This window comes from Caretta caretta, chromosome 3, assembly GCF_965140235.1.
Source record: "Caretta caretta isolate rCarCar2 chromosome 3, rCarCar1.hap1, whole genome shotgun sequence".
NCBI classification, from domain to species: Eukaryota; Metazoa; Chordata; order Testudines; family Cheloniidae; genus Caretta; species Caretta caretta.
In genome coordinates this window covers 172,420,587-172,564,765 of record NC_134208.1, presented here as the reverse complement: position 1 = coordinate 172,564,765, position 144,179 = coordinate 172,420,587, and the positions used below count along the sequence as shown (strand labels likewise).

General features: G+C 41.9%; 1 long non-coding RNA gene and 1 other non-coding gene across 4 annotated transcripts; both read right to left on the bottom strand.

Moving 5' to 3' along the window:
- Positions 1-69,583: 69,583 nt before the first annotated feature.
- Positions 69,584-136,115, bottom strand: LOC125633572 (uncharacterized). Of its 3 annotated transcripts, XR_012667763.1 has the most exons (6): positions 135,961-136,115; positions 125,626-125,710; positions 90,391-90,457; positions 73,990-74,076; positions 73,800-73,898; positions 69,584-73,088 (listed from the first exon to the last, which is right to left on the bottom strand). It is a non-coding gene; the product is annotated as an uncharacterized LOC125633572 (long non-coding RNA). The 3 variants fall into 3 exon arrangements; XR_012667764.1 differs by lacking the exon at positions 73,990-74,076; XR_012667765.1 differs by lacking the exon at positions 90,391-90,457.
- Positions 136,116-142,195: 6,080 nt separating this feature from the next.
- Positions 142,196-142,289, bottom strand: TRNAI-UAU (transfer RNA isoleucine (anticodon UAU)). Its single transcript has 2 exons — positions 142,252-142,289; positions 142,196-142,231 (listed from the first exon to the last, which is right to left on the bottom strand). It is a non-coding gene; the product is annotated as a tRNA-Ile (tRNA).
- Positions 142,290-144,179: the final 1,890 nt, after the last annotated feature.

The following is a 144,179-nucleotide window of genomic DNA, read 5'->3' as shown; positions in this document are numbered from 1 at the left end:
ATTGACTCAGGCGAAAGGGGATGAGGTATATGTGGCTTCACTTCTCTCTGTTTTGGCTGGTATTTACCAATTTATCCCCCTTCACAATGCACAGGGGAGGAGATAGTATGGCCTTATTGTATGCCGTTACTAACAATTTAATTCTACTCTCTAGGAGCTCTGTTTGCACATAAAGGCAGTCAAAATCACTGTAAGCTCTTCCTTGTCTGTAACGTACTATGTGACTTTGTGAGGCCTATAGCTACCATTGACAGAGCTGCACTTATCAAACACAGGCTAAGTGTCCCACAAATAGCTAGACACATTTTGGGTCTGCATCCTGTAGTGATTTGCACCCCCATAGAAGTCAGTGGGGTTGTATGGGGTGTAAATGGTTGCAGATTTTAGTTCTTCTGGGTTAGATGTTAAGCAAGTACAATAGATTCAAGCTGCCTGTTTCCAGCTGCAAAATGCAGAAGAGTTTTATTAGTTGTTTAACCTCCGTTTTTGCAAAATGTCATCTTATTTAGGATTAACATCGCATTAGACATTTATATGTTCATGCAGGAAGAACAGAGTCACAGCAGTTATGGCCAAAGATTATTCTGTGATTGATTATCCCAGTCTATTTCACTGCCCTTTCTCCCACCAGAAAGTCACATTTTACAAAGAAGTCAAACTTCATCTAACTTGTGCGGGACCCATTGTCAACTCGTGATTATTGTCACCCAGGGCTCAAGTTCCAAAAGAAAGCTGTGGCATACTTTGTGGCATTACTGGTATTTACTAATTAAAGAGGTAACCAGATTAAAAGTCCTGCCAGAAAAGCAGGGGGGTTGTTTTCCCACCTGATGGTTAACTTTGTTATCCCTAACAAATTAAGAAAAAATGAACACACTGTTGTACAATGTTTTCCTTTTTGTAGCAGAATTTAATAAATTCAGTCAGATCACAGAACATGGCAATTCTCTGGCAAGTAAACGGAGAATTCTGAATGCATGTTAGAATCTTCCTCGGTTTCAAATTGTTGTGCTCTGCATAATGCCATCTACAATGTTGTAGGAGTACACTTAATGAGGTCAGGCTGTTATGTCTTTCTTGGAGATGTAGCACTTAGAATAATTGGAGATATAACATGTTTTTTTTAATGCACAGGGCAAAAAAGGTTGCCATCTGTATTGCAATCCCCTTGGCTTCCTCAGATTTCTACCTGCTGGTACAATTAGTAACAATAATATTTTCAATCATGATTTGAAATTCAGAGATACAGGGCCAGATTCTTGTATTCACCATAGGGGCGACCTCAAGGTGACTCAATGTCTTCAACAATTAGCAGGTGTATAGACACTGCCAAGTCTTTTGGATATTGCAGCTAGGTCGAGGGCCTGTTACTGTACCTATGGCCTTGCTTTCTCTTCACCTAAGACCAACCCCCTGTTAGAGTGATATGGACAAGATGGGGCTCTAGGAAAGAGCAAGCTCTGTTTTTCTTAACCACAGAGACTGATATGTGTCTGGCCCTTGTACATGAGGGGCAATCTCCTTAAGCTTCCTCCTTGTGTACCTATATTACAGTCTGCTGTAATCTGATCTTTGATGAGTGCTAAGAATTCTACACATTTTTATAGTCAACATTTTCATATACTGGGTACAATTTTCAAAATTGTCTAAGTGATTTAGAGGCCTGAATCCAATTTTCAGAAGTGACCAGGCCAGATTTGCAAATGTACTTAAGTGCCTAAATATCGTACAGATACCTCATAGGGTTTGGAAAAGTGCCTAAGGGCATGGCTACACTTGGTAGAGCGCTTTGAGTTAAACCAGCCTTCGTAGAGCGCAGTAGGGAAAGCGCAGCAGTCTGTCCACACTGACAGCTTCAAGCGCACTGGAGTGGCCACATTTGCGGCACTTGCAGTGGCACTGGGCATGGTGCATTATGGGCAGCTATCCCAGCATGCAAGTGACTGCAACATGCTTTGCAAATGGGGGTTGGGGTGGAGTTTGACAGGGAGTGTGTTGTGTATATGTGGGGAGAGAGAGAGTGGCTTTTTGGGTGGCTGAGAGCATGTCAGCATGTTGTCTTGTAAATTCAGACAGCAGCAGACCCCCACCTCCCTCCCCTGCCTCTCTCTCACACACACAGCATTCCACACTAAGGGTTGCTTTGTCTTGGAGCAGATAAGCAGCTGGCTGTCAGAAATGGAGCTTTCAAAGGGCATTTCCGCATTCCTACAGCCGATTCCAAACAATGACAAGAGTGGCCACTTGACTGAAGGGGATTATGGGACATTTCCAGAGGTTGATCAGAGCGCAGTAATGCAACACCTCGTCCACACGGGCGCCACTCCGTGATGCTCCAGTGGGGGTGCAGCAAACGTTATTCGACTCACCGAGGTGGAGTACCAGCAGCGCTGTAGCCACGGAGTCAGAGCGCTCTACGTGCCCTGCCAGTGTGGACGGGTAGTGAGCTAGTGCGCCTGGGGCTCCTTTATTGCACTGTAACTCGCAAGTGTAGCCAAGCCCTAAGCAGGTTATGCCCCTAACTCCCACTGAAAGTCAATGGGGCCTACATCACTTATGAAAATAAGACTTAAAGTCCCATACACTTTATCCTCTATAAATAGTGATTTTGATAAAAGGATTTTGTACCAGGTTATGTATTATTCATTTTTTGCTTACAAGTCAGCACTTGCTTTTCAGAGTTCTTTCAATTTATCATGTACATATTCTAACTACAGATGGGGCCAAACTGCAAAGTTCAGATCCAGAGCTGAACTTCCAAAAAGTGTGTGGGGAAGGGAACTTTATGCCTGTGGGTTTGCTACCATGCATAACAGAATTAAGGGAAACGCCCGAAGAGACAAAACTGGACCTTGAGGATGGGATTTTCACTCAGGGCTAAATCAGCTCCCATTGAAGTCAATGGTAAAGCAGAGTTAGGTCAATGCCGAGCCCTTTTGAAAACCCATCTCATTTAGATAATGCTACGAATATGATGCTCCTAAGAGCCTGTACATTGAAGCTCAGGCTTCCCCTGTTCCTGTTGTTTTGTCCTTTTCCCCTGCACCGTGGTGTGAGTTCAAGATAGAAAAAGTATTTGCCTTAAGTAGAATTTCCTGTCTTTCCTTTGTAATTTTGTCACAAGCTTAAGGTTATTCATATGCATTATCTATTTTTCAAGCAGCACCACTGAGTCTGTGATGACTAGTCCTCCTTTTATCCTATGATCTTTGTCCTTGTTTTCATGTAGGCCAGGATGGACCGTGCAGGGTTAGCAAACAGAGGAAAAGACTTCTTGGCTAGACTGCCCTACTGGTATTCACTTTCTTTTGAGTCACGCCTTGTTTTGATAGTAAGGAATTTGCTTCCTCGTACATGACCATATGCAAGAATTTTGTACACTTTTTGCTACTGCTGAGTGAAGAACATTTTGCAAATGTATGTTCTCATGCTCATATGAATTTGTTTAGGCCTTGCACCTACCCTTTTATGGGTTTTCTTCTGTGACCACCTGAGCAATTAGGCTTTAAAGATAAAATTACTTGTGCAATGGGAGTCGTACAGGCATATTTGTGACTGTTAGTGCACGGTTATTACAGCTGAACTGAACGTATTGTTGTCACTATGGAAAATTGTATCTCGTAATCAACAAACTGAAAACTGAGAAATCTGGGGTGAGAGGGGCCAAAAATTAAACGCTTTTAGATTTTCAGATCTTGGACAAGGAAGACTGAAAATTTCCACAGAAAACTTTTCCCTCACTAAGTTTCTATAGAAAAATTGTGACCAGCCATAATTATGTATTATTACTTTTAAGTATAAAGGGATACTAGGGCAGTTCACAGAAAAATAGGCATGGAAACAGGCACCCTATCATAAAACCTTGGCATTTAATTCAGACATGACATAACAAGCGATGGTCAGAAAAAGGGGGAAGGAGGGAAGAAAGGGAAGAGGATTAGAATAATAAAATCACGTGAATGTCATAGGTAACACAACAGAAGTCAGCTTTCAGGAAGAACCTGAATGAGGCAAGAAGGTAGCTTGGTGATCAATCTTGAGGAAGGGCTTCCATGTATAAACAAAATGTCAATTATTCACATGCAAGTATTCATGTCAGAAATGCCTGTGTGCTTATCCAGTCAACAGAAAGCATACATTTATGGGCCTCTCATTTATGGGATTCACACACACAAAAGCCACTCTACAGAGGCCTTAAAGTAGGAGTAACTATCTTTTAGCCCACGGATCGGCAACCTTTGGCCCGCAGCCCGCCAGGGTAAGCACCCTGGCGGGCCAGGCCAAGCCCCCTGGCAGGCCAGGCCAGTTTGTTTACCTGCCGTGTCCACGGGTTCGGCTGATCGCGGCTCCCACTGGCCGCGGTTCACCGCTTCAGGCCAATGGGGGCTGCGGGAAGCGGCGGCCAGCACATCCCTCGGCCTGCGCCGCTTCCCACAGCCCCTATTGGCCTGGAGCGGCGAACTGCGGCCAGTGGGAGCCACGATCAGCCGAACCTGCAGACGCAGCAGGTAAACAAACAGGCTCGGCCCGCCAGGGGGCTTACCTTGGTGGGCCGCAGGCCAAAGATTGCCGATCCCTGCTTTAGCCCCATGTGACTTATGTCACCAATCACAACTTGACAACTCAGCTCAAAGTCTGAATCTGTAATCAGTTCATTTAGGAAAAATAATTTTAAAATATATGTGGTAAATAAGTGCTAACAAAGAATAAATTCTCGTTGGGAAAGGGACTGTGGGCCATAGTGCCTAGCACACTGCGGGTAATGCTGGAAAACAGATAAATTGATGATCATCTGTGGAAAACTTGGTCTGCTTCTAAATATTCCAAAAGCAGATGGAATAATATTTGTCAAATAGATACATTTTTATCATTTTTTCTCTCCGTCCTAGTTTCTCTACAGAGTGCAGTATATATTTATGATTTCAAAAGTTGTTTCTTCATGCCACCAGATTTCTTAAGTAAATCTGTATGTTGGACTCTGATCTGCCCACATCCTGACCAGGGCAAACTAGAGCCATGCAATCAATTCTGAGTACAAGACAAGGAGCCAATGACATGGAAATTAAACTGGTTCCATTAAAGAAGAATGTATATTTTGTTCCACACGTTAATGTACGGTCATCTTTATCTTGCAGCTAAACAGCAGATTTTCTTTCTGAATCCAGGCATGAAGACATAACAGACTGTAATACAATTTGCATTATGTAATTATTAGTGCATTTTGTAAAGTACCACACTAAACCATGCTGCTTGGAGTTGGCCTTCCAAATGTCCTTGGCTGCTTAGCATACGTTTCAGAGCCAAACCAGGGGCATTCTTGGCTTTAGTTAAATTTGTCTTAGTCCATTCCAGCACATCCCAGTTACCAGTTCCCTCGAGCACTGAGTTTTCTTTGTGAATCAGGAGAAAAACAGGATATCTGCAAATATAAAAGTCACAACGCCTTATTGTGAGCCTGCAGTACATATGTCATTTCTTTATGGATGTGATCCAGCGTGCTTACCTAGCCTTCCAATTCAGGAACGAATTAAAGCAACTAAGCCTCTGGGTCAAAAGAAGCGATTACTGATTATATATCAAAGTTTGTTTTAGCTTGCATTAATATAGTTCTGTAGAACAAGTGAGAGAAAAACATCAGGAACTCCTCTGAAATGTCCCTAATAGGCAGGTTTCTTAAAAAGCATGCTCCTTCGCACATTGGATAAGACAAAATAATATTCTTTAAATATTGCATCAGAGTAAGGGGCAGATTATGAGTGGTGCTCAGCCCACACAATTCCCCAAGATGCAGATTCTGACCACAATTATATTAGCCTATCTTGGGTCAAGAATATGGTTCTTTGACTTTAATGGGAATTGTGGGTGTTCAGCACCAGACAAACTCCTCGGCCTCTTTTCTGCAAAGGGATCTGGAAATGAACTCTTAGTCCTGTGCAAAGTCCCACTGACTTCAAAACAGACCATAACTGTCTATTTGTCTTCAGAGGGACGCTGTTAAAGGTTAAGGCTCTATGCTTGTGGATCCCTTTGCGCGAGCCAGGCTTTAATTTTTAATCTAGAAATGGTCATCACATTTTAGTCACAAACCACAAAAACCTCACAAAGATAGACTTCACCAGCAGGAAGATTGGACCCTATGGCAAAACAACCACTGACTTCGGCAGGAGCATGAACAGGCTTTTCAAGAGAATGTCAACGCTGATGTAAATCATCCCTGATGTAATCCCACGGACTTCAGTGGTGATACACCACGGATGAATTTGGCTGAATGTAGTCCTTTTCTGAAACTGGCAACATGCTCCTATTGCTTAGTGGAAAGTTTGTGACACGAATGGCAACAGTAACTTGATGGTTTAAAGTGCTCTGTGAGTGCAAAATAAAATGTTTGTGTCTGTACCTTATCTCTTCATATTTAAATATGAATTTCACAGTGTGTATTTTTCAAATAACTGTCAGTACAGTTAGTGCTCTCAGAAGGTGGACGTTGATAGCGCTAGAACAGGCATTGTGGACAGCTGCCCCTCCTTCTGTAGCTCTTCTGATAGACTTCACAGTTGACCTGAAACTGTCCTGATATTCCATCCTGTGCAGTGCTTCATTTTTTCTGGGCCTGTATGTTGTTTTTCCCATGTAGGGTACACACTAACCTAGTCTCCATGATTACTCTATCTGTGAAAGCAGGCCTTGAAGTAATGCCTGTTTTATTGCCTGTAATTTTTAATGAGGATTAGCACACTATTAAAACTTCTACCCTTTACTCAGGATAACATTTGGGTGATGAAAGTAATGACAAGTTAATGGAACTCATTTGGGAGGGAGTGATAGCAATGTGATGTTACCAGCGTGTATGAAAACTCAGCCCACGTAGCAACAGGACTGTCACTCTGCTAAGTCAAGGGTTTCCTACATCTAAGTAAGATGTAAGTACAAAATACTTTGTTTTATTTAATTCTAAGTGTGTTTCAGTTTACGAGAAGACTTAAGGTGCACTTGGAATTTCCCTGCAGATTCTGTGAAATCTTTTATTATTAATTTTTACTTGTAAACCATTTCAAACTCAGACAGAATTTATTGCAGGGTTTTACTTGTCAACAAGATTGGATTCCTAGACTGTATTGCATAAATATTTACACAGCTGAGCTATTATGCCCAGCCTCAGGTGCATTGGTGCCCTAGGAGAATCATTGTTTTAGGTACCCACTCACCCCAGAATTAAGTGAAGGGGAATACAAAGAACATTGACTTTGATATTTTTATGTTAAAAAGAAAATCCCATCACTGAGATTCCTAGAGCCCTATTCTTCAGATACCAGTTGGGCTGTACACTCAGATCATGAGTAATACACAATTTACTTTCCTCAGTGCTGTTTATCTTTTCTTGCTTTTTCTTACTTCTTTTCCATTCAGGTATTGTCTACCACTTTTTATATTATCCAATTTTATTCTTTTACCTCCTTCTCTCCAGCTTCTGACTTTTCCTCCTTTCTATTTGATTCACTTCCCCTGTGATGCAAGTTCTTCTCTGTTTCCACTCTGTTTCCCATCCCTGGCTCTCCTGCTTATGTCTCACGACTTCTCAAGGTCAGCCCATCTTGTTCTATTCTTCCTTTCCTTTCTCACATACTCTTTTTCCATCCCCCTCACAGGGGCTCCCTAATTATCCCCAAACAGACACACACAGCAGGCCATTCATCCAATTTTAAGTTGGACAGTCCTCTTTGTCTATGGTTTTGTCCTCTGTCTGGTACTGAGACAAAAGGGGATATTGGTTTGTCTGGTGTCACAGATGGGAGATGCCATTTTGAAGAGCACACCACTCCACCCTGCCAGCGTGATCTCGCACACACAGTCTCACTGGCGGGAAAGGGCAGCACACGCTTCAAACTGGCATCCTCCATGCAGTATGACCTTGCATGCACAGTGTGTGCAAGGTCACGCCAGGCCATTCCTGAAAGTACCAGAATGTCTGGTATTCTGGGGCTGTGGCAGTGGCCACCCTACACACCACCCCTGTTTCCTTACCTTCCATTTCACTTTCCCAACTCTTCATCCCTTTTCTTCCCTCACTTCCCTCCAAGTGACTCTCTGTCTCTTCCCCTTTCCCTCCTTACCCTCCCAAGGCCTATCCCAACCCTCCTTACCCACACGTAGTCTAATAATTGGGTATTGTGTGCATGCCCACCCTCTCTTCCAGGAAGTGCCCTACAGAGTGCTCTCAAACTTGGGATTCAAACTCCAGGCCAGAACCAAACTTTGCCAAATTTCACCCTGTTCAGATCCAGCCCATTTTAGCAATAAATCTGACTTGCAATCTGAGATCCAGGGTTTTGCATTCAGTGTTTTGGCTTTGATTAATCCCTGTTAACTACATAGAAATTAGAAATGTGCTTGGAGATATAGGGTAACATTTTCAAAAATACCTGTGTGATTTAGGAGCCTAAGACCCTTTGGCTCCTACATCTCTTAGATGCTTTTTAAAAAATGTCACCAGAATGAGAAACGGACACATATAATGACATGTAAGCTGGATATAAGTATTATTCACTCTTTGCATTACTGCAGCATTCAAGCCACTAATCAGCATCAGGATCCAATTGGGCTGCATGTAATACAGACCCATAGGAAGAGATCATCCTTGCCTCATAACCAAGGAAGAAATTTCCACGTGCCTACCTCCCCCGTCTGCCAAATCTGCCCTTTAAAGTTTAAACATAAGCTGCCATGAGTGAATGGAACAAACAACATGGGGGGTGCGGGGGGAGGCTGAGGGTAATGGATATTGTTTTGCAGCTGCATAGGCTAACAATGCACACAGCCTCCTGGTTCCAATTCATTTCAATGAGCATTTAAAAAAATCCTTAGCCGTCTATAAACTCATTGGCTCCTTTAACATTTGCACATCAGTCCACTCCAGGCCAGCCCAGAAAAAGTGACCCTGCTGCCTATTCCTTTTGTATCTTTTCTCCTTTCTGTACGAACTATTCCTAGACACCCTTTTTGCATGGTTTGCTGCTTTCTCCAAACTAACACTCTATCCTCATAACTCTCCAGGGTAACAGACTCCCCCCAAAATTACTGGGCTACCTGAGGCTAGGAGTCCATCATCACCCAAGAGGATTCTTCTATTCCCTCTGCGGCTCTTCAGAGGGCAGAGGTGCACCCCAGCAGGTATTAGGGACGAGGCCCAGTGATCAATTATGTGATCAATCACTCTGATGTCCCTAAGGCCAGGGGTGTGAGGGTGTCCTCGGGGGTTGTCCACTACCTCAGCCCCCACTTAATCCTTCCCTTTCCCCTTTCTTACATTTCCTTCCACCCCCACCCTTTCCCCAAAAGAGATCAGAGTCTAGAACTGCTAAAATCTGCCCCCCAGGTGCTGCCAGGAGGAGATTGGATGCCCTGCTTGTCCCATAAATCCCCAAACTCCTGGCTCTGAGGGGCTTGCAGGGCAAGCATGTCTTCTAGGCCCCTTCCCCTGGTTCCACTGCTAAAAGCGGCAGATGCTGTAGTCTAGTCTTTCCTTTTTAGAAGATGTCTGGTGGGGGCTTTTTAATATTTCAATTTGGAAATGCCACTGTGGTGCCTCATTATAGTATGGGTGCCTCATGCATCCATTCTGCCCTATAGGCCAGACCCCTCTGGCAAACTAAATCGACATAGGCTGGTTGTTTGGTATTTTGATGGGGGGAGAGGGGGAGGGATCAAAATTTTTCCATGAAAGCAAACACTAGTAATGAAAAATTGCATTTAGTCAAAATCCCAGGTTTCCACTGAAAACTTCCAAGCCCGCCTAGTCCTTTTCTCTAAAAAGAGTTACCAAAGGGGTTGGGTGCTATTCAGTCAGCTTATGGCACATTTGTGTAGTAAAGGAGGAATGGCCAGTATGAAAATGGGGATGGAACTGAAATGGATTTTCTGCCTTCCTCTCTAAGGCGGCAGTAGTTTTACTTCGGAATAGTGACATGTTTCATCTAGTTTGTTAATGTTGACAGAAGACATCTGCAGTCGACTCATTTCCTCTGCGAGATTGGCATGCCAAACTTGTGCAGTCACATACTCCTCACCTTCTAGGCAAGGCAGGAAAATAGAAAAATAATTCACTTATCTTCAAAGTTCAAAGAATTAAGGAGCTGAAAATGAATAAATGATGTGGCCTGCAGAAGTCACATAGCTGAAATGTGTATGGTTGATTTTCCACTAAAGCTGTTGAAATGTTTCAACTTGCACTGAGATCCTCTGTGATGAGGCATGTTGGATTGGCAGGAAATAAAAGGATTGTAAAGCTGTGCAATAAAAAAATTACAAATGAGTGGTGTGCTGAGTGGTTCAGAAAATAATTTTGTAGCCCACCCTAATGCTTATTTACCTGCAATTGACTACCTGCCCGGTTTGTGCCTGTGTACATGATGCAGCTAGCAAGTGGCCACTGCACGAAAATAATAGGGTTACACAATTGACTCTGGGAAGATAAGTTTGTAATGTATATTACTTTTTATCTGATTCTCTTTTTTATAGGTAAATACCATGCAAATGTGAGTAAACCAACAACTTAACATCAGTTGAAATAACATTTTTTAAAATATATCCTCTCCTACATTACATGTGAGCAGAACACCAGTTAGTCTAACATATTGCCATGATATGACGTGCTTGTCTGTGTGTGAGAGAGAGAGTAAGCATGAACCACTACCCTCTGCTGGAATAGAAGCAGAACTACTTAGTTTACTGTAAAAAGAGAAGGAGTACTTGTGTGGCACCTTAGAGACTAACCAATTTATTTGAGCATGAGCTTTCGTGAGCTACAGCTCACTTCATCGGATGCTGTAGCTCACGAAAGCTTATGCTCAAATAAATTGGTTAGTCTCTAAGGTGCCACAAGTACTCCTTTTCTTTTTGCGGATACAGACTAACACGGCTGCTACTCTGAGACCCGTCAGTTTACTGTGCTGTAGGCCCTATAATGCCATCACCTAAAGGAATTTCTCCTTTACCTCAAATGATAAGGGCAGAGGGTCTGAGTTCTGAAAGCTCCTTGGGACAGGGACTGTCTCTGGCTGTGGCTTAGGGTCTGCAATTTGTTGGGCATGGGTGGACTGTGATGCCTACATGGAGCCTCCATTGATTTCAATCCCACAGATGCTCCATGTGGGCACTGCAGTCTGCCCATGTACAAAAAGCTGCAGAATCAGGCCTTACATTTGCACAATGGGACCCTTTTCTTGACTGGGGCCTTTCGGCACTACCAGAATGAATGATCTCCCCCATAGTGATGATGACATTCCAAGTGGCCAAGGTATGCCTCACATTTCCAAATGGCCACCCATTGTTATTACAATATATAAACTATGTCATCTCATGATTCGCAGCATCCTCTCTTACAACAGAAAGATCTTAAGGAGTCTTAACTGTCAGCCATTTACATTACTTTTGCTTGAGCTCTAAACTTGAGGCAGTTTTAGCTTTGTATGCTTTTGGACCCCTCTGTTCCCCGCCTCCCCAATTCTGTAAGCATTTCCTGGTTTCCTGAGATAGGATTATGGTACACATCCAAGCAAGGGTTGCTGGTCACATTCTGCCCAAATTCAGACATGACATTCTGTTGCAGAACTCTCTGTTCAATGATGGATACTGCCCACTTTGACCATTTTGGAGAGAACAATTACCTAACTAGTCCCTCTTGTTTTCAACAGCTGCTTTTTTGGCATATGGGACTAGTCTTCCCTTGCAAAATGTAGCCACACACAGTTTAGCTTGTATAAAACAAACCTAACCCAGGCTCAAACTTCTCAGCACATTTATCAACTAAGTTTTCCAGGACATTAAGATACCTTGTTGATTTGAGACCAGTTTAGGCACAAGAGGTTTAATTGTTTGTAGCCCAGGAGTGGTGAACCTGTATTGTTGTTACGAGAGCCGGATTGTGCTATTTACCTTACCTTTACCTGGATTTTCCCTTAAACCCTCAATCTGTGTTTAGATAGGCTTTAAGTACACAGTGGTGTAGTTCGAAGAGGACCTTCCTGAGTCTTTTATTATCAGCCTCACTGAAATCAAAGAAACTCCAGTCCTTTCCAGTCCTGAATTCCTGATTCTCTGAACTGGCAAGAAAAGATACAAACAGAAGTCTGCTGACATTTCACAGCTTCTAAATTTGTAGCTGGCATCAAACTTGTTTACTCTTCATGTTACTGCTTACTTTGAGGAACTGGTGAAGACCAATGTTTCTCATGCTACGGTTTGGATCTCCTCAGGTGGATTACATCTACTATGAAGGCCATAGTAGACTTGTGGGTCTAATGCAGGGGGACGGGTGGTGGAGTTAGGAAGATTAGAATTGCAAACTGGGGATTAAATTATTCTTCTCTGGTCCAAAGTCTGGGCACTATAGTGCAAAGCCCCTCTGCTCCAGCCTGGGGGAAAGAAAAAAATCTTTGGGCACATCACCTCAAAGAATGTATTCTACATGAAAATGTCTCTATTAAAAGAGTAAAATTAAACATTTTGCAACAAAAATATTGTTATGCATTTGTATTGCAGTAGTGCCCTACAGGCACCAACCAACAATGGGATCCCATTGTGCTAGGCACTGTACTTACCCACAGCTACAGCCAACCCTAGGCCCAAATCTAAATAGATAAAATAGACAAAAGCTGTGAAGAGAAAGAGAAGCAGAGAAATGTTTTGAACTCCACACATCTGCTGCGCGAAACAGTTCAGCTTCAATGCAACTGTATTTTTCAACAACAAAACATTTTGTTGAAGATGTCCCAATGAGACATACTCTTTTGATTTCTACGTAGGTTATTTGGGGCCGAGAATGACTGCGAATACCTGGCCCTAATCTTGGCACATAACAGAAGCGATCAGGAACCCAGTCCGCCTTTGCCAGAAATTTGGTGGAAAGGCTTTGGAGACCAGGGGCCTGCATCAGCAAATGCATTTAAAGCTGCCTTATGCCAGTATTTCCTACTCAGAAATGGCTTCCAGTGCCTTTTAATCTACTTGGGCTATGTCCATACTATGATCTAGGGTTGTGATACCCAGCTCCTGTACACATAGAGTAGCTCAATAAGGACTAGCACAAGTATAAATAGCTCAATGAAAGCTAGCATGAGTATGTTCATGTGAGCTGGAAATCACACCCCTAGCTCATACCATAGGTGTAGCCTAAAATCCTCAGGTCACAAGAACCTCTTGAGGGTTCTAGTTAGTCTGTCAGGAATCAAAACTTTACCAGTGTAATGTGAAAAGCATTTTAAAAACAATATCTTTCCTGTTAGTAATAGTAAGGTCACACTTTATATTAAAAGTATACAAATAACAGTTCATAATAATTTTAATAAATGGTTAATCAATTGTCATAGGTTGTTATTGAGTAGAGTAGATCAGAAATTTTTTGATGAAATGTTTTCCCATTGGAAAATGCTTATTCATCAAAAAAGTGAGGTGCATCATGGAAAGTGTTAATTTCCACAAAATTTCACTGTTTAAAAAGTAGTAAACTATTTTGACATTTTCAGAACAGAATATTTTGATTTTCCATTTCAAAATTACTTTTCATTCCCATTTTTGAATTATATAACAATATAAAATGAACAAGCAAAACTGGAATGAAATGTTTCAATTTTATCAAAGCAGCGTTTTCATCAATTCAAAAATTTAGAATTTTGTTTTGTGGGAAATTTCTAATTTTTTTCTTTTGTTCCAATTTAGGATAGAAAAAAAGTTCAACATCATGAAATTTCCTGTGAGATATAAAATCTCATTCCCACCCATATCTTTAATAGATCAACAGATTGCTTAATCTGATTCCCACCCATGTCTTTAACAGATCAACAGATCATTTAACAGATTGCTTATAAACATCTACAACGCCACCTACTGATGTGATAACCATCTTTATTCACATGCTACAGTCTGTAACATGCTTTCACCTCTATTAGTTATTAAACATTTAAAACATATTTATAAATGTACCCTACCATGAAAGTAGACCAAAAAGGATTATTGAAAATATATATTTTTCTAAATTATGACTCATACGTACTAATTAGCATCTTTTTTATTCTGTATCTTATCTTCTTACCAGTTTATTGAATCAATTACATTTCTATCATATTTCTGGAGATGGACCCAAACCTAAATTTGTTGTCTTAATTCTTCACTGCCTTGTATCTTGGGTAGGCATTTAAAACTGTGCTAGCCTAAATAGAAGTGGTTTTTATTCATTTTGAACAGGTGTAAACAACTACAACCACAGTGAACCAGATGTTCAACATAGACACTCCTGAATTTTGGAAAGTTCAGCTCCAAATCCAGATTTAAACTCGCAGTAGGCTTCTAACTCTGGGAAGGTCTAAACCAAAACCTGGGCTCCAAATACTCTCCTTCCATATCTTACACAAAGTTTCAAGCTATTTATTTCTTTTCTCTCTCTCCCTCCGAAATTCTCTCCCAAATGTCTGCTCACCTATCTACTCTACCTACCTACTAATCAATTTAATGTATGTGCTTTTAAATCCTATACAGCAAAACACTTAAGCATATGTATAAACTTTGTTGATGCCAATTGGATTTACACACATGCTTAAATGCTTTCCTAAATTGAGGCACTTGCATCTTATACCTTATTCTCCTCTCACCTTCTCTAGATTTACACTAGTATGGCTCTAGTATCTTCGGTGAAACTACACTCAATTTACACAAGTATAACTGCCAGAAGTAACAAGCCTGATCAGATGTTGTGATACACAGATAAAAGATTTTCAAAAATAGGTTCCTGAGTTCATATTTACAGAGCTACATGTGTGCAGAGCACCTACCAGCTCCCATTTTGAGCATGGCTGTTCAGCACTTTTGAAAATCAAGCCTATCATTTAGGTATCTAAGTAGGGAGTGAGGAATCCAACTATGGACACTCATTTAAAAACAACACAAAAACTGGCCATACGGTCAACATATTTAAATGAAGCAAAATAAATTATTTTCTGCCAGGGAAATATTAAGATCTTCAGCAGATTTGTTTGGAGAATTTTCTAAAACCTAAAAGATTTTAAACACAGCACTCTTTATTAGCACAAATGGACTATGTTTTCAGTTCATACATATAAAATAGACATCGAAAATGAGGTTAGAGGTGATATTTCAACCAGATGTCCTTTTCCAAGTTGTGAGGGGAAAAAATCAAGCAGGATCATAATAAAACTAACCATGCCTCCTTTGTTCTTACAGGCTGACAAGGCTTCATAGTTGTGTCACTGACAGTTTCAATTTTGGATCTGAAGTTTCTTTATTTCAAAGGGATTTTTTCCTGTTTTGGCTTAAATCCTGTAGCCAATAGGTTATCAAAGCGCCTCTTAACCTATGCAGTATCTTATAGAGATTACCTTTAAATACAGAAATGGTAGAAAGAACTTTTTTCTTTAAAACTTTGTTGAATAAGGGATTTGGAGACTTTGCTGAGCTGTGCTGTGCACAGGAGATAGATATGATAGAAAAAAAATTATTGATGAATGTGCCAGAAGAAGTGCCTTTCAGACAAAAATATTTCTTTAAAGTTTCTTGTTACAGTAACATACAAAAGTTATGTTGAAATAACAATGTGACTATGGCTGATATATTCACTGCTATATACTGAATTGTGAAGACTTCTAGTAGGGCTGGAGAGGGGAACTGTGAGTTTTCTTTAACTCAGAATTTCCTTGCAGATTTTTCTGTCTGTGTTCATGTTATTTTAAGACACTTTCATTTGATCATTCAATATTTTCCACTCCTGACTAGGTGGTGAATAGACTTGCCACTTGGCTGTTTTTTCTGCCCCTCCTTCCCCCAGCTTGAACATTTCTTTTGACAGGAAAGCCAAGTGAAGAGGAGAAGCCACCAGGTTATTTTTTTAATGCCTTTAACAAACAAAAATAAAAGGATTCTGTATAGAAATAAAACTTAAAGCACTCCCTGGGTCCATCCCCCTGTGAAAAAATCTGAAACATCAGCCAAAATTAATCTTGCCAGAATTTCTATAGGAAGCATTAATTCAGTTTTTCACTAAATCACATTGCTTCTTCCTGTTTAATATCACCAAAAAACATTCTAGCCCCTGCTAAACCCTTTCACATATTTTTGTTAGCTCTCATCTTGATTATTGCAAATGTCTCTTCTCCGCTTCTCTTTCCTCTCCAGTCTACTTGAAAGTCTAACGCTAAAGTAATCTTCCTCTCCTGCCACTCCAGTAATGTCAGCTACTCTTTTTCCACTTTGCATATTTTAACACACAATATTAACTTTCCTCACCTTCAAGGCCCTATACAATCTTTCCCCTACACCTCCATCTCCCTGCTTTCATTTCTTCCTACTTTCCCTCACACACCACCCCCTCTCCCCTCTTTTTTCTCTTCCCTTTATCTCATCCTCCCTCATTTGTGCCTTCCTATTTTCATTCATGATGTCCCCTATACCTGGAACAGTCTCCTGCTTCCCATATGACAAATTCCCTTCGTATTCCTCTTTCAAGTATTTCTTTTAAACCCACTTCTTCTAGAATCTCTGCCAACTTCAGAGAAATTGCTAGCACTGGGAAGCTACAAATAAGAGCCCTCCATTAATGGGCTGGGGAGGGTTAAGTGGAATTTTGATGCTTTTCATGCCTAAATACACAGATTTTGCCAAATGTTTCCATGATCACAACTCACCTGACTTTCATCCTCTGGCTTTAAAGCTAGTCACTCAGCCAAAATAGCTAGGACTAACATCTTTAGTGGCTTTTTGTTGCAAAATGAATGGCTTCTATCAGATGTAGGCTTGCTTAAATATACAGACAGTTTTGTATACATTGGGTCATACCATGCTTAGCCATTGGATATCCAATATAAAGACCTTTGTATTTGGTGAGACTTGTGCAGAAGTGGTTTGAATTCTATCACATTTTTTGAGTCCACACAAACTGTGGCAAGATTTTATCTCAGTTTTATAATTTAGCTGTGGGAGCAACAGAGCTCCCATGCAGGCCTGCTGCTGTTTTCAATATACTCACAGTCTACTGGTGTCCTAAGTCACATGACTCTGAGACTCTTGAAAGCAATTTCCCCCCACAATCTATTGCAATTACATTTGATTATATTCTCTATATAGATGCTCTTTTATTGAGTGCTGAATAGGAGTAAAGCTGACGCTGGCAATTTGCCTCAGCCAGTTGGATTACATAAGAACATAAGAACGGCCATATTGGATCAGACCAAAGGTCCATCTAGCCCAGTATCCTGTCTTCCGACAGTGGCAAATGCCAGGTGCCCCAGAGGGAATGAACAGAACAGGTAATCATCAAGTGATCCATTCCCTGTCTCCCATTCCCACCTTCTGGCAAACACAGACTAGGGACACCATCCCTGCCCATCCTGGCTAATAGCCATTGATGGACCTGTCCTTGATCAACTTACCTAGTTCTTTTTTGAACCCTGTTATAGTCTTGGCCTTCATAACATCCTCTGGCAAAGAGTTCCACAGGTTGACTGTGCATTGTGTGAAGAAATATTTACTTTTTTTTTTAAACCTTCTGCCCATTAATTTCATTTGGTGACTTCTAGTTTGTGTGTTATGAGGAGTAAATAACACTTCCTTATTTACTTTCTCCATACCGGTCATGATTTTATAGACCTCTATCATGTCCCCTCTTAGTCATCTCTTTTCCAAGCTGAAAAGTCCCAGTCTTATTAATCTCTCTTCATATGGAAACTATTCCATATTCCTAATAATTTTTGTTGCCCTTTTCTGAACCTTTTCCAATTCCAATATATTTTTTTTGAGATGGGACAACCACATCTGTACACAGTATTAAGATGTGGGCGTACCATGGATTTATATAGAGGCAATATGATATTTTCTGTCTTATTATCTATCCCTTTCTTAATGATGCCCAACGTTCTGTTCGCATTTTTGACTGCTGCTGCACATTGAATGGATGTTTTCAGAGAACTATCCACAGTGACTCCAAGATCTCTTTCTTGAGTGGTAACAGCTAATTTAGACTCCATCATTTTATATATATAGTTGGGATTATGCTTTCCAATGTGCATTACTTCGAATTTATCAACACTGAATTTCATCTGCCATTTTGTTACCCAGTCACCCAGTTTTGAGAGCTCTTTGTAGCTCTTTGCAGTCTGCCTGGGATTTAACTATCTTGAGTAGTTTTGTACCATCTGAACCTTTTGCCACTTCACTTTGTTTATCCCTTTTTCCAGATCATTTATGAATATGTTGAATAGGACTGGTCCCAGTACAGACCCCTGGGGGACACCACTATTTACCTCTCTCCATTCTGAAAACTGACCATTTATTCCTACCCTTTGTTTCCTCTCTTTTAACCAGTTACCAGTCCATGAGAGCACCTTCCCAATTATCCCAAGACAGTAGAATTTGCTTAAGAGTCTTTGATGTGATACCTTGTCAAAGGCTTTCTGAAAATCTAAGTTCACTATATCCACTGGATCCCCCTTGTCCACATGCTTATTGACCCCCTCAAAGAATTCCACTAGATTGGTGAGGCATGATTTCCCTTTACAAAAACCACATTGACCCTTCCCCAGCAAGTTATGTTTATCTATGTGTCTGACAATTTTGTTCTTTATTATAGTTTCAACCAGTTTGCCCAGTACCGAAGTCAGGCTTGCCGGCTTGTGATTGCCGGGATCACCTCTGGAGCCCTTTTTAAAAATTGGTGTCACATTAGCTATCCTCCAGTCATTTGGTACAGAAGCAGTGGAGAACCAGACCCAATCAGTCAAATCTATGCTTGGTTCAAAGTTTTCCACGGAATGCAGACACTTAGTCTTATAGCTGAAAACTCAATTTCCTGTTGAAAATAATTTAGGAGGAAGAGTTTCACTTTTTATTAAACAGCCAAACTTCCAAAATCCAAAACGTTTTGTTTAAAAAATGCCATCATGGTGCCTCAGAGGAGATGTAGTTTGGGTGCCTCATGCCTTCTCTGTCCTCTGTGGGCCAGGTTCCCCAGTGGGATTCTATTTCCCATGATACACTGCAGCTGCTGTAATAAAGGGGTGACTCTGGTGTATCATGGGAGATGAATTCCAGCCTGGGAGGTTGGCCTATGGAGAAGAATGGGGTCATCTCCCAGGAGCACATTTCAAAATTTTAAATATAGAGCTTTCAGCTGAAAAGTTTCAGATTTTGCCCAGAATGTTTTGGTTTTAGATTTTTCACCAAAAAGTCACAATTTTCTATGGAAAAACCTGCTATCTTCCAACCAGCTCTCGTCAACTCCTTAATTGCTGCAGCAGATTTTCACCACATTACTGATGCAATCTGGCCATAAAATGAGTTTAAGATGTCCTGGAAAGATCACCCCAATGCAAGGATTATCCCCCAGTAATAGAGAGTTACTGTAGAGGCTCTTATCTACTTGCCCTCCCTGCTGCCAGCACAGAAGAGAAAAGGGGATGTGGCTGAAAGAAAGGGGTCCAGCTGGGACGCCGTTCTATCATTCTGATCCTTGGCTGCATTTTCAAGGCCCGTGGCTGATCCAGCCAGCATGAACTAAAGCATCCCCAGGTCTGCTCTAACATAGCACAAGGATAATGGCCATGCACTCAGCACCAGCACCAGGATCAGGGGAATGCAAAGGTGCACTTTAAGCTTCCTTTGTGCACACACCCAACTTGCACTCTGGTTTGTTGCAACAGGATCTGGTCTAAAGTTTTAGGTTTGTTGGAAATTATAACCAGGAAGCAGAAGTGTCAAATCTGTTCTATCTTTACTATCTGGTTATGTTTGTATAGTTGTATTAAGTGTTAGGGTTTTATTTAGATTTGCCCTCTACTATATAACATCATCAGCAATAAAGTGAAGTAAAACAATCAAGACAAGTTGATCTGATACAGTCATCTAGTTAGAAGGCATTTCTTCTACTGAGGCAGGTCAATTGTCTATAGTCTGTATAGTCTCCTACATAACATAATTTCTCTCTCCTGCTACACCAGTATGAACCCATGCTCTACACCTACTGCCACTACTGTTCTGTTTTCCCACCCTTACCCCCAACACACACCCCTCCTTGTTTTAGGCAGTCTGTATGTGCTAGGAGCATCCTCTGTCAACTCAGGCTTGGTCTACACTTGAAAGTTTTAGTGGCATAGCTGTATCACTCCAGGGTGTGAAAAACTACACCCTGTCAGACGTAGCTATGCCAGCACCTCCCCCAGTGTAGACACAGCTATACTGATGGAAGAATACTTCTGTTGATGCAGCTACCATCGTTTGGGGAGGTGGTGTTCCTACCCTGACAGAAAAGCCTTCTGTCAGCGTATGCTGAGTCTAGACCAGCATTTCTCAAATGCGGTCACCATGGCCGCATGTGGCCACCAGGGGTTTTTCTTGCTGGCCCCAGGCTTGCCACCCCTCCCTCATCACCGCTGGCCCTCTCCCAGCCCCTCAGTCCCATCTTCCCCATCGCCCCTGGCCCCTGCTGCCTCCTCCAGCCCCCCATCCATCACCCCGGCTCCTACTGTCTCCCTACCCACCTCCCCAGCCAGGGCTTAATTTGTCTCCCAGCTTGCTGGGGCTGAGGATAATTTGTTGTGAAAAGTGATATTTGTATGTTTGTTATATCACTTTTCAGTGCCTCCCAGCTAGCTAGGAAGTCTGCTTCTGTGGAAAATATTAACAAATACACAAATATCACTTTTCACAGAAGCAGACTTACTAGCTAGCAAGTTTAAAACAAAAAAGCAACCAAAAAAAAAAAAAAAAAAGCAAAAGAAACAACAACAAAAGACAAAAACATGAAAAGCACCTTATTTTTGTTTCTCTTTTATTTAGGTCCAGTAAAGAATAGAGACAACGGTACATTATTTTGATTATTGAGTTTGAAAAATAAAACCTAATAAATAAAATACAATGATTTGGACATGTATATGTGTATATTTGTTTTTCCTAAAGTTAATTAAGTATTTTAGGAAAAAATGTCCAAGCAGCCATCAGCAAGAGTTGGTGGTCGCACTTTGAGGCCACCAAAAAATTTGTTGTGAGAACTCCTGGTCTAGACTATGGGGCTATGGTGGAATAGCTGCTTCAGTATGGTCTCCATAGTGTAGACATTTCCTCAGAGTCATGAAATGTGTGACAGTGAACTGAACACCAAGCTCTGTACCAGTTATAGAGAAAACTTTGGCCATTTGAATCCTCTTTTAAATCTGTACTGAAAAAACAGAGACGTGGCCAGTAGAGTAGATCTGCACTGAATGGGCATTGCATGCAGTAAATACAGTGTAGGACATGGGAATTCTGTGATAACTTTTGTTCATGGGTGAACCCCGTCTCTTTCAAAACACTCAGTTCCTTAAATGAAACAAAACACATGATGTTGGGTGGTTTCCTAGGCCTACAGCACTGATGGAATTATGAGAGCAGATGTTCCCACGGATTCTGGTGACAAACATGTTGATCAGCATTGCCTGGTACACACACTAGCCTGCCTAGGTAAACAAAAGTAGATTCAGAGCCAGATCCTCAAGTGGCGTAAGTCAACATTGACTTTACCCAAGCTGAGGATGTGCTCCTCAAAGTGGAAATAGAATCTTATATTCTAGACAGAGATCTGTATGAAGCCAAAGGTGCATTGTACTGTGTTTGAAATATTACATTTCTAGGTAGTGTAATGTGGTGCTATATTAAATATAGTTCCACCTCCATTTAATTTCACTCCCTCAATTAAGTGATTCTAATTCATTTCCATTGCTCTGTCCCACTTCCATTTATCTTCCCAGTACACATCTTTCCCCATCTTCCACTACACCTACCACCAAACAAAAGTTATAATTAACTACTTAGAAAGTGAATTTAAAACATACATTTATCAAAACAAAACCAACCACAGAATCTTGCTGTTGTCAGCTTTCCCCTCCCTTCCCTCTTCTCTTGACAAACCCCTTGTTTGTCATTACTCCTCTAGACTCATGTTATGTCTAAATTTAGGTCCCCATTGTACTTGATGGGGGAATAATCCCTGCTGGGAAAAAGAAACTGAAAGTGTAACTAAAATAGCTGGGCAGGCAAGAAGTTTACCCCTCTGAGAAGGAAGCTAGGTATTCACACCTCTTAAGATAAGCAGTGGTGCAAGTAGAATTCATTTCTTACCTATGCTACACCAGCTAAAGGGGGGAGGGCACGTGGCCTTCCCATGTGACCCCCGCATGTGACTCCTCACGTGACTCCACCCCCAGCCCAGCCCCCGCACTGTGACCATCTCTTCCCCAGGATCCATCCCATGTTACCTGGGGGGGCTCTGTCCTCCTCCCTTTGCGCCGTAGGAGCTGCTGGCATGGGGCCGCCCGGTGGCCCCACATTCTGCTCCTTTTGCTGCTGTGGTTCCCCTCAGGGCTCTCCCAGGAACCGCAGTGGCGAAAGGAGCAGATAGGTGGGCAGCCCCACACCGGCAGCTCCTACGGCACAGCTGTACCGCCCCCAATCCCACCCCCAGCCCTGTTCTCCAGTGGGGCTGCTGTACAGACCCTGGACAGGAGACACAGGCACGCAGCTGCGTGGAAGGGCTGGGGTTGGTACAGCCGCGCCGGAGGAGGGTTGCCCCATGTTCTGCTCTTCCCGTGTCTTTCCGGTACGTCGGACTGGCTATAAATAGCTTAATGGTACGGCATACCAGACCACACCACCCTTCTTGCACCACTGAAGATAAGACTTGCTGCTTGCTTCTGCAAATTTTGCTTTTCTTCTAGCTAGTCTCACTGGCTCCTGCAGCTGAGAGCTGCTGACCTCAGAACACACCTATAAGGAAGTTTACAGCATAGAAGGGGAAAGAGCACAAATAAATGCAGTCTCAGACTACGCTAACTTGTGCTGGTTTTGCCTTAGGGTCTGTGAGTAGAATCTAGAGGAGCCTAGCTGGCTTTACTGTTCCTTTCTCTTTCACCCCCCACCCTGTCCCCACTACTCCTCCAAGGAGCTAAAATTCTCCAGCTCCCCCGTGGAGAGACTTAAAGAGTAGGAAATGTGGATTCTAGAGAGTACTAGCTCCTAGGGTAGAGATTGTGTCTTATGCATGTGTAGAGCAGATCTTGGGAGACAGACCAGTCCTCGCTTACAGACTGCCCCCCAACCTGAAGCAAATACTCTCCAGCAACCACACACCAAAAACACTAACCCAGGAACCTATCCTTGCAACAAAGCCCGATGCCAACTCTGTCCACATATTTATTCAAGTGACACTATCATAGGACGTAATCACATTAGCCATGCCATCAGGGGCTCATTCACCTGCACATCTACCAATGTGATATATGCCATCATGTGCCAGCAATGCCCCTCTGCCATGTACATTGGCCAAACCGGACAGTCTCTACGCAAAAGAATAAATGGACACAAATCTGACATCAGGAATCATAACATTCAAAAACTGATAGGAGAACACTTCAACCTTCCTGGCCACTCAGTAAAAGATTTAAGGGAGGCAATTTTGCAACAGAAAAGCTTCAAAAACAGACTCCAATGGGAAACTGCTGAGCTTGAATTAATATGCAAACTAGATACCATTAACTTGGGTTTGAATAGACACTGGGAGTGGCTGGGTCATTACACATATTGAATCTATTTCCCTTTAAGTATCCTGAGACCAACTGTCTAAATGGGCCATATGGATTATCACTATAAAAGTTTTTTTCTCCTGCTGATAATAGCTCATTTTAATTAATTAGCCTCTTACAGTTTGTATGGCAACTTCCACCTTCTCTGTATGTATGTGTGTATATATATATATATATATATATATATATATATATCTTCTTATTATATGTTCCATTCTATGCATCTGATGAAGTGAGCTGTAGCCCACGAAAGCTTATGCTCTAATATATTTGTTAGTCTCTAAGGTGCCACAGGTACTCCTGTTCTTTTTGCTGATACAGACTAACATGGCTGCTACTCTGAAACCTGTCATAGAGCACATGTGTGAGCTGTATATGTAAATGTTAGTGATAAAGCACAGAATTGCAATAAGACAAGAAGAGACATATAAATATTAAAGACACAGGCCAAGCTTTTCAAGCCTGTGTGCCTAAATTTAGAATCCTAAATCCATATTTATGCATGTAAACAGAAGTGGCCTGATGGAAGTCAATGGAAGTTCCAGGTTTCAGCAGCATGGAAAATCGGGACGCTTTTATATTTATACACCTAAATAGATTTGAGTGACTCTGGGCAACTAGGTTTAAAAGTTTTGGCCATAAATCACATATATTCCACATGGCACTCTAGAAGACGGCATAACTACTATCAAAAAGAAAAGGAGTACTTGTGGCACCTTAGAGACTAACCAATTTATTTGAGCATGAGCTTTCGTGAGCTACAGCTCACTTCATCGGATGCATACCGTGGAAACTGCAGAAGACATTTTATACACAGAGACCATGAAACATGAAACAACGAAAGCTCATGCTCAAATAAATTGGTTAGTCTCTAAGGTGCCACAAGTACTCCTTTTCTTTTTGCGAATACAGACTAACAAGGCTGTTACTCTATCATAACTACTATCATTACTGTAACTACTTGCCATACTTGAACTTCATTCTTTTCTTTATCTAGTTTATTAGTTCCAAATTTTGTGGGTGTGTGTGTGTGTGTGAAAGAGAGAGAGAGAGTGAGTGTGTGTGTGTATTTGTGTGAGAGAGACTATATGAATATATTCGGATTTGGAAATAGAATTAATCAAAGCTGAAGTCCTCAGTTTTATACATCTATATGGTAAAACCAAGGTGTATAAACAGAGCAGTGGATTGCCTACAGGCAACTTCTTACCTACAATTACCAAAATTCTTTGTAGTCATGTTAATTCCAGTCCTTGAGAAAGCTCTGCAATCTGTTTTCCCTAAAGTATATATGCAGACACTTAATTGCTGCTTGACATATTGATAAGTCAGCAAATGTGCCTACAGCCTTTTGCTTTGGAAACATGTTACTAGAAATACAATGAGCCAGATTAAATACAGGTCAACAAGTAAGCCTCACCTAACATGCTTGAAATGTTTAGGGATTTTTCAGAACAAACAATGATCCATCTAAAGAGGATTTAAAAAAAAATACTCATGAACTGAAATTATATGTCAAACAAACTTCAGCACTCATGTTCAAAGCATTAAAATCAGGAGAGAAATTCTGTCTTTAGTTACTAAATCATACACTAAATGTCATATTCAAAATGAAATGCTTTTTAGTTTAATATAGACATTGCTGTGCTTAATGTGGTTTTAAAACAGAGAATGAGGTCTGCAAGGGGAAACAACAACAATAAAAAACCTCTTTGCCATTAACAGGAATTTGTGAATTATTCTTGTTTGGCAGCCTTTTTTTCTTCACAGAGAAAAGGCACAAGCACCATCTAGGTAGAAAACATTCAGTTTCATTCTATGACAGACCTGGAGAATTTCATTTCTCATCTTTACAGAAATGGTTTGCATATAAATATATAACTAAGGCCTATTTGTGGCCTTAGACCAAAAGACCCAAACTGCCCAGGCAGTAGGAAACCCCCGTCCCACACTTGCTTGTGTTTGGGATCTAGTGTGTAAATGGAAAGAGATTGGCTGAATTCCAAGGAATCAAAAGGTGATTATAAAGCAAAAATGGTCTTCAGGAGAGCAAGTACAGGCCAACAGCGTGTAAGAGCAAGGGCTGCCGGAAAGGGACTGCCAGAGTGACACTTGAAGATGCAGAGAGGAGGTGTTTCATAGTGTAGCATTTAGTCCTTAGAATTAGCACCCTTGGAAAGGAAACAGTAGAAAAAAGGAGTTTGGAGGCTTTTTACATTCCAACCAGCTTCCACAATGCAATATGTAAATTAGTATATAAACCGTAAGTGCTTGATTTATATTAAACATCAAATTCTTACTGGAACCTACAAAGGATTTTGAAACAACATCTGAAACACTTCTTTCCTCTGAAAGGCAGCTTAATCTGCTTTGGCACCAAATAATGGATATTGTTAAAACTGTGACATGTAGGTGTTTGTATTATATTACTGAAGTTCCGTGACTGGTTCCCAAATTCCATACCAGTAATCCTACTACAAATAAAGCTTACATACTGAAACTTGCTGAGGGGTTTGAAGTGATTAAGGCATTTCCTCCTATCCCTGCAGTGTACAAGAAAAAAGGAAGTTTATATTACTGTTTTGATTTATTTCTAAATCCAGGGATGGTGCATGTGTGTACCAACACAAGGAAGCTGCTGGTAACACAGAAAAGTAAGCATTCTCAATAAAACTTAAAGATAAGTTTGTGACTAAAGAGGAATGATGCAAAACGAGTTATCATCAGCTTTTTTTAAAGGTGTAATTCATGTATAAATCTGCATATTTCGATCCTGATTTATTATAGAACTGGGATATTTTTGGTTTATGAGACTCTTTCATGTTAATATCCCCATGCACGTCTTATACTATGCATCTTAAAAGGCAGACAGTCAATAATCTAGCACAGAAGGACCAGGACGTATCTACGTTCTTAAGGCCTAAATGTCCCTTTGTGTGTCCTTTCAGACCATAAGGATTCCTTTTTCTCTAATGAAATTGGGCCCACTCAAAACATCCTAAAAAAAATACATGAGGGAAAACTTTCCTGGACATTCCACAAGGTGAACCTGTTTAAAAACCAGACATGTATACATAAACATGTGTATGTGCGCATATATCTATTTCAGAAATATTCACTCAGAAATGCATGGTACCAAGGGGTTTCTGGATCTGTGCTGGTGTCACATATATGTTACATTGGGAAAATGAGTGGGTTGGACAAATACCAAATATTAGGGCTAGGCAAATTTAAATTTACATGAATGATCACAAAGATATAGCTGGACAGTCTTTCATTTCTCATTTTAAAGACAATACCTTCAGAGATATTGGCATGATCTCATGGGGCAAACCAATAGATAATGTAGGAGGAGAATGAAGTTGGATAAAGATACAGACAATTTTAGATATATATGAGATTGGAAGATAACTGACATACGTTACATAAGAGCCATGCTTGCCACCCAACAGTGATGCACATTAGGGCACAGATATTTTTGGTCTGCTTTAGTGGACGTTAACAATGAAGGCAGGAAATATGATCTTGTGGTTAAGGCACTGGATTAGGTCTTGGTGAAGTTCCTAGCTGTGCTAAAGACTTCCTGAGTGACCTTGGGCAAGTCAAATAACTTCCCTGGGACAAATTTTTAAAGGTATTACATCTGAAGATTGAGATAAGTGCCTAGTGGGATTTTCAAAAGTGTTTAGGCAGGACTATCTGCATCTTCAGCTGTCAAAATACCTTTAAAACTTCTGGCCCTTTGTGCCTCAGTTATCCATCTGTAACGTGGGAATATTAATACTTTTCTTCTTCTACTGCCTTGTTTGTTTAAACAGTAAAGTCTCCAGGATAAGGAATGTTTGACTGTGTGTTCTTATATAGCACCTACACATCCATTTCACACAGGGCCTCTAGGCCCGACTGTAATACAAGTAATATCATCACTTTGAAGAGTTCCATTGTTGTAAAGTAGGAGCAGAAGGAGAAAAGCATTAACACTGGGCTCAGCATTTTTATACTCCAGTATAAAAAAATGTTCGGCAAAACACAGAACCATTTCCAAGCACCTGAATAGTTAATTTTGAAGGTCTGTTAATGAAGAGCAGCTACCACCAAAATTAGCAACCCAGAGCTAAACAATGCAGCCAGAAATGCATGAGGCCTCCTTTATAAATTGTAGCGTCTAAGAGTTCAGCTCCCGTCCTTAATTACTAATCCAGAAAGAAAAGAGTGCCTTTGTTTGGAGAACTAAGGCCAACTATAGCATTACTGGATCAAAGTAGGAACATTGGGCGGAGATTAAAAATGATGAAATCTCTAACAAGGTCATTGTTTTTGTTTTTTTTAAGAAATTTTAATAATTTGTAACAATATTCAAAATTACCACCAGGACATGTCTTTAGGTTCCCAGTCCAACAGAAAGATAATAAAGCTAACAATTTATCCAATAGTGTCCTTTTCAAGGGCACTTATATTGAAGTTACAAGCTACAAAGCGTCCCATGTACAGAAATCTTTTTCACTTGCACACCAAAAAAAAAAAAATCTCCATTCATCACTTTGCAGGATCTAGTTGAGGAGATCTAGTTTTGTAGCTGATGCTAGGACAGGGGTCATATGACTCTGCCAGAGCCTTCCTGCGTGAACTTTCACGTGTTTCTTGTGTGACCTTACTCGGGCTCTCAGGAGAGAATTGGCATCTACTGTAACCAGCTGAACTGCTTTTCAAGGTTTAATCTCTGGTGACTTCAAAAAGTCTTACAAGAGGGTGAATATTCAGAGTATAATTTGGAATTTTTCATCTGTGTCTCATTTAGTTGCCACTGAGTTTTAATAAAGCCCCCGGTGACTATAATTAGCAAGCTACAGTAATGGTTTGGATTTATCATAAAATAAAATCTAAGAAATTCAAAATTAAGGGTCCAAGGTGCTGAGCACTTTCTACGGGGTGATGAGCACACTTAGCTCCCAAGGAACCTTGTCAATCGGAACTGACAGTGCTCTAAGATTTCTGGTATCACCTTTTAGCCCATCATAGCTTTCCCCAGGCATTCATTGTAGGATATTAGAACAGCCTTGCATATTGTGAACCAGATTTTCAACAAGCTTCTTTAATCTGTGACTGCAATATTTTTGGTAGGCATCTCTTTTCATACGACCTGTGTTCGTGCACGGAAACAAGTAATTGTCTTTACAAATGCTAATTTATGCATGAAGAGCTAACAATAGCTGCTCACTGCAACTTGTTCAGAATGCAGAAGCATATTTGGTTGCTGAGCTGAGCAACCATCTTTATGTCAGACATGTCTTCTTTACCCTGTCTGCCTATAAGTCATACTGTTGGGTTTCAAAGTCTTAAAGGCAGAGGCTCTGACTATGTTCAAGAGCTACTACTTGAGTCTCATCTTTGTAAATATTCAGCAGCCACTTGCCTTAAGGATATATAGCCATCCTGTCCCAAACCAGCCAGTGACCATGCTTGAGATGTTTGGTGATCCCAAGCTTCCCCCATTAGCCATCTAGTAATCCCACCTTCAATCATCACATTATGACTCTTTTGACCCAACAATAATATTTTTTTGAGTATGGTGCCCATTGGCTCCATATTTATTACTGTATTTCACTATTCTGCAAACATGAGACAATTATCATATAACTCTCAATCACACCTAGATGGGGAGTTGGGACTAGAACCTTTATAGTTCAGCTCCCCAAACACATACTGCTGAGCTGCAGTAGACCACTGGCAAAGTTAATAAGACTTTGAGCCTCTCTGTGGAATAGCTACTTGCGCACAACCACACCAGAACAGGGCAAATAAGTTTTTGGTTTGGTAGCCAAACTGAAAAAATAAAATTGTTTCAAATTGCCAACAAGACCATTTTTTATTTCTTTCTGGCAGAAGTGAAATTTCATTTTGGGTCAAACAAACTGTTTTTTCCAACCTGAAACAAAACCTTTTGTTTAGTTTTTGGGTAATCAGTCTTTTGTTGTTGTTTCATTTAGAAATTTTAACTAGATTTAACAGTTTCAAAAAGAATAATCAGACCGTTTCCTTTTTAAAGTGTCAAAGTGAAACTTTTTTAGGAATTTCTTTCCCTCCATTTTTATTTAGCTGAAGCAATTCACCTAATTTAACTTGATTTGATGGACAGTTTCAATCAACCCTAAACTGCATTTTTTGATGAATAAACAATTTGCTAAATAAAATAATAATCATCATACACCCAGCTCTCCTTCCCACACACACAAAGCCACTACACTACAGTAAACTTCCCCTCACATCCACCACTTTTTCTGCATTCCACTCTCTTCCTCCTCCAAATGTGTTCTCTTTTATTCTAAGAAAATGGGTTACATTCAAAAGTTTTCATGGTTCTGGCACAGCATTCCACATGTTTCAACATGTGGAGGGGGGTATATTTTTCATCAATAAAATTATTACAAATATTTTTATTTTTCCAAAGGAAAAAAATGACATTCCATCACCATTTCAGGAAATCTCTGCTAATCTGAGTAAATAGCCTAAGATAAAATACAATAAACATCTTTGTTTCAAAACACAAAAATTTAATAAGATTTCAGTGCTTCTGTTTAGAAACCCAGAAATGTTAGTGCATTATCAATTTATGATTATTTTATACCATTCTGATGTATCATTATGAAGTAAAGATAATGCGCTCTAAACAAATAAGCAGGCCAGAAGAAGTTGTCTTATGTTCAGGTTAAAAGGAGCACTGGGAGCCTAAATTTGAAGCCAAGTCAAAACTGGCTTCATTCTTAAGTTTACTTTATTTATAGAAATATTCAGTGCGTGACCCTCTTCGATCAGGGAGTCTTGGCTCTCAATCTTTGTAAGTTTCATGAGAAAAGTTATGAAAACTTCTCTGATATTTATTAGCACCGGCACTGGTTCAATAACACAGGACTCTGCTGAACTGCATGGTGCTATCGCAGGTCTGAGCTTTGCATTAAACAGCAACAACAACAAAAAAGAAGAAGAAAGAATGTAATACAAAAATAAATAAATTATTTACTCTCCCCACCTCCAGAACTTGCCTTTAACTTTTTATATTAACCTTTAAAGTTCACACATTTGAGTGTGCTCAGTGGATGGGACCATCTGGAATTACATCCTATACGCAGAATGTTGAAAAATTGCTGTGGCCATATGAAGTACTTGGGAAGAAGGGCTAAAAGGGGATATTAACACTCAGAGCTAGTTTTAGCTCTTGATTCCACAGAGTCTGGGTATTAAATTCTCCCTTTTTTGGTTGTTATAATAACTGAAAAGTTTGTTTGTATGGACCTTTATCCCACACCTCTCATTTAGCAGGGTTCAGTAGCTGAGGTACTGGCTTGGAACCCAGGAGACCTAGGTCCTATTCAAAGCTCTGCCACTTACCTGCCTCAGTTTCCCCTCCTGGCTTTTGTTTGTCTTATTTATATGTAGTGTAAGTTATCTGGGGCAGCAGCGCTCTCACTATGTGTAAGTACAGTGCCGAGTGCAAATGGGGCTCAGGTCATGGTTGAGGCTTCTAAGCGCTATCGTCTAAGACAATAATTTATCAGAAGGGGAAAGAGTATTTACTTTCCTGCTTTACTGCATTTCACAAAACAACAATCTTCACAGGTTTTCTCAGACATTAGTCTGTGCAATTGTATAAGCATTTGCTTAAATGAACTGCTGATGTGGCTACAGGCTTAGCTCTTTGTACAGTGTGTTCTCTCAGTTGAAGTTGTACTGTACTAATGTTTACTGCTCTCCAAAGTTTTACATGCTGGTGCAAGTTCTACTTTGCATTTCGCTTCTAATGAATGGCCTTTGAAAACAGTACAATGTACACGATGAATGAGAACACACTGGAACCGCTTTCAAGGATTCTGGGAACAAAGCAAATATTTGCTTTGTAGAGGAAGATCAAGAATTCCTGCCTAAAGACATCCTTTTTTTTTTTTTTCCGCATGTGTGGTTACAACCTTTGACTAGTCTTCTCAGAGCAGCTATTTATGAATCCAATCCACGACAGCCCATGTGGTGTTGCTCCATTTTAAAATATTAGTACAGTACATTATACTGTATGACACATATTTTTAGTAACATACCCTAAGATAAGCATAAGGATGTCAAATGCTACAGGATAGAGTTGATAGATGCAAGGGTAAGGAGGGAGATTTTCGTGCCGTATGCAGCAATGCATAATAGGCAAGGGGACACAGGGAAAGTGTATTATATTCCTAGCTTAGATTCATTATGTCGCCTTCAGCAAGTCACTTAATTTTTCAGTGATTCAATTTCCCAGCTGCAAAAAATAAGAACATGCTACTTACCCACTCTGTAGGTTTAGATCTAGGGGATGCAGAAGCCCCATATACAGTAAGAGCTTAGTAAGTATTTTTATTGGAGGTAGAGGTGAAGTACGTCCTAAATTAAAACATCAGGTCATGGCTCCTGTGGGAAGCCGGTTGGTGGATGAGAGGAATCCAGTGATTTGACGTAAGTATGGGGACTATGCTGGATTGGGGGAAGAGATTGGTTGGAAGGCGATATACATTGCTCCATGGAGTGTACCAGAATGTTACAATACAGCATAGGACAGTTATCTTTTCCTCAGAGCCCCTTCCTGGAGGTTTCAGGAAGTAGCCATGCATCAGGAAACCAGTTGAAGGAGGATTGGGATGCATCAGATGTAGTGACCTGTAGCTCAGGAAAACTTATGCTCAAATAAATTGGTTAGTCTCTAAGGTGCCACAAGTCCTCCTTTTCTTTTCGCGGATACAGACTAACACGGCTGCTACTCTGAAACCTGTGAAAAGCACAGGGTCTCTGCAAGATATCTTTGGGCTTCCACAGATCTCTGTGGTTTCGAGCTGCATTGAGAGAACCATTAGAGAGTAGCCACAAGGGGAACTTTGCAGAGATCAGCCCCCCACCAAAGATTTTTCCATGGGAGCATGTGAGCCATCCCTCAATACATGTGTCTGTGTCATTTCCCTCAGACAGTTCTCTTTAAATGTACCCATAAATCTGAGGAGAAGTGGGTCCATAAAATTCAATATCCTGTTTGAAAAAGTCCCTCTGTAATATAACACATGCATTTATCTACTCCAGCAATCAATTAGACAGTTTAATAGGGGATTTATTTGTTATGACATTAACCGAGTTTATCGTTTCTGGCCAGATGAATTCCTGTTACTTTGGCAGGCGATGCATGTCTTTCACTAACTGGTCGGAACTTTATCTCATTCACTATTTACATGAATTCATTTCAGTGTGGGCTCTAAAAGATGAGCTTTGTGAAGAGCCTTCCACACCCCTGAAGTGGCTGAGGCAGGTGGTTTTACCCCATGTGGGCAGGCAGCAGGCCACATAAGCTGTATATAAAGGTGTACTCCAGCCCCTCCAGATTTTTCTTCAGTTTTTGCTTTTTCCACACTTCAAAAGAATTTGCAGTTTCTTGGAAGTAAGCAGATTCTCAAGCCCAGTTACAACACCACCCAGGTGGTGCAAAGGGGCCACCAATCCAGTCACAAATCATCAGCAGAAAATTCCCCTGGTGGTGAGGATTGAGTATTATTGGGCTGGTCTGGTGCCAGGACCTGCACCTCTGCCCTTACTTCTTGATAGGGAGGTGTGGTGGAGTTCAGTTACACTCTATAGACCAGGGGTGGGCAAACTTTTTGGCCCAAGGGCCACATCTGGGTGGGGATCTTGCATGCAGGGCCATGAATGTAGGGCTGGGGCAGGAGGTTGGGGTGCAGGAGGGAGTGTGGTTTGTGGGATGGGGTGTGGTATGCAGGAAGGAGCTCAGGGCAGGGGGGTTGGGGTGCAGGGCAGCGTGCAGAGTGCTGGAGGGGGCTCAGGACAGACGGCTGGGGGCTCAGGGCAGAGGGTTGGGGTGTGGGCTCCGACCCGGCGCCACTTACCTGGAGCAGCTCCAGGGTAGCAGCGGCACCATGCCGCTAAGGCAGGCTCCCTGCCTGCCCTGGCCCCACGCTGTTCCTGGAAGCAGCTGGCACCACATCCCTGCAGCCCCGGGGGGGAGGGGGGGGGCGCAGAGGGCTGCAGGTGGAGAACCACGGCCAATGGGAGCTTCAGGTGTGGAACCCACAGGTGAGGGCAGTGTGCGAAGCCCTCTGCCCCCCTCTCCCGCAGGGGCCGCAGGGACATGGTGCCGGCTGCTTCCGGAAGCAGCTCAGGGCCAAGGCAGGCAGGGAACCTGCCTTAGCCCCACGGGGGTGGAAATCCCGCAGACCAGATCCAAAGCCCTGAGGGGCCAGATCCAGCCCGCGGGCCATAGTTTGCCCACCCCTGATCTAGACCCTACTCCAGTGGAGGATTGATACGTTAAGGAAACTACAGTAGTCCTGTACCTTAGTGCTGCCTGGCTGTAACTCTAAGTGGCAACAGGGATGGGCCTGGCTTTCAGAGTCAGGGAGTTGGAACTAGCCCACACATACACCCTTTTGTCTGCACAGAGCAGAGCTCTGCCCTTCTTAATGTAAATGTGCCTTTTAGGGGAAAATAAAGTCTGCCAAAGAACGTGTACGCTTGTACACACACACACACACACACACACACAACCAACAAAAAGTCACATTTTCTCCTTCCCCAATACAGTCTATATACTGCTGCTCTCAGAAACCCAAAGTAAGGAACTGAAACGTTACACATGACTTTGCTAAAGCAATCACTCTATTATTCAGCTATGCAGAATAACTGTTCCGGAAACCACATCCTCACACCACACTCTCACCCATATCATCACCCATTCAGAAGGAATGGAGTCATGTACAAAGAAGAGAATATACTTTAAGTAAATATGTAGTCACTGTACTAGATGTCCATCCAGTTCCTCCAGCTTGAACAAATACCAACAAAAAACCCTTCTCTATTCCTCACCCTTGCTTTTAAGTGAAGTATCTGAGTATGTACCTTTTTCTTCCAGTCCTGTCCCAGTTTACATATGTATTCAGAGCTATGGATCCTAATTTTGTTCACACATGTAATTTCCACTGAGGTCACTGGGAGCTGACAGGTGTATCTGCGGGATCACCTGAGCCCATAAAATCAGTCACAAACTCCTCATTCTGAATGATAGACAGGCCCAATTCTCTACTTGCTTTCATGGGTGTGAACCAGAAATAACTCCACTAAGTTGTATTTCTGTAAGTGGAGAATGGGACCCAATTTCTGTATAACAAGAAAAGGTGTTGTTTGGGAGATAAAATACAAATCTCACTTCCTGCCTTTTGTAGAGATGGGACAAGAAGCCTCTGGTTTTGTCACCCTTGTCTCTTTTTTCTGCAGAGAAGATTAATATATTTGGATTGAGGTTTCATGTTCCCTTGCTTTCATCAGAGGTTATTCTCTGTGTTCTGTGAGCATACTCAATCTCCTATAAAATAAGCTACCCATTATTCTTTTCTAATCATCAAAAACCCCTCTAACAATGCATTCTTTTGATCAACAAAAACAATGAGGGGGAATTATTGTTTATGCATAATTATGGTAATTAATAACTTTCAGAAAATTTAACTACTGTATTGAATAATTACTCCTTAAGGAAACAAAAGACAAATAGCCTTTCTACAACCCAAGTGGTTCAATAGAAATGTGCAGAAGATAGTGGCATGCCTCTTAGTCAATGGCATATGGCCTTCCCCTCCTCCAAATCATCTACACATCTGTTCCAGATGCTGATATTGAGTTTTGAGGACCCTTACCTGAGCCTCTTCAAGGCAGTTAAGAGCGCTCTGCATCTTTTTAAATCTCCTAGTGGTAATAATAATGACGTTTTGGTATTAATTCGAGCAATGTGAAAACTCATTTCCTTGGGATTTTCACAAAAATATTTACACATTTCATCAACACTTTAAAATGTGACAAGTGACAGAATATCTATAATTCTTGAACCATGTGTCCTATTGTCTGCCTCACAAGAAAATTGGGAAACTGACCAGACTGAACCCTTAGCCATAGGCCTGGTCTACACTAGAAAATTAAGTCCTCTTAACTATGTTGCTCGGCGTGTGAAAAATCCATACCCCTGAGCAGCACAATTTAAACCAATGCAACCCCTAGTGTAGACAGCGCTAGGTCAACGAAAGAATTCTTCCATCGACCTAGCTACTACCTCTCAGGGAGGTGAACCTAGGTAGTGTCTCTTTGCCAAGAGGAGAACCCTTCCTGTCAGGGTAGTTAGTGTCTACACTGAAGCACTACAGCAGTTCAGCTGTGCCACTGAGGCCTTTGCAGGGTAGACAAGCCCATAGTCTCAGTGCGGTTAGATTGCTAGGCGCAGTGCAGGCAAGAAAGGCAAAGCTGTAAAGATAATGCAGTTTATTCCACATTTTGCTATAGAGATAGGCTCAAACCCAAACCCTTGACCAAATTTCAGCCTTAATCACTCTGTAATGGAAGGTTTCAGAGTAACAGCCGTGTTAGTCTGTATTTGCAAAAAGAAAAGGAGGACTTGTGGCACCTTAGAGACCAACCAATTTATTTGAGCATAAGCTTTCGTGAGCTACAGTGCATCCGATGCAGTGAGCTGTAGCTCACGAAAGCTTATGCTCAGATAAATTGGTTAGTCTCTAAGGTGCCACAAGTCCTCCTTTTCTTCTTTCTGTAATGGAAGAAGCCAAGACAGTGGATGTGGACATTCACAACCACCTACAAGTCCAAACTTTCCCAGATTTGGGGCCTTTGGATTTGGGCCAGCATAGAGATATAGTTGCAGCTGCTAGCTTCCAGATCTTTAACTGTGTCCAAGGAGCACTCAGCTGAATGTGTGAGAGGGTGCAAAAGAGGCTTTAAATTAACTCTGCATTCCCCTAACCTTAGGCTGCTCTAGATCATGCTGGGAGACCAGCACAGTGCAGAGCAGCCAGAGAGAGACTGTTGATCAAAGAGTCTAGGGAAGGTGGTGTTACACCGAGGCATAAAATCAAACAAGAGGGCCCCCGGACATCTAAGGACTCTAAATATTGCAAGAGTTCCCTTGCCACAGTCCTCTCAATCTTTTCCAAGATGAAATGATTATAAACAGACAAATAATTTGTGAGATTAACAGCTCCAAAGAATGGTTTCTTGAGCAAAGGTCTGACAGGCACTTCTTTAAGAGATGTCAGCATCCAGCCCACTCACCGGGACACAATGACTGTCTCCTCCTTATTCAATTGATTTTACAAGCTGAATAAGGCCATGGGTCCAAATTGCAGGTCTGAGCCCAAAGCTACACTACAAACCTCAGTGTTAGACATGTAGATAGGGAAGACTGCTTTCACCCTTCTCAGATCTAAATTCAGGGCAAAATCAATGGGACTCCACCCCAGAAGTCAATGATCAGGTCTGAACCCACACAGTCTGAACACATAATTGTATATTTAAAAGGCACTGACAATCAAGACTAAGTTTACTCCTAAGCCTATTTCAGCCAGATCCTACTGTGTCCTTACTTATGCAAAACTCCTACTGAAGTCAATGAGACTTTGCCTGAGTAAGGATGAGGACCCTGATCTGAAGTTTCACATAAGTAGTGCTTATTGGGTTTGAACTGTGGAACATCGCTGCAGGATTTGGCCCAGTGTCTTTATTGCCCATTTTTAGAAATACTGACGTCAATGGGCATTTGGTTAGTGACTTCAATAGGAACAGGATTGGGTCCATTAGATTTACCCTGTTACATAGGCCACCATGCCCCCTTTCCCAAAAAGCACTGTGCTCAGTCATACTGTCATTAGCTAGATCTCCTCCCTTCAGCTACAGATTCTAAACTAGGAAAATCCCAGAGGATTCCACAGGCCCATGACAGGCTAAAGCTGGGGTGTCAAACCCATTCAGCAGGGAAAGCTGAAATCCCATTTTTAATTATCGTCTAGGGACCAATGTAACAATTCAGGACTCTATAGTCTGCTCAGTCCACAGTGGATTTCACACAGATGTCAATAGGAGATTTGCACAGCAGAATGTGGCCTTTATGTAGTAACCAAACTTTTAATTGTTTGCTCAGTACCTAATCACCACATCCAGTGGGCAAATATGCTCACATTTAGCATCAGCACGATTTCTTCCCTATCCTCCTTTCTCTGTTTCTCTCCCTTTTCCTTGACCTTGTGGGCCTTCTGCTTTCTCCTTTCTGCAGGTCTCACCCTGCACCCCATTTCCATCCATGGGCTCCACTACCAATTCCTTCCTAATTCTATCCCTAAAATAAGCAATGACACAGTTAATTGCTACAGTGATTTAAAATGCCCTCAAGCTTTAGCATCAACGGCTCAATGACATTGAAAATGGTGGGTGGGGAAGTTTATACTTCTCACCATCACTGTTTCAACCTGTCTGCAGACTGAGGCAAATGTATTTTTACATTTGTGGCACATAACGTATATTTTGTTTGTTTGTTTGATTTTAACCCTGCAATCATGATGGCTCGAAAGTTCCTTTACTTCAATAGATTCTACATACTCTGAATATGTCCCACAGGCCATGTAAACATCTCATGCAGGCCAGACCCATTCCACAGGCTGAATATTTGTCAATTCTGAGTTAAAAAATATTTTCAATTTTTAAGATAAATTTAAAATCTTTTCATTAGAGAAAAAAGAAGATGATGAAGAAGAAAAAGTTATCCCTTGGGCTGCGACTTTGTATGGCAAGTTTCAACCAGGAGGAGAATTATAAGCCAAGTTATAAATCCCAGGAGGGTGGGTAAGGTTTATAATGGAAGTGCTGGCACAAAGCTAACTGTGGCTCTGCAAAACTCATTGTTAGAATAACAGTATCAGTTGAATGGGGAAACCACAGCTCCTGAAATTAAGTCAAGAGATTTGATTTTACTTTCATGTGAGGACTTGCTGATATGTTTAAGTAAAAATAAATAAACATAAGGACCCTTTCCACATTTCTTAGTGATATCTTTCCTACCTTGAATTTCTACATACCAAATGAGAAATAGCAACACCCCCTTAGAAGCTCCATTAAAGACGATTTACAGGATGATTCTCTTATTAGGGCAGATTGGCTAGCCACGTCTGTTCTTATCCCAGTGGCTGATCATATGACACTTTGGGGCTGCAATAAAATGAATTTTATTGTAAAATATGGTTTTCTTTTTATTCTTATGCACATTATCGTGATTGGATTTATTAGGTGTTTGTATTAAATCCATTTGACAGTAGTAGTTTAGTTTCTGCAAAATTTCAATGCAGTTTTGCAGCTGGCAGAGGTCATAGTGCAGGGATACATTGCAGGCTCAACAGGAGAGAGGGAATTTGTTGGTTGGAAGATGTACAGGTGTTTGTAGTATTCCTCCAGCCTATAGCAGCGGTCTTTAATGGGTGAGAGTTCCTGGAAGGTCATTTAACTTCTGCAAACTGTAAACCTGTGCTGTGTTTCTGGTAGCTTTGAAAGAGCTTGGGAGGCCTGTAGTCATCATGACAGCCTGTTTCTGGGGAAGTCTAAAATAAACTGCATGATGAAATCTCATTTGGTAGGAAATTTCAAAGGCACACCGTCAAGACTAACAGGGCCCAATTTGCACCTCTGCGTTCGAAGTTGTATTTTGTTCTGTGATTGTATACATGATTTACTGAAGATTTTGATGTTGACTGTAGAGCACCAGGCAAAAGCTAGATGGTAAATCAAGAAAAACACATTCTGATACATCTTTAAATTGTGTATTGTAAATTGTTGTACAGCTTTGATAATTTATCATTGGTATAGTATAGCCTCTGTATTGTATTATGCAAGATAGTATTTGATTCTTTGTATCACCCTCTGTAAGAACTGTGCTATTTCTAGAAAATTTTACAGCCTCTCACTTGTACCAGTGTAAGTCCACTGAAGTAACCACATTCTTCTTAGCATATGCACAATGTGCCTCAGGTGGCATGTGACCAGGATTCATCACCGAATTTCATTCTCTGGTTCCTCAGGGCAGGTATTGCCGGGGAGTGCAATGTGATCTATGCCCCCCAGTAACTCCATTGAAGCCATTAGACTTGTGCTAACATGAAACTGGTTAATCTAAGAGCAGAATCAGGTCCTTAATTCACAGAATACTATTTAAAATTGCTTTTAGTGTGTCTGTACATTCTCCTGTGATAATTAAGCTACCAACTTTCCAAAATAAGGACTGATGCAGAATGAAAAAGTTCCTCGGCCATGTGAGAGGTATAAGTAACCGAGGAGGCAAATTCACTGCAGTCATTTGTTAACGAATCCCAAAGTTACATTATTTTCTCGATCAGGTTTGTTCCTACCTGCTAAGAGAAAACTGAAATGGGCAAAGAACCTGCTTTCCAAGAACCTCACCTAAAGCCCATTGAAGCCAATAAGAAACATTGCAATGACATCAAAAGGTTTTAGATCAAGCCCCATGAGCTTAAGAGCAGGAATCAAGTCAATATCAATATTTTGTTAACTCTCTAAGATAAAGATAGAGGACAGCAACAGAGGAGGGCAAATGGATGTGCAAAATGCATGGGTCTGCAGGAAAAACACACCCAGAATTCTGGTTATGCTGCTGCTTGGACGCCAGTGGGGTCCAAATATTATTGCAGCCCTCCCTTTGTAGAGCGAGGAATAGGAAAACAAAATACCCAGAAAACATTTTAAAAGAAAACCATACATTTAAATAATGTCAACCCTGAGAACTCTTCTTTCAATAAAAACCAAGAGCCACCTCTCTACTACAAGTGACTGGATTTCAGATCCTTCCTCTTCTTTTGATCAAAGTCTGTTACTATCACTTTGACTGAATGAAAAATGCACTAGGCACTGGCTGCGTGGATAAGAATAGGCGGAAGACCTCTCACTGCACCAGCTAAGAAAGAGGGGGAGCTGGGGGGAAGCGGTACTTACCCAAGCCAGGAGGACCACAGAAGCCACCCTTCCACTCCCTGTTCTCTGCCCCACAGCCATTACTTTATCCCCGGTGTTCAATTTTGGTTTCCACATGAAGGGTAAGCATCCATTTTTGTGTCCACAAAATTAAGGGCAGTTGGAGCCCCGAATGTCACTGACACCAACAGAACATAGCCTTGTGCTTAGACATGCTCCTTGTGCTTACTGTCCCCACTCCAGCTGAAGCCCTCACACCACTGCATCAGCCAAATACCATAGCTATGCATGGGGGAATCCTACAGGGGCTGGGGAGGGAAGGAATCTTTTCTCTCTCTCGCAACACTACGGAGTGGCAATAGAGCAGCAGCACTATCCTTACTGAAATCCCTGGCATGGCAGACTCTGGCTCCTCAGCTGCCTTCCTCCATGGAGAACGAATGGTGGATCTGCATGGTCGTTCTCTGCCTTCCAACTCCCCTTTGTCCCCCAGCATACTGGGCCACAGGGAGGTCTGGCAAGCACAGCCACAGTGCATAGAAGGTGCAGAATCCCTCTGTAAACTCCTTGCATCCTGCCCCTTCCACACAGTAGCATCACACTGAGTCCATTCCAACTAGCTCCTGAGAAGGAGGCAGGGACGTGTCCAGTAACAAAGATGATTGAAGTGCAACGGAATGATATTTTACATGAACCACCACTTTTTGGTGTTTTCAACTATATAACTATAGTGATTGTTTTCTGTAAGTTCTAGGAGTCTTCTGGAGGCAGCTGCCACTTGGCACCCAGCTCAGATACAGCCTGTTAGAAGTGATGCACAGTGTCCTTTCCCATGGTGGCATTACTTTTGTTCTTTGTTTTCCCTTACGTATGGTATTTGGACAAAAGTATATGGTTACTCTTTGTGTATGGAAAAAAATAACACAACTTATTCTCTTCCAAAGAAAGCAAACCAAGGAACGAAACAGCGCAGGGACTGAAATAGGGTGCACTTGGCCTGCTGTCATATAAGGAAGTGAAGGTCATACTGATGAAAATGTTGTGGTTATGCCAAAACATCTCATATTTTTAAATTATTAACCCTGTGTCAACAAGAGGGGACATGACAGAGGGCTGTAGGAAACAATAAAAGTTTAGGGATCAAGAGCAAAATAACTTTGTGATTGTGTGAGAAATAAGCCCAAATATACATTACTATGCTATGAGGGTAGGAGACTGACTAAGAGAGAAGAAATAAAACAACCAAAAGGAGAAAGGACTGAATCCCAGAAAAGAATTATACACTCGGGGTGAAAGGAAGTGGATATTCTATTTCTATATCAACCACTTTTACACCCAAAACATTTAGAGCGCACAAATGGCCTTCTTTGGGAACTTTTAAAATCTACTGCATTTTTTCCCATCTTTCAGAAACCTGGGAAACTGATCCCTGGAAAGCAGGTATTCCTTAGGAAAGAAGTCTGACACACAGACCTGGTGGCCAGGGTCTCCTCATAACAATAGCACAATTTATTATCAACTTCATGATATTCCTTTACTTCACGTTTTTAAAGATTTAATAAATTCTCTCTCCTCTAGCATGAGCCAACATCAGTCATTTCCTCCTTTGTAACTCTCAACTACCTTTAATGTCTTCATTTACATCTGGATGCTTTTTGAGACGTTTGTCTTGGATGCTTTAAAAATATTTCCATTTCCAGGACAATATTCTCTTTAAAGAAAATCTTTTTCAACAGAAAGGATCAGATGGGAACGCACTCCATAAATTTATTGTCACAACAGGAACAGGAAATGCTACATTCTATTTACTATACAAAATGAAACCCCAGCAAGTTCTTTTCAAAAGCGGGTATATAGAGAATGTCTTTGATCACCTAAACTATAAATTGCATTACTTTGTCATCTATATTGATATTATAGGCAGAGTTGGTAGCACCGCCTGTAGTCAAGGTTGCCTAACATGACCCATTTTAAGGGCCTATTTTCAGTTGCTTATAACTTTGCCAAACTAACTGGTCAAGATGAAATTTGTCAGTGTTAGGCAGATGTCATAATAGCTCATAATTATGTATTTGCTGGCAATTAACTGAATTTAGACAAAGTATCGCTAAAACGAAATCGGTGTGGAGAGAAGGCCGCAGTGGGCTCCCTGACAATAGACCACAGGCCTCACTGTACTGAACAAGTCTCAGCTGCAACTGAGCAAATGATTTTGCTTATTCTTTCTGCAGAGGTGTTTCTTCTCGGGAACTGTGTGCATAGAGCAGTTTTTACTCCAGGATACAATACCAGCCGCTGGCGCCACCTGTTCATTCTCCCTTGTACCATCCAAGCTGGGCACGATCTTGGGGATCCGCTTCGCCACTGGTAGAGACGGGTGTGACTCCAGGTACTTTAACGAAGCAGTACCTGTGGTGAATTGGGGCCAGGGATTCTCTGGGGCAGGTTGGACACACTGCAAATACTACAGGCACAATTCTGCAACCCTTATATTTTGTGGTATTTATTCACATAAAGTAGTCTCACGGAAAGCTCTGGTAAGGGCTGCTGATTGGGGGACTATTGGCCTGTGCTCATTGAATTGAGCGACAAAGCTTCCAGTGATTTCAGTGGTATGACATTCAGGTCCATAGGAACAGACGACTGCAGGGCCTTTGTTGAACCAGGAACATATATTTCCATAATACCATCTCACACACCCCAGCTGGGGAATTTCCAAACAAATAAACTGCAGCTGTGACACTAGTAAGATTACATGTGAAGGGGAAGCTAGTCCCTCCACCTGTGACTACACTGGGCATTGCACCACGTCTAGAAGGCGGTCACTCCTGCAGTTACCGTGTATGCACGTGAGGAGCAGCATAAGTCTTGGACACACTCCATATAACCCAAAGCAAAACTGGCTCTTGAATATCTACGTGATACCAGCAAAATATACAGTAGTCTGTTATTGATCTCAGAACACAAATTTGCTCCTCTAGCCACCGACGGAAACCTTCAGAGTAAAAGTGGCATCTGCTTTGCTGCTTTTGAATGCAGCGTTTGAGGGAAGTGTGGGAGAAAGAAATGGAGTGCAGCATTGCAGAAACACCTGTCATGAACTAGCTGAAGTCGATGTTGAGATGCAAGACAGAGGAGAATGCATTTCCAAAGCCTGTAGTCTGGGCAGTAGAGGAAAGATGTGTGCTAGTGGGTACCGAAGAATGCATAGTGATGTGAGAGGGATACATTTCATTGGAGATTCAAATTGGGGGTTTGTCTGGGGGTTTTACTTCCTTGCAAACTGCTTGTGTTCCTTGCTGGGACCCTGCAGAGAGGAAAGAAGAGTAGAGTATGGAAATGCTTTCTAATAAGGCTTTGAATATATTCATTTTGGGAACATACCAATTTTGCTTCTCTTTACTGAAAAAGTAAATAAGCACTCTCTTTGTGACAAAACTTGATGATTAACATACAGTAAAGTAATACTGCAGTGGTGGACCAGGTACTTTATTTTTCTGCTTTATACTCTTCCTATGTTGATGTTCAGTTTTTGAAAATGTAATCAAAGATTAATTTTTTAAAAAATGAAATAATGGGAATGTTCTTCCACTGGGGGTGGTGCTTCTTCAGGGAAGGTGAAAATGAGTTCTGCCTGTAATACAATTGCTGCTACAAAACTGGTTCTTTCAAATATTCGCTTTTGGCTCAGATCCCCAGTTCCTAATTGTGGCGTACTCTAGTTGAATTCAGAGGGAGTCGTGAACAGTAGGAGAGACTGAAGGAAAACGTATGTAATGCTACTTCCCCTTCAGTCATCACCTTGATGCTTCTCATTGCACAAGTTACGTTAGCAGAGAGTAAAGCATTGCTTGCTAGCTCCCTGCAGAATGGTGCCGTTTCTGCATTGTGCCACTGGTTTGTATGCCTGAACACCGAGTACTTGCATATCCCTCCTTCTTGTATCACAGAGGAAAGGCAAAATCTGTCTTAGTCAGATCCCAGGAGTGTGTATATTTATGTAGTTATTAATGGCATTACAATGTTACCAGGGTGTGCTTTATATGGTGTAGATTACGATCAATAACCTTTCTCAAGCAAAACCCCAGGAATCCACATAACACCATGGCTTTCCAGAAGAGAGGCGATAAATGCTTCCTTTGGAGCTGGCATTTAGTAAAAAGCTTGTACAAAGAGGTGCCTCTTACACTGTTTCTGAGGGTTTCCAGTCTCAGGCTCACATGTACTTCTCACAGGAGTGAATTCCAGAAGGCAGAACCTGCTACCAAGAAAGTGCTGACCCTAAGTCTCTAAAGTCTCTTCTCTGGGAGAATTCGCTTAAGTGTTTCAGGTGGGCGCAGCTTGTGTAGCTGGTCACAGGTAGTGTTGGTGATTAAGATGAAGAGGATATTAGTCTTGGTGATGGTTTCTCCTGCAAGAGCCAAACCGCTGCATTTTCAGAGGATTGCTGGCAACTTACCCTCCCTTAGGGAGGCAGTCACACTCCCCGTCAGCAATGGACAGAGGCATTTCACTCTGGCTTTCATCAGCCAGGAGAGGCAGAAATTCAAGATGATGAGTTGATCTACCCCAGTGCCACTGACCATTCAGTTGGAATGCTGGATGGCAGTCCAGGAAGACTGTGTTGTTCTTTCTTTCTTGGATGCCTTAGTAATTAAGAAGCAGAAACAATAATCATTGTATGTGAGACAATTTGAGTGACAATGCAATTCCTTGCTAATGTAGCTGTGTGCTAAGCCCCCTTGGTCAGCTCTGGGGCAGAAGGGGAAGCTGTAGACAGGAAAAGGGCAGTAGTTGTGCATAGATGCAAATTCGTATCCTTTGTCAGTTGTGCTGACACAACATTGGTGTAAGGGTGACTAATCATTGTAACTAAATTAAAGAAGCTACCCCTGCTCCTAGTTTCACATTCCTGCAGATGGCATACAGCATCTGCCCTAGCTTGGAAGTCCCCTACAACAGTAAGGAGCAGCACAGAGATGCATTCTATAGCCCTATGCTGCCACTCCACCCGCTTGCAGCACCCCAGTGTAGATGCATGCTGGGGGCAGGAGGGGGAGTGTCCAGGGTACAGAGTGCAACAGCAATTCTCACCCACAGAACAGCCAAAAGAGGAGCTGTCAGGAGGATGCCATACATTAGATCAACCTCTAAGGTTACTCTATAGGGGATATTTTCAAAAGAGCTCAGCACCCAGCTTGTACCCAATCATTGAGCTCATTTGAAAATCTGACCCTAATTGCAGGCCCTGAAGTCTTCTGAAAATTCCAAACTAACATATACTGGAGGTCATATCAACCCCCAGCACAAGCAGAATCCAGATGACAATAGGTGACTTAAAGCCACCTTGGCCTCTTGGCCAGCACCTCCTGTGCTCTACCTCTCAGGCGGCCCAGCATCTAGCTCCAGGATTAGCTCCACTAAAGTCACACGAGTGTAAGGTGAGAATGAGGCCCCACATGAAGTGAATCAGACCTGCTTGTGGCACTCACGTCATAAGTCATGTTTCATTGCTATCTGTCCGAACATAGGATAGCACAAAGCTAGGCAGCAGGAACATGATGCTTGACATGATGGTTACATGTATAGATGACGACATGTTTTTGGGTTGAGTACCCGCGGTCAGCTGGGACAAGGGAACGTCTGATCCAGTTGTTTGCAGTGGAGGCAGAAAAGTGAATCAGAAGCTGTGATTTGCTGACTATTTGAGTACATTTCTGCTACTCTGCACATGGTTCACCCAGCAAGAAAAACAGAGAGAAATTCCAATTGTTAAAACCAACCCAAGGAGTTTGCAGTGCAATAAAGGATAAAAATTATTAATTACTTCAAAGCAGCAGCAGCACAAAGCACCAGTTTCAGGATTATTTTAAAAAATCAGCTAGAGTCTGAGGGTCTCTTTTTTCATATACATAAATCTCAATGACATGAATAGGAGAATGGCTCCCTACATGTACATGTAAATCTCCCTGGAACAATCATAAAGCCAACACATACAACATAACAAGTGATCTACTTTATAAACACTGGAGCACAGCTAATAAAAAGTTCTGGCAAGAAATATTTCCCTTACTGGCATTAGGCTGAATCAGCTGGTTGTTTATTGTTTCATGGTTATTGCAGATATAGCTGGAAGACAATGCAAAAGTTTTCTACATTAACATGTGCTCTTTTTTTCCCCTTTCTCATTTTAAAAGCTGTAAATTTAAATAAGCCAACATGAAGTGGAATGGTAGCGGATACAGCCATCATAGCTGCAATGAGATGTTCACCAGAGACTTGGATGTTGGCAAACAAAGCCCTATACACTCAACATCTGGCTCATCTTGCTCCTTTGAGTTTGGCTGAGTATCTGTCTGCATCATCTGGACATGAGTGAGAAAAAGAGGCTTGTGTTTCTTATATCATCATTTCTGAGTGGTCTGGTCTTGCCTTGTACTTAAGCAGACAGTTTTAAAATGGTATAATGGAAAATAGCAGTCATTTTGCATTGGGGGAATTTTGACTTTATAAAAAGCTCTGTGAGTCAAAGCAAAAACAGGAACTGGGGAATGGGATTTTGGAACTTGGAGGTGGAGGGCAAAGGAAGATAAGTATGTTTCCTAAACACTCTCTCTTTCTCTCTCTCTTCCCCCCACCGCCCCCAATCATTTTTAGCCCTGTATTTTCAAGCATGCCAGCTACAGCACTACAGAAGAAAAAGACCTATTTTTAAGTAATAGCAAGTCAGTGTGATTAAGCTTTCCAAAGAGACTATAAACATATGAGACTGATTCATCTTCTCCACTCATTTTTAGTTAGGGCAGGATGCTTTGCTCTGCAGGTGGGGTTTTCCAGGTTTTTATGGGACTTGCAGGTTTGAAAGACAGCATAAAAACAGAAGGATAAACTAATAAAAGTTCAATATTGCACAATATTGGATGTTGTGCAAATGGCTCCTATAAGAGCCACATTCTACCGGTCACAGACGATGGAAGGTGCCAAGCACAGCAGGACCCAGTGTAGTTCTGCTGGGTGGAGATTTCCACAGCAGCCTCCACAGCAGGCCTGTGAAGGGACGATGCGGGGGCTGAACACAGGCCCAGCCAGTGGATCTACAGCAGTGTGGGATCCAGGGACACAGCAGGGGGACGGACTGCTTGATGCCTCATGTGCGGCCTTCAGCTTAGAGGTGGTATACATCCCTCCCCCCCAACTCTGCACTTCAGAAGGCAAGATAGCTTCCCTGCAAGGTGGCCACTTACGTGGGGCATAACCACAAAGACAGGAAAATGCCCCAATCAGGTTATAAAGCAGAGATTTAGACCAAAAGGTGCTTTTGCCTTTTTGGGGTGGTAAAGGGGAACATCCAAGCATTCCAGGCACCACCCCTTTCCTCAGTCACAGAAGACTCTGATGTAACAGGGCAGGAGTGGTTTTGCTGCACCAGGGGCTTCATCCAAAGTCACTGAAGTTACCGGGAGCCTTTCTACTGACTTCAATGGGCTCTGGATAAGGCTCAAGTGGCAAAGGTAGAGCAGGATGTTGGGAACTTGCACCAGCCAGCACAGCTCCACAGCAGCCACCTGTGCCTCAAGATACTGGCATCCATGCTGGACTTCTCTGAGTAAACCTGCTGGTACTGCTGTGGGTCTGAAGTTACAGTCGTGACTATGGAACCATACATACATCCTTTCCTCCTCAGGTCACACCACCCCAACCTCCCTAGCTCAGCAGTTCATTTGACTCGGACTGTGCTCGGGGGCCAGAATTTATAAATTTATGAATTTATCAGTCACTTGGCTGTGAAAACATCCCCAATCGTGCTACTTTTTGGTTTCATATGTACTGCTGACTTGTGTGTCTTGCCTTCTGAAGTGCAGAATTCCACATCTGATGGGTCAACTAATTGGGTTAAGACGATGCATTGTTGAGTCACACATTATAAAGGTGGGCATAAAACCAACATGTTTCATATAATTCCTTTGCAAAAAAAACATTCTTTTCATTGTGTTTTTTTTTTAATTACCCATAAGTTAGGCAATGTGCTTGCTGGATAGTTCAAATGCTTTATTCCAAAAGGATCTGACTTTTTTTTATAAGGTTATTAAGCATTAAAGAGCCATTTGTAAAACTAATTTGTGGTCATTTGTTTTTTATAGACTCTAGAATCATTAAGAGAGCTTTACAAAAAAAACCTATAAAAAGAAAGTCTGGGTACAAAATAACTGATGTTGGCATCTTCAGACCCAAGTGTACTTCAGCTCCATTTAATTTGTCCAATTCCCAGTTGAGCAATGCGTGGATTTAGAGAAGCCAATTGCAGAACATTTGGCATCTTCCATCCACAGAGAAAAGTAGTGGACACGAGCATAAAAGGATTTTTCTATTAAGGGTGCAGAGTGTTTTGAAAAAGACATGATGCATGTCACTAATCAGGTGGGAAGAGAGTCTGGTTTTAACTCTTCCTAGTTATTTTCACAAGTAGAAATAGTCTAGCAAGTCTGGTAACATTTTCAAATATTTTTGGGTTCTCAGTAAAACTAGTTACACTACTTTAGTTAGAATCATTATTCATAATATTATTTCATAGCTTCACAATGCATAGAAGCATGATAGGTAATTTACAGGACACACAAAGACAAGTAGTTTCCCCCTACAAGAGCCAGGGCCCAATGTTACACCTCACATGACAAGTGGGGGTAACAAGCCACTTGGTGATGATAGGGCAAGGAAGGATGAGTGTTACAGTAGTAAGATTGTGGTTTACTCTGTTTAGATAATAAGAAGGTTTCAATTTAAAGTTTGTGGTGAGGCTATGGTTTTATTATTTCTTGTCTTTGGTTATAATTAGTACTGACTCCATTCTTGTGAGACATGCAGAAGCCCTCACAATATCCTGATTCCAACCCACCTAGACACGCCCTCCAGGTTAGAATGCAGGACCAGTGCACTAGTTGGGCAATCCTTTTGTGCTCTGTGGTGCTTTGCCAACTGTATAATATCTGGCTGGGAGTGCTAGCAAGGGAAGGCTCCCCTCAGGCCCTCTTCTCCAAAGTGCAAGAGGAGAATGATTTGAAACAGAGGCCAAATTACAGTGTGCTTTGGGATCCACTGGGATGAACCAAGGGTTTGTTCTAAAGCAGATTCCTGCAAGTGTTGAAGCTAACAATACAAAATATTTTAACCAAAGCAAGTCACTCTTTTTCCTGATCTCTCAAAAATAAATAGAATTTTATTAAAAAAAAGTTTCCTTAAAGCAATTGCAGCTTGGAAGAAACAAGCATCAGATGTTTCTGCCCAAATGGTAAATTAAAAACGTAAAATTAAACCCTTAGAAATTAAAGCACATTATTGCTGCATCGCCGTGCTCTCAAACCTGCTAGAAACACTTCTCACTGAATTCCTTAATTGAGACCCAACACAAGGTGCACCTTGTGTTCCATTATCTCAAACTCTTGCCAATAGTCTGACTAAGCATTTTAAACAGCCACTCTTAGGTAATGGCCCACTAAGTAACTAATTGTGGCCTTTAATGAAACTGTATGTTAGACTGTACCATCACAATGTAACATATCAGTTTAGGAAAAGGGAAAAAAATGTATTGATTTGCACTGCATTTTATTCTTCTGTTGATCAATGCTCAGAAGTTCTGGATGTGTAGATAATTACCACAACAGGAGCCTCAATGCAATGCTGTAGCAAAAGGGGCGAATGCGATCTTTGAATGTAGGGCAAGTAGATGTAGGAGAGTGATCTTGACTCTGTACTCAGCATTGGTAAGACCACTACAAGAACACAGTGTCCAGTTCTGGTGTCCACACTTCAAGGGGGATGGGGAAATACTGGAGAGAGGTGAAAGGAGGGCCACAAAAATGATCGAAGGGCTGGAACACAAGCCTTATAATGTGAAGCGTAAGGAGCTCAATGTATTCAGCTTTTGGAAGACAAGGCTGAGAGATGACTTGATCACTGTATATAGGTCCTTATACAGGGGAAAGATATCTGATGGGGATGGGGGGCTTTTTCCAACCTTGCTGATAAAGGCATAACAAGATCCAATGGTTGGAAGTTGAAGTTAGATCAATTCAACCTTGACATAAGATACAATTTTCTAGCAGAGGGCAATTGAACATTGGAACAGCTTACCAGGGGAGGTGATGGAATCACCATCTCTTGGAGTCGTCAAGCCAAGATTAGATTTCTTTTTAAGAGAGATGTGTTAATCTAGCCTCTGGGAGAAAAATACCATTGCTTGTGCCAAGTATCAGAGGGGCAGCCGTGTTAGTCTGTATCCACAAAAACAATGAGGAGTCTGGTGGCATCTTAAAGACTAACAGATTTATTTGGGCATAAGCTTTCGTGGGTAAAAAAAAACCACTCCTTCAGATGCATTGCTTGTGAGTGCAGGAGTGTCTGGCTCTGACGGTCAAGGTAGCTCCTTCTAGCCTTGTAATCTGAATCCCCCTGTTAATCCCTTTCTTTCATGGCCATGGGGAGGACAGGGTTGCCTGCCTTCCCTCAGCATACTTATAACACTTGCAACTCTGTATTAAGATAATGACTATGAATACATCTCATGTTCCAAAGCTTCAGCCAGTTGCTTTCATTGGTCAGGAGGGAATTATTTTTCCCTAATGCACATGGGGGAGGGCAGAGCTGCCTTCCTCTGGAGCACCAGAGATTGTCCACAGCTAGAGACAAAAGAGCAGAGGAAGTGGACCGAACATGATACAGAGAATCCTCTTTCTAAACACCTGGCTGGTGTGTCTTGCTCACATGTTCAGGGTCATATTAATCGCTAGATTGGGTGTTGGGAGAATTTCTGCCCAGGCAGGGACCATGGGTAGTTTCTGAACTTCCTTTGTAGCCAGGGGCATGGTTACCCTCCTGGAATTATTGAGAATCTCTCATCTACTCAATTTTCTGTCTTTGCAGGGGTCTGGGGAATTGATGACACCTCAGAGTCTCTCCTCTGTTCTGGCACATAGTTTAGACTCCTGAGGACCAAAGTGTTTTAGTCTAGCTCAAGTCTTTGGGCTTAGCACAGAGGTATCTGGGTGAAATTCAGTGGCCTGTGATATACAGCAATTTGTACTAGATGTTCTACTGGTCCCTTCTGGCCTTAAACTGTATGAAAAACACACATATGCATATGCCCAAACTTGGCAGGTACAGACACGCACTTTGAAAATTTGAGGGTGAACTCAATGGTAGCTTTGCCATGGGGCCAGGCGATCAGCCCTAATCACTGCATATATAAAATTGTTAGAGCTTTCACTGCACAATCCATCAGGGATCAGCTTTGCTCTTGCAAAAGCAGAGGCCAGGTGTTGAAGTCAGGCCACTTATGTCATTTGACTGAAAAAATGTAATAATTTACAAGGCATTTCCAAGTCATTAGTGATAATTAATGGAACCATTCCCCATATATTAAAAAGTCATAATTTTTAAACAAAAAATAAAAACCATGTGGCAATTCAAATGATTGGTGAGTTATATTAGCACCTTTTAATCCTGAGTTTTCCACCTTCAGGATATAGTATCAAGCTGTGTTTGGCTAAACAAGTGTTTTATATGTAATTCATGAAAGAAAAAGTACCAAGTAGTTTTCTCTCTTTTTGGGGGGAGAAGACATCCAAGACATATAAGTGATGATCAAAGTAACAGCTGACATTATCAAAATGTTAAAATTGATTACGAACAATTTTAAGGTGTTATTTACATGCTGGCCAAAATTACACTTGGCACTCACATTTAATACTTCCCTCCACCCCCATCCCTTTCTTCTCACTTTCATAAATGAGCTGCTTTTTCCTTGGCAATGAAGCTGTATTTTTTCAAGCTGGCAAAGTACCTGAATCTCAGTCAGAGTTCCTGGTTTTTATCCATAGCTAAGTCATTTGTTTTCTTCTCACTAAATGAAAATTCCAGATTTTTTTAACAAAAACAGTGAAAATAAGTTAATTTTGCAATAGTAAAGAAAATATGAAACATTTCCTAGTCAAGAACTAGATGTCAGCAGACCTTGGGATCAGAAGAACGAGCAATGGCTGATGGATACTAGCTGCTTTGCACTCTCACATAATGGCTCTTTGACTCTGTCATTCCAGCAACTGAGGAGTTATTGTTTTATTAGTGGCTTTTGCTAGTACTGCCTCTGCCTTGATGCCAAGAAACCCCAGAAGACAGATCATGGCTAGGCAGGTGATGAGCTGAGATTGTCCTTTGTCTTCTTTTCTTTTCAGGGATTCTAAGGCTAGAAGAAATCAATTATTGAGCCTGACCTCCTCCTCCATTATGTCCCGGCTCCAGCCATTCCCATTCATCACCTCCTGTACCCTCCCATCCCTCCCAATTAAAAAACCCAACAACTCTCTCTAACAGATGGCCCTAGGATTGGGGTGGGGGAGGGGAAGAGAGGATTTAAAACCAGTGGTCACTAAACAGTCGATTGCAATTGACTGGTCAGTCCTGGAGCCTCTGCCAGTTGATCGCAATCTCTGGCTGCTAAAAGTCTGGCGGTGCAGCAGGGCTAAGGCAGGCTACCAGCCTGCCCTGGACCCACGCCATTCCCAGCAGTGGCTGGCATATCTCTGCGCAGTCTGTGGACTCTGGGGCGGTGGGGGCAGGTGGCTCCACGTGCTGCCATTGCCCTCTACCCCTTCCCCCAACGCCAACTCAACAGCTCCCATTGGCCGGGAACTGTGGCCAATGGAAGCTGCGGGGGTGGCCCTTGCGGCCTGGGGTGGGAGGGGAGTGGGTCTCCACATGCTGCCCACGCTCGCAAGCACTGCCCCCCGCAGCTCCTATTGGCCACAGTTCCTTGCCAATGGGAGCTGCGGAGTTGGCGCTGGGGGGTGGAGCCAGCGGCAGCATGCAGAGCCACCTGGCCCCCCGCCCAGGGGTCACAGAGACACGTCAACTGCTTCCGGGAAAAGCATGGGGCCAGGGCAGGCAGGGAGCCTGCCTTAGCCACACTGCACTGCCGACCGGGAGCTGCCTGTGGTAAGCCCCTCCCAGCTGGAGCCTGCACCTCGCACCCCCTCCTGGATCCCTGCCCCAGCCCAGAGCCCCCGCCTGCACCCAAATTCCCACCCCAGAGCCTGCACCGCTCACTCCATCCCACACCCCAATCTCCTGCCCCAGCCCCGTGAAAGTGAGTGAGGGTGGGGGAGAGCAAGCGACGGAGGGAGAAAGGAATGGAGTGAGCAGGGCAGAGCCTTGGGGAAGGGGCGGGGTAGATCCTGGTTGATCTTAAATTGAAAAAGTGATCTTCTGTGTAAAAAGGTTGAAGACCATTACTTAAAACTAACTCCCCACCCCTTCAAAACTGCACCACACCTTCTACAAGCACATCATAGAACTGAGCCCTTCTTTTTGTCCCAGTCCCCCATGTAATATGAAGTGATGACTGAATGTGTTTTAAAAAGCCTAAGATCTAAGCTGAGACAGCGGCATTAATTCTGTATGTTCTGTTGATTGGCACTGAAGTATATTTTGTATACATTAAAAAAGTTGCAAACTTTAAAAACCATTACCGGAGCTGATCCTAGTAACCCCACTTGCGAAACAAAAAAAAAAGAAAAGATCTCAACAGCAAATGATCAACAAGTACAAACTAAACGAAAAATAAAGATACAAGTTAGTGATTTTCTTCATCTGATATTCTCTGCAGGATTAACAGCTGGCAAGAGCATGATTTACCTAAAAACAATATCCGGGAACAATCTAGGAATCAAATTACTTCACCATCAAAATAGCCATGGTTGATGCCAACAAACTTTATCCACCCTCTCTCTCCCCTTCTTTTATCCTCTGCTGGATCCCTTTGTAAGGATTTCATAAACATTCATGATCTATATTTCCACTGGGAGTCCTTCAAGAGATGAGATAAATATAGCACTCATTCTCTCCTTGCACAGATAGTAATTGATATGTGTCTGGTAAAAGTTTAATTTGATCCACTTTACTGGTGAGATAGCTAGAAACTTGTTAACAATCCCCAGAGGCCCACAGCCCAGACTGCTGTACCATAACAAAGATTTCCATCAGATTCATCATAATATGTAAACCTTTCTTTCAGGAAAAGACAACTTTTTAACTGAATTCATTGTACAGGGACCCAAACAGACAAATAATTTGGAGTTGTTGTGAAATTTGTGTTTTGATATGGATTCAAATTTTGCAAATAGTCCACTTATTTATAATGAGCCACACCAAAGCTCCAGCTCTGTACGCACCAAGTTTTGGGTGGATTTGAATTCAAGATTCTAATTTTGTGGCTTCCACCCATCTCTCTCTTATGATAGACTGAACTGGAGAGCCTCATGACAGATCTTTACAAATCACATACATGTAGGCCAATTTACCATTGGGAATACACCCTGCACACACGAGAGTTGAGGGAGCAGCTGGAAGCTGCCACCAGTGACTGCAGGGGACAGGACCAAATATATGAGCCCATTCTTGCATCTATGTTGAAATGGTCAGGTCCTGTGCCATCCAGAAGATGTGATCATCCTTCTCATTTTACCCATCTTTTCTGAGCCTCAGGTTGACCACAAGATGAGGTGGCAGCCTACTGCTGATGCAGTGCTAAGCAGTAGCAAACTGCTGCCAAGTGAACCTGTTTGTCTCATTGTTGCATGGAAAATGGCAGGTCAAATTCAGAACAGCAAGTAGTTACTGCTCCCCTGCTGCAGGGACTTATAAGCACATTTTCTGGTACAATGGACTTGCAGCCCTGGGGACATGCACCCAGGTGCCTCTAGAAATTCCATGGTGGGTACAATATCTTGGCTATACCCCCACTGCATCCCCCCCCCAGCCCCCGCAACAAGTGCAACTTTGTGCTTTCCTTTGCATGATGTGCTGCAAAGGCAAACACTTCCTAAGCTCCCTACTGTGACCAGCTGGCTGGTGCCAGCTCCTTGATAAGTTAGCCCAAAGTGTCTCATTTGACTCACACCCAACCACATAAAATGAAATGCCAGTTATAACCCTGCACAAGCCCAGCTGTGCCTTTAGGAAGTCTGGGGTTGGGGTTGGTGTAGAGCATCATTGCCCCAGGAGCCACTCCAGGAGAGACTGCGCCTTATGAAGGCAGAGCTTTCCAGGGCACAGGGGATCTAGTGGTGTAGCCAGTTCCCCCAGAATGCTCAACCTGCTCTGACTGCCAGGTTCATGGTCCCACCCTCTTTGGGCATTCTTGGAACTGCACAGTGGGAGCTAATCCTGAACTCCCTGGAGATCATGAAATCGAGTTTTGCCTGGCCTTTTTGTAGAATATAACAGGCCTCATGTCGTCCCACTCTGAACACCCTTGAATGGGTCAATCACAGTCTGGATCCTTGTGAGGAAAAATATGATCCTCAAGGGCATGAGCATGAAAGATGCTGACCCCTCCCATGGATGCTGACCTCTGTCAAGCATTGACAGTGTGCAGCATCTTACAGAACTTGGGCCCAAGAGCCATAACCCTCCAGCTTGCTCCAGGCTTTTCTCCCCATTCTCCTTCTGCTAGATCCCAATACAGCAATACACTTAAGCAAAGGAGACAATCTGCCCAGTGAAGAAAGCACTTCATAGGACTCCAGAGGCCTGGGTTCTCTTTTCACCTCTGCTACTTGGCTGCTAGATGAGCTCAGGCAAGTCACGTCACCTGTGTGACTCAGTTTCCCTATCGGAAAAATGGGAATAATGATACTGCCTTTCCTTGGCAAGTGCTTTGAGATCTCCAGAGCAACAGAGCTGTATAAGAACTAGGGATTCTTATTACTGATTTTACTTCTAAAATTCTAAAGACAGGGTCCATGTCTTCTGATTCATTTGCAAAGTTCCATACCCATCTATCACACTCTGTAAATAAATGATAATTGTTTGTACATAAGGCGATTATGTGCGGTTCATATCAGTTCCAGGCATGGCTACAGAATATAAATAAAGCTATAACAATTGTACAGACACAAAACTCAAGACACACTAGATTAATTCTGAAATTATTAAATGACAGGCTTCTCTGCGAATGGAAGTTCCAAACAACTGAATTTCTTCCACCATGAACTATGTTTTATTTCTGCTGATGAACATGAAGAGAGATGTTTCGTTTAACTTTCTCCCAAGGACTAAAGTTTTGTTCTAACCTCCCATGAATTTCCTGAGGGAGAACCACAGATGAATCAGATAAAAAAAGCACAATGCTCCAATAAATTTCCATGCCAAACTGCCCTTATATTAGTCCCAATACAACCATTTACCACTTGATTCTCAACAGCATAAGCTGCCTCTAGACATTTTCTCTTATCGAAACTCTACAGTTTGTTTAACACCACAACATTTTCCCATAAATGTTGGTCTTGTTCCCTTTTCTCTCCATGCTCATATTTATTGGCTGCCAAGATTAATTTTGCAATCTGCAGCCCTCTCCCCCTATGCCTTGCTCGGTCTGGTCCACGTAATAACAGTTTTCATCACTTATAGGTTCCCTGTAAGTCTCATGCTCTAATGGGGATACAGTTTATACTTTATCTATCATCCCCAGGAAACAGCATATTGTCAACAACAAGTGCAAGAATTCCACAGACATTTCTTTAGCTAGATAATCATGGGCCTCTGCCCAATATTGTTTAGGTACCAGTATGGCCCCCATTAACATAGTATCTGAAGGCTGCATAATCATTAACAAAGATATCCTTGCAACACCTCTGTGAGGCAGGGAAATAGCATTATCCCCATTTTACAGATTGAAAACCATAGGTGCTGGAACTAGGGGTGCTGCCCCACCCCTTGGTTTGACATGGTTTCTACCTTATAAAGCAGTGGTGGGCAATCTGCGGCCCATCAGGGTAATCTGCTGGCGGGCCGCAAGACAGTTTGTTTACATTGACCATCCACAGGCACGACCACCCACAGCTCCCAGTGGCCGCGGTTCGCCATTCCCAGCCACTGGGAGCTGCAGGCGGCTGTGTCTTCGGACAGTCAGTGTAAACAAACTGTCTCGCGGCCCACCAGTGGATTAAGCTGACTGGCCGCAGGTTGTCCACCACTGATATAAAGGGTATACAGTTTGGTTCAATGGCTCTCAGCACCCCACTATAAAAATTGTTTCAGCACCCCTGTTGAGAACCGAAGCACAAGATTAAGAGACTTGCCCAAGTTCTGAATCTGTGGTAGAATCAGAAGTTGAATGCAGATCTAACAATTCCCACTCCCATGCCTTAATTACAAGGCCATTCTTCCTTCCATCTGTCTTCGTATATGACATCCATCACTGTGGTACAGAGCACTTTTTGAAGTCAACGGCAGTGTGGGTGCTCAGCCCTTCTCAGGATCAGGCTCTAAAAAGGTCCCTTAGCATCTTGCTCTCCACTTATTCATATTGGCACACTAATTTCAGCCTTGTTAATGGTAGAACACTTTTTGTAAGAGAAACAAAATCATATTTGTATAATTTTTCTACATGCAATTGCTCTAAACAAAGTGATTTTATTTACTATTCTCATTAATCTTAAAGTTGTCTTGTGAATGGCCTAGTAGTTTGTTTATATTCTGGTTTTCTTAGCAATTCATCATCAGTCTAACTAGGGTTTGGTGTGCAATATACATTTGTATCCAGTTCACTTTAAAAAAGGTTGAGGATAACGTCCTGATTTTAACTGGGGTTGCAATCCAGTTTCCGCTTATGCACATACAGCTGTGTGTGCCCCTTGACCCTGCAGCAACCTGAGCATGAGGGCAGGGTCTGAAAAAGTCAGGCCATATATGCCACTATATTATACAATTTGTGACAGGGTCAGGCCAGATGGCTACAGGAAAGTGACAGAATGCAGATATATTAGCCCCAGGTTAAGTAGGTCCCTTTTCCCTGGGTAAAGTAACAGGGAAGGTTCTAGAACAATCAGGAACTTTCCGGAAACAATTAAGGCAGACAGGCTGATTAGAACACCTGCAGCCAATCAAGAAGCTGCTAGAATGAATGAAGACAAGCAGGCTAATCAGGGCACCTGGGTTTAAAAAGGAGCTCACTTCAGTTTGTGGTGTGCATGTGAGGAGCTGGGAGCAAGAGGTGCAAGAAGCTAAGAGTGAGAAGGCATACTACTGGAAGACTGAGAAGTACAAGCATTATCAGACATCAGGAGGAAGGTCCTGTGGTGGGAATAAGGAAGGTGTTGGGAGGAGGCCATGCGGAAGTAGCCCAGGGAGTTGTAGCTGTCATACAGCTGTTATAGGAGCCACTGTAGACAGCTGCAATCCATAGGGCCCTGGGCTGGAACCCGGAGTAGAGGGTGGGCCTTGGTTCTCCCCCATCCCTCCATCCCCCCAACTCCCTACTTAATACCCGAGGAGTTGACCTGGACTGTGGGTTCCACCAGAGGGGAAGGTCTCTGGCCACTAGGTGGATCAGCAGAGACTGCGGGGATTGCTGTTCTTCCTTTTCCCCATGCTGGCCAGTGATGAGGCTAATTGAGTGAATGGCAGATTTGAGCCATGAAAAGAGCCAAACTGAGGGCTGCCATGAACCTCTGAGGTGAGCAAATCAGCCAATAAGCACAGGACCCACCAAGGCAGAGGAGGAACTTTGTCATAATATATAATTGGGCCCCTTAAGAACATAAGAACGGCCATACTCGGTCAGACGAAAGGTCCATCAAGCCCAGTATCCTGTCCTCTGACAGTGGCCAATGGCAGGTGCCCCAAAGGGAATGAACAGCCAGGTAATCATAAAGTGATCCATGCCCTGTCACCCAATCCCAGCTTCTGGCAAACAGAGGGTAGGGACACCATTCCTGCCCATCCTGGCTAATAACCATTGATGGACCTGTCTTCCATTAATCTATTTAGCTCCCTTTTGAACCCTGTTATAGTATTGGCCTTCACAACACCCTCTGGCAAGGAGTTCCAGAGGTTGACAGTGCGTTGCATGAAAAAATACTTTCTTGTGTTTGTTTTAAACCTGCTACCTATTAATTTCATTTGGTGGCCCCTTGTTCTTGTATTACGAGAAGGAGTAAATAACACTTCCTTATTTACTTTCTCTATACCACTCATGATTTTATAGACCTCTATCATACCCCCCCCTTAGTCACCTCTTTTCCAAGCTTAAAAGTCCCAGTCTTATTAATCTCTCCTCATACAGAAGCCGTTCTCTACCCCTAATTTTTGTTGCCCTTTTCTGAACCTTTTCCAATTCCAATATATCTTTTTTGAGATGGGACAACCACATCTGCATGCAGTATTCAAGGTGTGGGCGTACCATGGATTTATATAGAGGCAATACGATATTTTCTGTCTTATCTATCCCTTTCTTGATGATTCCCAACATTCTGTTCGCTTTTTTTGACTGCTGCTGCACATTGAATGGATGGTTTCAGAGAACCATCCACAATGACTCCAAAATCTCCTTCTTGAGTGGTAACAGCCAATTTAGACTTCATCATTGTATCTGTGTAGTTGGGATTATGTTTTCCAATGTGCATTACTTTGCATTTATCAACACTAAATTTCATCTGCAATTTTGTTGCCCAGTCACCCAGTTTTGTGAAATCCTTTTGTCGCTCTTCACAGTCTGCCTGGGACTTCACTATCCTGTGTAGTTTTGTATCATCTGCAAATTTTGCCACCTCACTGTTAACCCCTTTTTCCACGTCATTTATGAATATGTTAAATAGGACTGGGCCCAGTACAGATCCCCGGGGGACATCACTATTTACCTCTCTCTATTCTGAAAACTGACCATTTATTCCTACCCTTTGTTTCCTATCTTTTAACCAGTTACCAATCCATGAGAGAACCTTCTCTCTTATCCCATGACTGTTTATTTTGCTTACTTCTATGAGAAGAAACTCAAAGGGTCAGATTCTCTGTTGGTGTAAACCAGCATTGACTTCAACGGAGCTATAATGATGAATACCAGCTGGTCCACAATACTTAAGATCTCTGATGGAAACCAAGAGATTTGTCTTAATATTTAGTTTATGGGTTATTATTTCAAGTAAACAATAGCCCAAAGCATAAAGCTGGGAGACAATTTGGCAGCTGAAGAAAACACCCCTGAAATCATTCCATTGTACTATTAGTTTGAGTGTCTAACTCTTTAATTGGAATTTGTGACTAATAGTTTTCATGACTGGATTTTTTTGTATAAAGTTTTTTTAATAGTTTTTGTTTAATAAATGAGCAAAAGCCAAATAATCTCCATCCCATTTGACAGAAATACCTGAAACGTGATTAATTAGCTACGATCTAGGACTGAAAATGCAAAGTGATATGGAGAAATTTTTGAACTTACTGATATTTTTCTTAAAAGAAATGACATTTATTCATTCTGTATTTTGAGAGCTTTACCCACCATATTTCAGCATGGCTGTGAAATACCTAAGTGACAGGTCCAACTGGTAATTATGAACTAGATCACAAGCTCCATTTTTGTACTTTCCCCCACCCAGCTATGGTTCACATTCTACTTTTACTGCACCCTGTAGATTAATAGTTGTGTGCACTACTGTGCTAGGCATTATGAAATTTACATTTTTGAAGTGCAGAATTCTTGATCTCTGCACAATGCACGTATCTCAGTGATTTAAAATGCCACCAGGTATGCAGGTACTTTTTCACCTGCAACCTAATTGATTAAGGATAAAGGAGGTTTTCCAATACAGGATTTCTGCCCCCCTCTATCCCCCCTCCCTCTCTCCAAGGGATAACAAGATATTAATGTTGCCTAAACTATTTTAAACAAAATCACTTCCTTTTTCCTTTGAAGAGATCCATGGGAACATCACATACCAAACTAGCTCCTGGACTGCTATTTGGATTTGGGGTTGAACCTGAAGATTTACTCAAATAATTCCACTGGAGTATATGGCAGATAGGGCCTGATCCTGATTAGCATGAGGGTCCTCCTACAGGAGGACAGCAGTGAAGCATCTTGAAAACAGCTAAAATTACAAGCTAACACTAAGTTGCAAAGTGTCTTCTCGTCCTGCTTGTAGGCTAGGAAGCTTTTCAGGGAAGCATGCAAGCTGGTGCTGGTCAGTCAGAGAGCCAGCCTAGAGCCAGGTAGGTTGAGTTGTGCCTTTCTGCCTTAGAGAGCAGCCTGCTTTGTCTCTCTGTTTTTGTTGTGTATTATCATTCTGAATTCTCAGAGATAAAAGTAGTGTTATATTGCAACCTTCCAGCAAGTATGTCTTATGTTTTTATCTGACTTGTGTGTATTCTGCGACCATAACAAGCAGTAGTTGTGTTCAAACAATATAATGCAGGGCTGAGGAAATACTGAGTGTCTGAGGATTCAGTAACTTACTGAATGGCCTATAAAATCACCTAAAATGGTGATCTAAACATGTTTTGGAAGGACAAGTTCCTTTGAAGTGAAAGTCGGACTGCACTGCAGTGGTTTATCATATGTCAGCAGGCAGATCTCAAAGGAAAAAGATGAGAAGTTGCTATATGCAGATAACATAGCAATAATGGTATTCTCAAAAGAAGACCTAGAGGAAATAGTAAACGAGTGGCATGACCAGCTAAGCTGGTATGGGATGCAAATAAGCATAACCAAAACAGAGGTCATGCAGGTCAGTAGAGGTGCCACAGGAAAGCTTGCCAGAGATTAATGGAATGAGACTAAAACTAGACTGACCAGTTCACTTACCTTGAAATATGGGCTAGGGTTGCCAAGACTCCTGGTTAGGCTGGGAGTCTCCCGGAATCAGGCTCGATCTCCCGGGGGCTACTGAAGCCAATCTGCGAGATTTTAGGCAGCTAAAAGTCCAGCAGGGCTAAGGCAAGCTCCCTACCTGCCCTGGCTCTGCGATGCTCCTGGAAGTGGCTGGCATGTCTGACAGTGACTCCTCGGCAGAAGCATGGCCAGTGGGTCTCTGCACACTGCCCCCACCCCGAGCGCCGATTCCACAGCTCCCATTGGCTGGGAATTGGGAACTGCAGCCAATGGGAACTGCAGGGATGATGACTGGAGGCAGGGCCGTGCGCACAGCTGCCTGGCCGCCCCTGAGCCTAGGAGCCGCTGCCGGACATGATGCTGTTTCTGGGAGCCACCCAAGGTAAGCGCTGCCAGGCCAAAGCCTGCACCCTGAACCGCCTCCCGCACCCCAACCCCTGCCCCAGCTCCATAAAAGCGAGTGAGGGTGGAGGAGAATGAGCATCGGAGGAAGGAGTGCTGGAGTGAGTGGATGCAGGGCCTTGGAGAAGGGGAAGGGCAGAGGCGGGGCCTTGGGGAAAAGGGAGTGGTAGGGGGGTCAGGCAAGTGTGTTTGGGTTTGTGCGATTAGACAGTTGGTAACCCTACAAAAGTCTGCACTCTTGAATGTGAGATACAGTCCTGGTTGGGGAGTCCAGGAATCATGTGGAACAACATCTCCAAGGTATTGTATGACAAACATAAACCACTAAGACTAAAAGCCAAACAGTGGTGCACCCGACAATGCTTCACGGTGTGGAAGCCTAGGTGATAGATGGCAAGTTCAATGCCTACGGGTATTTGAGAGGAGATGTCTTTATGCCAGAAGAGGAGTTATATGAAGAGACAAATTGTGAAGTGAAAAGCATTAGGATGGAAGTCAAAATCCATGATGTGGCTGACAAAAACCAGGAAGTGCAACTTCACTAGTTCAGACACATGCAGAGGATGAATGAAAGGGACCTGCTAAAGATAGCATGGAAGGATAGGGTGGTAGGATAGAGACCCAGAGGAAAGCAGAGGAAGCAGTGGATAGACTGCATCAAAGACGGTGCTGCCTTAGTGCTGCCTCTGGCAGAAGAAAATGGTAGATGCTGGCATGATGACCCGATCCCCGTCGATAAGGGGAAGAAAAATAAGATAGTTTCAGCTGTATTCTGACGTCTGTATTCCAGTGCACTTTGCCCTAAAGTGGCTCCTTAGGGTAAGGAGTGAAAAAGCATTATTGGTATGTATTTCAATGGAACAGGTACTTTATTTCAGTTTTTTGGAGCAGAAGCTTTAAAAGTCTGCCTCCTCCAGAGTTTTTGCGCTGGGCCCTTCCAAGTTAATAGGCAGGTTTTATAAACAACTTCATAGCAAACCCCAAAGTGATCTTATGTCATGTTATTAATTCCAGGTACAAGTTGCCTGATTTACTCAACATTCATGTGATTATTGCAGTACAAGTTCCAGCTTGGTGACAAACTCCCCCTTCTCCCCTCCCCACAAAAAAGCCAATTCTTTGGGGAAAAAAATTGATAGGGACAGGATTCCATGAAAGGTATTATCACAATTTGTAAAACTGAGCAAGAATTGCGTGGGCTACCTGTTATGGCACGGGGATCAACCTGTGATCAGTATAGGCATAAGAAAGGCAAAGCTGGTTTCAGAATAGCAGTTGTGTTAGTCTGTATCCACAAAAAGAAAAGGAGACTAACAAATTTATTTGAGCATAAGCTTTCGTGAGCTACAGCTCACTTCATCAGATGCATGCAGTGGAAAATACAATGGGGAGATTTTCTCCAACGCATCATCAAGGACCTACAACCTATCCTGAAGGACGACCCATCACTCTCACAGATCTTGGGAGACTGGCCAGTCCTTGCTTACAGACAGCCCCCCAACCTGAAGCAAATACTCACCAGCAACCACACAACAAAAACACTAACCCAGGAACCTATCCTTGCAACAAAGCCCGTTGCCAACTGTGTCCACATATCTATTCAGGGGACACCATCATAGGGCCTAATCACATCAGCCACACTATCAGAGGCTCATTCACCTGCATATCTACCAATGTGATATATGCCAGCAATGCCCCTCTACCATGTACACTGGCCAAACCGGACAGTCTCTACGTAAAAGAATAAATGGACACAAATCAGACGTCAAGAATTATAACATTCAAAAACCAGTCGGAGAACACTTCAATCTCTCTGATCACTCGATTACAGACCTAAAAGTCACAATTCTTCAACAAAAAAACTTCAAAAACAGACTCCAACGAGAGACTGCTGAATTGGAATTAATTTGCAAACTAGACACCATTAAATTAGACTTGAAAAAAGACTGGGAGTGGATGTGTCATTACACAAAGTAAAACTATTTCCCCATGTTTATTTCCCCACCCCACTGTTCCTCACATGTTCTTGTCAACTGCTGGAAATGGCCCACCTTGATTATCACTACAAAAGGTTTTTTTTTTTTTTCTTCTCCTGCTGGTAATAGCTCACCTTACCTGATCACTCTCGTTACAGTGTGTATGATAACACCCATTGTTTCATGTTCTCTGTATGTATAAAATCTCCGCACTGTATTTTCCACTGCATGCATCCGATGAAGTGAGCTGCAGCTCACGAAAGCTTAGGCTCAAATAAATTTGTTAGTCTCTAAGGTGCCACAAGTCCTCCTTTTCTTAAAGTAAAGCTGGATGGTTCTTGCATCCACAGTAAAGAATGCTGACAAATGATCTAACATTTTTTAGTGAGGGAGGTAACACTTAACTGGACTTAATTAGAACTATGTTTATTTTTACCACCTCACATAGGAGATGGGTGGAGGTTGTTTATTGGAGCATTTTGCTTTCATTAGCAGAGAAAAGCCTTTTAGTAAAATGGCTTAATTTCACGTTCCCTTGGAATAAGACAATCATCCATGGTCACAAGCCAAATATACAATCCCCAGAATTCAGAAATATACTCTTGGAGTAAGACTCACTCAGAATATTGAGGAATCCACAATTCTGTTTGGCTACTGAAGAGGTGACCATGGACTACAATCTACTAGCATGCTTTTAAAAAAGGGAGGGGTCAGGAGGGAATACATCCTCAGCCCCTGATCCAGCTTCTTTGCATTTAAAAGGATCTAGTCCCAAAAAGCTTGTAACTTACAAAAGTCCATCAATCAGGGCTATTGGAGCAATCACTCTCCCTCAGTGTCGGTAAGCTTCCAGGATGGTAAGGAGATACTATTGGAGTTATTTTATAAGCCAAAATTTTTGGAAAAAAGAGTGGCTTGGAATTTTTGGGTACCTCTGTTCTGGGTGCTAAACAGAGATTTCAAAAGGGCCCTGATTTGCAGATGGAAGGAGTTCAGCACTTTCTGAAAACCAGGCCTCTTGACGATATGTCAAGTTGGGCACCCAAAGAGCGAAGCACCCAAAATCACTAGCCACTTTTGAAAATCCTGGCTATAACTTGTATTTGTGGTGGTCATAATGTGCTAGGTACTGTCCACATGACCTGGGAAGACACAGATCTTGCCCTGAAGTGCTTACACTCCACATAGTGAAGCAATGTGCAGAGGTTAGGGGAGAGGGATAAAACATGCAATCCAAATTTGTACTTTGGATGTGGGAGGAATATGGTGTTTCAAAATAACTGAGTGTCAGCTAACCCCCAATTGCCACAATTCCTTGACTAAATTCTGAGTCCAAGACACACGTGCTATCAAACTGCTGTAATTTACACCAGAGGACCAGATCAACACATGCTCAGCCACCACCTTTGTAACAGCTATAGGGGAAGTAGAACCATATCTTCTGTGCAGCAATTTTTAATGTGTCTGTACACGCAGAGTGACCTGATGTTGAAGCATCAGAGAATTGCACACTAATAACAGTAATCAAATCAAGTCAAACAATTTACTGAGTCCAGAGGAGTCCATCTCAGCTGGAAAATTCTCTCACCTGCCAGTACACTGAGCAGCCCATAGCATGCAAGAACAAAAACATTGTCAGGAAACTCACACTCCCGACTCCTTTTCAGAGCCACTCTAACCAGAGCTTTAAACAACAATTCAAGAGACGTGAAGAATAGGACATGACTGTAACAATCTCTTGTGCACCAGTTAATTTCCTTTTCGGAGCATGTGAACTACAGACAAGCACACCTTAGAAAGGCACATAGCAACAAACTGCTTAAATAGAGCGTAACCAGGTTTATTCCCCTCCACATGGACTGTGCATAGCAAGGACAGTAACAAGACAGTCTTGTGATGCCTGTAAATATTTGTGAAAATCAGAAGCAAAGCAGACTTCTGCCAGCATTCAAAATGCCCACAAATTGCTTGATTAATTGCTTGAGCTCTCCTGCTGCCGCTGCATTTGTCACCGAGTGCCAGAGAAATGGTAATTTACAGAGACAAGGTCTCATAAGGAAGCCCCAACATCCCAGTACAATGGAATGCATAGTGATTTATGTGGTGGAAAAAATAGTTTAAAAAACCCACGTGTTTTCCCTGGGATTGCCAGAGGCAACGCGAAATCCAGCATGGCAAGCATCTTGAACTATGTCACACAGGGCTGGCGTGATGAATGGAGGGTTTAATTCAGTTGGCATATGAGCACCTGACCAAACAAAGGTGTGTCCTGCCTGAACCAACTTAGCGTGCTGAAACAGATGCTTTTTCTAAATTTAAAAGCTGGTATTTAAATATTTTGAACCGCACAATAAAAACTCTGGAAAAGCAACATGAAATGTCTGAGTTAAGCCCTCAAAAAAAAATAATAAAAAAATAAAAAACAGGAAATTCAGCGTGAAGGTTGAAAATCACCCAGTTTCGCTTGTGTGTGGCAGTCCATGCAATATCTGACCAGGTATGGGCTTCCTTTATGGGTTTGAACGAGAATTTATTTTTTAAAAAAATTCCAATTCGTGTTCAGTCAGAGTATGTCCAGGAGGTGAACATGAATCAACAGAAATACCATGAGACTGCTATTTTCACGGTATTTGCAGCAGAAGGAACACTGGTAACACTAAGTCTCAGTCTCTCTCTCTTGCTAGCAGAAGTGTGCCCAGAATACCGCAAGGAAAGAATTCTGGGTATATTTTGTCCCATGAATTGGAGCTTATCTTGTAATTCAGCACTGGGGCAGCTACAGATTATAAAGAAAATAAACATATGGAAGATGTTCTCTGTCTCTGTAGAACAAGACAATTATGGGGGAAAAAAAAAAACAGAGCAAATTGTATCCTCTTACCCTCATGAAACCCTACTGGGGGGAAGGGGAGGGGCTTGCAGGAAAGTAGAACTTAGTCCAGCAACTCAAATGTGGGAAAGATAATGTGGTGAAGACCTAAAGGGCCACACCATGTACACAAAAGGGGTGAAGTTTCTAAAGCACATTAACATGTTGTGCACTCATTGGTCCATGTAGCCCCGGCTGGTGCTTACTAAATGTTCCCTAGTGCACTTTAATGTAGTATTACGTTAAAGTGCACTAAGGAACTATTAGTGTGCGTCAGCAGAGTCTACATGGACCAAGGAGTGAGTAACACATTAGTGTGCTTTAGAAATCACACCCCTGTAATGCACATTGCCACACCATGTACATATGTTCAAAGAAATGGAGTGTAGGCAGAGAGAGTTCAGTCAGATTTTAGATGCAGTATTTGTATGCCTTCATATTTGATGACGATTGTCGTATTAGATTAAAAAGTTACATGAGAGATGTGCCCAAACCCAGATCAAGAACACCCTCAAGTATTGTGGAAGTTTGGATTCAGCACCAAGTTTGCCAGGCAACTCCTAAAAGGCCAAAACAAAACCCCAGTCCTGAACATCCCAAACTTTCCAGATCTGGATCCCAACTCAGGTCCATCTTTAAATTACACCTGAATGAGATCCTTGGGATGCACTCATAGGCCTGTGTGTGTGTCTGAAGAGTCCAAAATATCATACTAATCTCTTTACCTTTGTACATACACGGACCCTTCAGCTTCATGTAATTTTTGGAGTATCTGAATTTGTGACAATTTTTGATGCTACCATAAAAAAGAAAATAAGAATCACACATGAACGGTACCCAGGGCTGATACTAATTGACACTGGAGCAACTCCATTGTTATTCATGTAAGTGAGGGCAGAATCAGGCCCATAGTCTTAAAAAGCTCCCTTTAACATTCAGTATGAAAATTACCGTAAATATAAGGCTGGAGCTGTGAAAATGTCCTCTGACTTTACACCCAGAAACCAGTGCCCATGCCTCTTTGCGTGTGAAAAAACAACATTTGCTCTCACAAATTGTAAATATACCCCTAACTACTATATTTGCATGTCTAAATGTGGGCTTTGCGTACACAGTTTGAGAGCCATTTTGAAAGTTTGGTCCTGACTGGGGCTAGACTGTGACTTTAGGCTCAGCCTGGGGCATGGGCACGGCATAGCACCATACTAGGAATGTGACAGTAGTAGAGGGAGGAGAAGAAAAACAGTAAGTGAACGTTCAACACTTCCCTGCCAATCTGCTAATCAGCTGAGTAGGGAGAAGGCAGCTGCAACCTTCTGCTACAAGGGCTGACTGCCTTGCCTCATGGGCAGGAAAGAAGCTGCTCCCTGGAATGGCTCAACTGAGGTCCCTGCCTGCCTTCTGCTCCTCCTCCATCTCCCCCTCACATTCACCCACCTGCCTGCCTGCCCACCCATGAAGAATGCTAAGAGGTTCAAGTTTGGGGGATGGGAGGACACATTCTCGGGGGTGGGAGGTCTTGGATAAACTTCAGGGGAACCCTCAAAAGCTGAGATTCTCTCATAGTCCCAGGATTCCAGGACCTGAAGGTTTGAAAAAACATGCGTCATGAGACTTGTGATAACATTGTGAGTTAGGCAACAGTGGATGTTGGTGGAAGGGAGGGTTTGGGCACAGAGATGGAGGAGACACTGGAGATTTGGAAGGAACATTTGTAGAGCAGTTGTTTAGGATGTAAGAAGTAACTTCCGTGGGTGGAGACAGGGGGGCTTGCAGCAGTAGGTTTGTGTGTCATTCCTCTGGTCCAAACATATCCCTATATTCTTCCATTATGGGTCGGCAATCCTCATTTGAGAGCACCAAACAAATTAAAAATCCCTGTGGGAATCTTATTTCAAAACTCACTGTAATTTCTGGGAAGTTGTGGAAAAGGACTATTTCAGATTACAGCCCTGTACCTTTGAGCTCTTAAAAAAAAAAAAAATCTGTCACCACAAAAAATATCTAAGAGTGGAAAGCATCCGAGCTTTCTGGAGAAAAACCAGCTTCGAACTCCAAACAGACTTGGGTGGGTTTTTTAAACTATCCCCCATGCTGATAACATTTGTACAGACCAAGCTTTAGCCATTGGCACATGATTTTGCAACAGAGTTACTGTGACACTCTGGAAGTAGGCCTTGAGATTGAAATAATTATGAAACTCTCCAGACGAATGGTGTGAACAAAGCTGCTGTAACATGCTGAAGCCAAAATAAAGTGTGTTTATTTACCCAGAACAAAAACAAGTCAGCACCGATTTAAAAAACAAAAAGTGTTACTAGTTCATCGACAGAGTTAACCCTCATTATCTTCCACCATCATTACATGGTCTCTGATCCTTCGCTGTCGTGCATCTTATGCAGTCATTTACCCCTGTGAAAGTGAGCACAAAATGTTACCAAATCAGGATGATGGTCTTTTTCACAGGTGTGCATAACTGCAAAAGATGCAAGGCAATGGAGAAGGAGGCCCTAAATACCCTTCTAACTGAGCTAAATCCATGGCACTTGTTCCAATCTCATTTACACAAGTGTAAACTAAATATGTGGATGAAGACACCAACAGTCCTCCTGCACTGAGAGAATGCGACTGATCCCTATAGGGAGAAATGAATAAGTATTAAGATGGAACATGAAGAATGAAGAGAAAGGGCAGTTCTTGCACTGAAAGCTGATAATTTCTGGAGCATGCTCAACACATTGTCTTCAAAAGATTCCTTGGTTATTCAGACATACCAGAGGCGGTGCTCATCACTGAGGAATAAGGAACAAAATGCTACCCTCACATGCCGCATATGAAACCTGGGAAAAGGAGCTTATGCACAGAGCCCAGCAAGGGATGGAGTTTCCCCCCTTCCACCAGCCTATGATGTCTCAGCAGATCCACCCTCATAGAATTGTAGAAGCCCATGTGGTTGGCTCCATCCACCCCTAGCCAGGCAGAATGGTTGGTGAATGCAAATAGTTACAGATCATCGGGATAAGCCCAGGCCCAGGGCTGTTTTCAAAACTCTACTTCTGAACTGCCACAGATGGCACCACGTGCAGTTCAGTTTCATGATCCATAGTATTAACCCATAAGAGCACATCACGTTTAAAAGTCTTGTAATCAGGCACTTGTGGAATTTTGCACCATAACTACATGACACAAACTAGTAGAAATCTATAATCGTAATTAAAGAGATTCACCTTCTGAGGATGAGAAAACTCAAGTGAGTTGACAGAGTCCACTTTTCAGCCAACAATAGGCATGAAAAGTTTTATCCTTAAAATTGTGGTGGAAAATTTATCAGCATTAAAGAGGGGTGAAATATCATTCCTGTAGCCTTAATAATCCATTAATATAGTCCTTTTGCTTTCCAGTTATTTTTAGACATTAACCAATTAGTCTTTATGACACCTCTGTGAATATGTACTACTTTCAGTTTACAGATGAAGAAACTAAGGCAGAGGGGTAAAATGCTTTCCCAAAAGCCAGAGGGTGTTTAGGCTTTATCTTAAAGACTTCATTTGGATCAGGCTTTTAGAGTTCAATTTTCAAAGGGGTTCAGCATCTGCAATCAGGGGCCGATTCACAAAGAGCCCAGCTCTAATTTAGGCATCAAATCAAGCAAGCTTAATGTACTGGATGTAGAGATCAAAAATATGGCCTTTATATGACAAGAGAAGACCTGCACTTTTCTGAAAAATCTGGCACCAAATGTGAGTGCTAAGTATTTCAAGGTCTGTCCCTATGTTCTCAAATCACAACTCAAACTCAGGAATTCCTTGATCCTACTTCTATGCTCAGGCCCACAACCACAGCGTGAATCTTTATTAGGCAGAGATGGGCAGTCTATTAGTAGTAGCAGTAGAGATTTGTGAGCGTAACAAGAAGTTCTACCTCTGTATAACTAAGTTAACCAAGAAAAAAAATTGTTCTCTGGCACTTTAAACATTACAGTATGTCATCGGGGGGGGGGGGGGGGTGAAGGAGGGGTTGTTTTTCTCGTCATTACCATTGATGGAAGTGAACCAAAAGAAATAAACCAACAATGTGAAAAACAACAAGTTAGTAATTATTAGCAGACTAATCGGCCCATTGCCTGCAAGGATGGATACAGAGATGATGGCAGCCCATGCATGAGTCATCTCTATTGTATCTTCTGCACATTTAAAGGATTAAAAAATTTTAATAACCCTTAATGCTACATTTATCAGCCCCCAAGTGAGCCCTCCCACAGCTGCTCTTCTTTGCTTCCACCTTTGACCCTTTGCTTGCCCACTGCTAATGAGTGCCACAGTTCACCACTGCTGGTATTGGACAGATGATACAGTTGCTCTGGTAGTGAGTTATTGAGGAGGACACCAAACAGCAGTGGTTGATTGCCTATTCATTGCCCAGCCCAGGAGTGGTTGGGTGCCAGAGATTTGGTGCCAGCACAGGACTGGTGCTTCTTGATCTGCGCTGGCTGCCTATGGGTTTCCAGATTGGATATAAGGTGTTTTGATCTATGAAGCCCTAAATGGCTTGGAACCTTCCTGCTTGGGATACTCTACTGCCTATCTTCTCATGTCATACTGCCGCAATTGCAATTGGTGGAGGTGAAGGAACTGGATCTTCCAAGTAAGAGAGGGGGGCTTGTGGTAAAGTGTTCTCTATGAGCCCCCCGCCCCCAGCTTTGGAACAAGCTGCTCACCCCGCCCCCAGTCCAGATCTTCAACGCACACAGCAGAGCACATCTATTTGCATGGGCTGCTGCAGCAGTGGGCTTTTGTGGGGAATCAAAGCTGAGGGACACGGGAGTTTGGTTTTCTGCAAACTGTTTAACTTTATTTGGACAGAGGTGCCTAGAACCTGGAATAATAAAATGGGAGGGGAGGGGTTATTTGTTTAGATATGATAAATAAAACCACCTTTGCCATGAGTTTGTTTTTCACAATGGCCCTGCTCCTCTGAGGGAAATCAGTTCAGGATCCTCACTCACAGAAGCCTGCCAATTGCATTGAAAACACAGTAGAAAGAACATACGTGTCCCAATATAACAGGGCCCATGAGGTTTTGGTTGCCTTCTACTTGGTCTGAGTGCCATCAGTTCCCACTGACCACACAGGGTTGGGCACTAGTAAAGAGAATATTTAGGTAAGCCCTTTTGTAGGATTTTGCTATTGTAAGGAGGAAGATTGTATGGCTAAGGTTGTAGGGCAAGGGTTCTCAAACTGGGGGTCAGGATCCCTAAGGGGGTTGTGAGGTTATTACATGGTGGGGGGGGGAGGGGTTACAAGTTGTCAGCCTCCACCCCAAACCCTGCTTTGCCTCCAGCATTTATAATAGTGTTAAATATATTAAAAAGTGTTTTTAATGTATTGGGGGGGGGGTCACACTCAGAGGCTTGCTATGTGAAAGGGGTCACCAGTACAAAAGTTTGAGAACCACTGTTGTAGGGCTGGGACTCTGACTCCCAAGACCTGGTTTCAATTTCCACTTCACCAGACATTCTGCATAACCCTCAGCGAGTCTGCTGGGGAGAGACCGTCTCCTGAAGCCTCAGTTCCCAGGCTGCAAATGAGGGTGCTTGCTCTGCCCTTGCTCACAGGGTGTTGAGAGACAGCATATTGAAGACTGTGAGGTGCTCCATTACTACAACGAGGGCCACATGCATATTCAGTGCAGACAGAGGTAGAAGTCCCCTCCTTTCGCTTAGGTTTTCCAGCTCCTTGGGCAATTCAACTCTGTTGATCACAAATGGGGTAAGCTAGACTATGAAAGTGCTATAGGAACATCCATTAGAACTACAGCCTCCTGCACTGATCCCCCAGCAAATATAGGTCTAAGTATTTAAAGACTAATGGAATACATTTTTCCTTTTTGCCCTAAATATCTAGAGCCACAGTTTGGTCCTTAGCCACTGGCCTTGTAGGGAGTGGCGCTGAAGGGGAGCCAAGGGAGAGAATTTGCCTCAAGACGTACAATCTCTCCACAAGCTCCCTGTCATACAGAAGGAGAGTGCACACTGTAGTGTCCCTGTGAGTGGGGCAACGTGCTTTCCCAGAAGCATCCGCGTAGCTCCACGGGTCACTGGGGCGGGGGGGCTGTGATCAGCCCATGTATTGCTGCAGCACCTAGGGATCCCAGTCATGGATCACGGCTCCATTGTGCTAGGTGCTGCACAAGCAGATGGTCCCTTTCCCAGAGAGCTTAGAGTCTTGCACTCTTGTGGACTGCTCCCTCAGATCAACCCCATTCTCCACTGATCCTTGCAGAGGGAGTCCAATAGTGTGCCATAAATATCATCCCTCCTTGCATACATGTTATCCTGGTAGCCACAAGTGTGTTAGCATGAATATTGTATACTGCAATGCAGAGGCGACATGGGGAGGGAGGGCAGGCGAGATCATGTGCCCCACCAAATTTGCTGCTTGGCTGGTGTGGACCATACTCACATGGATTGAGCATACTCAGTAACACTGCTGAAGTCAGCTGCCCTCACTCTGCACCACCACCAGGCCCGGGTCATCTCTGCTGCAATGTCAGACTAAAACCTGTGTGTAAAAATAGCCTCCATTTAGTGTCTCTTTTTCTGAAAGGGTCTAAAGAGATTTCCACACTGAACATATTCACCACACTACATACAGGAATGTCATCCTCCATTACTGAAACGGAACCATCTCTGAAGTGATATACAGCTGTGAACAGGACCACAGTTCAGGAAGGAAGGATCTAAAGAGAGAAAAGATGCCACTGACAGTCACACATCAGTTAGGTGTTCCCCACTCTCAGTGCTGACTCAGCTCAACTCAGCTTAGCTGATATCATAATGTATCATCTTGGCTTCTGCTGTTTATTCCCCTTTTCAGGAATTTATGGCAGTGTTTTGTTTACAGTGAAAATAAATCTCCCATACATAGGGCCTGTCTTAGTTATCATCCCACATCAACACTTCACTAGACCGATACCAGATTGTTCAGTTATCTCTTCTGGACAGGCATAAAGTCACATGTCTGTGTCTAAGGGAAAGGACTTTGTAAAAGCTGTTGATCACAATGTCAAAGGCTTTTCCCAGCACACATTTTCAAAGCCCAGTTGAGCAGTCAGCAAGACCTGAGATACAAAACTGAGAAAGTGCCCAGCCAGCATGTTTGGTGCAGTGAGTGGGACTATGCCCCTTTGGGCACACCCACTAGCAGAATTGGTGCTGAGCTCCAATATCCCAGGGGAAACTGGAGGAGGACTTGCCCCACTGGCATGCACAGTCTTTTCCCCAGCTGCCTGGTACATGTGGGAAGTGTGTACAATACATCCATCCCTACCCGCTTTGGCTGGTTTGACCTCCATGAGAGCAGAGAAGGAGCTATACCTGGCCCTTCTGCAGAGTATGCAAAGGGTATGGAGGCTCCTTGTGCCTTCTTTGCACATGCATGTACACACACACACACACACACCATGTACTTGTGCAAGGGTCAGGAATAATGTGGCCCAGTATACTCAGGCAAACTGTTGCCAGCCCAAGCAATCGATGAGCTCAAAGCAAAATCCCAGACTGGAACAGCTCTGAGGTTTGGGGCCATTTGGATGCCCTGAGCTCGACCTCCAGCTAGGAGATGACATTTGAAGTGTTGAAGGGGGAAATGGGAGACAACTGCAGGAGCTTGGAGAGAATAACCACACAACTTTTAAGAAAACAGCCCTGACTGAACACATTGGGTTAAGAGTATGAAAAGTTGAATGCAGGGATTGAGATGAGGCTCTGGTTTGGGGGACAGTATTCCAGGTGAAGGGGAGACTTTTCAGGACGAAGCTCAGCTAGAAAGAATCTGACCTAAGGAACGGCAGTGCCTGTGAAGTTCACAGACTTAGACTTTAAGATCAGAAGGGACAATCTGATCATCTAGCTGTGGGGTAAAGCAGAGATTGGCATGCAGCATAATTGCGAACACACTGTAGTGGCAAAGAGTGGACTTGGGAAAGCTTGGATAAATGGATTTGGACAAATGATTGGTTTATTCAACTAAATTCATCGGCTTCCTCAAACTGACCACAAACAAATTAATCAGTTCAAGGAAATCAATTATACAAAATTATTCTGAGAGAGTCATTTGTGCAAATAACTCGTGGTCTGTAGCTCATTGGGAGTACTCTGTATTTCCATTGCAGTTTTGATTGGACACACGTGTCACATGGTCTGTTTTTGTTCCCTTTATGGAGGAGTGTAACTGCATGTGCTGCATTGGCACTAAACTTACAAGCTAGAATACTGATAGGACGTTTTAAGAAGTAATTTCTATAGAATCATAAATCAATAAGGTTTTATAGACATTTAATAATCACAATCATAGGAATGTAGGCTAGAAAGGACTTCAAGGAGGTCATCAAGTCCATTTCCATCCCGATCCCTTGTACTGTGGCAGGACCAAGTATCCTTAGACCATTCCTGACCGGTGTTTGCCTAACCCATTCTTAAAACCTCAACTGATGGGGATTCTACAACCTTCTTTGGTTACCTGTTCTAGTGATTAATCATCATGATAGCTGGGGTGGTGGGGGGGAACAACTTTCTAATATCTAACCTATAATTTCCCTTGCTGCCGATTAAGCTCATTAGTTCTTGTCTTTCGGGCAGTGGACATGAAGAACAAATCACTGTTCTCTTTATAACAGTCTAACATGCGGGGGAGAACCACATTAGTTTTCAAATATGTCTTCTTTTGTCAAGCCTAAACATAGCTAATTTTCTTTGGTTGTTTTAACCTTTCCTCATAAAAGCTTTAGAAAAACATGACCTCATTGATGTTGTTCTCCTCTGGACTTTTCAGTTTAGACACATCTTCCTTAAAGTGTGGTGCTCAAAACTAGACAGTACTCCAGTTGAGACCACCACTATGCTAAATAGAGAAAACAACTATCTCCTGTGTCTTGCATATGACACTCTTGTTAATACAACCTAGAATAATGATAGCCTTTTTTGACATCACTTTATTGGCTCATATTCGATGTGTCATTCACTATAGCCCCCCAGATCCTTTTCTGCAGTACTACTGTCTAGGTAGTTATTTCCCATTTTGTATTTGTGAACTTGATTTTTCTTTCTTAAGTACAGAACTTTTCATTTGTCTTTATTGAATCTGGTTGATTTCAGACCAGTTCTCCAGTTCAGCAAGATCATTTTGAATTCTAATTCTGTCCTCCAAAGTGCTTGCACCACATCCCAGCTTGATGTCATCTGCAAATTTTGTACCCCTATAGTCTCAACTCCACTATTCAAGTCATTTGTAAAAATATTGACTATAAAAATATAGTACCAGCCCTAGGACAGACCCATGGGGACCCCACTAGATCTGTCTTCTCATCTTGAGTGAGCCACTGATAATTATTCTGAGTATAGTCTTTCAAGCAGCTGTGCACTCATCTTACAATAGTTTAATTCTCTATTCAATTCTATGGGTTGTTATATAATGGGGTCCAAATGGACGGGTGTCCTCGCCACCACCCCACTTATGAGCTAGCAGCTTTGTTCCTCGTCTGAAGGCTAGATTCTGCCACTCTTATTCATGTTAGACCAGATTGGTAGGACTTACTCAATATGAATAAAGCTTATTCCACAAGTGGCCACATTCCCTTCAGGAAGGTGCTATCCTTTCTCATAAGGAGTGACAGGATCTTGCCTATTGAGTAGTACCTTACTCTGAGCAGTCCCATTAATAATCAAGGAATAAGGGAACACCTAATGTGAGTGTGGTGGAATCTAGCCCTAAATAAGCCCAGAGACTAAACAATTTTTATGGACCCCCAGATCTAGCCTCTCCAGATGACTAAACATGATTGTGGTGGTTAACTTATAACCCACTCTCTCTAAGTTGGTAATCAGAGCCTCTGTTTTATAGATGTCATACAAAACGAGACAGGTAAACAAACATTCTCATTGATGTTATCAAGCTAGCCAGCTCAGAAACTAGTAGTACAGTAAGAGGCATTGTTCAGAAAAACCCGCCCTTGACCTTTCAGGCACAAACATGTTAGAGAAACTGCTGTGACCCATATGGTAAACATTCAAAGAGAAAAGACAGCCCCATTTTCAAAGCTAAAACAGCAACGTGGTACAAACTGAAAGATACAAACAATTGTAAAAATAAACAGCTGTAGACACTTGAGCCTTTGATTGGTTAATGGTATCCTTTGCCTGAACTTGACAGCTATGAAAAATTTCATTCTTCTCTGATTAGACATAGGCTTATCTAGCTATCTGATTTTTCTATTCTTCAGCACCTGTTCAATTGTGGCAGTCACAATCAGATAAAAATTAGGTATGATTAACAGCATAGACATTGAAAAGAAATTGTTCAGGCCCTGCTTAAAATAAGTGTTGGTTTTAAAAGGAAAAAAAAAGACAGACAGTGCTAGTTTAGTTTTAGATAGATAAATAAAATACAATTTAATGCAAAACTAACCCTATAATCAACCAGTCTCATTCACAGAATGTAAGGATGTTGACCTGATGATAGAATGTTAAAAGATCTTCTCGCAGTAAAGATTTTAGCATTTTTATATTAACCTTTCCAACCTTAGAAAAAAAACAGAGTAATGGCTTTTGTTGCCACACATTAAGTCTTCAGTCTGAGTTAGACTTTGACAAGAAATAAACAAAAGCAGTCTGGGTTTGCTATTTAACTGCACTCTGTGTGGAGTCAGCACATTTTGCTATTTTAAAGTGTTTTTAAATAGTTTAAAATCTTTCATGTTCTGGATTTATCATCAATAAAGTCTCTAGACTAGCTGTAGGATTTTGCCTTACTTAATAAATGGTAACAGTGGAAGAGAAATATACCTTTCCAAAAAAAAAAAAAAAAAAAAAAAGCCAGTCAAGGAGATATGTGGGATGGGCGGCAGGCAGAGGGGTGGCGCGCGGAAGAGTGGAAATGGACCCAACAAACAAAATCAGACTTTGGGCCAAATTCATCCATGTTGTAATTCCATTGTATTTGGTGGAGTTACAGTAGCGATCAATTTGGCCTCTTGAGTCTGTCCCTGCAATGATATGCTAAGTGCCTAAAACATAGAAGCCTAAATACCACTGAAAAAAATCAATGGGAATTAGTCTAAGGCCAGGTCTCCACTATAAAGTTAAATCAATTTAGCTACATCATTCAAGGACATGAAAAATCCACACTCCCGAGTGATGTAGTCAAGTGGACATAACCCCCATCTAGACAGCGCTAGGTCAAAGTGAGACTTCTTCCACTGACCTAGCTACCACCCCTCAGGAAGGTGGATTAACTAGAGTGGTGGGAGAATCCTTCCCAACCATGTAGCGAATGGCTACACTGACGTGCTACAGCTTGGCAGCTGCAGCAGTTTAAATGTAGATGTGGCCTAAAGTCACTTAGTCCATTTTGAAAATTGTATCCTGTGTGGTCTCAGCAAAATGAGGATACATAAGTAGGGCCAACTTGTAATCTTACTAGTGTGACTTGGGTGACTGCACTGATTTCAGAGCGTTAGCACTCAAACGTCAAACTCTTCAGTGTTACAGTATCCTACGTTACATGAATAATCTCTTCAAATATCTTCTCAAGAAATGAGGCTGTATACTTTCACTCTTGTGAGATGTCAACCCACTTTAAAAGACATTTATAGCCCCAACACGGACACCCTGGTCACACTGCTGCCTTTGTGAGTCTTAGTTGGTGTCATTACCCGGCTCTGACTCAAGGCCTGCTACCACTTGGTACATGAGTTATAGCTATATTAAGGATTGGGGGGTCAGATCCTCAGCTAATATAAATCAGCTTAACTCCAAGTTTCGAGCTCAGAGCCTGGCCCTGTAGGCTGCAAAGGCCAATCTCCGGAGGGGCCAAATAACCACCCCAGAACAGGTCTGACAGTCTAATAGAAGATAGTGATACATGTAGGTCCAGTAGACAGCCAACAGTCTTCTTGCCAGGTGCAGTATCTACCTCTTAGGTTTTGTGAGCACAAGTCAGCAAGTGCACATGACAGGGGAAGGGATAACTACTCTTCTCTGCACTTTTGTGCCCCCCACATACATTGTCTACACTTGCAATACCTGCCCTCTTTGAGCACAGGAATTGTTAGTAGGTGGCAATCCCAGGAGCACTGGGCATGCTGAGGAGGGGTGGGCAGCTGCTTGGTTAATGGCTGTTCTCAAGCCTGCATTGGCCAGCAGAGCAGACTGGGCCTGGAATGGAGGAGCATCCTGAAGGGGTAAAGCAGCAGAGTTGCTCATGAGTCCCATGGAGCTCCAAGAAGCATTGTGCTCCATAAGTCACAGCGCCCTCTGGTGCTCCTGCTGGAGGTGACACGAGGCCTCAAACATTGGACAGTGCTCTGCATTGGAAGGTGTAACAAATGCTATTAGACAAACTGCATTCATTTCATTTACTCAATATCAATTTGAATATATCTGTATTTGCCACACAGCCACCAATGTGCAGATTGCAACAGATCAGGTTGGTTTGCTGCTTTTATAAGCAACTATGGGGATTAGTGTATCGTTTTATAAGAGAACCATTCATTCTTTCCCATTGTTGCACAAAAGTAGCAGGATCTGCATTTCAACCCCTTCTGTATTTTGTTCTTTTCATTATTAAATGTTTCCTACTTGCAATATCTATGAAGTGGTCTGATGTTTAATTGCATATGCTAAAAAAAAAAAATCTAACAATACAGATGGCATCCATTGGTAAACCTTTGTTTCATGTTCTGAACTGTGGAACTTCAGGCTCATTATTGCAGTTCCTAGCTACTGCTAAAATTCCCATTGGCTTCCAACTCCATATAAGACAGTTTGTTCCTCCGTCCTCAATCCCATATAACAGAAACAATACATTGGTACATGGGCTTCACATGGGGTAGGGATGCATAACCTTCTCCTTCAACTGGACAGCAGAGCATGGGACATTTGTGAAGAAAGGGTTGTTACTTCTGACCATTTGGCTGCAATAGAATCCCATGGCCCAATCTATTTAGTTTATCCAAGAGAAGGCTAAAAGGAGACATAATCCTAAGTACCTAAATGGGGAAAAAGATAGGAGACACAGGTGGGTCTTGGGTCTCACTCTACCTTTTTGTGGTAGATTAAATAGCTGGAAGCTGAAGCTACACAAATTCAGATGTGAAAAAAGGAGCAAATTGTGACATTACATTCCATATTTCTTATGAAAATATGCTTGTTATGAATATGACATAACAGATATACTTCATGAAAGATGGGTCTTGTCAGGTATCATTGGAAAGGTTATGATTTACAGAATGTGATTATCTAATTTGTATGTATGTATCATTTCTGTTTCTAAAGTTAGAAACATGGACTATGTAACAATTACTACTGGGTGTGTATTGGAAAGACACCCACCAGACGACAGGCCATCAAATTTGATGAGCCATCAGGAAGGAGCAAAAAAACCATGAAGATACTAATCTCTCTCCCTTCTGGGAAGTGTCTGGGGATGTAACTGTGACACTGCTAGATCAGGGGGTCTTGTCACTGGATACTAAACATTACCTAGGACTTCTTGTAACTTTCCACTGAAGGGAAGGAGGGGGTCAAGCTTGGGAAACAAAATGATTCCCGCCTTATGTATATCTTATTTAAGGGTGGGGAGGAAGGCAAACAGGACTCCTCCTCTCCATGGCCTGTCTGTCAAAAAAGAAAGACTGCTAAAGCCACCTGAAAGGAAGGCAAGGGGGGAGTCCAGACAAACAGGAGTCTAGTCTGAAAAGAAATATAACTGGAACTCTGAAGCACAGAAACTTTGCAAACTGCCTGCAACGATATCTAGGGTGGGAAATACTATTTGTAACCAATTTCTTTACTGAAACTAGCTTAGTTTGCATGTTTGATTTCATTTGCTCAGTAATCTGCTTTGTTCTGTTTGTTATCCCTTTTACCACTTAAAATCTGCCTTTTATAGTAATAAAATTTGTTTTATTTATTATTAAACCCAGTTTCTGTCATTTCTAACTGGGGGAGGCAGGGTAGGGGGCAAGAAGTGTGAACACCTCTCTCCACATTGAGGGAGGGGACAAATTTCATAATATATCTTTGCATCTGCACTCCAGAGGAGGCGGATATCTGAGTGCTGGCACAAGTCCCTTAAGATGAGTCTTCCAAGAGCTGATCTGCAGCTAGGCGTGGCCCTGCCTGCATGTGTGTTAGAGGAGGCTTTAATAGCTCGGCTCAGCAAGACAGGTTAAAGGGAGCCCATGCTAGCAGAACAGGTAGACTCAGTGGTATCTCAGCACATCAGGTGTCATCCCAAGGGATCCAAACTGTCACACACATGTTTAACAGTTAATGGTAATTAACCATTGGACTAACTTACCTCGAGTTATGGTGGATTCCCCCTCACTTGAAATCTTTAAATTCAAACTGGCTATCTTCCTAAAGATGCTATGGCTCAAAATAAATTATAGGGTAGATGCAGAAGTTATTGGTTGAGTTTCTTTCACCTGTGCTGTGCAGGAGGTCAGATGAGATTATCAGAATGGATTCTTCTGGCTTTAGAGTCTATAAATAGTGCTCGGCTACCCTGGCCAAAGAACGGGCAATCTGCAAAGTTCATGGCCCCCATGGGAAAGGCTATGGGAAGTGCCCGTCTGGAAATGAATTAGGACTGCAGCAACCCAATATATACACTTCATAGAAAGCAATGTTCCCAGTACAAATGTAACTAACTTGAACATAAATACGGAAACGGACTTTGCTGTTCTGCTCAGTTCAAGAACTAGCCACAGAGGCCATTTTTAAATCTCCAGAGACTGTTCTTCAATATCTTCTCCTTTTGGCAGCTACAGTTCATGCTAACCCCTCACTGGAAAATTGATCTTAAAGACAAGCAGCAAAGCAAAAGCAAAATTGTGTTGATGCATTAAGAAGATCTCAAGTAATAGTAAGGTTTTTTTCCCCCCTTTGAAAGCGTTTATGCTTGTGTTTTACATTAGAATTAACTGAGGTGGGTTTTGGGGGGGAGAGAAGAGAGGGCACACTAGGGAATCTGCCAAAAACTACTCAATTAGATCAAGATACACAAAAGGATTTGGGTACCTAAATGATAGTTTTAGGCAGTACTGTGATCCACAAAACCCCTATTCAACTGCTGCTAACCCTGCTAGCACCTAAGCTCACTCAGTGTCTAAATTTCCATAAAAGTTCCCTATACACCTACATTTCTCCCACTGGGCATGTACACAGGCATCCAAAGACAACTATCTCCTTTCTAAGCCCCAACATGATTCACAAACCAGGGGAAAATGGGCCTTCCTCCACCTATTGTGCCTGAAGGGCCTGATCCTGTAAGCATGTTCAGAGTACACCTATTAGAACCCATTCAAAACCCCAGGGTAGGAGAAGGAGGAAGAGAAAAACCTCCCTCAACTTTTAGCCCAGTGGTTAGAGCACTCACCCAGGAAGTAGGAGACCTAGGTTAAATTCCCTCCTCTGCCTGATTTGGAGAATCTGTTCAAAGCCCCTCAGGAAGGTGCTCTAACCACTGGTCTATAGGTTATTCTGACATGGTCTCCTAAGCCTCACCTGTTGAAGCTGTTCCAGTTTGGACAAATACTTAGTTATAGGGCCAGAGAGAGAATGACTCTGTAGTCTGGTGGTTAGGACATCCACCTGGGAGGTGGGAGACCCAGGGTCCTGCCTCTTTGCTCCAATGACTCATTTATTCACAGTGGAACAGCTTCCACAGGAGAGAATGAAGGAGCCCACCTTAGAATAGCCCATAACTCAGTTTGAGCACTCAGACGTGAGAGACTCCTGTTCAGAGATTCTTTCTTCTCTGTTTGATGGGGAGACAGCTGAATCTGGGTCTCCCATAGCCTAGAGGCACCATTACCACCACCACCTCTGGAATTTCTTGCAATAAATGCCTTAGGTGCCTAAACTGCCGGATTCCAGGAGAGGGATGATGGTTGTGGATTGCAAGCCGAGAAAGGTGCTTCCAAGCACCCTAGAGTCCAGTACCTAAGTCTGAGAGAGGGGCAGGGGTTAGGATACCTACCTCTCAGATAGCTTAGGGGCCTTCCTGACTGGCTTTTGTGGATTTGTAGGTACCTCTCTCCCTCATTCATTGTATAGGGAAACCTAGATGGATAAAGCTTTGTGTATCACGTTGTTGCAGTGATTTTCAAGGCATCTAAAAATTAGGCATTGTGATGTGTAAGTCCCTTTGTAGGTCTGTGCCCAACGACATTGCTCAGAGGTATGAAAAATCCACACCCCTGAGCAGCATAGTCAAGCCGACCTAAGTCCCTGCATAGGCAGTGCTCAGTCAATGGAAGATTCTTTCAATGGACCTAGCTATCACCTCTGAGGGAGGTAGATTACCTACAGTGATGGGAGAAGCCCTCCTGTCAGCACAGGTAATGTCTACCCTGAAGCGTTACAATGGTGCACCTGTGCTGCTGTAGCATTTGAAGCATTGACAAGCCTGTAGTGACATCACAGCATGCAATCAAATTCCATTTCCCTCTCCTTCAGTTAAAGGCTGGAAGTTTCACGAGGTGGACTAAAATTGTTATTGTTCAAACGTTTCATTTCAAAGTTTAGACAATTTGAGAAAGAAGAATCAACCACCTTTTGGATCTCAGCTGCGGGCCATGAGAAAGGGCTGTCACATTTCAGCCTACTGACACATCACTATCCTGCTTTAGTTCTCCATTGGGCCCCTCAGAAAAAAATGTAAGTCAAAAGTTATGATGATATTTCGAAGGTTAAAAAAAAACAAGCAAGCTGAATCCCCATCACCTACTTGCCTGTTTATTTATTTTATTTATTTTTGAATAATATGGGGTTCAATTCTGTAAGGGGCAAACTACCTCCTACAAAGTGATGCACACCATCAGCCCCAATGCCTTCTTTTGGATGCTCTCACTTCCCACACTTTTCTGGAGATGGTCAGTCCCACAGGAGAGGGCCCTTTAGGAACTCATGTTTATATATTTAAAGGAAGAGATTCCTACACCCTTACTCACATTGAGTAGGGCCTCACTCTGAAAGTCATCTCACTGCAGTCAACAGACAGAATACCATTCATCAGGTATAACGGTATCAGAATCTAAGGGCACAAGCAAAGATTCCCACCCTCAGTTGTCAAATACACACCACCCTTTAAAAAAAAAAAAAAAAGAATGAATGAATGAATGAATAAGCTGCACAGATTGCAGCCCTTATGATTCATGTGTGCTTCCATGCTTTCTCTCACTTACTCAGAAGACAGGGGTGGACAATTAAAAGTCCTCCAAGCTAGAAAACTTTGGTTGGAGGGATGAAGAACTATTTTAGTTTAACAACAACCAAAAAAATATATCTGTGGCTTCAGTCTGAGGGAAACACACATCCTGCTTTGTGGGCACATGTGCAAGTATTCTACACACCTGGGTGTAAAATTACATGAGCTCCAGCTGGCAGCCCAGGCAACACACAAGAACTACCACAAATATCAGGGGGGACACTCCAGGCCCATCTCAGCCTAGCCTTTTCATGGTGGATGTTCCCAAATACCCTATCAGAGTGATTGGACAGGGAACAGGTATTCTACAACATCTCCGCCCAGTTCTTATTTGCCACAAATTTCAGTGCATGGTTAAGCTTTCTCTGTTCAAATGCCTGATGATTCAGCAACACATCCACTAGGACTAGCATCCTCAAACATTTTCCAGACTTATTTTTGTTCAGCGACTGTCTCAAACCACTTCCTCACCCATTCCCATTTGTCATGGTCTTACATCCCTGTGACAGTCACAGCTACAGTTCACAGGAACAGCAATACTAGGAAAACACTGACTTTTAAAGCAGTCTTTTTATGCAATTTAAACAGCAAGAAACAAAAAAGCAAAGCCAACTCCCCATGATCTACCTGCTCTCAGACAACCACCAGTGTGCTCCCCAGACCAGTTTGAGAACCTCTAACCTAGGGCCTTCCTTCTCCAAAAGGAGTTAGGCATGTGCATTCTACCCCAGATGTCAGTGGGACTACTCACATACTTAAATGATTTACTGAGATAGGGACTAGAAGAAGGCACCCCATGGACTCAAGAAGCTTGGCTTAAAGACCTGCTGCCCTCTCTTCTGATCAGGTCATCCTGCTACAAAGCAATGACCTTGTGCAACTGTCTTTGGTGTCTTGCTCCACATAGAACATTGTGGGTATTTTCTACAGCTCCTAGACCATAAAGGTTGAAGGTGTAGGGTCGGGATGACTGCTATTTGAAAGAAAAAAAACTAGGGACACTAGAATTAGCAAAAACAAGTTCACGTTTTTCCTGTCTCAAAGCTGATTTTAATCAATAGAAAGAAAGGAAGAAGTCTACCCTAGACTTGGAATTCCAAGGAGATGGGAGCAATTATACAGCTCAGGCTCTCCTCTTATTCCTTACCATGGTGACGCTGAAAATGTTGCAACATCAAAGCACAAATATTTTGAAGATTAAGAAAATATTTTAAGTGCAGTTGGCCAAACCCTACTTGCACGTTATGGTTTTGGCTAAGTCTAAACAGCCCTAGAGACAGGAATTGTAGATATCTTAAGCATAGAAAGGATGGAACAAAAACCCTCATTCTCCCAAACACTGAACTTCGACAAGTCAGATAATGAAATAGATGATAAATAGATACATTCCCTGGGAATGTATCTATTTCATTAAACATTTGGGGGGGGGGAAGGAAGGGGGGAAATCAGTGTTTCATTTCAACATTATTGTTTTGACTAGTTATCATGTAAGCCAAAATATTTAGACTATTATGATATGACATGTCTGTCATAATATAATAAAACGACCAGTATTTTGGCATTTACATTACACATTATATCACAAATTATAGTGCAACATAGTCATGTTGAAACAAAATTATTTCAGACTTCTTAAAATAAAATGTTTTAGTTTTTCAAAAACAAAGTTTCAGAATTTTGATTTTTCATTGCAATTTGGAACTTTTAAAGCAAAGTGGTGGATGCCTCATTGATAACCCAGAACTAACCAGTTGATGGTTTCTTTCAGCATTGAACTACAAGGATCAGATTGAATAGATTCACTCCCCGCCCCCAAGTAAAAAAAAAAAAAAAAAAAAGAAAAGAAAGAAAGAAAGAAAGAAAACACACCAATCACCTCATTCTCCTCTTACACCAATTTTACTCAAAAGACTTACTCAGCATTTAGTGAGAAACAGACCCATTGTCTTTGTCTCCCCCCACCCCCAGAATGATGTTGTCCTTCTTTGATTGTGAAACCATCTAATTAGTCTGCATTTACCTTTGAAATTAAAGGGGGAAGAATGATAGATCTGGAAAAATTTCATTTTTCATTTAATTTGACTATTAACTATTTGACTGAAAAAGCATGTCTTGAAAATGTAATTGTGTCCCAGTACAACATTATATCAGTAACCTAATGCCATTTTATAAGCTGTGACCCAATATCCGTGACCTGACATACAAGCATGATTTATGACAATTGCTTGCCATCTGTCTCTTATAAATCATTTCACTCACTGTGCAAACTCAGAATGGAAGTGACATTGCTGCAAGCTACACTTACTCAGCATAACATTTACAGGAGGAACTTAGTAGATTTCCTGTTCTATCATGCAGCAGACCTTGTTTGAGATTAGGCCTTGCTTTTGAAAGAGAACCATGGCAAGCAAGCAGTCCTTCAGACAGGTATTCTGCTGCAGTTCTTGCTCAAGGCAGAGTAAAGAGATTATGTTACCTCTATATTTGGCACTGGTATGCCCACTGGTGGAATACTGTGTCTAGTTCTGGTGCCCACAATTCAAGAAGGATGTTGATACATTGAAGAGGGTTCAGAGAAGAGCCACCAGATATTAAGGGATTAGAAAACAAGCTATATAGCAGTGGTTCTCAAACTGTGGGTTGGAACCCCAAAGCTGGTTGCAACCCTGTTTTAATGGGGTCGCCAGGGCTGGTGTTAGACATGCTGGGGCCAAAGCTGAAGGTTGAGCCCTACACCCTGCAGCTGAAGCCAAAGCCCAAGCCCCACCACCCGGGCCAAAGCCCAAGGGCTTCAGGCTGAGGTGGCGGGCTCGGGCTTTGGCATAGCCCCCGTCCCCCCAGGGCAGTGGGGCTCAGGCTTTGGCGTAGGCCTCCCCCTGCATAGGGCAGAGGGGCTCGGACAGGCTTGGGCTTCAGTACCCCCTCCTGGGGTCGTATAGTAATTTTTGTTGCCAGAAGGGGGACATGGTGCAATGAAATTTGAGAACTGCTGCGTAATAGCGATAGGCTCAAAAAGCTCAGTCTATTTAGCTTAACAAGAGAAGGTTAAGGGGTGACTTGATCACGTCTATTCATGGGGAACACATTTAACAAACAGGCTTTTCAATCTAGCAGATCAAGCTATAACATAAGCCAATGGCTAGAAGATGAAGCTAGACAAATTCAGATTGTAAATAAGGCATAAGTTTAGTAGTGAGAGTAATTAGCCATTGGGACAATTTACCAAGGGTTCTAGAGGATTCTCCATCACTGACCATTTTTACATCAAGTTTGGATCTTTTCCTAAAGCTATGCTCTAGGAACTACTTTGGGGGAGTTCTATGGCCTGTGTTATACAGTTGATCAGACTAGATGATCACAGTGGTTCCTTCTGGCCTTGGAACCTAGTGCAGAGAGGTTTTGTCCGAGTCTGTACAAAGTCACTTATTACAATAAATGTATACACAGATATATACAGTTAAACATCAAATATACAGATGTGTGCACTAAACTAGAGAGTGACAGTAATCTACACACAAGGAAATAGTGAATTGGTGGTGTTCTTGTGATTACAGCTGGTCTCACAGTATTTGAGGGTTTTCTTAAAGCACCAGCTGCTGGAAAGAAGAGATTGTCTGAGAATCACAGTTTTACTCATTTTAAATTAAAAAAAGTCTCTAGGCCTCATGGTTGGAGGGTGGAAGCTTGAGAACGCAAAGAGAGCGTACCCTAAAGGCTCAGAAACCAGAAGACAAATAAGAACCATGATTTTAAAACAATGATTTTTAAGTAAGGTCTTATGCTGTTTTAGGGTCTGATCATGATTTTTGAACACTTGAGATTGACAATATTGAGTCCAGAGCACTCCACTCTCTTTTGCCCCATAACTCCCTTGCAACACTGGGCCCCAATATGGAAATGAATGCAACTTCATGCAGAAATAAGGGTTTGCCGTTGTGGATTCCTTCACAGCACTGGGGCCTTGGCTTGTACTTGTCTAAATAGTGAATCCTAAAATATATTCACGTTTGGGGTGGATGCTTTATCCAGATTTGTTTTGCCTACAGCGTCTTCATATTTGACTCACAATTTTTGGTTTCAACTGGGCCAGCATCAGAACCCTCTCAAAAATTTGATACAGTGCTGGTTTGTCATTTCCTCAGATGCACCAATGGACATCCATAGTGGCAGACCTGTGATAAAGGCTCCCTGGCTAGTCTTGGAATGAGACAGGGGAGTTCAGTATGTCCCAAGGTCTGTTTCAAAGACCCTCACATCTACTCAGAAAGCGAGGTCAGACAACCCCATCTGTCTAGTACACATTCTATTTATGAATGTTGTTTATCCAAGGCCCCTAGAAGAGTTCAGTGACAAAGGGAGTTACTGCCCCTCCGATTATTTCCAGTGAGCATCATCCTGTCATCCAACATGGTATCCGAGTCAAATAGGCGATCTGTAATATTACCTGAAACCAGATACACTATGTAATAAATATTATTCTGAGATTAAACATATAGGGGAAGATTTGCAAGTATTACTAGATTTCAGAGTGGCAGCCATGTTAGTCTGTATCAGCAAAAACACCGAGGAGTCCATGTGGCACCTTAGAGACTTGATTGAATTGGCCTCGTTAGCACTGCCACCACCCCCCCTCACATGGTAAGGCAACTCCCATCTTTTCATGTGCTGTAATATATATACACTGCCTACTGTTTTTTTCACTCCATACATCTCATGAAGTGGGGTCTAGCCCATGAAAGCTTATGCCCAAATAAATTTGTTAGTCTCTAAGGTGCCACAAGGTCTCCTCTTAAAAAGAAAGAAAGTGTGACTAGTAACTTTGGGAACTCTAGTTTTACGTGCCTAACTTGAGAGTCCTAATTTTTCAGTGGGAGAGAGCTCAGCATTTTTCGAAAATCTGGCCACGTTAAAGATGGTTCAAGCTATACACCCAAAAATCACTAATCACTGTGATAATATTGGCCTTACAATGTACCCCAAAATATACATATTGAATATTGTTTAAAAAGGCAGAAGAGAAAGCCAAGGCATTTTGATTGCATATCTATATAATGTGACTGGATTGCAGGACTATATGGGTTTGATATCAACTATTAACAGATGTGAATGGTTTTTAAATGACCTTTGATTACAGATGCATAATCATTTCAAATAAAACGTGAGAGGTTGGATGAAGCAAGATTCAAAGAAAGCCCTTGTATTTTATCAACTTTTTTCTGTGACAGTTGAAGTCATTGATAGAGCAGCAAGCAGTCTCTCACTCTTCCATTTTTTGCACAATAGCTAGCATGTGGACAACATTTTTGACATCTGGAAACAAGTTTTCAAAAAGGCTGGTGACACTGGGCCATTCTGAGTTGTAAACATAAGTTTAATGATCCTTTCAAGATTGCTGCCATAATAGGCAGAGAGAGTTTTCACTCTGTAAAAGCAGCATTGGAGAATCTAGCAAAAAACAAAACACAATTAGATGCGTCATTCCTAAGATTTTCCTATGAACTCTTATTTTTCAGCAAAACAAATATTGTACAATGTTATCTAGAACAATTCTACACTAAATTCCAATGGGCCACTAGAGAAATAAATACGGAGCATGAGACGAGATGCCACAAAAACATGGAAATTGTCAGTTTAAAAAAAAAGAAAGAAAAAAGCTCTGTGAATGAAACTGAACATTTTGGAGTTTTAGAAGAGGATAGCAACATTAATGACTTCGTGAAAAATGTACAGCCATTCAATGAATGCAAGTGTTCATTTGTGTAATATAAAGAGTAAGACTTACCAATGCTGGGCTTTCCCTGCCCACTTCTATCTGGCCCGTACCCATGGTGTGGATATATACATCAGCTCTGGGGATAGAACACAAGTTGCATAAATCCGGCCATGAATGACATTTGTTAGGTTTCAGAACTAGGGCCCGGTTCTGAAAGCACTTAGGTACACAAGTATTTTTACTTACAAGAACAGTCTGATTCCAGGAAGGTGAAGGCAGTGGGGTTACTCCTCTGCACATGAGTAGCTTTACTCCTTAAGAATTTCACAGGAAAGGCTTTACATGATGACTCTCTCACACTCCACCCCAAGCTGGACCCACTGTGGATTTCTGCACTGGACCACACAGGACACCCCCGCTGCCCCTACTGTGGCAACTCCATCAACATATCCCCAGCAGAGCCCCTATATAGTGTTTAAGTGATGTGAAGGTCTTTGTGCTGGTCCTCCGCTCCACGGGCAAGTCTCACCCTACGTGAATGTGAATTAGTTATACGACACAGAAACTTTGTGTCTGCATAATTTAGACTCTTGGTCAAGTCCAAGTCTATTAATCATGTTCTATATAGGAAGTTATTGGGATAAATTAAATGTCTTCTGTGCCATGAAAATGATCCCTCTCTTCCTGAGCAACCTCATTCAAGGTAACAAGGATACCCCAGTGGCATTCCAGCTCTCAGTGGCTACTGAAGACATACGCATTTGCAATACAAACAGAGGGCCAGATTCTCCAATCTGTTCCCTCTACTTTGCGCCACTCAGTGATTCTGGCCATAGCTGGTGTACAACTGTTGGAGCCTACTGTGTCAACCCCTTCACTATCCTTCTCCCCCACCGCCTCATCAGGCATGGGTGGGGGTGGGGGGTGTGCTGAGAGGCAAAGGGGATAGAAGAGACTTCTTCTCTGCTTATCCTTCACCAAGGTAACTTAGAACAGGGCCCCATCTGCTTTGCCATCTGCCAAGGCCGGCCAGCCAGCAGGATCAGAGGATCACAGCCAATTGCCTGTGCCCCATTCCCTGCCTGTGTTCAGGCTTAACAGGGATATGAGCCTCAAAGCTGTTAGAAGTCGCTTACAGATAGAGTCCTATGCACAGCTGTCATGACAATATAAGGATTCAAAACTAATTCAGGTCCTAGAGACTGTAGTAGACGGACACCATGACTTTCTAATAGTCAGGAGAGGGCCTACTCCCTGTCACTGTTCCAGCACTGCAAGGGGCCACAGTGCTGATTTAAACTACCGGAGGAAATCTGCCCAGTTTTAGGGAACCTTTGGGCGGCACAAGCTCTAACTTCACCCCACCTTGCAGCCTCTAGCATAGCAAAATGTGGCAGGCACAGGGCCAAGGAAGGGGACCAAAGAAGGCCTCAAGACGCGTGGAGTGAAAAGATTGCTGCTCCCCGATGCCTATCACATCTTAGAGAAACTGAAGGATAGGGGCATCGTGTCCAGCTGTGATGTGATACTATTAATGGGTACACTGCATTTCTGGGAAGTAAGAAGCCATTATATTTATAGTAAGTTAAGTAAGCCTGTGATCCCAGAAGAGCGGATTTCAGAGAAGAGCCATTTTAAAACAAAAGTATTGGGAATTCATGGGTTTTTTCCAGTCCTGGACAGCCCAGAACAAGGCTGACAACTTGATTCTGTCTCTTACAAAGAAGTTTGCTGTCAGCTTAGAGTAAGAGGTTGCAACATCTTTCTGAAGGCATACAAAGGCGTTTTACATATAGTTTATTCACCCTATTACCAATCTCCCCACGCACACACACACACTTTTCCATGTTTGATCTCTTATCAGCCCTTCTAGGTTCTTAACTCAAACCTAGTGATTTCCTTTAAGCTTTTTTTCCTTAAAGGACCTTTACAAGAACTGCCCTATACAAAGCAATATAGCATGCTTACTAACAGAATGATGTCAAATTTAAGAGAAAATATGTTTCCACATCTGCTAAAATGTCTTTGGGTGGCATCTGAATCAATAATCCATTTGACTTTAAAAGCTACATGTTTTTCCAATGGCCCTTCAAAAGTGCTCTTGCTACTTACCGTGCTCCTGCCATATATATATTTTTGTCTTTTTAACAGAACTTCTAAGTTACTTGATGGGCACACATCGGGATTAAACAACCCAAATAAATCTCATCACATATCCAATAACTTCTGCCACAACATTCTAAAATTTGTTTGGCCATTTCCAAATTAAAGCAAAAGTAACTATTTCAGCTGAGGAACAGATATGTAGATGGAGTTCTTTCTCCAGTCAGAAATGGACAAATTTTAAAAATAAATATACTTTATGGGCAACTGTTAAACCTGCACAGACCCCAGTATATCACATCACCCTAAGAAGCCCACTGTAGTCAATAGAGTCTTTCCACAGATTTCAATAGGCTCTAGATCTGGCCCTTAAATCAGTGTAAAGAATTTTGCCTGTTTCTTTGTAGAGGCTCTCAGCGTAAAAATTAATGAAGCGGGATGGGGGGAGGCATTTTTTTGTTTTGTTAGTTAAGGCTGTGATTTTCAGTCAATGGGGGATAGGCTCCTATTTAGTCCATAAAATATATATAATTGCATCACAATATTTAACTGTTATAATGATCTTGTGTGAGAGAGACTTTACTTTTTAAAAAGGATTTTCATTTATGTACCTGACTGAAAAGTTTACCACCACCACTATCCATGCCCCGGATCGCCCCTTTGTGTCTGTAATTACAGCGATCTCAGCTAGGTTTTTGTTTGTTTTTGTTTTTTTAAAGGCTCGAGCTGTTTATCATACGACAGACCAACAACAGTTTCCAAACAGTTGTAACAATATTTTTTTAAACAGCTGGATCAGGGTACAGCAACTAGAGCTGGGGACCGCCCAGTTTGGCTTTTGCTAAATTTTATAGAATGGTTGCTTTATGGCTGTGCATTAGAATTTCTTTAGCTTCATGTCCCAAAGTTCAGATGTGTTCATTATTTTTGCACTTAGAGGTCCAGTGGAGCTCAGGGTCCAATTATGCTAGTGCCTGTAAAAATCCACAAAGGTACTTAGGTGCTTAGCACCTAATTTCAGTGGGGATTGGGTGCCTAAATACTTTTGCGGATTTGGCCAAAGTGACTTACCAAGGTCATGCAGCAGGAAGCCTAGGTTCTCTTCCTCATTCTGACCCCAGTGTGGTGCCTTATCCACCCATAGAACCATTTATCAGAGAGGACCAATACTCTAGTTTTAATTCATCTCCAACAAAATAAGCAAGGTATTATAATGTATGCCAATCCAGAAGAATGAGTAGATCATAAAAATAAACTGAAGAGATCAGAGGTTCCAGGTGTCAAAACAAAAGTGGGACATACTATTCAGTAATTCATTTTTGAAGATAAGCTAGGTATAACAAAACACACACAAAAAAGGTAATATTAATGTTAACAGTAACTTCCATCTACTGTGTAACAAAGGATTCCCGCCTTATGTAAATCCTATTTAGGGTGGGGAGGAAGGCAAACGGGACTCCTCCTCTCCATGGCCTGTCTGCCCAAGAAGAAAGACTGCTAAAGCCACCTGAAGTTAAGGCAGGGGGGCAGTTCAGACTGAGACAGGGGTCCAGTCTGAAAAGAAATATAACTGGAACTCTGAACCACAGAAACTTTGCAACCTGCCTAAAATAATATTTAGGGTAAGAAATTACATTTTTCTCAATTACATGTTTCTTAAGTATATTGAGCTTAGCTTGTGTATTTTGCTTTATTTGGTCAGTAATCTGCTTTGTTCTGTCTGTTATTTCTTATATTCACTTAAAATTCACCTTCTGTAGTTAATAAACTTATTTCTTATTTATAATACAACCCAGTTTATGTAATTTCTAACTGGGGAGGACAAGAAGTTGTGCGTATCTCCCTCCACATTGAGGGAAGGGGCAAATTTCATAAAACTTTTGGGTTTGTATCCCTTTAAGGGAGTGGGCACCAGAGTGTTGGGGCAAGCCCCTAAGTCTGAATCTTTCCAGAGCGGATCTCTGTCTCTCTGTGCAGCTGGGTGTGGCCCTGCCTGTGTTCTTGGCTGGAAGAGGCTTGTGAGCCTAACCCAGCAAGGCCAGCTAAAGGGGACAGAGGCTGGCAGAATAGGCTGACTCAGTGGCATCCCAGCACATCAGATGACACCCCAAAGGGCCCAAACCCATCACAACCATAATCACACTTCAGATGTCTTACAATTATTCCACCATTCATCAGTGTCAAATACTGAGGCCTGTTAAATCCAGGGCTTTGGAGCTATGCTCCGGCTCTGGTCCAGCTCCAGGCAAAAACCTGCAGCTCCACTGCCCCGGAGCTGCTCCGCGCTCCAGCTCCAGGCTCCGCTCCAAAGCCCTGGTTAAATCAATACTTGAGCAAAAGTTTCTCCATAATTGCCATGCACTAAACAAGATTCAGATTTTGTACAGTCTGGCAGTCTAATGGTGCCACAGCAAGCTGTGATACAAAGCATGTGGGAAGTAAGACAGGCTCACTTCCATTATCTACTTGCCTTTTCACCCCATTTATTTCTAGATCTATTCTTTCTCAATAGAGACAGATTATAAAGTAGCTAACCTAGCTTTATATCACAAGGCTAGCTTTGAACTAGGGAGCGCTCTGTTCTACAGATTAACTTGCCCCCCCTCCCAGTTAGAAATTACATAAACTGGGTTATATTATAAACAAGAAATAAGTTTACTAACTACAAAAGGTGAATTTGAATCTGCTTTCTACTTCAGCCAGTTGTTGACAATAAATAGCTCTAAACATGCTATATAAAGTACCTGGGAACCAGAGAGAGCTGGGAAATTCTGAGGAAAGGTGAAGTTCCATAACTTAAGTGTGGTCAAGCATACCTTCATACACAAAAATATAAGGACAGGGAGGCCTCTGGGAAACCACAGAGATTAAACAGATGCGTCTTTAGTGGCTATATATATATATATATATATATATATATATATACACGCTAGTTATTGAGCTAACAGAAGTTCCGATAGTGATCTATTGGTTTAATTGAATTCTGAAAACTTGTCAGTGAATGTCTAAAGCAAAGGATAGATTTTCCTTTATGGAATGGGTGTGTTCATTGAAAATTAAGTAAAATAACTGAAAGTTAGGGAACTTCTTTTCATCTCATAGTTTTGATTTCCCCACACTCAGCATTGGCTTTGATCTGCTCCCCCTTAAAAATTAGTGGAAGTTTTACATTGATTTCAGTGGGAAAAGATTTAGGCCAATACTGAGCGTTCTTGAAAACTTCACTTTTATTAGTAGTTCAGGCCCATATCCCTCGAGGTGCTGCTCAATTCTGTTTTGTCAGAGGCACTCAGCACCTTGCAAGACTGAGCCCTTGATTTGGCTTCTGGCCTCAGTCCAGTTCCTCCTGGATGCTACAGAATCTGCCACAATAGCTGGTGCTCTTTTAGGCAGCAGAAAGATCAATGATTGAGTCAGAGTTAAAGGCCAGAATGGACCACTAGATCTGACCTCCTGTGTATCACAAGCCACCACCACCCAGACACCTCCACATCAAGCCCAACAACTGGAATTTAACCGAAGTTTTACAGCCCTCAGGAGAATAGACTGTGCCACAGCAAGTGACCCTCTGCACCCTAGGCTGCAGAGGAAGGCAAAAAACTCCCAAGGTCACTGCAATCAGATCCAGGCAAAAATTCCTTTTTGACCTCACACGCTCAGGAACCAATCAAGAATCAATGAGCCAGAAAAGCAGCAGAGAGAGATCTGTATATCAGTATCACCTTAGATCACTGACCTTGTTCAGTGTCCCATAATCAACTGCTTCAGAGGAATGGGGTGGGGGGGAGGGAGAACAACCACAATACATGGGGGTTGGGGGGGAAATACCTTCCTGACTCCACCAGGTGACCAGCCGAAGCCAACACATGACATTTTAGAAACAAACCATGAACCAAAATACAATTTAATTACAGATGGCTCTTCCCAAAGCTATTCACACGTTTGGTTACATTTAATGTTTATATTCAGCAACTAGGAATGCAACAGAGCCAAATGGGTATTAGGCTGTGCTATCAGTATAGCAATGAAAGCTGACCTCATGATAGTGAATAACTTATCCAAGATGGCAACAACAACATAGTAAATAGAGAGACTAAAATAAACCACCCCAGGGGCCTCACATGGAACATCAGCAAAACAGGAACAAAAATATCCTCTTGAAGCAGTGAAACATCTGTTGTTAAACATAACTGAAACCAATTCAATTAAGAAATTGAACAAGTCTGACAAAATGTGAGTTGGTCTAGAAAGATTGTTATCTCTTGATAACAGCCCTTGAACCCTAAAGAATCAAAAACAAAGAACATCCGTAAAATTATTACATGGGTGACTATCTTTCGATATATTTTAAATCATTTGAATGGTTCTACTGTAAAAGATACCTGGGTATTGCAGATAGGGTTTTCTGGATTGCTCTTGTTTTTTTCTACCCATTTTGTAGGGTAAACAGAGGACTTCAGGTTCCAAGGCTGTCCTATGTAATGCTTCTGACTAGAGACTTCATTTAAAATAATGAAGTTTGAATTCTACCTTTTTTTGTTCTGTATAGTCACTTGCCTTGTCAAACAACCTGAGACAATGGGGTTGCACGGGGTACAAGGTGCTGAATTACAAACAAGCACTTAAACCTGGGCATATATCATTTAATATTGTTCCATTTGTGGCTAGTTTACAGTAGGAATTTATGACATCAGTTCACTGCTAATATTCTGTCTATATGCGGAGGATATACTGACTTGACAATGTAGAATTGCATATATTCTTATTTCAAAGGACTATTATATTCATATAGTAACTTTGACAGTTTTTCCCTAAATATTACTGATGGATCATTAATGTAGCCAATGTCTACTTGTCTGACAGATGTTCACTATCAGAATATTTCTTTTAAAAAATGGTACGTGTTTAACTCTTGACAGAAATTTGGATACTCAGCAAGACATACTAATGTGGGAACTGCTAACGTACTTTTGTCAAATCCTCTGGGTCAGTTGGAACAACTGCATTCAAGTGAAAAGAGCTGTGAAAGGAACTATGCCCGCATTCACCAGCCAATATTTAGAGTCAGGAAGAAAAATTAAGTACTTATTTAAACGAGCTGGTAATAGCTTCCACTTCATTCAAAGTGAGAACTGCTTTGGTACTTAGGGTGAGTTGGTACTGTGCTGAGATTCTAGGCCCTTTAGCTAGGACAATCCAAAGCCTTGGGTTTCTTTAGGACAATTTAAAAAGGCCTCCAGTTCAGCACCTAGAAACATATGATGTTGTTGACATTCCACAAGACAACTCACATCCTTAAAGTTAAGCATGTGCTTAAACTGAGGCCTTTATGAACATATGGTAAGATATGTTCCCAGTCTTTAACTGCCTATTATTTAAGAGAAAAAAGGAAAGACAGGGTAACAGTCCAGGGAAAGGAAGTTTTGGAGAACAAGGTGAGGATTCTTGCAAGGAAAACGTTTAAGGATGGATTTGAAGGAAGTACGGGGGCTGACAAGAACCATGAAGAGAGAACATCCCAGTCCGTAATGGGAAATAAAGCAATGTTCCCTGTCAGGAGGAACTACAGATTCAAATATACATAAGTCTTTCACTTAAATACTGTCTGAACTTCACAATTAATTCAAGAATGAGGAACACAGTAGCACAGAGTATTCTACAGTAGGAATGGGCCAAACAAAACCCGGTGGCATACACTACTAGCTGAGATGTGGATATTTTATAAGCTATCCCCACCCACTAAGATATCCTTTTCTAATCATTTTGACTACAAATAGTGTTGGGAAAATTCTGAAGGTCTAGTTTTCCAAAAGCTTTGTTTTGCCATGTCCTTCCTTAACATACTTTTCCTCAGGGCACATCTATATAGTGGGGTGATGCACTGTATGGGGGTGAAATTTCTAAAGCACACCAATGTACTGTGTATTAATTGGTCCACGAAGACTCTGCTGGTGCACTTTAATGTAGCGCTGTTTGAAACATACTAGGTTAACAAACACTTGGGCACCTTTAGCACACACCAGCATGGTCTACATGAACCAATTAATGCCCAACATATTAGTGCACTGTAGAAGTCACATCCCGATATTGTACATTATCCCACCTTATTGACAGCCCCCAGAAGAATGGAGGAAAAGAGGGCTTTTTCTGTTGAAATAGAATTTGTGACGCTTTTAGGAACTTGTTTTCATGCTGCAAGAGAACTTATACAGATAATCAGGGGAGGGAAAGGAAACCAGTACCCTTCTCACCAGGCCTCTGGCTACACATTAATACTTTAAAAAGCCGTCTTCCTGAAAGTGTCCCAGGTGAAGCATATGAGTCCTCAGGGAAGAGAGGCAGGTGGATGTGATTTCCTTAAACCAGTAGTGTTCTGTTTTCCATTCACCCAGCTCTGTATTGGACTGGCCTAGAGTTCTGTTTTGTTTGTTTTAAAATCATACCTTTTCTGGCCTACTTTTCTCATTTTTCTCCCTGCTGTGCCTGCTACTTATAACCTGTATTTCCTGGGAGGTTGTTTACAATCCCCATCACCTTTTAGCTGATGTTTCTCACTTCCATATCAGAGAGACAATAATAGAAAATCTGTATGAAGTAGGATTATATAGATTTAGGGTTAACTGGTTCTGTGGACGAAGGGAAAGCAGTGGACATGGTGTTCCTTGACTTTAGCAAAGTTTTTGACACTGTCTCCCACAGTATTCTTGTCAGCAAGTTAAAGAAGTATGGGCTGGATGAATGCACTATAAGGTGGGCAGAAAATTGGCTAGATTGTCGGGCTCAACGGGTAGTGATCAATGGCTCCATGTCTAGTTGGCAGCCAGTATCAAGCGGAGTGCCCCAAGGGTCGGTCCTGGGGCCGGTTTTGTTCAATACCTTCATTAATGATCTGGAGGATGGTGTGGATTGCACCCTCAGCAAGTTTGCAGACGACACTAAACTGGGAGGAGTGGTAGATACACTGGAGGGTAGGGATAGGATACAGAGGGACCTAGACAAATTGGAGGATTGGGCCAAGAGGAAATCTGATGAGGTTCAACAAGTGCAGACTCCTGCACTTAGGACGGAAGAATCCCATGCACTGCTACAGACTAGGGACCGAATGGCTAGGCAGCAGTTCTGCAGAAAAGGACCTAGGGGTTACAGTGGACGAGAAGCTGGATATGAGTCAACAGTGTGCCCTTGTAGCCAAGAAGGCCAATGCCATTTTGGGATGTATAAGTAGGGGCATTGCCAGCAGATCGAGGGACGTGATTGTTCCCCTCTATTCGACATTGGTGAGGCCTCATCTGGAGTACTGTGTCCAGTTTTGGGCCCCACACTACAAGAAGGAGGTGGAAAATTTGGAGAGAGTCCAGCGGAGGGCAACAAAAATGATTGGGGGACTGGAACACATGACTTACGAGGAGACGCTGAGGGAACTGGGATTGTTTAGTCTACAGAAGAGAAGGATAAGGAGAGATTTGATAGCTGCTTTCAACTACCTGAAAGGTGGTTCCAAAGAGGATGGATCTAGACTATTCTCAGTGGTAGCGGATGACAGGACAAGGAGTAATGGTCTCAAGTTGCAGGGGGGGAGGTTTAGATTGGATATTAGGAAAAACTTTTTTCACTAGGAGGGTGGTGAAACACTGGAATGCGTTACCTAGGGAGGTGGTGGAATCTCCTTCCTTAGAAGTTTTTAAGGTCAGGCTTGACAAAGCCCTGGCTGGGTTGATTTAATTGGGGATCGGTCCTGCTTTGAGCAGGGGGTTGGACTAGATGACCTCCTGTGGTCCCTTCCAACCCTGATATGCTATGATTCTATGATTTAAGTTCAGAAATGTGTATCCTATTTTGCCAAAATTTGACACGAATACCACACATCAACATCTTTGCAACATGCACTTAAGTGTTATAGGAGGGGTTTGTCACATCTTTCTAACATTCTATCTACAGAATGTTGTTATTTTGTCAATTTCTATGAAATGTAGGGGAGGGAGTAAAAGTTGATTCCAATATACTTTCAGTTTACTCTTCTCTGGATGCTCAAAATGGATTGGGCCCACTTCTCTACTCTATTACACCAATTTTAAATTGTTCTAAACCCCATTAATTTCAACTGGTATAATAGAAGTAGAAAATTAGGGCCAGCTGCCCTTAACTCTTTCAGCATAAAAATATGAGAATTCTTGTATTTACACACATTGCTAAAAGGCAGTTTACAGTAGAACCCCAGAGACCTGTTTCTATTCCAGTTATGCCCTCACAGTTAGCTTTGAAGTTGGTTTCAGCTTTGAAGACTTGCTTTATTAGAAAAATAAAAGCTAAAATGAAACATTTATTAAGGGACTGCTTGAAATACTTTTCCTGGTGTTTGGCTGTTCTTGAGAGCAAGGCAGTGGCAAGTAATATGTTATTACACAAAAAGTGGTAAAACCTAATTTTAAAAATATAGCTGACTTCCATGGGTAGAAGATTTGTAATAACTAGTAGCGCCACAAGGCATGGGAAGTAATGTCAAATATCAGTGCAAAGTAACAGTATCTTTCAAAAGCTGATTAAAAATGTCAATTTTGAAAAAAGCCTTACAAAACATATAAAACTTTGTGAATCATAATAAAACCCATACTCCTGCAATACTCATTTAAGATGAAACAGCACTGATCAGCCATCTGATCTCAGCTCTAAGAATTTAGAACTTGTTCTTTGCCCTTAATCTAAAATAGCCCTAGTCTGGTGACTTCCGAGGTAACTTATTTTAAAACACATACAGGTTTATTTTGTAAAAAGACTGACCTTTATTTTTGAGATCTCCTCCTAACATGCCCAAAATAGACCCTTGGCTTTGTCCCTAAGTGGTTATTAAAAACAGATATTTGATTTTTCTATCTTCCAAAGTTCTGAATTACCAGGAAGACTGACTGAAGGATAAAGTAGCATTGACAGTGGGGTTCCTCAAGGATCTGTATTAGGCCCAGTACTGCATATGTGTTTATTCATCACCAGGAAAGGGAGATGAGCAGTGAGGTGGCAACATTTGCAGATGACAAGACTATTTAGGTTCATCAAGTCCAGAGATGACTGAGGAACTTCATGGGGACCTAACTAAGCTAGGGGAATGGGCCACACAAGGGCAAATTCAATTCAATGTTGACAAGTGTAAAGTAATAAACACCAAAAGGGAGAACATTAGACTACTCAGACACCTCCTGTGGTTTAACATAAATTATGAGATAAGGAAAGAGGCTTGGGTAGAATTGTGGACTGCTAAACAGAGGACCTCAGCTGCAGTAAAGAGACTAAAGATGTCAAGGTACATAAGGAATGGAATTGTGAATAAGGAAAGTATTATGCCATTATTCCATGTGAGGCTGCACCATTGACCTACACCATGAACAGCTCTGGTCATCCCATTTTAAGATTAAAAAATGGCAAATTCAAACCCAAATACAAGGAAATACTTTTTCCATCCAATGTGAAATTAAACAATGTAACTCATGACTACAAGACAGGGGTTCCTAAACTGTGGTACATTAAGCTCACAACAATTTAATAAAGTATTGTGTGAACCAATAAAGTTTTGGAGCTGTTACTATAGATGTTGAGGGCAAAAAACCTAGCAAGATCTAAAGAGATCCTGGATGTAGAGCTGAGCAAATAATTGGTTTCTGATCAGGGGCCAAAATGAAAAAAACTTCAAGTTTTGTTTCAAATACAAAAACATTATTTGACCCAATGCTGGATTTTGTTTGTTCATTTTGGGTGGGTTCACCCCTCTCATTTTAAACAAACAAACAAATAAAAAGCTAAATTTGGAATCAAGAGTTGAAATATTTCAAGTTTTGAAACAAAACTGGCTTCCAAAAAGATTTATGCTTCCCCCCCAGCTGAAGCTATTTGACAGATTGACCTGAATTTGTGAATATAGTCACCTGAAACTGAATTTTTTGGTGAATAAACTATTTGTGGGGGAAAAAGTTATTCACCCAGCCAGCTCTAACCAGTTGTTTAATAAGACTATCCAGAGTTACAAAATAGTGCTAACAGATTCATAAATATTAAGGTCAGAAGGGACCATTATGATCATCTAGTCTGACCTCCTGCACAATGCAGGCCACAGAATTTCACCCACCCACTCCTGCGATAAACCTCTCACCTATGTCTGAGCTATTGAAGTCCTCAAATCATGGTTTAAGACTTAAAGGTGCAGAGAATCCTCCAGCAAGTGACCCATGCTACAGAGGAAGGCAAAAAAAACCAGGACCTCTTCCAATCTGCCCTGGAGGAAGATTCCTTCCCGACCCCAAATATGATGATCAGCTGAACCCGGAGCATATGGGCAAGATTCACCAGCTAAATACCCAGGAAAGAATTCTTTGTAGTAACTCAGATCCCACCCTATCTAACATCCCATCACAGGCCATTGGGACTATTTACCATGAATATTTAAAGATCAATTAATTTTGGAAGGGATAATAAACCTCAGGGTTTAAACCAAGCTCTAGTTATTTGGGTTTAGCAGGACAATCATAGGACTGGAAGGGACCTCAAGAGGTCATTTAGTCTAGTCCCCTGCACTCAAGGCAGGGCTAATTATTATCTAGACCATCCCTGACAGGCGTTTGTCCAGCCTGCTCTTAAAAATCCCCAATGATGGAGACTCCACAACCTCCCTAGGCAAATTATTCCAGTGCTTAAGCACCCTAACAGTTAAAAAGTTTTCCTAGTGTCCAACCTAAACCTCCCTTGTAGCAATTTAAGCCCATTGCTTCTTGTCCTATCCTCAGAGGTTAAGAACAATTTTTCTCCCTCCTCATTGTAAGTACTTGAAAACTGCTGTTGCACACCCTCCCCCACCACACTTCTCTTTTCCAGACTAAACAAACCTAATTTATTTTCCCAATCTTCCCCTATAGGTCATGTTTTCTAAACCTTTAATCATTTTTTTTTTTTGCTCTTCTCTAGACTTCCTCCAATTTTCCCACATCTTTCCTGAAATGTGGCACCTTTCCTGAAACAGGACACAATATGTAAGAGGCAGATTATCCCCTGTCTGCTTAATATGAGGTTTCTTCCAACTTCCTCTGAAACATTTGGTGCTGGGTGCAGTCAGACAGCATACTGGACTGGATCGGCTATGGGTCTAATATAGTGTGGCAATTCCTATGGATGGTTTGGTCAGGGTTTCTTTGATCTATCAGTTTTCCAGCAATACAGAATATACCAAGGACCCAATTCTGCAAGCCATTTAAGCATGTGCTTAAATCCTAATTAATTAAGTTTCTCCAAGCTCAACAAGTACATTCTCTTGGGATCCTGTTCTGCCAAACTTACTCGAATGGAGCAGTACCTTACGCCAGACCCAGTCTCAATGAAAATGGTGGGACTGCTTGTGCAGTAATTCCCTGTTAGAGTGGTAGACTCTACCCCATCAGGCCCAAGCTCAGCAAATCAATTGAGGGAGAGAGAAACCAACTGAAGCGGAGTGGTTCTCCAATTGGTCAAGGTCATTTTGAATTCTAATCCTGCCATCCAAAGTGCTTGCAACCCCTCCCAGCTTGGCATCATCCACAAATTTTAGAAGCATACTCTCCACTCCATTATCCAAGTCTTTCATGAAGAAAGAAAAGGAACAATCCCTTTCTCTCATCAAGGTGCAATTGCAAGTTCTGAATGTTAGTCCTTTGCTATTACTTTTGAAGAGGTGGGAAAGTGTTAGCAAGAACTGAGTGAAAGCCTGATCCAAAGCTCGGTGGAATCAGGAGAAAGATGTGTCACAAAAGAGCAGTCTTTGTTTACAGCTATCATGGGGCAATTTAACTAAGCTGCCAGAGGACAATAAAGAAGAAATATATGCTGAGTGGTTTTGTAATTTAGCAGATATACAAATGAAGATACGATGGTCATGATTGTCCACAACATTATGAAGCATGAAAATGAACTTTTTTCCTAACAAAAGTTTGGGGAAGATTCACAAAAACCATTAGCAATGATTAAGAGCTAAAGAAATTTCTCTAGGACTCAGTCCTCCAGGACTGGAGGAAAGGAGAGAAGAACCTTTTCCTATTACTTATCTGCAATCTCTCACACACACTTTTAGGTATCTTAATACTTCTCTCCCCTCCCTCTTCCCAACCTAACGATCTGTACCCCATGCTATGCATTTCACCACTAAAGCAACACTCATTGAGAGGAAGCCTGCCTGAGATTACTAAATATTCCCCATAATCATTGCATATTCTGGGGACTATCCTATCTGTGTTTATGAAATTGCAGCCATTATGAATTATTGGCCTGGCTGAATTAGTGTCTTTAGATTTGGGGGTATGATTATTTCCAGATTCATAAATAGGTTTTGGAATCAGAAAAAAAATCAGTATGTTCGTGAGTTGACCAGGTATCAGCTTAAGCTAATAGCAACAAGGTTATGAAAATTGTTAGTGCATTTCTGTGATGTCCTGGAAAGCCCCTCTCCTCTCTGCTCACCAAGGTTTTAGAAAGGGGGGGCAGGGAAACCATCCAAGGATTACATAAAATTCAAAGGACTGCTGGTATATGACTGAGAATTTTGGTGACTGCTATGAAGACATTCAGCCAGATTGAAGGTGGTCAGTAAATATATTTATTAATAATGGATTTGAGAGGAAATAAATCTGCTCTCCATCTGCACAGTCAGCAATGGGAGTAATGAACACGTACATCAGGGAGAACAAGCATGCTGGAGACATGGGTTCTGAGAGTTGAATGCATTAGTACTAGGTTACTAGTGGTCTAGGATACACCACATTCTGCAAATCAAACTACTGTATCACGCAACATGAGTACAGCCCAAGGCACAGAAAGTAGAAAAATAGAGTGACTGCTAAATTACAAATGATTAAATGTGACATTTCATTTCTGTTTAGATTTTTCTGAGGGAAAAATGAGATGGTTGCCAAAAAATAAAATGGAAGATTTTTTTGTTGTTTTTAAAACATTCATATTTTCATGTGAGAGCTGTAATACAGATTTTACTATAAATCCTTCATCCTCAAATGCGATCCACATTTTTCTAATGACTCTCTCAGACTGGAGAATAAGTAATCCTTCACTTTGTCTTTGTGGGAATAGACATTCACCTTATGTTTTGTGTAGTTTATATGAAGTGTCATTGCACATATTAGAGACAGAAATCTTTCTTTGCCAAAGTCTGGTTTGTCATTACAAATAACTGAAGTCTCCTATAAAGTAATGGACCAAATCCATCACATCTTACTAAGGAGAAGTTTCCAATGAAGGCAGTGGGAGAAATTTCTTGGATGAATTTCAGATTTTGTGCCAGAGTGCAAATATTCTGACCAATAAGACTTGCAACAGTGCATTTACAAGAATTCCCCAATCAGATATTATTAGTGCTCTCAGTAAACTAAACACATCTAAATAGTTTTGGTTTTGAATAGCCAGTCTACTGGTCTGGTAGGCTAGGTAACATACTGTTGCATGGGTCTCCCAGAGGCAGATGCGTAGACCACATGGGAAGGAATACCAAGTGTTGCAAAAAAGCAACTACTCCAGGCAATTAAGTAAGCATTAATGGGCTCCAAAAGGGGCCCTGCTCAAGTAACCTTGGCCAACAGGATGATTGTCCTGAAAACCCTGGGCCCAAAGGGTAGAGGAATTGTATGCCAATTCTTATGGGAGGAATAATGGAAGGTCTTAATGAGACTAATCAGGGAGTTTCTAGAGCAGTGATACTCAGATTGAGATTTGAGAGTGGCAAGTGGCTCTAATGTGTCTCCTATGGCTCTTTGCAGCACATGGTATTAAAACACTGAACTATTAACCAATCAGGATGCTTTTACTATGCTACTAATTAATTGCAGTTGATAAGATACTTGGTCATTTTGCTGTGAGAAAAATATTAAAAATAGTAAATGAAAACAATAATTCACACTACTGTGGCTCTTCTGGGTAATGTTAACTGCTAATTTGGCTCCCAAACCACAGAGATCCGAGTATCACTGTTCTAGAGCATGGGTATAACCTAATCACAGGGGCGACAGGACTTTATCCTTCTACATGGTGGATTTCTGCCGCACTGAAGTATCTTTGTGCAACTGCACAAGGGCTATTAGGAACCAGTGTAGGGACTAGGGATAGGGTGGATGGTCAGTAGATCCACAACCCTGCATTTACTGGCTAAAGAATTGCTATGCTGATGCGGTAAAACTTGGGAATGAAAGGGAAGATTCGATCCTTCTGTGACATTGCACTCTATAGGTTTATGGAAATATACTTATGAGTGTAAATATGACATAACGGGAATATGCTTTGTGCTAGATATGCCATGTAACATATCTTTGCAAAGGTTATGATTTACTGAATATATTCATCCTATTTGTAGGCATGTATCATTTTTATATCTGAAGTTATGAGCGTTGGCTCTATGCTTATATTTGAAGTGTTTGCTGTGTGAAACACATAAGGGAGGTTTGGCCAACGTATTGTGAAGGGTCTATTCAAGTAATTGGGAGTACTTAACTAACCATGAACTTTGGGAGATGCCAATCCACATCTGAGTTTTCCTGGGAACGTTTAGACTAACATGTAAACAATGGCATCAGCCTGCAAAAATCTGAATCATTCGTGGACATGTGACTTACCCAAGTGGCTACAAACTCCATCTTGTTGCTGTGATTTTGCACAGAAGAACAAAGGGGTTTCTGCCCACAAGAGAGAATATAAAAGGCCCTGGAAGCCTCTCCATTTTTGTTTTCAGCTGACTCAGGAGATGGCTTCTCCAAAGAGATGCCTGAAAGAAACTGGAACAAAGGACTGTAACTGCCAGGGCAGGGGCGTGTGATTGCTGGACCTAGGCCATAAACTACAACGTTGGTCTGAAAAGGATTGTACCTGAGATAACATCTAGGGTGAGAAGTTAGTATTTGAAACTAGATCCTTTGTGTATTTAATTAACTTACCTTGTTCTATCTGTTAGAACTTGAAACCACTTAAATCCTACTTTTTATACTTAATAAAATCACTTTTGTTCATTAATTAACACAAAGTGATTAATACGTAGGGGAGCAAACATCTGTGCATCGCTCTCTATCAATGTTCTAGAAGGCAGACAATTTATGAGTTTACCCTGTATAAGCTTTATACAGAGTAAAATGAATTTATTTGGGGTTTGGATCCCATTGGGAGCTGGGGTGTCTGGGTGCTGGAAGCAGGAGCACTTTTTAAACTGTTTTCAGCTAAGTCTGCAGCTTTAGGGTTGTGGTTCAGACCCTGGGTCTGTGTTGCAGCAGGCTTGCATGTCTGGCTCAACAAGGCAGGGTTCTGGAGGCCCAGACTGGCAGAGAAATGGGCTCAGAGTTAGTCTCAGCACATCAGGTGACAGAGACCCCCCTTGGGACTGTGACTGAATCCGTCACACATTCCCAACCTTGTGGTGAATCCCTGCAAAAAATGTGCCCTTCCTCAAGGCCCAAAGCAAGTGAAGGTTGATTGGGGATGGGGTGGGGGAAGAACCTCTAGGGGATGTGACACATGTGGATCTTCTGCCCTTCCAGGAGGGAAAATAAAAAAAAATAATAATAAAAAGTCAGTCAAAGTGTTCCACAGTTTGAATTAATTCATACTCATTTACAGAGTGAATTTTGCCTAACCAGGCATAAATGAGTAGATCAGAATTCATACTATATATTGTCATACTACTTATTTTGCTTGTATGTCATAATTACCAACCAGCAGTTAATTGCTATATGCATATTTATGATTGTGCAAGATTTCATATTTTGTAATCTCACAACCAGTGTAAGGCTTATGAGTATAGCCCTACACTACAACAACACAGCAGATTGTTGATAGCACACTGTCTATTTTAATTATGGAGTGTGATCAGAGGGCTAAAATACTAGAGAGGGAGAGGAGTTAAAGTGCCAATGTGGACACAAGAACAACTGCTGATGGCCAGTTTATATACAAGTTTATATACAAGCTAGAGCTTAATACATTTATGGAGGGGGACGGTATGATGAGACTGCCTATGATGGCACATAGCTGATCTGCAACTGCTAGCAGCAAATCTCTCCAATGGCCGGTGATGGGACACTAGATGGGGAGGGCTCTGAGTTACTATGGAGAATTCTTTCCCTATGTGCTTTGGTGGCAGGCTTTGCCCAAATGCTCAGAGTATTTGAGATTGGGAAGGAATTTTCCCCTGGGTCAGACTGGCAGAGATGCTGGGGGATTTGCACCTTCCCCTGCAGCATGGGGCCTTGATCACTTGCAGGTTTAAACTAGCATAGATAGTGGATTCTCTGTAACTTGAAGTCTTTAAACCTTTATTTGAGGCAGTTACTCAGCCAGAGGTTCTGGATCTATTTCAGGAGTGGATGGGTGAGGTTTTGTGGCCTGCACTGTGCAGGAGGTCAGACTAGATGATCATGATAGACCTTAAGGCCAGAAGGGGCTATGAGATTTTGTTAAAGTATTAAATTAGAAATAGCAAACAGTTGTCAAACTGTCCTAGGCACAAAGTCCATGGGACACTCTGGTCTTACAACTAGAGGCTCTGTTTTCAGAGTTCATTGCTTAGCATTAGTCAGCAAACTATTACAACAAAGTATACACTGCTCACTTTATATTTTATTACAAATATTTGCACTGTAAAAAAGCAAAAGCATATCCTCTGGAATGGTGACTGAAGCATGAAGGGGCATACGAATGCTTAGCATATCTGGCACATAAATACCTTGGAATGCCAGCTACAAAACTGCCATGCAAATGCCAGTTCTCACTTTCAGGTGACATTGTAAATCATAAGCTGGTGGCAGCATCTCCTGTAAATGTAAACAAACTTGTTTGTCTTAGCAATTGGCTGAACAAGAAGTAGGACAGAGTGGACTTGAGGCGCTAAAGTTTTAGATTTGTTATATAACTACTTTCAAAAATAAAACCAAACAAACATCTACATTTGTGAGTTGCATTTTCATGATAAAGAGATTGCACTACAGTATTTGTATTAGGTGAATTGAAAAATACTATTTCTCTTGTTTTTTACAGTGCAAACATTTGTAAATCAAAAATATAAAGTGAGCACTGTACACTTGTTTTCTACATTTTCAATTACAACACAGAATACATACAAAAATATTTAAATAAATGATTTTCTATTATTAACAGTGTGGTTAAGTTTTAACCATTTGACAGCCCTAATTGTGACATATGCTGTAATCACACCACAGTTACAATATTCTACACAAATACACATGCATTCATTCTTAACTATAACCTGCACACATCTCCTCAAGACCATCAAATTCAGAATATTACAAGGTTTAAAGACTGACATATTTACACACAGCATTGTATATAACCAGTGGATTCAATTGCTTATTCTTTGGGGTTCAGACCACCTGTTCTCTCCTTGGGATGTCGAAACCCTGATTCTCAGAGCATTTGTTACAGAAATCATGGCAAGGTTTTCAATTGTCCATCTAACGAGTGATGTGTTTATATTCAGAACTACAGACCCCTTTAAACGGGTTAAGTTCAGATTAGTTTGCTGAGTGGTATGCCTAGGGCTAGGCATATGGTCACAGTGTACCCTTCATCTGAGGGTTTTTTGGTTTTTTTTTTGTTTGGTTTTTTTTTTTGGGGGGGGGGGCGGGGAGCTTGTAAGAGACATAAAAGTCTTTATAGGTTTCAGAGTAACAGCCGTGTTAGTCTGTATTTGCAAAAAGAAAAAAGAAGGGAGTACTTGTGGCACCTTAGAGACTAACCAGTTTATTTGAGCATAAGCTTTTGTGAGCTACAGCTCACTTCAACGGATGTATACTGTGGAAAGTAGAAGATCTTTTTATACACACAAACCATGAAAAAATGGGTGTTTACCGCTACAAGAGGTTTTCTTTCCCCCCACACCCCACTCTCCTGCTGGTAAAAGTTTTTATCTAAAGTGATCACTCTCCTTACAATGTGTATGATGATCAAGTTGGGCCATTTTCAGCACAAACCCAGGGTTTAACAGGAACGTCGGGGGGGGGGGGAACAAGGGGAAATAGGCTTGAATAGAGACTGGGAGTGGCTAAGTCATTATGCAAGGTAACCTATTTCCCCTTGTTTTTTTCCTACCCCCCACCCCCCCTCAGATGTTCTTGTTAAACCCTGGATTTGTGCTGGAAATGGCCCAACTTGATCATCATACACATTGTAAGGAGAGTGATCACTTTAGATAAAAACTTTTACCAGCAGGAGAGTGGGGTGTGGGGGGAAAGAAAACCTCTTGTAGTGGTAAACACCCATTTTTTCATGGTTTGTGTGTATAAAAAGATCTTCTACTTTCCACAGTATACATCCGTTGAAGTGAGCTGTAGCTCACAAAAGCTTATGCTCAAAAAAATTGGTTAGTCTAAGGTGCCACAAGTACTCCTTTTCTTTTTGAAAAGTCTTTATGTGAAAGAAAAGTTAGCCTAAAAATCCATTTCATTTCCTTCTCCATTAAGACTCAAGGCTTAAATCTGAAAAATGTTGAAGGCTATCAACATGGTGACTCAAAGAGCACATGTAGTCTTCACCAAACCAAGGGAGTAACATTTTATCTGGATCAATTATTTGTGCTGGTTTTAAAATTTGAAGGAGTCCAAGGTGGAAGGTGCTCCCATTGGAAATCAATAAGACCCTTGCCACCGATTTTTAGAAAAACCATGTTTGTGCCCATAGTGTCTTTATAAGTTGAAAAATATTTTGAACATTTGTGGGGGAAGAGGGGAGGGAGGGAGAAGAGAGAGGTCCTGATCCGGTTTCCAAAGTCAATGGTAAAACGCCCACTGATTTCAGTAGAAACTGGAATGGGCCGATAAGATCATTCCGATAACAAGATGTTCTACGGAACACAAACACTGGTACTAATGCAAATGTTGATTTCATTCCATTTCTTTGGCTATTCATATAGGGTAAAAACAAAGCAATAATCTTAAGATGAACAAAATTAGTATATTTGGAAATGGACAAGAACAAAGACAACCTAAAGTACTGCTAAAATTTACTAAAATAATCTATTGATATAGTTTATAGGAAGAGCCTATGTACACTTTATTTGTAAGCTATGCAGCACAAGTTGTGCTAGTTTTCATTTAGACAGCAAAACATTTATACGATTTCCTTACCTTGATAATTCAGTTTATCCAGATCATGAATAAATTGCAAAAATTTATGTATGTAAACCAACTTAAACTGTGATATAGTAACATACCAAACTTTAATTAAAGCCACAACATTTAGCTACAACACCCACACTCATGGGATGAAATATTACAGCTATAAATCCCTTAAAGGCCTGTGCTCATGCAAGCTCATGGATTGATAAATGCAAAGGAGGTTATGTTTTGAAAGTTTGTCCATTTATATTGTTATTGTGCTTCCCATTTCCTATACATAACAGGTCATTTACTGCATGCCCCTGCACTGAGACAGGACTAAGTAGACCTAGACAATCAGTGACAGGTGTTTACCTAGTCTCACATGAAGTGTTCTTTAGTGTTGGAATTCACTTGGAACTTTTTCCCTGAACCTGCTTTTATAAAATGCAAGATGGGCTCCTTTGGCAACTTCAGAAGGGGAATTCTCAAGCTGTAGACTGCAGCAAAAGGCATTTTCTCCTGAGATGACTACCCCACCCCTTAAAGAACAGCGCCAGGCCAAAACAAAAAAAATCCATAAAGTGTGTTGCAGGTGTAGATACATCCAGTACCTCTGTAAATAGGAAAGCTATGGGGCCGGGCTGTTATGTGCTACTGTTGGATCATGGTTCTCTATGAAATCCTTTCCCCCCCTGTCATTTGACTAAATGGAAAAGTGATGCAAGAAGAGACAGTGTAAGTCTCATGGCTGTATTGTTTGCTTCCAGACTACGTTTGGAGTTTTGCACCTCAAAGAGCAATCTTCAAGGCTACCTGTGTGGTTGAAAACCTTTGGCACAGACACACGGAGTCACCAGTTTGTATGCCTATTGATAAATTCCTACATCCAAGTGGGAGACTAAAGGGATCTATTGTTTCATGGATTGACAAGGAGTTACTGGACCCTGTTAACAGGCATTAGGTGAACTGTTTTTCTACACAGTGATGGGTAAATACATCCCTAAGTTTAGAGCAGAAATATGCATAAGACAAAAGCACTAGCAGACACATCCCTCCAGAATGCAATTGAACCTGGGCCTCATTTTCCTGTTAAGTAATTTGGGTTCCAGAATTCCTAACAGTAGAGCCTTAGGCAAGACCAACCATGATTGGATTCCTATGTTGTAAGACACTCTGCAAATGGAGTAGTACTCAGTCCCTGTCCTGAGTTGACAATCTGACTTCTGTTTTTCCCCCCCAATATCCAATGATCCCCTGGACTACTATGTTTTATTAGTATCTTAAAAATCATACACTATTGTGCTATAACTTACTGTGGATCCAAGCATTTTAGTATGTCCAGGGGATCATTGGATATTGGGAAAAACAGAGGTCAGATTGTCAACTCAGGACAGGGACTGAGTACTACTCCATTTGCAGAGTGTCTGACACCATAGGAATCCAATCATGGTTGGTCTTGCCTAAGGCTCTACTGTTAAGTAATTTGGGTTCCAGAATTCCTAACAGGAAAATGAGGCTCAGGTTCAATTGCATTCTGGAGGGATGTGTTCCTGTAGTCCTCAAGATAAAGGAGAGTATCCTTTGTATCTAGACAGTGCCTAGAGAGTATCCCAAATGAAGGTACAGAGCTGAAAAAGAGTAGCCTGAGGTACTGTTTTAGCCCCTGCTGTGTCAACAAGCTCAAAGGCTTCAGTTAGGCTCTGGCTCAGCACAAGGTTCCAGCCACATGGTGCTCACTGAGGTACTGAGCCCTTGCTGACTTTCAGACACTGTGCTGGAAGATAAAGGGACATTAGAAACTGCCTGGTCAGACATTTAGTTGCAAGAGAGTTAAGTATTGTCTTTCCCTTGACTTTATTCAGTCTACCCAAGCCAAGACATACACAGAGGTAGAAAGAGCCTTCAGGAGTGAGGGGAATGGAAGCTTCCCTAGTATTTAGTATTCCCTGTGAAATTTGGTCACCATGCTATGGGGAAAAACAAATCAGTACATTTAAGGAGTTAGTGAGTTGGTTAATCTATTAAAGAAATCCAAGGGATCCAAACTGCCACTTTCAGGCAATCCAGTCAAGAAGTCAAAGTGAGATTTTAGTCTGTCTTTAACATACTCCCTTGAATAGATATTTAACCAAAGTCTAAGATTTATGTTAATAGAATCAAGTTTGAGAAACTTATCCAATCCACACAAGCAAACTCCCATTAGCTAGGTAATGTGCTCACTATTCAACATGGGCTAAGTTTTGTCTGGCCTAGTGTTTGTGTTAAATGTGATCAAAGAAGAATAAGTTTCAGAGACTATAGATAACTAGGCTTACAGAAACTGTTGCTATGAATACAAGCACCAGCCCTAAGGCCCCTCCTGAAAAGTGGAGCACAACAGAAAGCTTTCTTCCCCACATGATTTGCTTAAAATTTGAGCTGTCAGGAGTGTCAAAGTTCCTTTTTTACATATTTTCCTGTGGCATATTTGGAGAACAGAAGCCACCACAATGTAGTTTGTGGGTCATTAGGTTTTTACAGCCATTTAATTGAATAGAGGTAAATCAAAACATAACCTTTCAATGGCTTTGTATTGTGCAATGCTCTCTAAAATTACACACGTTTGTGGGGTTGTCCAAGAGCTATTTGAGCATGTGCCCACATGCACAAGAGGAATCAGTAAGTCAGATATTTATCTGTGGGGAAATAAGGAAGGAGAAAAATCTTAGGTACATCAAGCTGAGAAGCATGGTTATAAGACTTAACTATTACTGCTGGATTTCAGTGGACAGACATTTAAACATGCCAGGACACTGGTCTGGGACAGGAGCAAATTTTCTGCAGCAGCTTGCTCATCCTCTGGTTCTGATCCTGTTCCTATTAAAGTCAGTAGAAGCTTTGCCAGATGGGGCCTGGGCCTCTACCTCTTGTTTTGGTTTTCCTCTTGGAGGACAGTTTCACTATTGAAAAAAGTGTCACTACAGAAATGTATGCTGAGACATGAGTGTAAGGCTGTTTTCTATACACTTCAGCTTTAAGCATAAAAAAAAAAAGTGTTCTCTAGCCTCTCTGGAGGATTACGGCCTATGAACCACGTCAAGGTGGCTATTACAGAACCACATGTACTTTGCCTTCAAGTCTCTATATATTTATTTGTTCTCTCAGCTCTAAACAAACAAATCACTCTGACCAAAAGTGAAGTGTGTTTGAATAAGAATTTCAGATATCAAGTGCTACATGGGGCTTTTCTGTTGGTCCTTGGAGTTGCCCTCCAGACTGGTGGTGGACTGTGTTGGTGGGCCCCCACCTCCCCTATTTGATATCCATGTCCCTACACAGGCCTCCATAGGTAAGAGCTAAACAGTCTCTTTTCTTTGTCAGGGGGCAAAGAAAATAGGATTATTCAGAGCAAGTCATTGCTAACGTTTCTGCAGGCAGGCATGTTGCTCCTTTAGTGAGCAGGGGAGAAATTAAGTAAATTTGATACAATATAGTGTTAGGCACCAATTACCTATGCTTACCAACTGCTGTGGAAAGGGGCACTCTGAAAGTCCAAGAAAGTTTGTATTAAGAATATGGAGACAAGGAGAAAGGGGGGAAAAAAGTTCTATTATTGTAAAAAATGGTGAGCTAATATGATCTGAAGGAGGCTGCCATACACAAGCTGTGAACAGAACTGAATGATCAGATCTAAAGTAAACGATAGAATGTCTGTTCACACTGTTGTCCATTGATGCTAAAAACTGATCCTAGTCCAACTCATTATTGCAATAGCAAAGTTTCCCACGGGAGTTTGATTACACCTTTAGGAAAGGTCTGTTGAGAATTAATACAAGCAGATTTCCTCCCAGTCTGAATTCAAGTGTTATGACTGTAACAAAGGAGAATGACTTGGTGACTTCCTTACTAGACATGTGGATCACTTGTATCTTTAGAAGGGATATCCAATACCTTTCAGGAAAGTGTTTGAGCTTGACAGTATCTGTGTATTGTTTGTCATAAAGTACAATTAAGTGGATTTTGTTCACTGCCTCATTACATCTTCTGAAGGAGAGCAAATGGTTCTCTAAAGATAAATAGATCTTAAGTGTCTATGTTTCTCAGGTGTAGAAATGAGAGTACCATTTGTGGAAAGTCTGGACTAAACCTCCCTCTGCCAAACAAGGACACTCCAGAGAGTTAGATTGCATCATAGAACAGGCCATCCAAATAGCCCAAGAGAACCTGCCCCCCCTGCCACACACACACCCCTACACCTTGAAAAGGGGTGTGTGTGTCTGTCTTACACAAGGTTAAGACACTGTGTGGCATACCTTATCTAGTGCATCAAATGGCCTAAACAACTATGTGGATGAAGCCTCACAAGCAAATTAGTATGCTTTCAAATGAACTCACAGAAAAAGTGATGAGAAACTGCCTATCAGCTGTGGTTAGACACTTGTTTACAAAAGGATCACTCCCTATCTGACCTCAGGCCTCATCCCCAAAATCAAACTTGAACACTTTTTCCCTACACACACCCCAGCTGCCTGGGAACTTACATTCAGAACTGGTGGATACTAAAAAACATGGACTTAGAGACACTGGTTTTATGGCTCATTCCAACCATTTGTTACACCCTCCACTGCCTAGTAGACCTTTATCCTATGACCGCCAAGGTATTAAGTACCTACTTCATTTTGAGAGGTCTCATATCAGGAAGAGGTCTAGAGAATGTAATTAAGTGTCACAGCTAAACACAAGGTAGGACAAAAATTGTTAATCATAAGGAGTTAACATGTAGGAGACCATTTAAAATGAGGTGGACACTGAACACTTCTGTGATCAGAGGACAAAGTAGAGTTACTAGGCAGAGAGGGTATAATGTTGTAATGAAACTGAGGCCAGGTCTACACTACAAAACTTACATTGGTATAACTACCTCATTGAGGGAATGTAAAAAAATCCACACTCCGAGTGACCTACTTATACCACAGAGGTGGATTAACTACACTGATGGGAGAAGCTCTCCCATTGGTGTAGTAGCATCTTCACTAAAGCAGCTCAGCTGCACCAGTGCAGACAAGCCCTATAGAAGAGTTTGGTGAAGCTTGAAAGCTTGTCCCATCCAAGCAGTTACTCCAATGAGAAATATTATTTTACCCATCTTGTGTCTCATATCCTGGGACCAACACAGCTACAAGAGCATGGCAAACAATTCTTCAGGCTGCCTTTCTAAAGTAGTTTTGGTTGGCAACCTGAATGCAACCCCAGTCATATGTGACTATGCCAGAAGATCAGTTTGTTGATCAACATGGAGAATTAGGGCCCAGAATCTTTTTTGTGAATGATCCCATGGCAGTCATGCACATCTGCCATACCAGCCCTTGCCAACTGCAGCACAGTAGTATGAATAACTTGGCAAAATTAAGGAATCTATATTAGATACTTACTTCCCCAAGACATTAAAGAGGCCTACATCCCCATTAGTTCCCCATGAGAGAGGCTTACTCTTAGCCAAAGTATATGGTTTTATGACCCAGATGACTTCCTAGTGGTGCAGAAACCAGAGCTGCAATCTTTCTTAGGCTTCCATGGAAAACTTCTGATGAATAGAGACCTTAGTAATAATTAGGCTCAAATGAAAGCCTGGCTACAGCTAAAAGCTGTAGACTAGACTATGTAGTACTAACATTGCCAAAGATGATGATCATGGATGCAAAAAGTGATGAGGAGGAAAGAAAAAAAATCCCCCACAGAACATTCTGTAAATTGAAGGTTTAGGGAAGGAAACAGCTGAAAGACAGACTGATCCTGACAGTCATTTTCTCAGAGGAGCTAGAGACTTTAAAAACAGAAAGCAAATACATTTTGCATAGGCCATATATTTCAGAACACTGAGAAAATTAACCTTTCAGTTATTAACAAACAAACAGCTTTAAGTAATAAGTTGGTAATGGTCTTTAGACATTTGTGATGTCATGAAAATATTACCTACCACAAGCATTCTATGTTCTTGCCAACTCTGGCTTGTTCTAGTAGGGTCAGCATCTCTTCCCCATCTCTTGCCACAGAGGGTAATAGTCAACCATTTCAAGTAATTTCTATTAATAGCAGTGAGCTATCAGTTTCCAAATAAGTTTGGGGTGGGGGACGACCCACAGCTGAATTTCCAAAAATTTGGCAGGTTCATTACTGAAAGCTATGTTAACTTTTTTAATATTAGGTTTCATCACTGCCAATGTGACTAAGTCATGTTGTATTGAAGGTCACTGTTCACAGAACAGATGAATTAAATGAGCAATTTTTTTGGTTTTGCTATAGCACAATCCTGGGTGCTTCTTGCTAATCCTCTTCAACCATCATTGATCTCAACATGGGGGGGGGAGGGTGTCACCAGAACCTTGGACCCTAACTAGCTTACTAAATCAATGCAAAATATTTCACTATAACTCTCAGTTCAAACCAAGCACACGTTACACTGGTTGGTTTATAACTTCATCTCCCATGGAAACCTCTTCATGCAACAATATCACAGCATTCTCCAAACTGGTTGAGATGCTTGACAAGCTTTGCTCAAGAGGTGCCCAGGTCTAGAAAGCAAGGGCATTATGGGTTCAGATAAAAAGTACATGTGGGGAAACCTCACATTGTGCCTAACCATACTGTGCTAGGCTATAGCGTGCCATCATTCTCCTGCTTTATAAACAGTAAAGCAATTTATTCTGTTCTTTTAAGGAGGTAGAATAGGGTACTGTGGAAGTGAGAGACTGTACTTAAAACTAGTCAGAATTATCTGAAAAATGTAAAAGACAAAGCAATGAAGTCTAATTCCTCCCATTTGGTTAAGTCAAAACATGTAGGCTGTCCTCCATGCATGGAATTGCAAAATATCTGCAACATTCACATCGAACAGCATATTTGCTCCCTTCTGCAAGGGACAGAACAAAAACTGCTGACGTCTGGGGAAGATGGGGCAGGCACACAAAGGAGAAAGGGAATCCACACCATAACCCCCTGTAGTCCTGCTCCAGGCACAACATGGCAGCGCAAAGCCAAGAAACATACTGCACAGCTTTCCCCTCCCCCACCCCAACCACAATGATGGCTGTATCTCACGAAAGCTTCTGCTCAAAGCAATTTGTTAGTCTAAGGTGCCACAAGTCCTCCTTTTCTTCTTGCGGATACAGACTAACAACTGCTACTCTGAAACCTGTAAATTGTGAAAGACCAGTCAGTTGGGATTTGGAAGAGCAGATTGCTTTCCTGCCATTAGCTGGGGAAGGGAGGACAGAGTCCTGATTTCAAGCTCTAGGTAAGTTAGCCCTGCCATTGCTCAGGGAGCTCAGGCCTCAGAGTAGACGTGTCCGTGTTGCACCACTGCCAGTATCAAGGAAGTGATTTGGTGCTCTAAAAGGCTTCACAGCTTTACATGCAAATGCTTCCCTCTTCACATTGTTATGCACTTTATGGAGGTGGAGGGCCCTCTCCATCTGCAGAGTTGAATACCTACTCCTTAGCTTCTCTACCAAGCCTGTCATTGTGGGTGGCACACAGTGTTGTTAGTGTCTGACATGGACTGTCACTAAGGTTTGTCCTGTTCCCAGCTAGTTGTTATTGGTACAATCTCAGCTGCCTGTTAGATAGCAAGGGCTTCACAGTGGTCCACATGAGAAAGTTATGCCAGTACAAAATATAGCAAAGAATAAGAGTACAACTCCCTATATGGACACCAACATAAGTAGTGCTTTAAATTCACACCCTACCCTAACCTAAGGCAACTTCCTCATGGAGGAGATCTTAAGCCCCAGGCTTGCATTGAGAACTGTGTTAACAAACACACTTGTACCCACATGGAACCCTATTGACTTCTGCTTTGGGTCTCTGGTCTTGACCCCAGAGCAGGATCTGTTAATGGCCAACCATAAGGAAGCAGACCCAGCAAAAATGCTTGCAGTAAGAAACCAGCAGCAATTTGAATATGAACAAAGAATGGCATATATCTTCTATTGAAAGAACTAAAAGCTAAGGCAGAAGTGGACAGACTTAAGCTCCAACCTCAAAAGAATAAACAAACAGCAGGAACGGTATCATCCTGAAGAACCAGCTCCTCTCAACAGCAAAGATGGGGACAGAATCTATCCAGTTTGTAAAACAATGTTGGTATGTTTGACTAAGCAGTTGTCTGTGTGTAACCAAAATTTACCCCAACACTGCCACCTTTTATGTAAATGCTTTTTACTGTAAGCTCATGTAAAGGTAACCCCATAACTTGTGCAGAGAATGTAAAAAAGTTAAGAGCTTCTTTAGGGCAAATTACAGCTTCCAACATCACACTTGTTAATGCAGATTTTGTCAGAGGAAGATTTACTAAATCAGAGTGAATATTGTAATCCTATATGAGTTTACTGTAAGTGTGCCTTTAGCCAGAATCCATCTTGAATGGAATGGTGTTAAACATGAAATTATAGCTGGTGTAAGAAAGTTATTGCCTAAGGATCCTTTGGTTAACTTGACTGAACTGAGCTTTAATATCATCCCCAATCAGTCACAGGAAAGCAGTAATCCTGAACCTGTGTCTATTAGGGTCAAGGATTTGCCTATGGAGGGTTTCTCCAAATGTTTATCTGTGCCAAGAAGCAGTGCATCTGTAGAAGAAATTTCTGAGTGTCTGGTATCTCAGAAGCGAATCTGATTTCTGGCTCAGAGAAGTGTTTCTCTAGAGGAAATTAAAGTTGGTGATCAAGTTAAAGCTCTAATTGAGGAAGGAAAGGGTACAGTCTTGTTCAGTGTTGGCAAGGTTAGCGTAATGTGAGTATTCTTATGCCTTTGGCATTACCAGAGTGGAGAATTGTGACAGTGAAGGAAATGTTCCCGTGTCTGTTAGGAGTAATGACTTGCCCATGAAGGGAGCTACCCCAATCTCTAAGTAGTTGTCTGAATAGCCATGTGTGCTGGGACAAAGGAAAGGATATCCCAAGCTGTTTGTCTGTTAAAGGAGAATGTTTCTCCAGCTCTTTGCCATCTGTAAAAGAGTCAGAAGAAGCCTGTCAGCCTAGGGTCGTTGACCATGAGTGGATACTGGATAAAACTGAAGCCCAGGAAGGAAGTGGTTCTAAATTTGGGTCTGCTATGAATGATGACATTGTAACTAAGTTGCATCCAGTTGGTGTCATAACTAGATCCCAGAGATCAGACAGACAGTTCTTGTGCTTTTATTTTGCCTGTTGCTAGTGAGTTGTTGGGTAAAGATAGAACATTGTAAGTGGGTAACCTAGTCAAATCATCTTCATGCTTTCCTTGTGCCCTGGCTATATCATCACCCTGATCAGACAGTGTGGAAACTTAGAAGAAGAAAAGTCTAATCTTTTAACTGAAGTCTAGCAGTTTACCTGAAAGGGGGTTGTGTAAAAATCCTCCTGATGGGCCAGAGGTGATTCTGGATGTAAGTGAAACTCAGAAGGAGTTTGGTGATTTGTCTGCTGTGCCGAAGTAGGTTCTGGCCATAAATAAAGCTCAGAAAGAACCTGTTGCAGTGCAGGATATTGCAGAAGGAAAGGAATTTCTTGGTGAAGTCTTGAAAGTCTGTGAAAAGGAGTTGTTTCCATTGACCCTTAATGGGCCATTGTTGATAGTAAACAGTCTCTCTTTTACAGTCTCTGTGTTGGGGCCTAATGGGCAAAGTCTTTCAAATGTGTGTGAATCCACTGGCCTTCCTTCAGAAAGACCCAGTGTGGATAGCTTTGAAAAGATTTCAGATTAAACTCCCTAACAATTATGTCAACAGCCCTATAAGCTTAACCAGCTTGTTGGGGAGATGTTGGAACATGAATGTCTCCATATTGACTCTTTAAGTAAGCAGTCTGACTCAAGTACGGAGGAAAGATCGGTGACTGGTTTTTCAGAGCAGAACAAGGATGATCCCACAAGGATGCAGGGGAGAGCAGGCAAACTGTCGTCTTTAGATATTTTGAATATGACTTGTAGTCTTAGTGAACTGGACATCTGATTTCATATGGAAGCGGAGGTTGGTAATGGAAGGGCAAGAGAACCTTGAATCTAACATGCTAGTAAAAATGGATGGTATCTCTTTAAGACAGACTCCAGCCTTAGAATTGGTAAAGGTTGAGGCTCTGAAAACTGCTAAACAGTCTGTTGATGCAAATTACCTGACTGGGCGTGCGGGGGGGAAGAAACGGAAAGAGACGGAGACTTGCCTGTAGCGGTTAGCAAAAAAAGGACACTCAGCCAGCCAGTGGTTTCTATTAAGCAAAAGAGCTCAGATTTTGACCCTCCAGAACAAGGAGAAAGGAAAAAAGACTGTGCTAATGGAAGCCACAGGTTAACCCTAGAATACCCAAACCCCAAGGAAGTGGTTAAAATGAAACCCAAGGTCAAGAAAGAGCTACAAAGATTCAAAAAAGGACATTGTACATTTTTACAGTTCTTGGTATCAACAATGAGTTAGTTACAATCATTAGCAATAAGTTTTTATCACAAGTGTACATTTATAATTATTTTTGTCATGCCAAGTCTTTGGTTTAAACCAATCATTCTTTAGGTCAGCTTGTTCAAGGTGAATGGTCTTTTGGAAAAGCCCTTGAATATGTTAAGAGTGGTACATAAACCCTTATGATTATGCTGTTTGGTTCAACAAGAACACTGTTAAAAAGCCTAATAATGCATAGACACATTCCTAGAAGTTTCCACTGCAGAAAGACCACTACAAGCTTGAACTACTGTGCACAAAGGGAAACTGAGGTACAACACTTCACAGCCTTCATGGCTAAATGCCAGACTAAGTGCTCTCTGAAAAGCATTAATGGCTATGTCAAGTCAACACATAGACCAAACTATGGAATCACTAAAGTGTTTCACAAAGCCTGGACTAAGTTTTTAACTTGGGCCAAAGCATACCTCAATAATTTGGCATTACACAAGTCAACACAGCTCATATCAATGTTGGAAGGTCCTTAAAGTGTATCCAGGAGCTCTAATTTTGCCCTTCTGCACCAGTCTCACTTTGGGGTTGAGACACATGGCTAGAAAGGGTTAAACAAAATAACCCTCAAAAGACGTGGTGAGATAATGCTTGTGTTTTTACATATGTATGAGTAGGGTCGAAAATGTAATCAACAGTTCCTGTCTTTGCTGTATTCTGATAATCAGAGGTCAAAAGAACATCCTATTCATTTAAATTAATTGTAAATATAGGATCTCTCGGTATTCATCTCTTTGAGATGTACTGTGAATGGTGGAAGAACAAGCAAATAGCCTTATGTTAATTCTTATAGCTAAATGCCAGTGATGGACCTCCTTCAAAGTCATCCTAATTACCTTATTCCCCCTGAGGAATGCCAACTTGTCAAAAGACATGAAATTGTAGAAAAAAAGATCCTTGGGTCCAGATTCTGTCATCTCAGCTCTGCTTAGGCTTCATCAGGGGAAGTTTGAGTCGCAAGACTGAGGTCCTAGTTATCCTGGTACGCCCTGAATATTTGGACATTGGACGAAAACCTATGAACTAATTTCTAAAAGAACTCTTTGCAACTACAAAGATCACCATCTCTGCTATGAATCTGCACATAAATGAACTGAACTCATGTCTGTATGTATATTGATCTTTTAACCATACTCATTTTTAATAAATTTTAGTTTAGTTAATAAGAATTGGCTGTAGCGTGTATTTGCGTAAGATCTGGAATATTCAATAACCTGGGTGGTTATGTGCCTGATCTTTTGAGATTGGTAGAACTTTTATATGGATGAAATAAGATTTACAGAAATCATCATATTTGATGTGGATACCTGGATGGGGGCCTAAGGCTAGATCACTTTAAGGGAATGTGGTGTTTGGACTTCTGAGTAACCAGTAAGGTAATAAAGAAGCTATTTTGGTGAATCTGAGGATTGGAATAGCCACCAGCTTTTTGGTGATTGTCTGCCCCATTCTTTGGGGTTCACCCTAATTGAGTGACCACAGCTGGCTCCCCACTAGGGCCCCAGTCAGACTCCAAGTAACACCATTGAGTTCAGTGATGTTCTTCCGGATTTAGAAGAGAAAGAGCAGGAACATAGTTTCTCACCACATTGTAAGCCATTTCTGATTACCAGATCAACAGTGACCTTTAGAATAGGCCATGCCTAACAGATTTCTAGGCTCAAGCTTAGAGAAAGATCTCTATCTGTCCATGCTTTAGTGGAAGATTCTGTCAGGCCACAAAAGAACCTACCATCAAATGATCAGAGTCCGAAAGGCCAAAATTTGGTTTATAGTATTTGGCTGTAATAGCCGATTCAAAAACCAAAAACTAACAGCAACATTCTCCCCTTTGGTCAATATTTTAGGTCTATTGGGTTAATTTCTGCTGTGCAAGTCTGCAGTAGCTCTGCTGAAATTGGTAGAAAAACATGGTTGCTATCTCTATTGCACATTCTGCATATGGAATTCCTGTTCCATGTACCACACTATCTCTGCAACAAGTACATGATGTTTTAGATTTATATACCATCTTTCAATATACATATTTCCTAACAGCACCCCTCTGCATGCTACAATTGCACAGGAGCAGACTAAAAGGAAACTAGGCAAGAGACTCCAGGGCAAATCCCATGATTTTTCAAAAGATGTAACTATAATGTCCATGTAGAGCGGACAGGACCTTTGTTTTGAAGATCTTATCCAAATAGGCAAGAGATCCACTGAATTGCTTATGTGCAGAATATGGATGAGAAGTTACTTGGTCAAACTCAAAGACCGTATAATTCCATTGTAGTCACAACATTAAATACGATTTCATTAAATGCTCATTTTAAAACTGATGCTTCACACTAAAAATCCACATTCTAGCAGCTTTGGTATTAAAGCGAATCTTACATCTAAAAAGTCACTGTTTGAAATTCCAGTGAAGAATGTCTGCAAAGAAGTGCCAGCTATAGAAATTAATTCAAATTAGCCAATGTGCCCACAAAAAATTGGCTCATGGAGAAGGGATAGACTACATACAAGAAAGCAGCTGAGCTAGAAAGTCTGAATGCAGAAACTGATTTTTGGAAAAGTTTTTTTTTGGGGGGGTGAAAATTAAAGCAGGGCGATATATAATCTTATGTTTATTCACAATGCTTGTATCATGGAGGTCACAGATTGTGACTTGTCAGATCTCTGACATTTTCTTTGTCAGCCCATAGGGACCCCACCTCCCTCCCCTCTGCAGAACAGCTAGGGCTCTCATCCCACCACTTGGGCTTCAGTTGTCCTCCAAAGTGCCCCCCCACCCCTCATTCACAGACAGAGTTATGTGAATTTTTGTTTCTTGCCCGCGACTTACTAAAAATAATGGATAATCTTAACCTTAATCATGAGCTACTTTCATAGAATCAGTCTCTTGGAACTAGCAAGATATTCAAGGAAAATGTTACCCATGTGGACAAGATAAATAGCTACATAAAATAGACCCAAATGCAGAATTAGTCCACCTACCTGTGAAGTCTTGAGAAACCTGATGCAGGTGGTGTAAGATATACCTTAGATATTAGTAGGCGAGTTTTGCTACACAAAACAGGAATGATGTTGAATGTGCCTCTTATAACATGTGGTCTTTTCCTTCACTTTAGTGCAGAGAGCTCTGCTCACAGTGGAGAAAAGTTTTGGTTTCACTGCAAAAGGGAAGGAGGACATGCGTCCATGCAGGGGATCCAGGACCTTGTAAACCTAGCAGCACAGATCTACAGGAAGTCAGTAAATCTGAATATGGGGAGAGCTTTGGGAAGGGGAGTGAAGGCCATTCAGTGTGGTGATTGAGAGTCACTGGTCATTTTCCACTGTGGAAGGAGAGCATGCAAGAGATAGTGTCTACTGTACCCCCCAGAGAGTAGCAGCAAGGGATGCAAAATTACTCTACTACTGCTACTATGAGGCAAGAGGGGGAAGGATACCGTCCCTCCTGGCTGCTCAAACTGTGGGCTAGGACTAGGATTTTGTTTAAAATGTGGCTAAGAGAAGAAAAGGTAGGTTATAGGAGTTCGCAGTGTGTGTCATTCTACATGGCAGCAAATCCTGTTCTCTTGCTCCTTTAGAGAAAAGGAGACCTGCACAACTTGGTACTTTCTGCAATGATCCTTTGCATTAACTTACATCTCAAGCACTTTAGAAACTTCCTCTATAGTGATTTCTGCGTCTAGTTCTCCAAGAAAGTAACCAGCAGCTGCCTCCAGTGAACCTAGGAAAGGAAGAGTGCATTTGAGTATTTATTCAGTTCCAGCTGCAGGAATTTCAGGTAGGCAGAATATTATCCACAATAGAGTTTTACCATGAGTAGAAGAAAGAGTTCTACTCTTTACAAGAGTGCCATGTGATTTTTGTTAAGTGACCACAGGTATTTCAGTTTCACATCCCGTCTGACTTAGCACCTTCAGAGAATATTAGTAATTCAAACCACTCTTTTCTGCCACATGATTTTTTGGTGTGCAGTCTCCCATTCAAGGGGTGACCAGGCCCATCACTGCTGAACTCAGAAGCATAGATGTAATCACCACCTGACTTAACACAGCTGCATAAATTGGATTCTCTCATTTAGAGAGCAATGAGTTGGCATTATGTTTAAGAGATTATTACAAACACAGAGCTAAATTCTGTGGACAAAGCCAGAATTACACTGATGAAGTGAGCTGTGGCTCACGAAAGCTCATGCTCAAATAAATTGGTTAGTCTCTAAGGTGCCACAAGTACTCCTTTTCTTTTTGCGAATACAGACTAACACGGCTGTTCCTCTGAAACTGATTTTAATGCAGCTACTCTAGCTGGTAACCAAGAGCAAAGTGTAACCCAAATGGTAACTTGATTTTGTTTTCAAAGGGTCAGGGAGCTGGGAAGTGGTGGGGGGGGGGAAGGAAGGAATCCGACCTAAGCACACTTTTTAAAAGAGCCTGCACCGCGAGACTGCCATTGGGAAGTATGGGTTTTAATGTTCTCCGTTGTGCCTGTTTTAAACCAGTGTAATTCTGTTGACTTCTGTGAACCTCTGATTTACAATATTAAACAGGCAGAATCAGGCTCTATTTTCACATTGCTTTTGAGACTATTTAGGAAGACAACATTTGGCCTGATTTACTATTGCCCTGCCCCCTGCTGTAGTCATATGTTAGTGCTGTGTGCCTGTAACACCATCAAATCAGAACATTGCTTATGTCACTGCTAAAAAATGGCGATTGTGCACCCACTCAGTCCTTGGTGTGTAGCTAGACCTGTCAGTATGCACCATGTCTAAAGATTATGCTGTCTACAAGTCTAGCAGCTACCTTGTTCAGGACAGACTATTACAAAGGAGATATCATGCAGATTTTACTTTTATTTTCTTAATGTAAACTAAAAGCCATTTAAGTCTGAAAGTATCTGTATGAGCAAACGTGCTCTCTGTGCTGAGCACTTTCTGCCAAGGCTTGTAAGCATCTAGCCACTAACAACTGATCTGACACTAGCAACTCATTTCATAGGACTGACTTCAGCAGCCTAACTGAAAGGTGTCACCATACAACTCAGACAGGCTAGATTTAAGCCAGCAACTTGGAAGGGAGAGCTCTAATCCATTAGCAATCTCCTGAACAGGTCTCGGATATTACTCTGCATACATATAGCACCTCAGTTTGAAAAATGCATTATATAATTTGTCTAAATACATGGAGGTACTTTCTATAATCACTGTACTTAACTCCTCGCTCAGGGTTGTGTGTCCCTACTGTACATTGTATTTGGGCACATGGCTCCCTTTGATCTTAAAGAAAGCAGCCCATGATCCCATTCTCCAAGAGTGCTTGGAAAGTTGGAGAGAATGTTGCAGAGGACACAACATGCAGGAGGTAACTTAGAGCTCGAGACATGCAATTTTATATTGAAGACTTACTACTTTAAGAGATTTCTCATCATGTATTAAGATGAACATTTCTATCAGCAGACAGCCTTCCTCTCTGTCAAGGAATTGCTCAGAGTTAAACAAATCCTGAAAGTTAATTTTAGGACCAGTTTTTAGTATAATTTCTTATTTAGAAGAGGGTATGGGATATTTTCCATAGGGAAGCCACAAGTCTGGAACAATACATAATCAAATATTTGAAATACAGGTCTTAAAAGCTTGTATTCTGGTTTACTTTTTATCAGCCTGCTATCACCATAAGAAGAGTAACAAACAAAAAGTTAAAAGGGAACTAGCCACTGCAAACAGATTTACCAAGTACAAGATACAGAGTACAATGCTGCCATCTACTGGTGTTTTGCCATTTGGTCTGTCATTGGAGGTATTTATTGGCTTCAATTTTGATCTTGCAGAAACTAGATTTTAAAGGTTTTAATGATTTTTGGAATCATGTTTTCATGCAAAGCACAAAAATCACGATCATATGCAGTAGTTCTGACACATGAATGGTTAAGTTGTTGTGAAGTCAGTATTGGTTAGGATTTTACATTTAGAGTTATTTATAACAATGCATGTCTAAATATTAAATGTTCTCAGGAACTAGTGGCTTAAAGCATTCCTTCTGCCTGGAATATCGGCAGGAGTAGGCCCCAGGATCCTGATTTGTGATGTTTCACCCTAACTGGTTAGGTAGCCACCTTACAGCGAGCTATGATTTTGCCACCAAACCCCATGGATTCCCCTAGATGCACACAGATCTCAAGTACCACCTGCAGGAAGGCCCTGTACTCTGGACACTGCCCATGTTCCCTGGCACATGCTTTCACTGGGCCTCCTTAAGTTTTAATAGGACAGATAATGCAGCGTAATACAGATGAGTGAGTGGCAAGATGCATGCTTGCCCTCTTCCTTTCTCAGCTCCCACCTCATTGGTGGAGGATTTGGCATGTGTGATTATATACAGCATTATTCAAATAATTAAGCCAACTCTTTCCAGTATTAAAAAACCACACACATTCACTTAATGTGAGTTAGTCATGACCTAAATAGCCCAGCTATTCCTGTCCTTGCTCCGTTCCCAGATTAACACAAGTATTCTGTCCACTCAAGTCGCCTACTCTATAACAGGATACATGACTTTAGGCAATTCTATTAGTACAGAGATGGGCTTAAATTATGTTCCAAACCCCACAAATTCTGGATCTAGAGTCCAAGTTTTGACTTGGACTCCCATCTAATTTTGGAGATCAATGTTCCTGTTATAGTAGAGATTACAGCCTTCTTCTCACTCAGACTTGGAGCACAAGATGTTTTGAATATGAGCAGCATGAATATATATTGGTCATCTGTAGAAGATTCTCCCCTTCAGCTAAGTCAGTGGTGTATGTTGCCAATAAAGCCATGTGCCAGTGCTGTACAATTCTTTATCTGTAATGGCAGCCAGCCATGATATCAAAAGTTCCTACCAGTACAAAGAACACAGCAGCTTCATAAGAGTTAGGAAGCCTATATGTGGTCAAGATAAAACAAGAGCCTGCAACAGCACTGGATCCTTAGAAAGAGGAGAGTCAGCAACATTACAGTGGAGCTCTCTTTTTTTGGAAGGTGTATTTGAATAGAAGAGTTTTAAAGCAAGGGGACCAGATATTGATCTGGTTTTCCTCCATTAACGCCACTGAAGTTACTCCCAGATTTACACCAATGCAAGGATGTCAGGATCCGAGTCAGTTCGCCATGTCTGACTTACTATACAAAAGTCACTCTGATGCGTTACCAGATGAAGTGCCAAGCATCACGGACCTTATTATCCAGCACCTTGCACTTGACACCAGTGTAAGTAACTGAACAAAGCAAGCACAGGGTGGGTGTAAAATACTACTGGAAGAGTAGTAGTTTACACCTACTTTACATAGGTGCAAGTGCCTTAACAAGCCAGTGGAGATTCTGGTCCCTTCTATATACTTGTACACCAAATTAGCAATGTCACAGAGGCACTAACTTTAAAATAGGCTGTATAGCTGCTGGTATCTAGACATATGAAGGCAAACATTTTACTAACTATCCTGAGGCCAGATTAAACATCAGTTATACCACTGTTAATCCAGAGTAACTCCAAATGAGTCACTCTGGATTCATGTTGCATGATTTACATTGATAATGCCTATTTATCAGGAGGTTTCCATAATGCTTTATGAACTATATACCTAATTTCCGGTGTAACAACTCCTCCTGTGGAATCAGTGCATTTCTAGAGTAAAGCATGCTTATAGCTATGGCATTATTCATAAATCACTTTCTCTCTCTGTATTTTCAAAACACCAAGCAAGGTCTTGGTAAACACATTAGCCCTTAATTTCCATTGTCTGAAAGAAAAAAAAAGTGTTAAAATAGGGCTGTCAATTAACCACCATTAACTTAAAACAAATTAAAAATTGTAATTAATTGCAGTTTTAATTACACTAACAGAACAAGTTATATTGATTTCAATTACAACAGAATACAAGGTATACAGTGCTCACTTTATTTTTCTTATTACTACAAATATTTTCAGTGTAGAAATAGTATTTTTCAGTTCACCTCATACAAGTACTGTAGTGTGATCTCTTTATGGTGAGAGTGCAACTTACAAAATGTAGAATTTTTTTCAAAACTGCACTCAAACAAAACAATGTAAAATGAGACTACAAGTCCACTCAGTCCTACTTCTTGTTCAGCCAATTGCTAAGACAAACAAGTTTGTTTACATATACAGGAGAATGCTTCCTGCTTCTTATTTACGAGATCACCAGAAAGTGAGAACAGGCATTTACATGGTACTTTTGTAGCAGGTGTTGCAAGATACTTTACATGCCAGATATGCTAAACGTTCATGCACCCCTTCATGCTTTGGCCACCATTCCATAGGACATGCTTCCATGCGGATGATGCTTGTTTAATGAATGGTATTTTTTTTTTTAATTTATGCCTAATTCCTTGGGGGAGAGTTGTAGGTCTCCTGCTCCATGGTTTTACCCACATTCTGCCATATATTTTGTGTTATATGTTGGTCAATCTAAGAAAAAAAATACAAAGAAAATACCAATGTGAGCTTTCTAAAGATAGCTACAGCACTCAACCCAAGGTTTAAGAATCTGAAGTGCCTTCAAAATCTGAGAGGAATAAGGTGTGGAACATGCTGCCAGAAGTCTTAAGAGCAACACAGCAATTCGGAAACTACAGAACCCAAACCACAAAAAAAAAAAAAAAAAAAAAAAAAGGGAAAAAAAAAATCAACCTTCTGTTGGTGGTATCCAGCTCAGATAAAGAAAATGAATATGCATCATTCTGCACTGCTTTGGATCATTATTGAACAGAACCCATCAGTGTGGAAGCATGTCTTCTGGAATGACATGTAAATATCTTGCAATGCTGGCTACAAAAGGTGATGTTCTAAATAAAAGTGGGAAGCATAATCTCCCATAAATAATGTAAACAAACTTGTTTGTCCTCGTGACTGGCTGAGTAAGAAGTAGGACTCAGTGGACTTGCAAGCCCTAAAGTTGGGGGCGGGGGCGAAGGGGGTTAAACATAACTGAACTCAGATAATTCTACATTTGTAAATTGTGCTTTCCATGATAAAGAGATTGCACTACAGTACTTGTATGAGGTGAATTGAAAAAAAACACTTTACAGTGCAAATATTTTTAGTCAAATATAAGCTGATCACTGTACACTTTGTATTTTGTGTAGTAATTCAAATCAATCTGAAATTGTTGAACATGCAAAAAAGTTTTATAATAAATGGTATTCCTCTATTAACAATTTTAATCACACTATTAGTTTTTTTTAATCATTTGACAGCCCTAGTTAAAAAGCCATTTATTCAGTTAACTGCATCTACGACTCTGTGAAGCCAACATTTTGTACTATAATGAAACCTTTATGTAAATACAACTCCGTGTTCATTAAGATAGTGTAGAAGGAAGCTGAAGCTTATCAATAAGGCAACCCATGCCAAATCCATTCATGTCAACTGTGGTCAATAGGGCTATTAAGCTGTAGCTAGATCTTGACTCTATGAAGTTGCTTAATGCACAGAAGCAGGTTCTTTACTACAAGTGCAAAAGGCATTAGGATCCATAACACTGGAGAGAAACACATACCTTTCCATTTTTGGAATTTAGAATAGTTGAAAGACTAGATTTGACTAAGCAAGAGATAGGTGCAACTTTTACCTGTCACTTGCAAGACAAATGTCTTGCACAAGCTCAGCTGCAGCTACTGATGCTTGAGGCAATGTGGTTATTCTTAAATCATGGAAAGGTTTAGAGAATGCACTGCCAGCATGTAAACATAAAGCCAAGTTTTTGGCTTGTTTGAGTGGGGGCAACTCTATTGACATCAATGGTGTTTTCCCTAGTTACATCACCATAAATTAATGCCATTTAAAATGCGGTCACTAGGCATATAACAGAATTTACTGACCAACATTAGATAGAGAACTAAATGCAACATGCTCCTCATCTTGCAGCCTACTGACATTTCTTTAAGTTGGGAAAACCAACATCTAATGAATATGAACAATTCCAGCTAATTGTTGCTTCAGTTTCATAAGCCTTTTTAGTAAATACAATAAGTCAGATGTTGCTAGTGTTTTATTTCAGCCTCATCCAAACCACAATGTTATTGGAAAGTCTTGGCCTACATTACTTTCTATGTAAACCTTTGAACTATTTACTTTCTTGTATTATTCAACATCTACATACTCCAGTATTTTGTAGGAATTTACTCACACAAACAGAGGAAACAAGTGGGTTCTTAAGATATTCCACTGGAAGCCAACTCCAATGGACTCTCAGGATGACGACAATACCAAAATTTCAAGATCTTTATTAAAACAAATGAAAGGATAATCAAAGCTATAACACACAGAGTAGTAATACAACTCAATGGTCCTGGGTGGTAATATGAAATAGTCTTTTCAACTAGAAAACTATCACTCACCCTTCCCTGGAGACCTGGTAGTGGGAGACAGAGGACCAGCCTTGTCTCTGGCATGCCCGCTGAATTCGATGGTCCAGGTTCCCCAAGTTGGTAGAGATCAGGTTTGAGTATCTAGTAGCTAAGCTATATCATTAAAGCTGAGCGAATAGCTTAACTGAAGCTAGAAAGAATGACCCCTCTGCATGGTTGTTTGCCCCTTTTATACGGTCCTTGCAACACCCTGGATAGTCCTATCAGTGCCCAACCTACCATACCCAAATCTTATTTCCCCACCCAGATAAATCTTCAGGTACCACTTATTCTATAGCCTAACATTACTACATATATTCATGTGTTAATATCAATTATTTCATCCCTGAAACCATTACCTTTGCCTAAATCATGACTTCCATGTTCTGTGGTGTAACTTGTGGGCTGTTCCAGACTAATGGTAAACATTCAGTTCTCTGTTTGGTTCTCCATTCAGTTCCCCAAAGACAAAAAGGTGTTACCAATAGGCCATTTACCTACGCCAAAGATTACACTTATGCTAACTTGTTCTAGCTTAATCATACAGAATACTGGCCTGTAGGTTCCTTGCATTATGCCACTCAAAATAGTTGGCTGTATACTAGACTTCGGTAAAAACAAAACCCTAAAAATATATAATCAAACCAATGAAGAACACATTATGCAATATAGCAAGCTAGCAAACTAACCTAACCAAGCTAGCTAACTAACAGTGTTGCATTAGGCAAGGAACCCACACTGTAGGCAACACAGTATGATGGGATCATACACACCGATTATTATTTACTTCCTAGGAAAACAAAGTTACTCTTTATAACTTACAAATATTGTGTCCTATAGATCTGCCATGCCTTCATCTTCCCTTCTGATGCTCACACAGGTGAAGTTCTGCTGTATATTTTTTAATATACATTTGAACACCTTTGCTTGCGCTATTAATCTAAAATTAATCAGTGCATTCCTGCTAAGTGAAGACCCAGGCCTCCTTTGGAGGTTACCATTGTGTGGTAATAGTCCAGATTCTGCAACTTCACTTGTGCTTATACCTTATTCCTTGAATAGATTTTTTTAAGCAATTAGTAAGAGAGCTATGTTGAAACATCTACTGTCTTCTTGCATTCCCTCTGCTTCCAATGTGCCACCTAGTAGTTTTGATCTTGGTGGATAACACCAAAGGCAAGGAGTGGTTGCATAGCTTCCTAATGGTGGAGACCTAGTTACTGATTCAAAGTGTCTTGAAGTGATCAAACTATAGGAAATATTTTTGTCATTTCCTGGGGGGGGGCAAGGATCAGAACTAAGACACCCCAAAACTTGTGCTTGACTGAAAAGTGGAGCATGCACTAACTGCAACTGGGCACATTCTGTCACCCTTATTCATGCAGAGTAGTATTTTATTATTATTAAATTATTATTATAAAGAGCTATGATGCATCCAGTCTTACTGCCAACTGTTTAAATGTTTCACTGTCTAGAATACATTCAAAGAAATAGAAGTTAAGAATAGAGAGATTGTATTAGGTATCTACCAGAGTAGCATTCACACTAGCCTGTATGTATTCCAACCCAGCTATGGCACTGCACAAGGTCCCCCACACTGCTGCCTGCCAAAGATAGCCATAATCTGTGCACTATGTAGGATTGGTCATCAGGGTGCATATGCATTTGAAGTGGCTAACCATGGTTCTGGGTCCTAACTGCTGGCCTAGGATGATCACTCCAGTTTCAGCTGCAAAAAAAAGTTGGCATTTTGGGAGAGCCAAGAGCAAGAAGGATCGGAACCACAAGATACAATTGGAACAATTCCTTGCATACATGGAAAAAGAGGACTCAAGTTGGCCTGTATTTACTCTAATTTGGGCTTCTGTTTTCAACCAATATTTTCTGGTGAATCCTGTCAGATACTTACTGCTGACTACTGCAGTAGATCATACTTAAAAGCTAAATTTTTACCCTGTGCAGCTCCTGGTTTCCTTGCAGTCAGATAGAATTTGATCCCAAGGTGGTGGGAAGCTTCCATCATTGACTTTGGTGGAATTGCACCCATGTATACCCATAATGAATTCCCTCTGTCAGTTTCACAGCTGGGTGTAATGAGGAGATGGGTTGGTGTACCCTTTAAGCAATGAGGCAAACACCTCCTACCTTACAATTCTTAGAAAGGCACTGAGAGGGATTTTTGAAGCACCCAATCAGATTAGGCACTGAAGTCTGAGGCAAGTTTTAGTCTTAACCACAAGCCATGTTAATGAGCACAATCCTGAACCTAGTGAAATCAATGGCAAAAACATAATTGACTTGAATAGGAACAAGTTCTATCAGACATTTAGTTACTTTATGTTATATCCTTAGGGGAAACAGATTTAGGAAGAAATCACTTGAGACAGAGCTGTAAACCTTAAAAGCAGCCATTTATTGCCACACACTGAACTAAACCAAAAACCAGCCAAAACTGGTGGGGCTATCCCCTAATCTTACTCAGTTGCCATATCAACAACAAGATTCTATTACCACAACCACTAAATATCCAACACATTACCTTTCATAATATTTAAGTCAAACATGCTAGTTGCAGCAACCTCTTTCATGGCTAAAGAGCCAAGATGTTTCAGGATTGATTAGGCTACAGATTAAGTAGCAGCATAAACTAGTACTACTAAATCAAGTTCACCTGTCATTTACTGGGAGTAGCTTTTTAAATACTTTTTGCATTGGTGTAGCTCATTACATAACATGCAAAATATTTTAAGAACCAGGGCCCAGATATTCTGAGGTATTTAGGCACCCTAGTTGTATCTTCACATTTCCCTCCTTCAACTGTGTGCTCAATTCTGCAGCCATTCCCAGCCCCAGCCTTGGCATTTGCAGCAATGGAGATGCTCTCACACTGCTGCACAGATATTGGTGACCACACAAGGTAGAAGGAAGGGGGAAGAGAATCCCCTGTCTCTACACTGTAGGAGAAGCTGGGGGGAATCTTGGGCCTCAGTCTAGGTTGCTGTTGCTACTCCTGTCCCTGAGTGGAGAAGGGAACAGGCTGATGACCCAGACTGTATTCTGCAGTCACCATCACAAGTTTCTGTAGAAAGAAAAGGAGTACCTGTGGCACCCTTTCTTTTTGCAAATACAGACTAACACGGCTGTTACTCTGAAAAGTTTCTGTAGGTGAACCCAATTGGCTCTTACCATTACCTTGCTTTGAGCAAAATGTGTGTTCACACCCCAGAGTCCAGCCCATTTCATTTTTCTATAAATCAGTCTTTTTAAAGCTACTATGCTTTCCTCTTGTGTTTGTACCTCCTTCTCCTCTTTCACTCCATTTTCCCCTGTCATTTTCTGGATATGTCTTTTCAGTGGATTTCCTTTCAGTCTCCTGTGTGGTGCTCTCTTCCACCATTACCAGACTATTCCTACCTTTCCTTATTAATTCCTCCCATCTACCTACACACTCCCTTTACTCATCTCAACCTTCACTCAATCTCCTATCCCTCTATTACATGCTTTTAGCCGACAATGAAATCCACTCTGCCTCCTCACCACTCTTCTGTACTTTTGCCCCAGTCACTCACCTCTCACTGCCCTTGTCCCCCATGGATAATGGTGTAGTCATGTTAGGGCACTACCATCAAGAAGAGACTCCAGAAGTTTGCCTGGATCCCCACACACTGTTCCTGTCCTCTGCACAGAGGCTTTTCCTGTTCCTTCCCAGCTGATTGCTCTCTCCTAGTCTAACAATGCTATTGGACTAAGCACTAGTGTGGAGAGCAGCTTGGCCCTTTGACAGCAATTTAGGGGAGTTTCCACTAATGCCAACTGTTCTGTATCCGATCTGCGGACAGAATGCAGTCTGTAGGGCTGTTCGTCTGACACCATCCACCAGCACTGAAGAAGTCAAACTGCTATGAAATCTTTTAGTGTTCTCATTTAGATTCCATCCATATCATTCACTTTAAGTGGCACCAAACAATACATGTAACTTGAGAGATGAGCAGGAGGGGGATGGCTCACAGAAACCCATCTATCCCTCCAATTATTAACTTGGCTTTCTATCTAGCCACTGGAATGCATGCCTATTGTTTTCTGCTGTGTGGAACAAAATAAGTGTTTGGCACAATGGCAAGTGACTATTATTTTTAGGAAGTCTGGAACCGCTGTCTCCTTCCCCTCCACTTCATGTTTGTGTATGTGATCATAGCTCCATCTGTTGGAAAACTATAGAAAGCATGGTTTGAATGGAACTAGTGCTTCATAACATAAGCCATTATGCGGAGGCCTCCGCATAAAGTGTAAGATTAGTGATATTGGATACTAGGACTTCAGGACAGCCAAAGGATCACAGACAGTAGTTTAATCTGAAATTTGTAGGGGATTTGTTAATTTTTACAATACCTAATATTGCCAGACGTGATTAAATTTAACGACAATAAAAACCTGTTTAAATCTAAGCACTTTCCAAGATGTTTGCAAGCCAAACATTTCCAGCTTGTACAAAAAGGATGCGAAACGGGAGATTGACTAGAAACAAGATCACTAAGGGCCTGTTCTGCCAACACTTGAGAAGGAAAGGGAGGGAAGTTTCTTTACTCTTCTTCTATCCCACGCCTTCCACTCAGGGCTGGCTCCAGGCACCAGCGTTCCAAGCAGGTGCTTGGGGCGGCATTCAAAATGGGGCAGCAGTCCAGCGGCAGCCCTGCTGCTCTTCCTGCCGCAATGGCAATTCGGCGGCAGGTCCGCCGCTGGTGAGGCGGCAGCAATTTGGCGGCAGCTGCTTGGGGTGGCAAAATTGGTAGAGCCGCCCCTGCCTTCACTTCAGTGAGGCTGCTTAGGCAAGTCACTCATGGGTTACACACACCATAAAACTAAAGCTGGTTAGTCCCACTTGAGTCTTTTTAAAAAAAAAAAAAAAAAAAAAAGAAAAACAAAAACTAAAACTAAAACAGCGCAGGTGGGGGGAAGACAGGGATGGGACACTAGTGATGCTTAAGTCTTGCTTGGGCTCTCTGCAAAGGGTGAATTTCACTCATGTGCTCAAGTGTTTACTGGACTGGACAAAGGTTATCATTCCCAAGATGAGTGCAAGCCAGAGAGTAAGATAGCCAGCAGAGGTAGTTTAGGGTATCAGATTTTCAAACTTCATTTTAAAATATAAGAGTACTGATCGCTTAACTGCCTTGCAAGATTTTAGCACAGAAATAAGCAGAAGCATGCTGTATTACATTTTGGTCATACACACAAAAATACCTCAGAGCTGAGCTTTACTTTATCAAAACAAATGACTGACACCTGTGTGTTGTCAACAGAAATAGTAATTAGCAGAGATATAAATAGAATACAGCTTTGCTTTCTTTCCAGTCTCTTGAAGCCAGCCAGACAAAGCAAGAAGCATACTCCACACCCTTAACAAGAATGGTGAAGCTGCCACAGTAGTGTGTGCTGCCAATATTCCTCCCAAAGACTCCAACTACAGCATGGCCTGTCTGTACACAGAGGTGTGCTACATGGCCCCAAGACCCTCTCCGCACTGGCGATTTAGCAGCAGGTTAAGGATTTGCACCAGGGCAACTATACTAGTGCTATAAAAACCAAAGAGACAGTGCAAACAAAACCTGGTCTGCATTAAAAGTGGCTATCAGCACAGTTACAGCACACCAGGGTGTGAAAAAGCCACGCTCTGGAGTACAGTAGCTATGCTGACCTAACCCTTAGTGTAGTAGGTACAGCTAGCTACCATCACTGACATTCTTAAAGCAACAGAAAGCCCCCTTCTATCACTGTAAGATAGATCTACAGTATCAAGCTAGGCTGCCATAACCACAGCACCGGAGCTGGGCAGTTCCCACAGAGTATGGATAACCTGACTCTCACATTTAAGGTAAGCCCCCTGTTCCTCCTCAACCACTTACCTCATTCTGACACACACATTTTTCCATTACATACTACTGAACAAGGCTCACTATCCCCTTTGCTACCTCACCACAAGCCCCCAAACACTCCTTACCTTAATTAGTCTGCTGCTGAGTAGTGCAGTGTTTTACTGGCTCCAAACTCCTACAGTCATTGAGAGGCATTAGTAGAGAGGCCTGTATTGCTACCTAATGAAAGAAACACTCAGTAGACAAAGAAGGGAAGGGAAGGAAACAAAACAAAACTCACAATGCTCTACCATCAGGCTGCTTCTCTGCTATTTATATTTTTGAAACCCAGCTAAACCATAGACTGCTTTTTTCACTACCTTGCACCTCATCTAGTGATTTACACCTGTGCAAAGTGAGTGTAAACGGCTACCACTCTGTACAGGTGCAAATGACTACACAAGATCAAAAGCAATGGCCAGGCAGGGTTTTAAACAGCCCTGCTCCCAACAGAATATAGTCACAAATCTATTCAAATTATTAATTATATCTGTAGTAATTTCATTCACTTCATTTTGTGAGTATGCATTTAGACATTAATGTGGATTAATGACCTATTGCATCACCAGTAGTTGCCATGATTTAGCATTATTTCCATTATAAACCCCCCTATCCTGCAAATCTGTATGCATGTGCTTAATTTCCTTACCATGAGTAGTCCTACTACCATGTTGACACCTGCATAAGTGTTTGCAGGATCAGGGCCCTAGGTTTCATCCATAAAGTCACCTCTACCACAAGAATGACATGATGCAACAATGCTGAGTAGCCTTGTTCAGATGCAAAACAAAGATAATTTCAGCATCTCAGAAACAGATTTAGCCTTTGTCTACACTGAAGCCTATGTCAGCAAAAATTATGTCACTCGGGGGTGTGAATATTCCACATAAGCATTTGTGCGCACAGCCCTCTGTCAGTGGGAGAGCTTCTCCCACCAACATAGCTTATGCTGCTTGCAGAGGTAGTTTTTTTATGCTGACGGAAGAGCTCTCTCCCTTCAGTATAGAACAGGGTTGGCCACCTATGGCATGTGTGCCAAAGGCGGCATGCAAGCTGATTTTCAGTGGCACTCACACTGCCCGGATCCTGGCCACTGGTCCGGGGGGCTCTGCATTTTAATTTAATTTTAAATGAAGTTTCTTAAACATTTTTAAAACCTTATTTACTTTACATACAACAATAGTTTAGTTATATATTATAGTCTTATAGAAAGAGACCTTCTAAAAACGTTAACATGTATTACTGGCATGCGAAACCTTAAATTAGAGTGAATAAATGAAGACTCGGCACACCACTTCTGAAAGGTTGCCAACCCCTTGCATAGAGCATCTTCACCAGATGCGTTGCAGTGGTGCATCTGTATCAATGCAGCGGGGTCACTGCATACCCTATCATTCTTTTTTTCCCTGCCATTTTAAATTCAGATTAGAAAACCAAAGTGCTCATTAGAACAAAGAGGAAGTTCAACTAGACACCTGTGCAAAGCATACACTATTATAGAAAGAAAAGGAGTACTTGTGGCACCTTAGAGACTAACCAATTTATTTGAGCATAAGCTTTCGTGAGCTACAGCTCACTTCATCGGAGAGCTCACGAAAGCTTATGCTCAAATAAATTGGTTAGTCTCTAAGGTGCCACAAGTACTCCTTTTCTTTTTGCGAATACAGACTAACACGGCTGTTACTCTGAAACCTACTATTATAGAAGGAAGTCCTTTCTACCCTGTATTCTGTTGTGCAGCAGAAGTGTGCATGATAGCAAAGGTAATAATAAGAGAAAGGTCTGAATAAAAAAACATGGATCCAAACATCCCTATATTTTGGGTAAATTCAGAATCAGATGAGAATTTCATAGCTGTCCCCAGTCTCTGGTAGGCCAGACCAAAATCTACATATGAAACCTTTAAACTCCAGATGGCCTCATCTCGTAGCAGCTTCTAACAGGGAAATGGTAAGGACATTTCATAAAAGGCTATTGTAAAGTAGTTTAATCCCAAACTGTATGTTTCACAAAACCTAGGATCTGATCTTGTTCCCATTGATGCCAACATGGGTCTTTGACATTGTCTTCAATGCAAGCAATAATGTTTATGAATGATTTTTATGTTTTCAATTTTTTTTAAGTTTGGGTTTAACCTTGACTATTGTGGCACTGGGCTAGTGCATGAAGAAAGATAAGGTGACACTGAATGCAAACAAAGAGCTATTTATGTATTATTTTTATTTGTTCGTTATATTATGGAAGCATCCATAATCCAGTCACCACCATGTCAATCTTTATCAAGCATTTTGCTATTTCCCTTTTTGACATGCCACTAACAGCAAAGACCGCCGAAGTCACTACAAGCCGCTTACAATAATTTATTTTTACATTTTATGTATTAGCTTTTTAAAAACTTTCAACATAATCCACAATTGCAGAGAATAATATCATGATTGAGTCTACGGTTGCCACCTTTCTAACTGCACAAAACTGAACACTGTAGCCCTGCCCCTTCCCTGAGGTCTCGACCCCCACTCACTACATTTCCCTTCCCTCAGTGGCTCGCTCTTCCCCACCCTCACTCACTTTCACTAGACTGAGGCAAAGAGTTGGGGTGCGGAAGGGGGTGCGGGCTCTAACTACAGGTGCAGGCTCCGGGGTGGGGCTGGAAATGAGGGATTCAGAATGTGGAAGGGGACGGGGGTTGAGGCAGCAGATTGGGGTGAGGGAGGGGGTGAGGGCTCCGGCTGGGGTTGCGGGCTCTGCGGTAGGGCTGGGGATGAGAAGTTTGGGTGCAGGAGGGGGCTCCAGGCTGGGGGGTGGGGCCAAGGGATTCAGAGTGCGGGGGTTGGAGTGAGGGAGGGGGTATAAGACCTGGGCTGGCCGTGCGGGCTCTGGAGTGAGGCTGGGGATGAGGGGCTTGGGATGCAGCAGGGGGCTCCGGGTTTGGGGGGACTCGGCTGGGGCAGAGGCACGGGATTACCTTGTGTGGCTCCCAGTCAGCAGCGCAGTGGGGCTAAGGCGGGGCCAGGAGGCTCTGTGCGCTACTCTTGCCTGCAGACACTGTCACCCCCCAGCTTCCATTGGCCGCAGTTCCAAGGGCCACGGCACAAAGCCAGGACAGGCAGGGACTAGCCTGCCTTAGATGCGCAGCACCGCCAACTGGACTTTTAACGGCCTGGTTGGCCATGCTGACCAGAGCCCCTAGAGTCCCTTTTCAACCGGGCGTTCTGGTCAAAAACCGGATGCCTGGCAACCCTAATAGTCCAAACTTTAAAAGCCAATTATTGTATTGTGAGGCTACACAATATACATCTAATTCAAATGAGGAAAAAGACAATTTATCAGTTTGCAGCCTCAGAGAACTAGTTTGCATGAACTCACCTTTATACTATAAATGAAACAATAATCTGTATTTTACATATATCATAATATATACATTAAATCACATGAATTTTTAAAAAATGCTTTACCACAAAGATCATGTATGCATCTGTTCCCAAGAAAATGTATGAATTACATCATTTCAAAAACTAATTTGGATGTATCAATAAAGGCAGAAGCATACATGAAATATACACAGACACATACAAAAATCACCTGCACGTATGTATATGTGTACACATACATATAATACATAGAAAAGTTTGTGTATTTCTACAGATACACACATAAAATTGTGTATATATAAATATATTCAGAGAAACACTTTTATCATGCCCTGTGTTTATTATATAATGCAGTGTATAGATTAGTGCTATTATGCAGTGTTACACACACATAAAATGGCTGCACAATTTAGCCGTCGCCAAGCTCAGCAGTTATTCCTAGTGCAAGCAGTAGTCGAAAGCTGCAAACACTCTTAACACCAAACACGAAAAACGTGCGGTGCGTGTCCCAAAAGAATATGTGCTCCAGGTGAGGCTCGAACTCACAACCTCGGCATTGCTCTGCTCTGTACTGCTGTATAAGTACCGCGCGCTAACCGATTGCGCCACTGGAGCCCTGACACCATGTCTTTCCGAACGGTTTATCAATGGTGCACCCGGGGGTGGGGAGTGGTGCCTTTCACCAGTCTTATGCTCCAAACTACCGCGCGGACACTGCTGGGTGGATGGGAGGAGGCGGCGCGGTGCAGAGGCGGGCCCGGCCCTGTGCTAGCGGGGAGCGCAGCAGGGCCTGGCCGGAGAGCCAAGCAGTGGGCTCAGTGCAGCACGGTGTCGGCTCCCCGCGGTGCCTGGCTGCGGGGCGCTGCAAGGGGGGGGCTCTGCAGCGTGGTGTAAGGCGGCGCGGGGGGGAGGGGGGGTGCAGCACGGGGCTCGGCTGCGGGGCGGAGCGGTGCAAGGGGCCTGGTGCAGCGCGGTGCCTGGCTGCGGGGCGCTGCAAGGGGGGGCTCTGCAGCGTGGTGTAAGGCGGCGCGGGGGGGAGGGCGGCGCACCACGGGGCTCGGCTGCGGGGCGGAGCGGTGCCAGGCTGCGGGGGGCTAGAGGCAGCAAGGTGCCCGGCTGCCCCCTTTAGTCGCGGGGTGTCGGGCCCCTGGCAGCTCTGCACCGCGCTGTAGGGCCCCTGGCTAAGCTCCCGTGCCGTGCGGGGCCTAGCCGGGCGCAGAGCAGCGGGCCCGCTCTGACATAGTTCCGGCTCCACGGGGGAACGAGCCGGGACCTAGGTCCCGCCAGCGGCCCCGCTCCCCTGGGCAGCTCGCTGTGCTCTGCAGCGCCCCCGTTCCTCTCCGCTGTGGCCCCACCGGCTGGTCCCCGGCGGGGGGCTGCCGGCAGCCTGCGGTTCCCAGGGGAAGGGCGGGCGCTCAGCCCCTTCGGTTCCGCTGATGGCTGCTCTGGCACACCAGCCTTTGGGTGACTTTCTTTTCCCGAGAGGAAATCTTCTGAAATCACCCACATCTCCCTCCCAGCAGCAGCAGCCGCTGCCCCTTAGGGCAGGGAGCTAAATACTTCCCGGGCCCGGTCAGAGAGAATCAGTTTTTATACTTTTGGGGGGTTCCCCCCACCCCCTTCTTCACCTAAAACAACTTTGCAAACGTGTGTCGTGGTGCAGGTGGGCACTGTGGGGTCGGCATTACTGCTGAGGAGCATTCCTGGACTGTGTCCTTTCCATAGCCTTGCTGTTTGCTTGGATGGTTGGTTGTGGATTTTTTTGCAGGGGGGGATATATTAGTGGGGGGTGTTGGTTGGTTTTTTAACTTTATTTTCTCTTTGCAGTCTTATAACGTATAAGGGACTAAGCACCTGCTACTGCTCCCAGTGACTAGAATAGAGAAGAATTGGGCTCTGAACAAAGAATTTCTTTGCTACATATGCAAATAAAATATTTCATTGCTGGCTTAAGGTTTATTGGCCCAACATTTGGGCAGTATTGAAGTGGCTTATGTATTTGACATTATTCTCCTTAAGCCTGAATTCAGTTTTTCTTACCAAAACAAATGATGAAACAGACTAAATTAACCACACAGTCCAGAGCAACCTTATTTAAAAAACAAAACAAACCTCACAACCAAAGATAGTGGTTCTCTCCATAATCACTTCCTGCTTCACTCTGCCTATTACAGTCCTGAAAGCATGCATTACACTGAGAATGAGAAGAATCTTGTAGTCTGAGGCACTCCTAGAGCAAGTTCACATTTTTAGTGAATTCAGTGCTAATGAGATTTGTGAGATACACAGGTACAGCAGCAGGGCGTCCATATCTCACAGGTTCATCTACACCAAGGATTTGAGGAAATTCTCCCATTATTGCTCTGTCACTGGTATGAAGTAGCCTTTGACATTTTTATCACTGTCTCATGTCATCTAAACCTCCTCAGAGACTCTGACTTGTCTACACTAGCACATCCACCATTGTTAGAATTGCCAAAGCTACATTGCCACTAGGTGTAAGAA